The 144179-nt window shown below is 44.3% G+C and overlaps 3 protein-coding genes across 9 annotated transcripts in view; all 3 read right to left on the bottom strand.

Annotated features, from left to right (window-relative positions):
* Positions 1-26682: 26682 nt before the first annotated feature.
* On the bottom strand, positions 26683-67852 carry FAXC (failed axon connections homolog, metaxin like GST domain containing). 3 transcript variants are annotated; one of them, XM_073336833.1, is made up of 7 exons: positions 67815-67852; positions 67190-67311; positions 62815-62950; positions 54257-54453; positions 46186-46403; positions 32420-32536; positions 26683-30873 (listed from the first exon to the last, which is right to left on the bottom strand). In XM_073336833.1, the coding sequence occupies exons 2-7, from the start codon at positions 67294-67296 to the stop codon at positions 30584-30586; spliced, it is 1065 nt and encodes a 354-aa protein (XP_073192934.1). In that variant the 5' UTR covers positions 67297-67311; positions 67815-67852; the 3' UTR covers positions 26683-30583. The 3 variants fall into 3 exon arrangements, with proteins under 3 accessions (XP_073192934.1, XP_073192933.1, XP_073192935.1); XM_073336832.1 differs by lacking the exon at positions 67815-67852 and having other exon boundaries at positions 67190-67783; XM_073336834.1 differs by lacking the exons at positions 67190-67311; positions 67815-67852 and adding an exon at positions 64887-65154.
* Positions 67853-84306: 16454 nt separating this feature from the next.
* Positions 84307-120998, bottom strand: COQ3 (coenzyme Q3, methyltransferase). 2 transcript variants are annotated; one of them, XM_073336831.1, is made up of 7 exons: positions 120594-120699; positions 100288-100411; positions 99665-99817; positions 99372-99471; positions 97121-97363; positions 88008-88167; positions 84307-85432 (listed from the first exon to the last, which is right to left on the bottom strand). In XM_073336831.1, the coding sequence occupies exons 1-7, from the start codon at positions 120697-120699 to the stop codon at positions 85230-85232; spliced, it is 1089 nt and encodes a 362-aa protein (XP_073192932.1). In that variant the 3' UTR covers positions 84307-85229. The 2 variants fall into 2 exon arrangements, with proteins under 2 accessions (XP_073192932.1, XP_073192931.1); XM_073336830.1 differs by lacking the exon at positions 100288-100411 and having other exon boundaries at positions 120594-120998.
* Positions 120999-131249: 10251 nt separating this feature from the next.
* PNISR (PNN interacting serine and arginine rich protein) overlaps positions 131250-144179 on the bottom strand; it is a 35649-nt gene continuing 22719 nt past the window's right edge. For 3 of the 4 annotated variants that reach the window (XM_073336837.1, XM_073336836.1, XM_073336835.1), the window contains 3 exons: positions 143468-143638; positions 131821-132922; positions 131250-131578 (listed from right to left, as the gene is read on the bottom strand). In XM_073336837.1, the coding sequence (XP_073192938.1) occupies positions 131548-131578; positions 131821-132922; positions 143468-143638 (1304 nt within the window). In that variant the 3' untranslated portion in view covers positions 131250-131547. Of the gene's footprint in view, positions 131579-131820; positions 135100-143467; positions 143639-144179 lie in introns of those variants that run through there. The other variant, XM_073336838.1, reaches the window with a different exon arrangement.

The following is a 144179-nucleotide window of genomic DNA, read 5'->3' on the forward strand; positions in this document are numbered from 1 at the left end:
TCGCCACCGCTGGGGCATCGGCAATAGAGGTCACCGGGGTGACCTCCACCGCTGCCATGCCCATCGCCTCCCCAGACTCCAGGGAAGCCCCCACAGCCAGTGGGAAAGGCCAGGGCAAGAAGAAGGGGAAGGGCCCCGCTAAAACCACTGGGCCCTCCATGGCAGGGGCCACCCCCACTGCTGCAGTCCCACCACCAACCACGGCATCCTCCCCAGCTGCCCCCTCCACCAGCTCTGTGGATGTCCCTCCCTCAGCCCCCAGGACGTATGCCCGGGCGGCGGCAGCCCCCCCGCCTGCCGACTCGTCATCTCTCTCTCCCACTGCCTCTGCCACCGTCAATAGCGGCCGGGGCCCCTATCCACCATGACAAGGAAGCACAGTGTCCGATGCCTTCTGGTGCCTGCCTTGCCCCACGTGGAGATCTACGTGCGAGCGTTGGCGAGGGTGGTGGGGCCCTCGGCCATTGTGGCAGCCTCCAAAATGTACGGGAAGGTCATCTTCTTCTTAGCATTGGAGGCTGCTGCCCAGGAAGCGGTGGAGAGGGGCCTGGCGGTGCGGGGGGGTGTTTGTCCCCCTAGAGCCGCTAGAGGACCTGGGCGTCCACCTGGTCCTGACCTCTGTCCCTCCTTTTCTGCCCAATGCTGCCCTGCTACCTGCCCTTTCCACCCTGGGGAAACCTGTTTCTGTTATCAGCCCTCTCCCGTTGGGCTGCAAGGACCCCACCCGCCATCACATTTTTTCCTTCCGCCGGCAAGTGCAACATTTACTGCCGTTGGCGGCGCGTGACAGAGTGGCGCTCAAAGGGTCCTTCTTAGTCCCCCACCAGGGGGCCCGTTACCGGGTGTACTTTTCCATGGGGGAAGCCTGGTGCTACCTCTGCCGGGCGTCAGGGTATGTCCAGAGGGACTGCCCCTCAGCCCAGGAAGGAGGGGCACCTGGGATCCCCGAGACCTGGCAGGACATCGGCCCCGTCAATGCCGACGCCCCTGGCTGCCCGGATCCCGAACCCACCCCCCCTCCTCTTTGGACCACCGCTACTCCCGCTCAGGCCCAAGGGGCACCTCCCCTACAACGCCCAGATGAGCAGGAGAGCCCCGCCCTCGCTGCTGACAATCTAGCGGGGCCTATGGAGGAGGGTGTGGCAGAGATACCACCAGGCATGGGAGAGAGCCTTCCCCAGGGAGAATCCTCCCTCCCTTACGCTGCCTCACCGTTCTCCCCCCAAGTCCCTGAGCCATCACTTTTACCCCCTGACACAACCCCTGCTAACCAGCCCTGAGATGATGCCATGGAGGGCTGGGCCCTAGTCCAGGGGAAGCGAGGCAAGCGGAAGGCTCGAGCTCCATCTCATCTACCCGAGGTGGAGGTCCCCCGGAAGACCAGGAAGGGGGGCACCAATGCCGAACCTTCCTCTTTGCCCATGAGTGCGTCCCATCCACCGGTGGCAGCTGGGAAAGATGTGGCAGCACCGGAAGGTAGTGTCTCCCCTCCACGGGAGACCCTCCGCTCCGAGACCCTCAAGGAAGCCCCTTCTGTCCTGACGCTACCCTAAGCCCCTGTGAACCCCGAGGCAACCGTCATGGCGGGTGCTGGCGGGGAGAACCCCGGGGCAGCGGAAAGTGTCCTCTCCTCCATGTTCGAGGAGATCGAGGCCTTAGATCTGACCCCGGTCGCCCGGGGGAGGACGACCTTTTGCCAGCAAATCTCGACCTGGACGACCTCACTCCACCCCTCTTTTCCCCATGCTCCCTCCCCTTAACTGCTGCTTCCGCTCCCACCTCTGAGGAGCCCCTGGTCTCCTCCACCGACCCAGCCGCTGATGGCACCCTGCTGATGACCACCGAGCCTGCTCAGGTGACAGCCAGCACCACGCGGCCGGGGCACGAGTCATCAGGGGCACCCCCCGTTGGTGCGGAGCAATCGACTTCCTTCCCGGGCGGGGGCCCTACAGAAGATAATGCACCTCCTGATGTTGTGGCCGCTAAATCCACCTCAGAGCGCGCGCCCAGTGTCACTGAGAGCTCCCTCCCCACCCCCTTAACCCTTGAGCCTGATCAGAGGCACCACCATCCAGCTGCTTGCCTCCTGAAACCCAGAACCTCACCTCTGCCCCTGCCCCTATCCTATTTACCTCCTGCAATGTCATTGCCACCCCCGGGGCTGTCTCCTTCCCTTTCCCAACTGATGACCCCCAGGGAGCAGCCTTTGTGTTCTCCTGCCCCAGCCCATTAGGAGCTACTATTTTCCTTCCACCGCCCCCTATCGCCCCAGAGCTTGAGGCGGGTCTAGAAGCTCCAGCCCATCAGGCACCCCGTCGGGGGTCCGCACCCTGCTTATCCGTTTTAGTGGACCAGAGGGCTGCACCAAGGGCCCCACTGGGGAACAACCGGGAAACCGTAACCCCACCCCCCCATGAGCTGCGAGGAGAGCTGCGGAAGTGTTTAGAGGACGTCCGTGGCTCCCGCAACAAAGTACAACTTGCTCTCCAGCGATGGGGAGACTTTTCTCAAATCCTCCTGGCCACAAGGGCCCTCATGGGGGAAGGTAAAGGGATGGGGAAGCAGGATGCCATGGCCTACTGGCAAGTCAGCGTCTTCCATGAACAATTACTCACCTATGGGATAGGTCATGGACTGCTGCGTGGCCTGCTGGGAGATGTGAGCGTCCCTGCCAGTGAGGACCCCCCCGACCCTCCCCATGACACCTCTCACCATCGCAACGTTGAACACCCAGAGTTGTAGGATGGCTCTCCGCAGGTCCCAGGTGCTCTCCTTCCTTCGGGAGGCAGGGTACTCTGTGGTTTTCCTGCAGGAGACCCATACGGACCCGACCGCTGAAGACAGTTGATGGCTGGAGTTGGGGGACAGGGTATACTTTAGCCATGCCACCGTTCGACAGGCTGGAGTAGCAACCCTGTGCTCCCCCGACCTACGGCCCGAGGTGCTAGGGGTCGCCAAGGCCATGCTGGGTCACCTGCTGCATCTCCGGGTCTGTATGGAGGGGCTCGTGGTTAACCTCGTTAACATCTATGCCCCGACATTGGGCCTGGAGCAGCTGCAATTGTACCAGCGGGCGTCCGCCTTCTTCGGCACCTTAGATTCTCATGAGTGCCTGGTCCTGGTAGGGGACTTTAATACCACCCTCGAGGAACAGGACCACTTGGGGACCGAGCAGAGCCCAGCCGCCGCAGACACCCTCCGGGAGATAGTTGAACATCACTCCCTAGTGGACATCTGGCGCGACCACCACCCTAATGACACTTCCACATTCACCTTTATCCGGGTGGAAAACCATCAGTCGAGCCACTCCCGGTTGGACCGCATTTATCTATAACGCTTCCATCTCTCACAAGCCCACTCCTCCAGCATTCGGCTGGCCCCATTTTCTGACCATCCTCTAGTCACCGTGACAGCCTCCCTCTGTGCGGAGAGGCCGGGGCAGGCCTACTGGCATTTTAACAACAGCCTGTTGGAGGATGAGGGCTTCGTAACGTCCTTCCGGGAATTCTGGCTGGCCTGGCGAGGGCAGCGGCGTGCCTTTCCCTCGGCGCGGCGATGGTGGGATCTAGGGAAGGTGCGCGCCAGGCTTTTCTGCCGCGACTACACCCGGAGCACCAGCCAACGGAGAAATGCGGCGATAGAGCAGTTGGAACAGGAGGTCTTAGAGCTGGAGAGGCGTCTGGCCGCCAGCCCCGAGGACCTGCTCCTCTGCGGAGCGTGCCGGGAGAAGTGGGAGGAGCTCCGGGCCCTCGAGGACCATTGGGCCCGGGGCACCTTTGTTCGATCCCGCATCCGCCTCCTTTGGGAGATGGATCGCGGCTCCTGCTTCTTCTATGCCCTGGAGAAAATGAGGGGGGCCAAGAAACACATCACCTGCCTCCTGGCAGAAGATGGCACCCCCCTCACGGAACCGGTGGAGATGTGCGGGAGGGCCAGAGCCTTCTACGCAAGTCTTTTCTCCCCGGATCCGACAGACCCTGGCGCATGCAGAGTGCTGTGGGAGGAGCTCCCTATGGTCAGCGCGAGCGACCGAGACTGGCTAGAGTTGCCTCTCACTGTGGCCGAGTTCTCGGAAGCCCTCCGTCGTATGCCCATTAATAAGTCTCCAAGCATGGACGGGCTGATCGTGGAGTTCTACTGCGTGTTTTGGGACGTCCTCAGCCCAGACCTAGTCACCGTCTGGGCCAAGTCTTTGCAGAGAGGGGTCCTCCCTCTTTTGTGCAGGCGAGCTGTGCTCGCCTTACTGCCGAAGAAGGGGGACCTCCGCGATTTACAAAATTGGCATCCCGTCTCGCTCCTCAGCACGGACTACAAAATCATAGCAAAAGCAATCTCGCTGCGGCTAGGGTCTGTGCTGGCGGACATGATCCACCCAGACCAGACCTACACCGTCCCAGACCGCAGTATCTTTGATAAGCTATTTCTGGTTCGGGACCTTTTGGAACTCAGGCGTAGAGACGGTCTATCGTTTGCCCTCCTGTCCCTAGATCAGGAGAAGGCTTTTGATAGGGTGGAACACGGATACCTCCTGAGCACTCTACGGGCGTTTGGCTTCAGACCCCAGTTTGTGGGTTTTCTCCGGGTGCTGTACGCTTCCGCAGAGTGTCTGGTTAAGCTCATCTGGACCCTGACCGAACTGGTCAACTTCGGGCGAGGAGTATGGCAGGGGTGCCCCCTCTCGGGCCAGCTGTACGCTCTGGCAATCGAGCCCTTCCTCTGTCTCCTCCGCAGGAGGTTGACAGGGTTGGTACTGCAGGAGCTGGAGCTGCGGCTGGTCCTGTCGGCGTACGCTGATGACATGCTCCTCGTGGTCCAGGACCCGGGCGACTTGGCGCAGGTGAAGGCTTGCCAGGCCATCTAGTCGGCAGCCTCCTCCGCCCAGATCAACTGGGTCAAGAGCTCTGGCTTGGCGGTAGGAGACTGGCGGCAGGCGAACTCCCTCCCACCCTCACTTCAGACCATCTGGTGGAGCGCAGGTCCGCTGCTCTACATCGGCGTTTACCTTTCTGCCATGCATCCCTCTCCGCCGGAGAACTGGGAAAACTTAGAGGGTGGGGTGATAGAGCAGCTCCGGAAATGGATGGGACTACTCTGATGTCTCTCCCTCCGAGGGAGAGCGCTGGTGCTTAATCAACTAGTCCTGTCCATGCTCTGGTACCAGCTCAAAACCCTGGTCCCGGCCCTGGGTTTCCTGACCAACCTCCAGACATCGATTCTGGGGTTCTTTTGGTCAGGAATGCACTGGGCCCCTGTAGGGGTTCTTCATCTACCCCTGAAGGAAGGAGGACAGGGCCTGAAGTGTCTGCACACTCAGGTCCACATCTTCCACCTCCAGGCCCTACAGAGGCTCCTTTATGGTGCAGGCAGTTCGGTGTGGAGCATACTGGCGCATGCCATCCTGTGCCGCATCCGAGGGCTCCGATATGACCGGCAGCTCTTTTATCTCTGTCCGGGAGGTCTTCCGCGAGACCTCTCTGGGCTGCCGGTCTTCTACCAGGACCTCCTCCAGACTTGGAAACTGTTTCTAACGACCAGGTCTGTGGTGGCCACCAAGGGGGCAGATCTCCTCGCAGAGCCCCTGCTACACAACCCCCAGCTCCATGTGCAGGTGGTGGAGTCCCGCTCGGTGTGCCAGAGCTTGATCCTGGCAGAAGTCACGAGAGTCGGAAACCTCCTGGACTATGACCAGGGAGACTGGCTGGATCCCCTGATGCTCACTCGGCACATGGGGCTCTCCAGACCTCGTACCCCCCGGTGCATATTTCAGGAGGTGAAGGCCACTTTGCCACCCGCTGCTAGAGCTTACCTCGATCGAGTCCTGCTCGAGGGCACGCCCCACGCACCCTCTACCCCAGGCCTGCTGGACCTTTTAATTAGACCCCTGCCCCGAAGACCCAATCGACCCCCTCACCCCTTTACGGCAAGCCTGCTGCATGAACTGCAGCCGGTATGCTTCCAACGCGCCAAGGAAACATCTATACACGCTCATGCTCCACACCCTTCACACCCTCACCCTAGTGTCCCGCCCCGACACAAAGTGGCGAGACCTTCTGCCACCTTTGGAGGGTGAGCAGCCCCGGTGGGCCAGCCTATATTCCACCTTGGTTCTGAGGTCTGTCGGGGACATTAGTTGGCAGCTCCTTCACGGAGCTGTGACCATGGGCATGTACTTGGTGCGGTTCAACCCCATCCCAGATACTTGTCCCTTTTGCAGTGTGAGGGAAACCCGGGCGTACGTATATTTGGAGTGCGCCAGGCTGCAGCCCCTGTTCCAGCTCCTCATGAATCTTTTATTACGTTTTTGGTTGCATTTTTCCCCTCACCTTTTTATTTATGCACTCCCCATCCATGGCCTCACAAAGTCGCGGGATCTCCTAGTTAACCTCCTCCTGGCCCTGGCTAAAACGGCGATCTATAAAACCAGAGAGAGGAGGTTGGCCGATGGAGTTTCCTGTGACTGTGGGGCCGTTTTCCGATCCTCGCTCCGTTCACGTATCCGGTCAGAGTTGCGCTGGGTGGCGTCCACCGACTCCCTTGATGCTTTTGAGGAGTGGTGGGCACTGTCCGAGGCTCTCTGCTCGGTGTCCCCATCCGGCTCCCTTTGTTTTGACCCTTTGATTGGGGGAGAGAGTAAGGGACCCCGGCCCCAGCCATTGCTGCTGTGGACACCACCACCTTAGAGGGGTCCTTTCACACATGGGTGCATGTGCCCCCCCCGGGTTGTCCACCCCACAGCCTGCCCCTTTTGTTGGGTGCTTTCAGAGGAGGGAATTGTTGGTGACACTCGGGCGTGGCACCAGGTAACTCGAGGGGGTGGCAGACCTTGAGAGTCAATGAAGCCCCCTCACTCTGGACCACCAGGTAACTCGGAAGGGTGGAAGATCACGAGAGTCGAGGAAGCACCCCCACTCTGAGCCCAGGCAAGCTTGAACACTTCCCTCCCCTGAAGCTAATGAGAAAACAATTGTGATGGTTGCTGTGTTACACATTGCATATGCTGTTGTTTTGTTTTGTAAGTGTGTTATGCAAATAAAAAAATACCTTTTTTGCTTCAAAAAAAAATTTACTCTCCTGTAGCCATCTGCCTGACCCTGTCACACAGTATATTCTTATGCAAACTCTTAATATAATAGCATTATTATCTGGAATTAAACGTGTATTTTTCTTTGCTGTAATACAAAAACCATTACAAAATTATTAGATTAGGATTAGTTAGGATTACAAAATGTATTTTCCCAGGCTTTCTCCAGTGGAGTGGGATTGTACTGGTGAAAGGAAAGAATGGTCTTTTTGTGGCTTTTGAACCAATAACATTTTTGCATGTGATTTTTTAAAAACACGTATGAGCCAAGATCATTGGAGAGACACATGACAACCTGAAATCAAAGGATGAATAAATACATTTTAAAGAATTTCCACAGTCTTTTGTTTCATATCAATTTTACACTTTTGTTAATAATAGAATTTATTAGCTCAAAATATATTGCTAAATACTGTATAAGTATGTCCTGCATGATAGAGATGATGAAGCATTATCCTCATAGACTTTAAGGTCAGAGGAGACCATCTAGTCCGACTTCTTGCACGTTGCAGGCCACAGAACCTCACCTACCCACTGCTGGAATAGACTCAACCTCTGGCTGAGTTACCTCAAATCATAGTTTAAAGACTTCAAATTACAGAGAATTCACCATTTACTCTACTTTAAACCCGCAAGTGACCCATGCTACAGAGGAAGGCAAAAAAATCCAGGGTCTCTGCCAATCTGACCCGGGGGAAAATTTCTTCCCAACACCAAATATGGTGATCATTTAAACCCTGAGCATGTCAGGAAGACCCACCAGGCAGATACCTGGGAAAGAATTCTCTATAGTAATTTAGAGCCCTCCCAATCTAGTGTCCCATCTCCAGCCATTGGGGATTTTTGCTACTGGCAGTCACCAGATGGGCCACATGCCATTGTAGGCAGTCGCATCATACCATCCCCTCCTTAAACTTATCAAGCTTAGTCTAGATGCCAGTTAGGTTTTTTGCCCCCCACCCCAACCCAACTGCTCCCCTTGGAAGGCTCTTCCAGAAATTCACTCCTCTGATGCTTAGAAATCCTGTCACCTATCACTGGCACTGAAGGCCAGACAATGGACACACTATTAATAGAAATGGAGTCTTCACAAATGTGAAAATTAAGGGTCAGATTCTCCACCCCTGTTGCAGATGCTCAGGTAGCACAAAAAAGGATAGGTGCCATGTGAAGTAACTGGGGATTCCCCTTACATTGGATAAACCCCAGTCAGTGTAAATCTGACACAGCCAGCTCTACAATACCTTCTCCCGCCCCATCATAAGGTGCATTCTGGAGCAGACCAGGACTTGCCTGGAGTATGCTGAGTCTGGCACTGCTAGGCCAACAGAATGGTCTCAAGGCGACTGTTGCTGCCATTGTAGTGAAGAGCAGCCTTTAGGTTGCTATAAATTACAGTGGAAGTCATTTCAGCCTCTGGCTAATCCTAGGATTGGGGGAGCTCATTCAGGTCCTTTACCAAGTGCATGATGGCTAGACCTGGGGATTCGGTCCACTTCAGTTTTACAATTCAAAGCAAAACCCTAATCGAAACACCTGACTTTAGCAAGATTAGAGCTGATCAACATGTTTCAATTTTTTTGTTTTGTTGAAAAATGGTCTTTTAAATTGGATAATTTTGCAAAAAAGCAAAGTTTGTTTTATTAAATTGGAAAATGGACAATTTAGACTTCTCATTTTCTTACTTATTTATGCTTTAATCCTCTCCTACCTTTTCAGTGGCAAGGGGAGGGAGAGGGAAAAAGAAAATGGTGGGGGATGAAAAATGTTAAGACAGAAAAATTTCTAAATGAAAATTTTATATAAAAAGTTCACATGTTCAAATAAACTCTGTTCCTTTTTGAAACACGTGGCATGAAAGTCACTTCAACATACTGAATTTTTCTGGTGTGATTTTTTTTTCTTCAACCTGCTCTAGCAAAATACAATATTGATGAAGGGGGCACAGAGGAAAGGCTGTTTGAGAGAACAGGACCACCCACATCTGATATTATATAACCATAAAGAGATTTTATCAAGTAGCTTGAGGCCTAGAAGGTGTAACTCCTCTGTTCTAATCCTTCCACTGCTACTGGCTCCTTCTATAATGTCAGGCAAGTCCCTTGGAAACAATGAAATAGATATATCTGTCAAATGGAGAGAATACCTCACTGGGATGTTGCAAGGGTTTATTAGGTAACATTCACAGTGGCACAGTGGTGGCATGCATTACATAAGTGTTAAGTATTTTTACTCCATTGTATAGTGATGAAATGAATAGGTTTAGATTACAATTGAAAATGGAACTTCCAAGTCTCAGAGAAATACACACAAGGTGAGAACTAGAGACCAGCAAAACTGGGGGAGGTTTTGGTTTCTCAAACATTTTCTCATTCAGATCTTCATTTTGCCAGATCAAAATCAGGGGTTGCTGAGTTTAGGAAGTTCAGTGAATGTCTCTGGTTCTGACACAAAGAATCAGCTACAGATGGTTGGATTAATATTGTAACCTACCATCAGAGGTGAAAGTAAGCCGGTCCAGTCCAGTACGGCGTACCGGCAAGAGCCAGTACACCATGCTGAACTGCACCGGCTTCCCTGGCGGTGATTTAAAGGACCTGGTGCTCCTGCCACTGCGGGGAGCCCTGGGCCCTTTAAATCACCTCCGGAGCTCCGGCAGCGGGGCTTGGGCAGCGCTTTAAAGGACCCCCGGGCTCCCTGCAGTGGCAGGACCCCTGCCTCTGCAACTGGTAGCTCCAGGGTGATTTAAAGGCCCCTGGGCTCCCAGCCAGAGCCCCAGGGCCTTTAAATCACCTCTTCCGGTTGAGACCATGCCCCCACTTAGGACTCCGGCATACCAGTAAATCCTTTAAGTTACTTTCACCCCTGCCTACCATACTACTGCTCCTGTTTAGGGGAGTGTCTGAAGGCCACATCCTGCCCTTGTTCAGTGTGCATGGAACTGCTGCACTGATAGCAAGGATATCAAACATTCACAAAAGTTACAAATAATTAATTGATAAAACATTAGCTGGGGGATCAACATAAAGACAAATAGCCTTCCTCAGGGTTACCTCCTTCCCACTTCCTTTCCTCTCTTCTTGTGCTCTACCCATTTGTGTTTCTGTCTTGTCCTCTAATGCGCCTCATGCATGCAAATCTTTCAAAAGGGCATTTGGGTGGCAAGCATACTGCTATAATCAGCACCCTGTATATACAATTCCATTGATGTAAAATTTGCTTCAGCATACATCTTGCTGCAGATTTATGCTACAGGGTCCCCAGCCAGTGAGTTGTGATGGGTCCTGCCCAGGGGCTCCCTGATACTCACCCATGGATCTCACCCATTTCCCTCTTCTGTATCATAGCATCCATCCTCCTTCGGCCACTTCTCCCCATTAGCTCCATCTCCCCTTCCCAATTACTCTCATCCCTTTTCCAGCTCTATCTGCTCTTCTTCCCCTCTCTACCTACCAGCACAAATCTAGGTCCCAAATCTACATCTGGCTCCTCACCTCTAATGCCATTTGCCCCAACCCAGGCTCTTCCTTCATCCCCACCCTCTCCACCTCCCACTCCCATTGCTGCTGCCATCTCCACCCCTCTCATGCCTCCATTCCTATCCTCACACCCATCCCCCTTGTTAGGCACTCCCCATTCCCCGTCTCCTGATGTCTCTGGAATGCCTATTCAATCTCTGAAGTGATCACAGCCATCCACGACCTCTTCATATCTCACTTCCTCCAGCTCCTAGCTCTCACAGAGACCTGATCTCTTCATCTGACATTGCCTCTGCAGCTGCCCTCTCTGACAGAGGCAGCTTCTTCTCTTACACTCCCTGCCCCAGATCAGATCATGGTGGGGGTGTTGGGTCTTACCCTTCTGTCCCTGCTTCTTCCAATGCATTCCTTCTTCCACCTTTCTTTCTCCTTTTGAACAGCACTACATATGACTTCTCGCCTCTCCCCCTCCACCTTGCTGTTCATCTACTGTTCACCCAACTCCTCCCCATCAGCATTCTTAACATAGAATCATAGAATATCACGGTTGGAACGGACCTCAGGAGGTCATCTAGTCCAACTCCAACCCAACCCAACCCCAACATCCAGGACCAATCCCCAATTTTTGCCCCATATTCATAAATGGCCCCCTCAAGGATTGAACTCACAATCCTGGGTTTAGCAGGCCAAAGCTCAAACCACTGAGCTATCCCTGCCCCCAAATAGTTCTTCTCTGATTTCAGCTCCTGGCTCTCTCTCTTCCTCTCCTCATAATCTTCCACACCTATCCTCAGTGTCTTCATCTTCCAGGCTAATGACCTATCCCACCCCTTAGCTGCACACTTCCTCACTCTCACCTCTTCATTCAACATGCAGTCCTGGTTCAACTCTCCCACTCCCTAAAAGGGCTATTCGTTGACTTGGCCTTCACATAGCACTGCTGTCTCTCTGATCTCTGTTGCTGATCTCTGACTATCCCATGGTCTCTTTTAGTATCACCCATCAACCCTTCTCTTTCCACATCCTGTCACTCAGCCTCTCCATGTCTTTCAGTCCCTCAGCATTGACGACCTTCTCCTCTGCTCTCAGCCCTCTCTTCCATCTGTATGGCTGTTGATTCTTTCCATGCTTCACTCTTCTACACCACTGATGCTTTTGCCTCTCTGCAGGACCACCCTGCAAACCTCCAGCCCTGGCTCACCCTGAGCATCTGCTTCCTCTGTTCCTGCTTTCCCCCTGCAGAATGTCTCTGGCAGAAATGGGGTCATCAGGCTGACTTTCTCCATTATCAATTCATTCTCTCTTCTTTCAGTTCTGCCATCTTCCCAGCTGAACAACACTACTCCTTCAACTTAATTGAATCTTAGACCCACAGTCCTAGCTGACTTTTGACCACTTTTGACTCACTCCTCAAACCCTCCCCTCCTCCTGCCGCCACTTCTCTTTGCACAGGTGTGACGGTGCACCCCATAATGCGTTATGGAAATATGCTTATGAATGTATATATGACATAACTGGAATATGTTTTATGCTACATATGCCATGTAACATATTTCTGCTCCCAGCCCCACATGTGGGGCCCTGGCTGCTGCTGGACTTGCACCCAGAGCTCTTTTCCCAGCCCCACATGTGGGGTCCCAGCTGCCGCCAGCCCCACACCCAGGGCTCTGTTCATGGCCCCACACCTGAAGTCTACACATGGGGTCCTGGCTGCTGCCGGCCTGCACGCTGGGTCCCCACCTTGGCCCCCTTACCTCTATCTGTGTTTCCCCCTCCCCACCCCGCCACAGCCCTGCTCTGGGGCCCAGGCCTGGGGGTCAGGGATAGGAGTAAGGGGGGGTGAGGTAAAAAGTTTGGGGTAGGGACCACTGGCTTTCACCGCCCCCACTATAAAAAATGTTCCAGTGCCACTGCTGTTGACCATGATCTTCTTCATTAGGTCATGTCCTCTCTTGGCTCTTTGATTGTCCTTCCTGGTTCTCCTCCTACCTCATTCCTTCAGCATGTCCTTTGCAGGATCTTCCTCATCCCTCCTCTAACTTTCTGGGGGTGTTCCACAAGGCTTTGTCTTTGCTCACCTTCTCATCTCCCTCTATGCCCATCTTTCAGTAATCTCATCCGCAAATGCAAATTCAACTCCCATCTCTATGGTGATGACTCACGGATCTACCTCTCTACTCCAGACCTGTCTCCTTCAGTCCAAATTAACATCTCAGGCTGTCTGTCATCTCCTCCTTGATATCTAACCATTTGCTTCAGCTTAACATGGCTTCGTCCACCACTCCCCCACCCAGCCTTTTCCACTGCCTCCTTGTTTAGTCACTGTGGACTACACCACTATTCTGCCCGTCATTCAGGCCCATAACCTGGATGTCATTTTTGCTTCTGACCTCTCTATAGGTCCTCACAACCAGGCTATGTCTAAATTTTGCCTATCCTTTCTGCATGTCTAAGATACAGCCTCTCATCACAATTACTGCAACATCTTTTTCTCTAGTCTTGATGAATGCAATCTCGCCCAGCTCATGTCTATTCACAATGCTGCTGCAAAGATTATTCACGTAGCCCATCTTTTTGACCATCTCACCCCTCTCTTTGCAGCCCTTCACTGGCTCTCCCTTCTCTAGCATAGTATACATGAGTTTCTTGTCTTCAAGGCCTTCAATTCAAGGCCTTTCATGGCCTAGCCCCGTGCAACCTATCATCTATCTTTCACTATCAAGATGTCAACTCCTGCCACCAATCAACCAATAATGTCAGCCTCCATTTCCCACTTGTTAAATTTTCAAACAAGCACCTTCATGCATTCGCCCATGCTGCCCCCCACAGTTGAGAGGAGCTGCCCGTAAACATCCCCAAAGCTAACTCATTGTCCTCCTTCAAATTCCTCCTTAAAACTTTCTTTGGCACTGATGCCTACAAAGAACTTGACAATAGCTGGGCTGTTGGTGTGCTGATACCACTGCCTATCAAGCTAACCAATATTGTCTCATTGTTTCCTTGTATTCCCATGTCTGTCTCTGTCATAAATATAAAGGGAAGGGTAAACACCTTTAAATCCCTCCTGGCCAGAGGAAAAACCCTTTCACCTGTAAAGGGTTAAGAAGATAAGATAACCTTGCTGGCACCTGACCAAAATGACCAATGAGGAGACAAGATACTTGCAAAGCTGGGGGGGAGAAATAAAGGTTCTCTCTGTCTGTATGATGCTTTTGCCAGGACCAGAGCAGGAATGCAGGTCAGAACTCCTGTGAAAAGTCAGTAAGCAATCTAGTTAGTTATGCGTTAGATTTAAGTGAGCTGTAGCTCATGAAAGCTTATGGTCAAATAAATTTGTTAGTCTCTAAGGTGCCACAAGTACTTCTTTTCTGTTTTGTTTAAATGACTGATAAAATAAGTTGTGCTGAATGGAATTTATATTCCTGTTTTTGTGTCTTTTTGTAACTTAAGGTTTTGCCTGGAGGGATTCTCTATGTTTTGAATCTGATTACCCTGTAAGGTATTTACCATCCTGATTTTACAGAGGTGATTCTTTTACTTTTTTTTCAATTAAAATTCTTCTTTTAAGAACCTGATTGCTTTTTCATTGTTCTTAAGATCCAAGGGTTTGGGTCTGTGTTCACCTGTGCAAATTGGAGAGGATTTTTATCAAGCCTTCCTAAGGAAAGGGGGTATAGGGCTTGGGGGGAAAGACGTTTCCAAGTGGACTCTTTCCCTGTTATTTTTCTTAGACGCTTGGTGGTGGCAGCAATAAGGTCCAGGGACAAAAGGTAAAATAGTTTGTACCTTGGGGAAGTTTTAACCTAAGCTGGTAAGAATAAGCTTAAGAGGTCTTCAATGCAGGTTCCCACATCTGTACCCTAGAGTTCAGAGTGGGGAAGGAACCTTGACAGTCTCCGTGTACCCTTGTCTTGTACTTAGATGGTCAGCTGTTTGGTCCAGAGGCTGTCTTTTTGTTCTGTGTTTTTACAGTACCTAGCACAATGGGATTCTGGTCTGTTACTAGAGCTCCTAGGCACTACAGTAATACAAAGCATAAATAATATGGGGAAAATAAGTTTTTAGGCTTTATTGGTGTGCAGAAACTTTCAATATTTAAAAAATTGTCTGAAGCTGCCACAGAATCTCCAATCTGCTGCAGAATCTAGGAGGCTTGTTGCAGATTGTAATTCAAGCTTGCCATGAAGTACACAGGGCCTACTAGCCAATATAAGCTGATTAAGCTAGATGGATGGAGTGCTATTCCAGTAAAGCAGCCTTTCTTATGTAAATCCTGTGGCTGAAATCCTAGAGGATAGGGAGCTCTCTTCTTCCGTCTGTTGGTGAAGAGGGAGAAGAACAATCTGCTTTATCTGCATGAGCCGAGAGGGACAGAAGCCCCAGAGGGGAAAGGGTTCTCTGCCACCATCTATTGGTAAACAGTAATGATAATGATCTGCTTTCTCTCTGTTAGTCACTTTTTCAAGCCCATTATGGCAATACTGGCAGATTAACAATATTATGAATGCTTTCAATAAAAGATAAGTTTGCACAGCCTTCTTTATTGACTTGTCTAAAGAATTCGATGTTGTGAATCATTTTATTAAATAGGTTTTCAGAGATTGCTGTTCATTCTGAGTGGTTCCAGAATTATTCATAGCTACATAAACAGTGTCATGTGATGGTTTTATATCTCAACCAAGTTTTATGACCAAAGGAGTATCTCCCCCTAGGGTTTAGTTTGGCCCACTTTATTTTTTCATCTATAGTGTATAAGGCAGCTGGAAGCTCCTCACTCCATCCTTAGGCTGACATCACTATTTGGTATTCTGCAAGTTGTCATCAGTTACAAGCTTCAACTGAATTTTAAGAGCAAGTCAAATATTTCCTGGCTTGCATTTGTTATTACATGTACATTAAAAAAAAATTGATGTTTGTTTCAGCAGTAATAAGACAACAGACATTGACTTTCAGGGCTTATCTGAGATAACAACTATTAGTCAGACAGCACCAAAGCAACCCTGAGCATATAAATATTTAGGTACCTGGCTAACCACAGTACTCTAACCTTCCAAACATGTATCAGTCCTGTGCAAATGAAAAATTACATCTGAATTGCTAGGGTGAGTCGTAACTGAAAGTTTCTGCTGTGTAAGGTTACTTGTATTGATAGTGTTATAGAGTGACTGGAGTTCTGAGCTTGGAACCAGGAACTACTGTATTTTAAACCTGGCTCTGCTACTGAGTTGCTGTGTGACCTTGGGAAACTCTGTCAACCTCTCTGCCTCAGTTTCCCCATGTGAAAAATAGAGATATTACTACACCTTACTTTGGGGTGCTATCAGAATTAGCGGTAGCTTATAGAAATATTTGAACAAGTAAAATGCTATCTGGTTACTTTAGAGTCTTCCTAGCTCTAGCAAATGAAAATTTGTCATGGATATAAGACAACACATGAGCTTCTCACACACCAACTGTCAGCTCCAAACAACAGAATAAAATAATACACTTCACGAATTAAACAGCAGCAGAGAGAGAAAGAAATGAACTGGCACAGAAAAGAAAAATGAACTGTCAGATGAGACTGGTAAATAATCAAAAAACAAAGTACAGGAAAGAATGACTTTTAGGCACTGAGGCTGAAGTACTCCTACCTCAGAAGAATATTAAAAGCAATTTTCTTCCTTTGTTTCCTTTTTACACACCTACTCTTTTTTCCACAGAAATTGGGAGAAAACAAGTTGGACAGAGGGTGCACACAGTTCCTGCCTTCACCAGCTCTCTCCCTGACATCTTGCAATGTTGCTCACTCTTATGACATTGGGTCTTGTGGTTTTGATGATTTTGTTAAAGCTCTAGCTACTAGTCATGTTATTACAGGAGCATCTCAGCTTTCAGTTCCAACAAAACTTACGTTTCTAGCCCTCATGGTGACAGCCAAAAGCTTGTGAATGTGAACACTAAAGGCACACAACCCATAAGGCAAATAAAAAGAACCCTAAAGTATTATTTAAAATCTCATGATTTTTAAGTCAGTCTCACAATATTCTGGGGCCTCTCCTGCGATTTTTGCAGTTGGTGAGAATGCCCTTGTCTGCCCTTTCTCCGAGTTCCAGGGACACAAAATAAAGTAAAATTTCTCTTTTACCTTTGCCCCCTGGGAGATGTTCAGTGTGTGGCTCCAACCCACACTAGAAAAGGAATTTTACCTGCTGCTGGCTGCTTCTCTGCCAGAGTTATGCTTGTCTGGGAGAAAGATTTCAAAATGGAAGATGGGGTTTTTGTAGAGTAAGCCCCTCCCACAGGGAAAGCTATGATAATTAGGAGTAGGAAAGGGAATATATGTAAAATGAAAGGTGAATGGGCAGGTCTTTGGACCTGACTGATTTTCTGACGTTCTTTTGTCAACTGACTCATGTTGATGGAATAAGTCTATTGACTTTTGAGTGGGGGAGAGGCTCCTCAAAGAAAGTTGATTGGGTCAGATTGACAAGTCTGTGCAGTCTACCCTCCTGGTTGCATATTAATGAATCCAGTGATGAGCTGCCAAAATCTGAAGAACCGGTTACTTCAGTCACTCCGGGTCTTAAGCGGCACGTCCTTCACTCACTCCGGGTCTTCGGCGGCATTGAAGGACCTGCCGCCGAAGTGCCGCCAAAGACGCAGAGCGCTGCCGGGTGAGTAAAAATTCTCAGCCGGGGAGCCTCCACAGCCGGGAGCTCAGGCAGGCCAGACAGGACGGTCCTATGGGCCAGATGTGGCCTGCGGGCCGGAGTTTGCCCACCCCTTTAACAACAGGTTCTAAACCTGCTTCAAACTTTAACAACCGGTTTGCGCAAACTGGTGAGAACCGGCTCCAACTCACCACTGAATGAACCCTTCCTACAGGGAGCCAGAGAGTGGAGAAAATGTAAGCTCTTAAATGGAGAGCTGTGTAACAGGACAGTCAAGCTGAGGTGCTGTAAGCCACTTTTTATGTGAATGTTCACACATACGTGGCATCCATGTGATCAATTACAGAGCCAAGCAATAAACTGCACTTATCATACACACTTGACTGCCTCAGCTGTCTTCTCCTCACTAATCCATTTCAACCAGGGCCTCTTCTAACAGTCAGGACTTCTGAGCAGTTCCAACTACCACTAAAAACATTTATAAAAACCCCAACAACCTACCCCCATGGATTATGGAATCCTTCCTCCTTTCCTCTGCAAACTAGGCCGGCAGGAGATGCAGAAAGGGCACAGACTAGTTCTGCAGAAGTAGGAGTATCAGGAACTTTATACCATTAAAAAGGGCCTGTAGTGGATGGGAGATTACTTTCCCAGTTAAGTAAAAAAAGTACCTGGGGTTCCAGTGGAGGGCAGACGCAATCACACTAAAATCATTTAAAATGATCTAAACCCCTAGTCCTGCAAACACTTACGCATATGAATAATATGGCACAGGAGTCAAGTTAAGTAGACGTGTCAGTGTTTGCAGGACTGGGGCCACAGGCATTTCCACGTATTTTGGTAAAGTATATGGCACATACAGAATGTTCCTGTATATATTCCAGGCCTTTAGCGGCTGTGAATAATGCAAACATCACATATTCATGCCAATAAAGCCTTATTCCACACCATATCATCATACAGTTCCTGCATAATACTCTTGATAGAGTGCTGCGGTTGCCTACGAATTTCTAGTTGCTTATAACATTCCAAAGCATTCGAAGTAAATGCAACTTGCCAAGCCTGATCTTTTTAACCCAAGGTACGGGGTTTTTTTTTAACCCAAAACCATTCAGCCTTTTTCGAATGGGGAAGTTGGCGGGGGGGCAGGAATTTCCCCAGTCATACAACTAATTCTTGTGGCTTTTTTTCTCAAAAAGCTCTTTTGCTGTAGGGGAAGTTGTAAGAAATAATCCAAGCACTGTAAGGTTTGAGGCCTTTTTTTGCAGCCATATTAGGACAACAACAGCCATATGAGCCAAAAAGCAGAAAGTCACATCCTCACATTCCTTCTAAATTACATTAAAACAATGTAATATCGGGCTGTTAGGAAGGAGATCCCATCCTAATGGTACCCACCATCATCAGATAAAGAAACCGATCTTAAGACATTTAAAGAAAACTTTGTTTGATAGCATTCTATCTGGCAAGGAATCATTTATCAGCAGTTGTGGTTGTGAAATATCTACTTCTTTATTGTTTTCCCTTTATGGTCCCCACTTCCCGCAGCTTCAACTGGCCGGGAACGGCGAACCGCAGCCCCTGTGGACGGTCAGTGTAAACGAATTGTCTCACAGCCAGTCAGGATAATATTGCTCACCACTGCCAGTGCCCTAGAGTGTGCGGGTAACAGTACTCTTTAGCTACTGGATTGAATCATAGAATCATAGAATATCAGGGTTGGAAGGGACCCCAGAAGGTCATCTAGTCCAACCCCCTGCTCAAAGCAGGACCAATTCCCAGTTAAATCATCCCAGCCAGGGCTTTGTCAAGCCTGACCTTAAAAACCTCTAAGGAAGGAGATTCTACCGCCTCTCTAGGTAACGCATTCCAGTGTTTCACCACCCTCTTAGTGAAAAAGTTTTTCCTAATATCCAATCTAAACCTCCCCCACTGCAACTTGAGACCATTACTCCTCGTTCTGTCATCTGCTACCATTGAGAACAGTCTAGAGCCATCCTCTTTGGAACCCCCTTTCAGGTAGTTGAAAGCAGCTATCAAATCCCCCCTCATTCTTCTCTTCTGCAGGCTAAACAATCCCAGCTCCCTCAGCCTCTCCTCATAACTCATGTGTTCCAGTCCCCTAATCATTTTTGTTGCCCTTCGCTGGACTCTCTCCAATTTATCCACATCCTTCTTGAAGTGTGGGGCCCAAAACTGGACACAGTACTCCAGATGAGGCCTCACCAATGTCGAATAGAGGGGAACGATCACGTCCCTCGATCTGCTCGCTATGCCCCTACTTATACATCCCAAAATGCCATTGGCCTTCTTGGCAACAAGGGCACACTGCTGACTCATATCCAGCTTCTCGTCCACTGTCACCCCTAGGTCCTTTTCTGCAGAACTGCTGCCTAGCCATTCGGTCCCTAGTCTGTAGCTGTGCATTGGGTTCTTCCGTCCTAAGTGCAGGACCCTGCACTTATCCTTATTGAACCTCATCAGATTCCTTTTGGCCCAATCTTCCAATTGGTCTAGGTCCTTCTGTATCCTATCCCTCCCCTCCAGCGTATCTACCACTCCTCCCAGTTTAGTATCATCCGCAAATTTGCTGAGAGTGCAATCCACGCCATCCTCCAGATCATTTATGAAGATATTGAATAAAACCGGCCCCAGGACCGACCCTTGGGGCACTCCACTTGATACTGGCTGCCAACTAGACATGGAGCCATTGATCACTACCCGTTGAGCCCGACAATTTAGCCAGCTTTCTACCCACCTTATAGTGCATTCATCCAGCCCATACTTCCTTAACTTGCTGACAAGAATACTATGGGAGACCGTGTCAAAAGCTTTGCTAAAGTCAAGAAACAATACATCCACTGCTTTCCCTTCATCCACAGAACCAGTAATCTCATCATAAAAGGCGATTAGATTAGTCAGGCATGACCTTCCCTTGGTGAATCCATGCTGGCTGTTCCTGATCACTTTCCTCTCATGCAAGTGCTTCAGGATTGATTCTTTGAGGACCTGCTCCATGATTTTTCCAGGGACTGAGGTGAGGCTGACTGGCCTGTAGTTCCCAGGATCTTCCTTCTTCCCTTTTTTAAAGATTGGCAATACATTAGCCTTTTTCCAGTCATCCGGGACTTCCCCGGTTCGCCACGAGTTTTCAAAGATAATGGCCAGTGGCTCTGCAATCACAGCCGCCAATTCCTTCAGCACTCTCGGACGCAACTCGTCCGGCCCCATGGACTTGTGCACGTCCAGCTTTTCTAAATAGTCCCTAACCGCCTCTATCTCCACAGAGGGCTGGCCATCTCTTCCGCATTTTGTGATGCCCAGCGCAGCAGTCTGGGAGCTGACCTTGTTAGTGAAAACAGATTGGTTCTGCTTTGAGCAGGCAGTTGGACTAGCTGACCTCCTGAGGTCCCTTCCAACCCCGATAGTCTATGATTCTATGATACTTCATTTAGGAGTATAAACACAACCTTGACAGACACAACCTTGCATCCCCAAGACCTCAGCTCCAAATATTCCCAAATACTGGGGAAGTTCAGCTCCATACCCCTGAATCCTGACACAGCACTAAATATCGTGGCTTGGACTATTTTGTAATGATCATCCAATTACAACAGTGATGCTGGGATAGGCTATGTCAGTGATCTTCATTGGTTAGTCACGGATCACTGTTTGTAGGGACCGCCTAGGGCAGAGGTTCCCAACCTCTATTGTTGAAGAACAACTTTGTGACAGATTCACGGATGGACACCCATGCTGCCCCGGTACCCCATTTCATTGTGCCTGCTTTCTGTCCATTCTGTCTCCGCATCTCCTCTCCTCTCCTGTTCTGTGTCCACTGCTCTTTTCCAGGTTTGTCTTGTTTTTTGCTCTCACTTTTGCTGTCTAATTTGCATTCACATTTTTGCTCTTTTTTTTCTCCTATTGTTTGCTCCTTGTTGCTCCCTGTTCCACCCAAAGTCTGTGTGCTGCTCAGAGTGAGGAGCATCCATTGGAAGCTCTGTGGGGTCAGGCTACACATCCTCACAGCTGAGCTGTGTTGAAAGAGCCGAGCTACAAAGCATAGGTTGGCATGGGTTGGTCCATCTATGGCTATTAGTCAGGATGGGCAGAGATGGTGTCCCTAGCCTCTGTTTGCCAGAAGCTGGGAATGGGCAAAAGGGAATGGATCATTGGATGATTACCTGTTCTGTTCATTCCCTCTGGGGCACCTGGCACTGGCCACTGTCGGAAGACAGGATACTGGGCTAGATGGACCATTGGTTTGACCCAGGATGGCCATTCTGATTATCTTAAACTCCAATCTGTAGCCCTGTATGTATTCTACTCCTGTAACTGCCACAGAAACAGGGAATAAGGTAGGTTTCAAGGAGTTCCCAACCACTTTGCGCATAGCAGTACATTTGCAGTGGGGAATTGGAAGATTTCTCTAGCCCTGGACTATAAAACACTGTCTGAGGGGGATCTCTCCAGGTTCTATTTCCCATTTAAATACATTAGGTTGAAACGCCACTGTGTAACCGGAGTACTTGAAAAATTCATTCTCTATGATTGAAGGCCTAATCCTGCATACGCTTAAATATGCGATTGACTTTAGGCAGATGAGTAGTGCCACTGGGTGAAATCCTGGCCCAACTGAAGTCAATGGCAAAATTCCCATCGACTTCAACGGGGCCAGGATTTCACTCATTAACTTTAATGGAACTATTCTTGTGCTTCACGATACACAGGTATTTAAGCATTTGCAGGATCCGGGCTTAGATTATTACCTTAAACTCAGACACACAAAAAGTATCTATATATGGGTCTATAAGTGGATCGCTTAAATGCATCCCAACTGTCAGCACTTCAGAGATTTCTCTAGTGAATATAGTTAGACCCTGAAGATTTGCAAACTGCAGAGCTATTCTGAATGAAGACATGCACAGCCAAGTATTTGATATCCTTTTGTTATCATTTACACATCAATTACATTAAGACCAAATATACAGATTTTCATATGTATGTACATTGATCAACATAGTGCACAATTTAAATTTATGTTACAATCAAGTGTATAAGTTTAAATATGGCTTTATAAACTAGTAGTAATAACTGTGCTAAAATAATCCATGTCTCATGTAGGTTCACACACAAACAATGGAATGCAGCCGTAGCACTAGATTCCTCAATTAGCAATGTGTTACTTCATCATGTTGCAAAAAGAAAAGGAGTACTTGTGGCACCTTAGAGACTAACCAATTTATTTGAGCATGAGCTTTCGTGAGCTACAGCTCGCTCATGCTCAAATAAATTGGTTAGTCTCTAAGGTGCCACAAGTACTCCTTTTCTTTTTGCGAATACAGACTAACACGGCTGTTACTCTGAAACCTTTCATCATGTTGGTAAACTTTTGTACACCGTATAATCAGTTGTAACCCATCCCCTCCCCCACCCCTAGGGTGACCAGATGTCCTGATTTTATAGAGACAGTCCCTCTATTTGGGGCTTTTTCTTATATAGACACCTATTACCCCCTACCCCCTGTCCCAGTTTTTCACACTTGCTATCTGGTCACCCTACCCACCCCACCTACACACACATACTCTATTCCAGGGGTTCTCAACCTTTTTCTTTCTGAGGCCCCCCCCAACATGCTATAAAAAACTCCACAGACCACTTGTGCCACAATAACTGGTTGTCTGCATATAAAAGTCAGGGCCGGCATTAGGGGGTAGCAAGCAGGGCGATTGCCTGGGGCCCCCATGAAGCTACATTGCTCAGGCTTCAGCTTCAGCCCCGGGTGATGGGGCTCAGGGACCTGGACTTCAGCCCCATGTGGTGGGGCTTCGGCTTTCTGCTCTGGCCCCCAGTGAGTCTAATGGTGGCCCTGCTTGGGCCCTGGGCTCCTGAAACCTGCTCGAGATACCCTCGGGGTCCCCGAACTCCTGGTTGAGAACTACCGCTCTATTCTGTCTGTAACATGGTTGGATTATATACTATAATTATAAAAACTTTGGGTCCCGCAATTCTCAAGTATCCTGAAAACAACAACCTGTACATTCTAGGAAAGATTAGTCAGAATAACAAATTATAATGCGAGGTGGAAGAACACACACGCAAACACACTGCTCTGTAAGAATACCGTTACAATCAGTGAAGCTGAAAAAATAAGGGCTAAACCCTGTTTGTCGCACTCCAGTGAGTAGTCCAATGGAGGCAAATTGTTAACCGTGAGAGTTATTAGCCATTGGAATACTGTAACAAGGGATAGGACAGATTCTCCATCACTTGGAAGCTTTGGGTGAAATCCTGACCTTAGTGAAGCTAAGGGAGTTTTGCTATTTACTTCTGTGGGGGCTAGCATTTACCTCTAAGTCAAAATTCAATGTCTTTCTAAAACATATGCTCTAGTTCAGCCACACATTGTTGGGCTTGATGTGGGAATTATTGGGTGAAATTCTATGGCCTGTGTTATGCAGAACAGACTAAATTATAAGCAGGCTAAACAGGATTTGGCCCTAGAGGTGCAGAACTGTAGATATCACATAAAACATTCTTCTGCAATAAGACTCCTGTGTTGTACACACATGCTTCATTTCTTTTCCCAGTACTGAATAATGGAACTTCAAAATCTATGCAAATAAGAAGCACTTTATGTTACTGACTACAGAAAAGGAATGTAAGAGAGGCCCTCCACGATGACCATCAAAGTAAGGAGTCCTCAAAACTGCCGAGTCAGAACTGATTAGTTTTGCACGTGTCTCTCCGCTAAGGCAAAGAAATGAAGACCAGAATGAGCAGTTCTCCCATCCCACCCACACATGGGCCTGATCCTGTGAGGTATAGAGGGTGCCTTCAGATCCTACTGATTTCATCTGGAACATAGGAGGATAGGAACTCAAGACATATAGGACTGGAAGGGACCCCCTGGGTCAGTGAGTCCAGCCCCTGCTCTCACAGACAACCCCATCTCTACCTGGAATTGAAAGCACACAGTATCTTACAGCACCAGGCTCACTGATAAGTCTAAAACTAAACTCCTTGTGAGGCTGTCTGTACCAAAACCATTTCCAAAAGTCTCCTACCAGGTCTAATATCCTTTAATAAACACACCGACAATTCTCCAGAACAAACAGAGATCTTTGTGGAAGGACAGCCCAATAACGTCCTCACATAATAGTGAACACCTATCAAAAGAAATATCTTCTTTGTTTATTTAGCTCTAAAGAATACCTGCAGTTTATGGCACTACAAAGCTACTGGACACTATACATACTGTAACTGGGCCCTTCAAAGGTCTACATAGTCAACTTTGTCTATTATAGAGCTACCTTGACATTCCTCTTAACTGCAGTCACCAATATACATATGTGTGACTCATTGCTGTATTATGTATTACGTACATCTGTACATTGCTGTATTACAAAGTAATTGTACAATGTACAATGTAATTACAATGTAATTGCTGTATTACAATGTAATACATTATGTATTATGCACAGATGTACACTGCTGTATTATGTACATCTGTTTCCACCTCCCAAACACTGGGGTATGCAACATAATTTTGCATTTAATGAGCATAATTTGCTGAATACAAAACATATCCATGGGGTACTCATGCCAAATCCATAGTGTCGCACGGATGTACAACTATTTTTCTTCTTACATTGAGAGTAGCTCTAGTGTCAAAAATCAAAGGACTCTGATTATTATTATTTCAACATCTAAGGTCAAGATCCACTTTAGTCCATCCCTTTCCACAGAATTTCACTTGCTGTGCACCCCTGCATAGATCTTTCCACATAACACGTTTTTCCCCCAGGCAACATTTTGTAAGGTTTATTACTTGACAGATAAAATCCTTTCAATGGAAATAGCAGGAAACTGTCGTGATTACTTGAGCAGACCCCACTGACAAAAGGAAATATGTGTCTGGACTGTTGCTAAAAAATATTTCAGGCAATATTTTTCAAAGAGAAAATGGATTCAAAGGGACACTGTCAAGGTTTTAAAGATCAAAATGCATGATCTACAGTGTTATAATTGGATGGAGACAGTCCTCCAGTTTTTAAATATCATTTGATTTGTTTTTTAAATCTAGCACAACATCCATGAGATTTTTGTAGGACTTCTAAAACCAACAGTGTCTGATTCCTCTGTTGAGTAGTCAGAAGCAGTGAGCTCTGCTGATGTTGCTGATGGTGCTAATGGTTATAAACAAATCCACTTCAGCATGACAAGGTTCTATACAATATGAAGTTGCAATTGCTGTTAAACAAAAAACAAGCAAAACGTAAGAAGCAAATCACCATTTGCCAAATGGAAAAAGGGGCCAAAAATATTTATTCATCATCCCCAGAGGGTTTTATAAAAACAAACTTAAAATAATAATTAACTGTTGGACGGCGATATTATTAAAAACAAAATTGAGGGGGGGAAATGCTCTGACTTTTAACAAAATAAAGAGCCAGATTCAGATTTTACTTAGACGGTATAAATCAGGAGTGACTCCAGAGAAGTCAATGGAGTTAACTCACATCAAATGGTATGAGATCAGAGGCTCAGATGGTTTCTTTCCATGTTAAGAGCTGGGGAAGTAAATGCCACACAATTCCACCCTCTCCTCCTGTGCAGAGCCCATGCAGCATAAAGATCCTTCTACAGCAGCCAGGGAAGAGATGCGTGGAGCAAGAGAGGCACCTATGTGAGCCTCCTTTCTGTAAAGAAAAGGGGAGATTGACGTATGGAAGATTCTTCCATATATGGACCGGGAGGGAGGGGGCACAATCTGGGCCACAATCAAATTCAGAGGGACTGATACTGATACATTAATGAGTAATCCAACATTCTAATCCATTATACTCCTCTAGTAAAGAATACTCTGGATGCCCCAGTTTCAGTATCCTACATTACAGACCTAGAGATTCCCAGGGCCAATCTCTTGCACTGAGCCAGCATGGACTATGACTGCTATGCAGGCAGTGCATGTAGTGTCTCATCCTGCAAGATAGTGACTGTTTCCAGAGTGACTTGAAGGCCCTTAGACCCATTCCGTGTGTCTCTTTGCTGAGAGGCTCCACAGAAAATCTTAGCCAGGCTTCCTCAGCCAAAGAACAAGAGTCACTGGTAATAGTGAGGGCAAGGATAATAAATCAGGTGACAGAATGGAGATTAACTGTATAGAACACAGAAGGGGGGGGGGGGAAATGCCCCTTTGACAGTTTTCAACTCGATATATTTCATCAGAGAGCTGGTCAAAAGACGTAGGTATTTTCCCTGAAACAATTTGAAGGAAATGAAAATTTTGCATTTCTGACCAAAAAAATCAAAAATTGCCAAAAAAGAATTTCAGGGGGTGGGTGGCCTTTTTCTCTCACTTTTTTGCCATTGTAAAAAGAAGCAGGAAAGTAAAAATGCAATGTTTAATTTCTAATTTGTTTGTCAGAAAACTAAAGATTTGAACCAAAACTATTTTTATGTATTTATTGTGAAGAGGCATTTGTTTTAGCCAAAAGGCATTTTCCACTGAAAAAAAGTGTGAACAAAATATTTTTTGACCAGTTCTAGCAGGAAAAACAGCTGATATTTGTTTCTGGACAGGTTAAATTAGGGTAAAAATTTCCTGTTATGCCTTGAAAATACAACATACATGTATATTTAACATACATACATTGTTTCTGAAATTTCTTCTAAATTTTAAATCAAAACAAAAATGCACACTTTTCCAGGGTACCCATGATGAGGAAAATGTTACTAACCTCCTCCTTTAAAAAACCTGAGTTGCTCCTAAGAAACAAAAGGCATGGCATGTGTTGTAAATACATTCACACAACTGATCAATACATAGACAGATCAGTGCAGCTAGAAAATTGCAGCTGATACTGGCAAGGGCTGCTGCATTTGTTGTCTCTTTGGATCCTTACAAATTTTTTTTAAATGTTACTTTCCTAAGACAAAATGTGTTACTGCGCTTGTTAGTTTCAAGTTAAGCCTTCACTGGAAAATTTGTGGATATTCAGAATAAAAATAAAAATAAAAATCTTAGCTCATAAAGTGACTGTTGCACAACTTATTTTTCCAACCTCAATTTCAGTGGGAGATACTTCTATCTAAAGTACACTTCCTCCTTCTTTAGGGACTAAATGTGCAATTCTAAGAGGAGCAATTTTTATTCAAGTGGTCCTATTGATTTCACATGAACCTGTTGATACAGCAGACCATTGGTCCAAATATTGCCCGACATTATTAGACCAGTTTCAATCCAGGAAGGTGTTCCAGGTTTACACTGTTCTAACTGGAGCCACTGTTTCTGTGACTTCAATGGGAAAACTTGCATAAGTAAGTTTTACTCACATGAATATGAGTTTTCTCCCCACGCTGTTTGCCTGCCTCTGTAATACAGAATTCTAAGTACTGGAGATACCCAGAATAGGCCATCTAAGTTCAATCCCCTTCCCTCTTCCATTCCTGCTGTTGTGTGGGGTTTCTAATATCTAAAAGCCACCTCCAGCAAGTGTTTGTCACAAGACATGACACAGATTTTTAATGATTTTGCTCCAGCCACCTCTCTCCAAGGTGTATGTATGGAAGCATCAAAATGCATGAGAATGCACAACAGTGGGGGCAGGGAACCTTGTTAGCATTCTAGTCATCTGTAGCGAAAGTCTCCAGAGTGCTTTTATTTTTCACTCTCCCCAGAGATGGGAAGACACCAATAATCATATCCTCTAACTAGGTTTTTATTTGCCATTCTGAGTGAAAATGAGTCTAGTACTGTATGAAGGTAGAGAATATATCATACAGTTATAAGGGAGATTCTGTTCAGATAGGCTTGAGGTCTGGAATTAGAAAGAATTTGGATACCTAAGAACATGATGGACAGAATGCTGCTCTCTCACTGCTTTTACATCAGTCTAACTTCACTCATCTCAGTGGTTACTGCTGTTTACAGCAATGTGGCATCAGAATCAGACCCCATGAATTTAGAGGGGGAAAGTTAACCTTTAGAATTCTGGTCAGATTGGGTCCTTTCCCTTTATGACGGACCACAGTCACAGGCAGATTTGTCAGCCTCTGCATCTGGGGAAGATGCAAGTGCCTTATAACTCAGGTTAATCTTTTAGCTACAGTATCTTATTGCTGTGACACATCCATTTCAGCAGTGGACTCCAGACCTGAAACTCAAGCTCCTAACATCAAAAAGTTGAAAAAACCACTGACTTCAAATAAAGAGCTTTGAAAGTTAAATCAATATATAAACAAAACAAACAAAACAGATATAAACCAGGGTCATATCTGACGTTTTTAAAGAACAAAATTCCCCTGTCCAATGTGATTCTTGTGGTCAGATTTCAACATCTGAATTTCTTCAGGTGTAACACCTAGGTTGAATGATCTGTGGGGTTTCAAAGGCATTTCTGACCAAGCGTGTCTGTCCTTTTAGTCCCAAGGCTTTACCCTTTGTGTCCTGTGTTTTGTACTTAGTTTGCTGACAAGGTTCCTAAATGCTTAGTTTGCACCTTCCTCTCCATCATCTGCAAGTCAACTATAGCTCAGATTCACTTCATGAATAGTACTCATCCATGAGATTGGAAATGTTTGATAGACGCATGACTTCAAAGGAATGTCTGGCCTATTTTAAGAAACAAACACAAAACTATGCATCCCACACTACGCAAGCCATCTGCTGTCTTCATAATAGCTGTTCCCACCTAAACACAAGGAGCAGCCACCAGGCTGGTTGTGGATCGCCACGTGTGAACTGTGACTCTCCCATTCCAGATCCACAGCCAGCTCTGTGATTCCCTGGAACAATCAAAGGACTCCGAGCTGGAAGGGGGTCTTCACAATTAGTGAAAAGATTTCTTTTAAAGCTTTGGGAAACTCCTCCATTTATTTTGAATTCTCAGTATTGGGAGAAGCAGTAACAATCATGAGAAGAGTCCTCAACTGCCCCTTTTACCCTTAGCTTCCCAGAATACAAGATACAGGAACAAGTTATTTATCAGCTGCATGATTAATAATGTTGCAAAGTGGTCCTGTTCACGTAACAACTTTTTTCCTAAACCACGAAAGCCATGCTTAAAACATTTTGAGGGACACCATCAAGATTTGTGGACCCAAAATCTGATTTTTCTTAAATATATTTACAAACACCTTGACATACTTTAATTCCTCATATGCTTTTTCTCTGCCTGAAATCAGTCAATCAGTGTCAGCATCCAGTCTGGCATGGGGAAATCCACACAGGCTACAGAACTGGCATAGCCAGCAAGTTCCCTTCTACACATTCCCACCCACCTGGTTATAGGGAGTGCGTCAGGGGCTCTAGACGCAATATAGATGACCTACCTAGCCTTCACCCTAAGGCATGTTGAGTTCTGCTCTGGCACTTCTGAGGATCTGGTATTTTGAATTTACATAGCATCTTATACCCGGCAGCACTCCACAGTGCTTCGCAAACTTTGCCAACTGATACACAAAAACTAGAGAGACTGAAGTGTCCAGCACTGCAATGCAGTTGACTCCGGGGTGGTGCACTTTAGGTGTTTAACTTAACAGTATCTAACAATACCACACAACAGTTTTCACCAGGAAGTGGAAAGAACACTTGATATAATCGAAACTGCAAGGGGAATTTGGATGGGCAGAGTATATATATATACCTGAGATGGGGTTTAGCCAAGACTCCTAAACAATCTTCTGAGGGATTATTAGGTAATAATTTAAAATACTCTGAAGTCTCCCTTTCAACTAAAAAAGTTATAAAACTGAAAGATTTCAAGCTATTGTACAGAATAGGAATTATAAAATGTTGCTTTTTTCATGAGCACATTTTCTTCTTGCCTTTATTGATTGACAGTCTGTGCACTGGAGACCAAACCCCTACTCCTCTCTTATACACATAACGTACACACCCAGAGTGCAAGAAGCTGTTGAGTAAAGTTGCCCTGGCATCCTGTTGCATTAATACAGTGAAATCACTGCTTACCAAGAGGGGAGAGGGGAATTCCAATAAACACTTTTCCCTTTCTGTCAACCCCTTGCTGTGAAGATGAGAAACTCAACACACAGCAGCTCTCGTGACCTCTCTGTTCCACCTCTGGTCGGTTTGCTCGCATGATTTTGGAATCTGTTTTCAGTGGGAGCAATGTGTAGGCCTAAGATCCTCCTACCTTCTGGATCTCTTGTTTGCCTTGTTCTAATTGTTTAACCTAAGCTCCATCTGAATGGATTTACAAAATGAAATAAGGCTGAAATAGTCCAGGTACCATGTGAAATGTGTCAAGCACAATGATCTCTTCCACACTGGCATGAACATGGGAAAGTTGGACTCATCCCAAGAAGTGGCATTTCTGATACAAATGGAGAGGTGCTTGGATACATTACTTGCATTGTGCGTGATCTGTATAGTCATCCATGTCCACATCAGAATCGAAGAGCGAGTGTCCAGTATAATCTGTGTCAGGAGTTTGGGAAATACTGTTCTCTGTCCCCTCCTCATCAAATGTTTCTGTCCTTGAATAAAAGCTGAAGTCCTGCAATGGGGTGTGAGTCTTGCTAGCTTCACTACTTTCCTCAGATTCGTAAAAGGTGTTATCGTCGTCCTGGTGCCACTCTGGCCAGAATTTCCTCCTTATTCTTTCACAGTACATAGCAAGGTTAATCAGTTCACCTGCAACACAGTAAAATAAGCCAGTGTAAATACTCCTAATCATTAATCCTGTGACAATGTTTACTGCAAAGAAAATTCACAGGAGTGGTCTTCAAAGAAATCTTCCTGGCTTGTTTCCAGGGAGGCATTAGAGACCTCTTTCCAAAAGGCTAAGATGCGATCAAACATAGTAACGGTACTGTTTACGAGTTCAATCAAATGAAAAATGCAAATGGTTGTGACTTGATTAACGTACCTGTGGTAAGCAGGGTCAAAATGAAAGGATTATGTATGAGCGTAGCTATAAAGTTAAGCAATTAGAATTAATCTTCATGAATGTGACTCAAAAGAAAAAGATTACTGATTTTATAAATCTGTCACAATAAAATTGTTATGCATTTTGTACAAACCTGGCATCCAAAGACAGAATTTGGCCATACATATTCTATGTACTTATTAAATGAATGTCGTGCAATTGGAGGCAAATTTTGGTTTTGGACCACAAGATGGCAGTACTGTTCGCAAGATAAATTTGGCATTTGACACACAGAATTTTTACGTGGTCACTGTAGCACACCCTTAGGTATTGTACACATTAGGGATGGAATGAAAGTATTTTTCTTATACATTTATGAAGATATTATAAAAACCTCAGTGAAGGACAAAACACAACAGTACATCCAGGAAAAACACGTGTGTGCAGTATTTCATAGCATGAGCAGCTGTCTGGTTAGGGGGAGTCAGACTGGAGAGTACTGTATTGTAGGGAATGGGTGTGTCCATCTGATTATTTTGGTAGGGCAGATGGGTTTCAATCAACATAAGGCTAATTCTTGAAATTCATGGGTCCCCTAAGATTTTCCCTGAGATCCTTCAGAGATCAAAGTCATAGAAGAGAAGCATATAACAACAACAACAACAACACCCAGCTCTTATATGCAGTGTTTTTCATCAATGGCTCGGGGCGGGAACCTTCATATTTATCATGCATCTATGACTCCAGATCAAATGTGCTCAGCTTACCAGTAAAAGGGTGGGTTTTTTTCTAACTGCTAGTTCTGCAAACTTACCTTGGGATCCAAAAGTGAAGATGGGCTCCTTCCTTTCCCTGTATCTGCAGTAGCCATTAAGGTTCTGATTTCACTGGGACTACTTGCAGAGTATGATACTACTCAGTGTAAGCAAGAGAGGCATAATCTAGCCCATAGTGATTTCATTATCAAACACTTTGCGAACATTAATTAATTAACAGAGCAAAGGCCAAATTTATTTAAACAGAGTGCTGTAGTGTGTAAGCTACCAAGTACAGCAATAGGAGCAACTAATGTGAAGAATTTCATGGGGGGAAATGAAGGCACCTTTGGACAGAAAAACATCAAAAGTACAGAGTACATCAAAAGACAGGACACTCTAGCTGAACTTCTAGGCTCATTCTGTCTTCAAATGTCATATGATCCTGACAGTGTTTTCCTGCATATTATAATGAGATCCCCCTGAAAGCCTGCCCTAGTCCTACAAGCAGAGAATGCTACCAAAAGAGATGTCCAAATCTCTAAGATTGTCTTACCTTTGATTAGTCTCTCAGGTCTAGTCCCTGGTAATGTCCACATTGCTTGAGCCAGGTGCCCAAAGACAGTGGCATCGAGAGTGGAAAGCTTTGGTCCCATGATGTACTTCTTGTCACCTGTAAATGGTAAAATGGTGAACAGTTATGGACCTGCAGGTACCTCTCCCAACTATAAATATGGATTGCATCTTTTAACATGTGTCTTACTGAAACGATTTGACTGGCAACCCGTATGCTCCCCAAAAATATCCGGTTCTGGGATCTATGCTTTAGCAACTGCATATGGGCCAAATTTTGGCCTGGGCACAGAGAAGGTTCCCAGGGATGGACTCCATTACTGCTATGTAATCCTGTGCAAGTCAGTTCGCTAATTGATCTATAGTGTTACAGAACCACCAGCCCTTCTGCTCCCCTTCTTTCTGTCACGCCCTAAGCACTGAGCAGCAGAATCTACCATGGCATGCAGAGAATACACACTGAGTCGGTTTTGCTACATTCAGAGCTTTCTATGCTATCAGTAGTGGTTGAATGTATGATTTCCTCCTGTCAGGAAAAATCAAAGCTGGCCTGTGATTAACATATTTGCTGAAAGGAGCTGGCAGCCCATGGGTATCCTGCACTAGTCTTTCACCAGTGCAGATCTGGTTTCAGGTCCTTTCTCAGATTGCAAGTGAAAATGAGAGTGGGTGACTTCAACTGAGTACTTACTTAATATTTGTCCAAATCCAAACCATCACCCCATTCGGTACGACTGGCAACTTCTGCTCAAAAGAGGCCTAGTGCTGGAATAGTTAAGTGTGTCGCAGTTCCAGGCTAGTGCATGCCCCTGGATTGGTGAGGAAGTTTGCAAAATTTCTACTCACACAATGCCCAGCTCTAACCCGTACTGTTAGATCTCAGAACCACCTCCCCATTTCAGCGACAAGTTTTACAGCAATTTAAACTGCTTGTGAAGGGTACCAGAATGACAGTTGTGGTGTCTGAATTCTTCTGCTTATCCACAGACCAGGCACAACATGGGAAGGAGCAGAGCAAGCTTCCCTACGCTTCCCAGAAATGCCCTACGATCTGGACTTCAAACCCAGAGGGAGTAATAGGTTATTTTATTCACAGTCCTACTCGGTCACTTGGCCCTTCTGCTGAGATTGCCAACGATGGCACAACAGTACGATGGGGACACTAGTTCATTAGAAATGAAACTGAGATCACTAAGTCATTTCACCCAAGCCTCTAAAGAGCAGTTCTATGTGGACTGCTGCGGGGGTGGACTGCTGGGGGGGTGCTGTAATGCTCTGCTCCCTTCCCCAGGCTGTACCTAACTAGCAGGAGCTAGCCCTAAGTAATGGCATTTTGTCATACATTTCTTTATGGAACTGAAATGTCAGTCACATATAAAAGTCACATTCCTTGGACTGTAAGGTCTGCAGGGCAGAACTGTCTTTTCGTTCTGTTTGTACAGCGTCTCGCACAAAAGATCCTGGTCTATGACTGGGGCTCCTAGGCGCTACAATACAAATAAATAATTATAATCATCACACAGTAAGGTATGAAAGAAGATTCTTTTGAAAAGCAATTCAGGATCATCATCAGCAAAGGCACATCCAATACTGTATGGATCTGAATCATCCAAATCTATTCATCCCACTTCTGAGTGATAGTCTTCCTCGGTTTGGTTTACACTGCTCTGGTTTGTTGGGGTTACTAGCTTTAGGTTTATAAAACAACTTTAAGCAAAACTGTACAGCAGTGCAACGCAGTGTATTCCAAAGTACTACACAGTCTACTACTCAAGCATCCTACATTGTAGCAATGCAGCTTTGTGAATAACCGAGAATGACGACTTCCTCTACGAAGTCAAACAGAATATTAAAATTGAACACTTTTTCCCTGTGAAAAGACCAGCTACTACATAAGTCCATTGTCTAAATAGAACATTCAGGTAAACAATCCCTCTGGCAGCAGGAAATGCAGCAAATGTCTTTGTGGTAGTTACATTGTGTCTAGTCTTGAACCATCTTGTACAAATCTCAAAAGTTGTTCCCAACACCACAGTTACATACTTTGAGCTAAAATCCCATTTTACCTGCTGCGAGGAATTTAACACAATTTAACTGTGCTTCATGCTCTAAGTGTCATGCTGGGAAGTAACACTGCATTTTGGAGTGGATTTTTAAAAATCTATTATTTTTAAAAAACTATTTTTTTTAAAAAACATCAGAATTTATTCATTTAAAATTGATTATGTTCATTTAAACATATTTTATTTTCAAAAATAAATCTATTTAAAATTAAATTTGAAATTATGACAGCCTCTCTTAAGGCCTAAGCTTACCATAATGTATTAAAATCATTTAAATAAAAAATAATATTAAGCCAATCATGTTTGCTGCTGAAGTTTTAAAGAAAGTCATACCAGTGGATTAGTGAAAGTCACTGGCTAAGCATCCCAGCAGCTAGTGTTGCTGAAGTGCTAAGCCAGCTTTTTACAACAGTAGCCTCTTCTGCAAGGGCAGAGTGAATATTTTCTTCATTTCAATTTATTCAATCAGTTCAATTCAGTTCAATAATGAGTTCATTCAAATGTAAGAAAACAACAGGGAGTTGAAAAACCAGGAAAGCTTGTTTTCTTCTTCCAATCTATGAATAAAAACTAGATGTGAGAGGATGAGATTTACTAATTCTAAGGCTTTGTCTATACTACGGACTTTACAGTGGCACAGATGTCCTGCTCCAGCTGCGCTGCTGTAAGGTCTCCCGGGTAGCTGCTCTATTCTGGTGGGAGAGAGCTCTCCCTCTGGCACAATTAAACCACCCTTAACAAGCGGTGGTAGCTATGTTGGTGGGAGAGCATCCCCTGCTTTTGTCGGTGAAACTTTTGTGTGTGTTTTTCACATCCTTGACTGACAAAAGTATTACCAACAGAAGTGCGAGTGTAGACAAAGCCTGAAACCTTGAAGGACATTGTGACAAGAAACAATCAGTTCAATTCACTAACTATAGATAATACTTGCTTTGCTTTGTTTACTAAATCAGTTAGTTTTAAATGCAAAACATATTGTGATAAACTTACTTATTTTTTCTTAAATATCCAGCACATTTAAGGTACTTATTTAATTAATAAAAACTATTAAATGTTGGTTTTGCACATTATTAATTTAATTCCAATTTCTGTCCAAATGCAGCTTGACACAAGTCACGAGTAAAAATTTCAACATCATCCAGTAAATAAGAAATGCACCATTCACTATTTTCTAACACGATAAGGACGCAAAAATTAAGAATCTGAATTAATGTGTGTTAAGCTATATAATTTATTAAGTAAATGTGTACAGATATAGTGCATCCTCGTGGTTAACAAAAGAGAGTACCAAATTTAGTCTAAAGGCTACATTTAGTTGCAAATCAACATGTTTTACTTGTTACAGATCAATGAGAATCAACCTTTCTTTAGGAAAATAACAAAAGTACAAATGCAAAACAAGATGAGTTAAATCAAGGTTTCCTGGTTGCTGGCTTAAATCATCCTTTAAATCACCTTGATTTAAATCAATCCACCTTGCTGCATGATGATGTTGGTACAGCCAGGGAAGGTAGTGACTGTTATATTCACCTCCTCTCCTGCCAGTGGCCTCCTCTCACACCTGCAGCACGCCTAGCTGCGGGGGGGGGGGGGGAGGGCAGACAGAAAATCTCAGTGGAACTCTTCAGACAGTTAAAGCATAATACCAGACATGTGAGAAGAGAAAGAGGGTTCCCAACCTCATTCTTCTGAAATTTTCTTCTCAGATCCCTAAAAACAAATGCAAACAAGACTGTGACTAGGACTAAATGCCCGAGGAAGGGATTAAAGGGGAGTAAAACCAGTCCCCGACACTTCTGCATGGGCTACTTGGACTCTGGATTCAGGCATAGGCAGGCACTCCCAACATGCCTTCGTTACAGCAGAGCCATGAGGCAAGTCATCACTGAGGCCCCATCTACACTACAAGCTTGGGGCAATTCACAGTCCACGTACACACACTCAGGCTAGCTCACTGAGACCTAGCATAGGTATGAAATAGTGTAGCCACAGTCACACAAGCAGCTGCAGCACAACATAGCCGTGCCAAGTGCGAACCCACCTGAACCCCGTGAGTACATATTTGGCACGGCTGAGCCATGCCAGCATTCCCCATGCTATCACAGCTACACTACAATATACTCACACTAGCTTTCATCAAGCTAGCATAAGCATGTGTGAGTGAGCTCAGCATCACAACCCCTAGCTAGCAGTGTAGACATGGACTACTGATATAAGCAAGCATCAAATTATATCGTAGGCATACCTACGGCCCTAGGGCCCCTCGTGGGGTGGCAACACTCTCACAGGACTCCTTGCTCTGAGCTGTACCTAATTCACAATCTTGCCCCAAGAGATGGCAAGAAAGCTGATTCTTGACCATCAGAATTTCCCGGAGAACTTCTCCTTTAGGATTTTAGATAATTAAAAAGAAAAGAAACAGAATTCTCCACAGGGATGACAAGTGCAATAAAAGGAGAGACCATCCTGCCCCACAAAGGTAATTTAAACTGCATCTCTCAGAGTGCTCACCTCCCACAGTCGCCAGTGCACATAAAGCATTAAATGCGCTCCCTGTGCTGACTCAAAGCCAGTGCCCTGTCTTTCCTCAAGTGCCTACTCAGAATCCGCCTCGGCCATGATGCCTGTGGTAAACTGCTAGCTGAGAACAGCTGGGTGGCCAGTTAACAGATTCATTAAAATCTCTTGTTCATTTGCAATTGTAAAAGAAATCATAGAAACCTACTGAAGTCCCTGTGTGGATCCCACCATTGAGCCCTCTATGCTTCAGTTCCCTATCTGTAAAATGGGACTAATATTATTTCCATATTTTTCCCAGGGTTTTGTGAGGGTATATTCATTAAAGATCAGTGCTAAAATAGTTTGATAATGTGCGCCATTTAAATACCTAAGATATATAGACAATACAGCAGAGTACAAACTACACCACCTTTCTGATAAAGGTAGCATCTCTGGCAGTAATCTGTGTGGAAGTAGAAGACCTTAGTGGTACTTTCTGAAAACTGTAGAAGAAAATTCTGATAAGAAAAATTGACTAAAAAGCTCCTAGCCCACATCTTAACCTGGTGTAAATAGATCTCTCGCTGTTGATTTACACCCATTAACGATCTGGTCCTTGGTGTCCAAAGTTAAGCATGAACTGTTGTTATGCTTACTAATCTGCTGTTTTGCCAGGCCTTCTGGGATATCTTGAGTATGAGAGGTGCTATATAAAATTCTACTTCTACACTATTCTATGCATGCACTTACTGACACCATATACATGTTAAAGTCTGCTTCAGAACGTTGCAATAGTACTCTACCACCACCAGGTGAGGAGTAAAGCTCAGCTTCAAACCAAGCAAGGTAAATATTTCCACCCCTTCCACATAGAGAGACTGGACAGCTGCCAAGTTATTCCTTTACGGAAACTATTTTTGGAGCTAAAAATAAATATTGTTGCTCCAGTGTGTGTTTGTCATGGTGCAAAAGGGGCTCCAAAGTAATCTGATCTGTAACAGTCTCCAAATCAACTCAAGATAAGCAGCCACTTTGCATTAGGATTTAGACAGAACTTGAATCCTCCTACTGTTGCCCTGGGTTTTTCTAATTAAGAACCAAGAACCAATTGCCCCCTCCTATGGGAAAACTCATGGAAGGGAGAAGATAGATGGGAAATCCAGAAGAGCTTTTTATTTAATTGTAAGGGTCAGGGCAATTGCACCCCTATCATGCCGTGGCATTATGCTCAGGGGTGAAAGTAACTTAAGGGACTTACTGGTACACAGGGCTGGGGTCCTAAGCAGGGGTGGTGGGGCCTCAACCAGATGGAGCAGGGCCTTTAAATACCCCGACTGCGGTAGCTGGGAGCCCGGGCCCTCTAAATTACCGCCGGAGCCCCATGGAAGCAGTAGCTGTGGCAGCAGCCGGGAGTTAGGTACCCAGCAGCTGCCATTGAATTTCCTAGGAGCTGGACATCTAACTCCAACATGCACATTTAAAAATCCCAGCCCAGGTGATTATGTCAAGATATCCACACACGAAGGAGAACTCTTGCAGCAGTTGCTATTTATCTGTCTACGTGCTTATACGGCTCCCCGTGCTACAGTGCCTGAATGACACTTGGATCAGCTGAAAAAGTTAAGCCCAAACAGGGTTTGTCAATCACAGGGAGAATCATTTTGTAAAGACAAAGGGCCAGATTCTGACACCCTATCATTGACGAGGGCCACAAATAATTGCATTAAAATTAGTGGGAGTAACACCTTGGGAGCAAGATACTATTCAACACAACGGGGGGGGGGGGGGCAAAATTTGACGCAGTGATATTAGACTATTCCAATGAAGTATTTTATGTTGCTCTTTAACTACACCTCTACCCCGATATAATGCGGTCCTTGCGAGATAAAAAATCTCACCACGTTATAGGTGAGGCCGCGTTATACCGAACTTGCTTTGCCCCCCCCACCGTTCCTTGTTCCCTGACCGCCCCCTCCAGAGACCCCTGTCCCTAATCACCCCCAGGACCCCACCCCCTACCCAACCCCCCTGCTTCCTGTCCCCTGACTGCTCCAACCCCTATCCACACCCCCACCCCCTGACAGGCATTCACCGGCAACGGCGGGAAGTGGAGCAACATGGCCCCAGCCCACTCCACTCCGCCACCTCCCAGTCACAGTGCTCCACTTCCCGCCACCAGTGAGTGTGGGGAGGTTGGGGAAGGGACGCCCCCCGTACTCACCTGCAGCGGGAAGCGGAGCGCCACGGCTGGGAGCTGGTGGAGTGGAGCAGGCTGGGGCTGGGGTGAATGCAGGGGGGATCTCTTCCCCCAAGCTCCCTCTCCTGAGCGACACGGCTGGGGCGAGGGCTGGGACGAGGGAAGCAGAACAGGCGGCTCCCGGCCCCCTGCTAATCCCCCAGTATACTCTGGGACTGCGGGGCCCCCAAAAGTGCCCCCCCACAGCTCCTGCCTCCCAGACCCTGGGGGGGAGCCCCTGACTGCCCCCAAGACTCTCTGCCCCTTATCCAACCCCTCGGCCCCGGCCCAGCCCGGCACCCTTAACACACTGCTCAGAGCAGCATGTCGGAGCTTTACCGCGTTGTATGCGAATCCACGTTATATCGGGTCGTGTTATATCAGGGTAGAGATGTACTATGTAAATTTCTGTGTTTCTCTGTGTGACACTGTATGGAATATGGGAGACACTTTATGATATTGTTGATACCAATATTACAAAAGTGCAATGAATCTTACCAGATATACCATGTAAGGCATCCATGGAAAAGTTACAATTCACTAAATATGATAATCTTGTTTGTATCACCTTTGTATTGTGAGTTATAGATATGTAGGGTATATCTATGTTTCCAAACTTGTGCTGTGTTTCTGGGTGCCCCCCTAGACAGATTGGCATCAGCACTACCTAGCTTGTTTGATGGGTCATCAGCTGTACAATGAACCCACTGAAAGGCCAGGGACTACACCTTATGAGTCTGCAAGGCATGTGGTATGCGTGTGAGCAGAGAACTCTGAGGCTTTTCCATGCCATTTGCTGTGAAGCTTGCATTTGGGACATAGGAAGTACAAGCCACATGGCAAAAGGAATATAAAGGGCAGCTGCATCATCTCCATTTTGTCTTCATTCCTGCTTCTTACTGCTGGAGTAACTTTGCAACAAACTGAAGCTCTGAACAAAGAGCTGACAGACCCATCCAAGACCTGTGGATATATTCCAGAGAGAATTTCAAGCCAGCAAACTCACCAATACTGCTAAGAACCTGACATATAGACTGTGAAGTCTCTGTATGTATCTGAGTGCTTTATCATTTAACAACTCTCTTCTTGTTCTTTTTTTTTTTTTTTAATGTTAAACCTTTAGTTTGAGACACTAAACAATTGGCTGACAGTGTGGTATTTTGGATAAGATCAAAACTAATATTGACCTGGTAATGTGGCTGACTCTTTGGGGTCAGAAGAACATTGTGTATAGTGAGCAGAGTTTTTAAATAACTTCTCACTGCACTGGACCTATGTGATGATTGGGAGCCAGAAAACCGGAATGCAATAAAGGGGGCTGTGTAATTTCTTTCTTCTTCTTCTTCTTTTTTTTTTTGCTTCTTGATAACCAGTGTGGGGGCTCAGAGGTACAGTTTGTGTCTCATTGGTGAGTTTAACTTCAGTGTTAACCACCAGTTTTGGGAATATCTGCTCTCCCTTTTGTAGCCTGCCCTGACCTTGGTATTTTCAGTGAGGGCTGCCACAGGCACCCAGGGTCACACTCTGTTCATTATTAAGTATACAAATTTCATGCAGACTGCCAGTGTCCTAAAAACATTCACCGTGTTCTGCTATCATGCTGTTAAACTGACATTTTAATGAAACAAACAAAAAAGGTGATTAACCAGTTTTAGGAGAGAAGATTAGATTATAAACAGAGTTTTCTAATTGGCTACCCAGATGTCATCATAATGTCAAGCTGTGACTGGTTTTTATTTATAAATTCATTTTGCCTCATTTTTATTTATAAATAAACTTTTACAACAAGATATTTGAAACTGCACTTCCAAGGATTATTGTTCTTCTCAAGCAGCTATTCACATGCGCTTCTGTCTGATGCCTTACTTATTACATTACCCGAGATCTGCAATAATAAACTAGGAGAAGTGTCTGTAAAGTGTTATTGCTTGATTATGGGTCTGATTTCAATCTATATACACTAGGAAATAAGGACGAGCACTTAATTCAGCACACTGTACCTAGGCATATTACAAAATGTATCATTCTCAGATATATGACAAGACAATGTGGAAAGTAAAGCCATTCCATTGTAGAGAATGACCCAACAGCCTTTTGAAACTGGGGGAAGTAGAAGGAGACACTGCTTTATTTTATAAAACCTCAAAACTGCTAAACAAATTAAAGCCATTTTAGAAAAAATAAATGAATCCTATCAACTAGTTCACAAACAAAAAGCCCAGTGATACTCTTCCAAATCCTCGGCTAGCCACTGACCCATCTTTCCTCTACTTACAAATAATGAATTAATTCCCAGAAAGTTGGGATGAGTTTACAACTGATTAACTACCCAACAAGAGCTAAATTCAAAATGGATAGTTCAACCAATTCTAATTTACGTATTAATTGAATTTACATGTGGCCTGATGTTCAGAAGTGCAGTTGTCTTCAATATCAGCTGCTGGAGCTGTGCAGCTCTGCAAATAAGGCCCAAAGTATCTTTACATAGTGGTCCAGCTGTTGGAAGGAATGCAGAATATTGTAGGAGATCCCTGTTGATCACTTCACTTTCCAATTAGTGCTAGTCCCACAGAAGTACTAAACACACATCTGCTAAGATCTCCTCTAAACACACTCTTTGGAAAGAAGTAATATTGCCATTACTACACCCCAAAAAGCACTGTTTGGGAGACATATGGTAGATATCTCACATAGCCAGTAGGAAAAATTGTGGATGATAATTTTTCTAACACCAAAAGTATTGCATCCGACATAAGGTAACTATTTTCTTTATTACTTCTTTATGATAAATTAATCACTGGACTGGAAGTTGGCAGTTGCCTAGGAACCAGTGAAGATGGCCTGATTGCATTCAATATGGGCAAAGAGAGGACAGTTCCAACCAGAAATATACACACTCATGATGCTTCAAAAGGAAAATTATTGGCAAAATTGACCGGGAGAACAATTTAGACAGAAATGTGAATGAAAATTGGGAGCTCTTTAAGAAGAGTTCATCAGATGGCCAAAAAGCCATAATTCCAAAATCAAGAAAGAGGACAACTTTGGCTACAAGCCCATCCTAGTTCAGTGGCAAAGTGAAGGCTGCAACTAGAAATAAAAAAGCAAAATATAACAAATGGGGGAAAGGGAAGAAAGATAGCATCAATATAAATCAGAAGTTATAGGGTGCAGAACAATTATAAGGGAAGTTAAAAACAACAGGGAAAATCCAGGGCTGACAGGGCAAAGGACAATAAAAAGGAGTTAAGTATATTAGGAACAAAAGAAATCCTAACAATGGTATAGATCCATTGCTATATGGAAAGGGTAAGATTGTTAATAATGACACAGAAAAGGCAGAAGTGCTCAATAAATATTTTGTTCTATATTTGGAAAGAAGGAGGATGATATACTAATATCATATGACAACGATGAACAAACTTCCAGGCCATTATCAGCTAAGGAGTAGAGCTGGTCAGCACAACACTAGCAAAACAATCCTTCGTCAGAATTTGCCTATGCAACAAAATTGGAACTTTTCCAGAGACAGTCTAATTTTGCCAAAGTTCTGATGGAACTCAGGCAGGGAATGAAACCAAATTTCCCAATCAGGATTAAACCAAATTTCAAAATATTGAAATCCTCTACAAAACAGAATTCCCTTTTTCCACACATCTCTAGTGGAGAGGATGTTAGACAACCTCTACTAGGGATAAAAGTTTTAAAATTAGCAGGCCCTAGATAACCTTGCACCCAAGTATCCTAAAAGAGCTAGGTGAGAAGATCTTTAGACTGCTGACGCTAATTTTTAATAAATATTGGAATACCAGGAAAATTCCATAAGAGTGGAAGAGTGCTAATAATATGCCAATATTCAAAAAAGGCAAACAGGATGATCCAGGTAACTAGATGCTAGATAGTCTAACGCAAATCCCAGGCAAAACAATAGAAAAGCTGATATGGGATTCAACTGAAAAAGAAGTAAAAGACATGAATATAATTAATGCTCGTCAACAGGGTTTATGAAAAATAGCCCTGATTTCGTTCTTTGATGAGATTACAAGTTTGGTTGCTAAAGATAACTGCAATAAAGTTATCGAATATAGTTACATACTTATATCAATATAGATATGTAGATATAGTAATAGTTATATAAAATTAGTTTAAACTACTGTAAGGCATTGGGCTTAGTACTACCTGACATTCTGATTAAAAATTGGCATTATCTAATATCAAGAAAACAAATGTTAAGCGGATTAAGAACTAGCTAACTGGCAGATCTCAAAAAGTAGTCATCAAAGGGAAATCATTACTGAAGAGGGGTATTTCTAGTGGGGTTCTGCAGGGACTGGGATTAAGTCCAATGCTATTCAACATTTTAATCAATGACCTGGAAGTAAATATAAAATCACTGTTGATAAAATCTGTAGATGACAAAGATTGGAGGAGTGGTAAATAATGATGAGGACAGGGCAGTCATACAGAGTGACATGGATCACTTGGGCCCATTCAAACAAAATATGTTTTAATACAGACAAATGAAAAGTTGTATATCTAGGTACTACGGTGACCACCTGTACCACATTAGGCAGGACAGTCCTGAAATACAGAGTTCAAGTCCTGGTCCGAATGACTCCAGGACAATGTTTGTCCCGGATTACCTGTGGTGTTGCTCTGCGGCTGCCCAAAGCTCAGGGGCAGGGCCAGCCTCTTCCTGGAGGGGGAGTTGAGGTGGGCCTTAGCCCCCCTCACCATGAGGCCCTACTAGTTACAAGGAATGATCATAGCTCAGGGCAGGTGAACGGTCCAGGGCTCCCCAGAGCAGCCTGGGCTCCCTGGGCAGCTCTTACCACAGCCGAGCTCAGGCTTCTGGCCTGGTAAGAGGGCAGGTCCTCAGGGGGAAGAGGAGAAGCAGAGGGTGAGGTCTTGGGGAAGAGGAGGAGGAGCAGGGAGTGGGGCATCAGGGATGAGGAGGAGCAGGGATGTGGCCCCAAAGGGGCAAGGCTCCTGCATGTGTCCAGCTTTTGCCTTTTGAAGGCAAAAGGCAAAAGTGGGACACATGCAGGAGCCTCGCCTACGTACAAGGAATGCGGGCCATACCTACAGAATGGGGTCTGTATCCTGAAAGCAGAGTCTCTGAAAAGGATTTATGGGTTAGAATAGCTGGTGTGCTGAAACCACAGCTTACTATGCCAGCCAATATTCTCTCTTTCCTTGTACTTCCTTGTTGGTCAGTTTGTATACATCTGTTGTTTCTTGTCTTATACTTAGATTATAAACTTTTGGGGCAAGAACCATCTTTGTTCTCTGTTTGTACAGAACCTAATCCAATAGGGTCCTGTTCCATGACTGGAGCTCCTAGACATGATCATCATCCAAATAATAACAATAATAATAATTAATAATAAATAGCATGCACTCCCAATGCGATGGTATGGCAAAAAGGGCTAATGCAATCCTTCGATGTATAAACAGGGGAGCAGTGAGTAGAAGTAGGGACATTGATGAGAATGAAATTGGAATACTGCATACAATTCTAGTGGCCACATTTTTAAAAGAATGTTGTACAATTGTAGAGGGTGCAGAAAAGAGCCATAAAAATGATTTGAGGGCTGCAGAAAATACCAGTGAGAGACTTAAGAAGATCAAAAAGATTGAAAGGTGACTTGATTACACAGCTTAAGTACCTTTACAGGGAGAAAATACCATGTACTAAAGGGCTCAAAAGTCAGAAATTAGGCACCAATTTTTAACAGTGAGGTGGATTAATCACTGGAACAAACTACAAAGGGAAGTGGTGGATTCTTGATGTTTATAAATCAAGACTGGGTACATTTCTGGAAAATATGCTTTAGTCACACATAAGTTATTGGGCCCGCTACAGGAGTGAAATTTAGTAGCCTGCAATATACAGGTTAGATTAGATGACCTAATGGTCTCTTCTGGCCTTAAACTCTATGAATTTCACTGTGAATCCCAGAGAAAGAACAATGTAGCTGAAGCTAGCAAAGAGCTGGAAAAGGTGTTATGAAAAACAGAATTAAGAGTGGAGAAAGCATTGTTAACAAATAGAAGATATGCATTTAATAAATTCCTCATACATCAACAATGCTCCAACAGGATTTCATCCTACACAGCTAGACATGAGCTAACTCTGAATCAAGCTTTACCCCTTTAACTTTACCATACATGTATGAAACAGAGGAAAGATTAGAGGACAGTGGAAAAGGATAAGATAAAGGAACTAAAATTCGTCTTTTCTAATACAGAGTTTCACTACTGCTCTATCAAGCAGTCAGCTGAACAGTATTTCTTGGGGGCGGGGGTTGGAGAAGGGAGCACAGATGAGTGGAGTAGACTAGCTCTTTTGAAGGAGGAAACCAAAAACTTTTAAAGTGGTCACTAATTTGGTTCAGTTTTGTCACTAAAGGTCCACCTGCTGCAACAAACAAGTCCTACACCATCACTTCTGACAGTACAAACCCATGTCTCACCAGAAGCTCAACCAGTTTGAATGCCAACCAAATAACAGTTATCACTTGTTAGTAAACAGCTCGCTCAGAGTGTTAATGTCAATCAAATTATCCACTCATCAAAACAACTATAATACCTTCAAGTGATTTTCAAACACCAGCTTTACAAATATTTGCTGTTAAAAAGCCCTGGGCCAAATTCTGCCCTCACACACACACATACACACACACACACACACAATTCCCAGCAAAGATAAAAGAAGATGAGTGTATGCCTCTGGTGGCAGAATTTGGCAATATACATGTACAATGGCAGCAAGAAAAGAAGTGACATCCCCTTAACTAGGAAGACAGACATGGAATGATAGTGCCATGATAGTCTGTACATAGAGTTTGGAAACAAAATGTAATGTTTAAACAGCCTGGCAGAGAGCATTACCAGTAAATCTAATCATGAAAAAAGTGACTGTGCAGAATATAATGGGTTGTACATTACCCAAGAGGCCTGCTAGTGACCGCATGTCTTTCTCCATCAGCTTGTATATCTCTTCCTCCGAGAAGCGGCCGATGCCATGGCCATACATTTCTCGTTTCACAATTCCTTTTGTTAGGTGGCACAGAATCCACTTCAGCAGGTCACTAAAGGGGCCACTGCACGAAAGCATCTTCTGGGTCTCGTGGAGATTGTCCACCCACTGGCAATAAGCTAATGTCCTAGAATGTGGTGAAAACAAGTTACAACTGTGCAGCATATTGACCCCCCCACCACCGCTACAAAGTAGCCCACAAAAGGGTTTGATGAAGAGCTTGCGTAAATCTTGAGGCCCTGAGGATTATTGGCCTGATGGAAAGTTAGCTCTGTGGTAAAATATACATCTTTCTGTGAATGTGGAATATCAACCAGAATACTAAATGTTGGCCCTCGTTCTGAAACACTTGTTCACACTGCATAGCACTTAGTCATGCAAGTAGTCTCACTGAAATCAGTGAGATTCGAGGAGTAAGTACTACTCAACAGAAATAAGGGTTGCAGATCCAAGCCCTAGATTAGCACAGCAAAGCGTTGTGCAAACCAGATCTGGTGTTAATAAAAGACTGATACACATGAGACAAACTTTTCCTACCTATCCATTCCCTTTGTCTTAAGCTTTATTTTTACTTCGTCTAAGAAGTGACTCTATGCGCTGCTGAAGCCTGCCAAATGAATCATTTTGCTGCAATAATATGATTCTTGTAATAGGTATTTGTTTCAGAGACCTAATAATATGATTCTTGTAATAGGTATTTGTTTCAGAGACCTCCACTCTCCTCTGAAATGTATTAAGGTTTATGGTTTAAACAGAAAAATAATTCATTTAAGAGATTTATGCTTTGTCAGGTTGGTTTTCTTTTGCATTTTATCCTCTTATGAAGTGAAGGTTTACCCTAAATGAGATATATTTTCAAAAGGACTTTGCTGTATTTCAATCTATATGTTTGTTTGGTAGAATGGAGGATGTATTCTTTTAAAAGGAGTCTTCATTATATTTGCTTTGCCAGCCAAAATCTCCCAGTTCTCACTTGAATTGCTGGTCTTTATTACTCTTCCAATGGGTTAAAGAGAAATTTCAATTTTTTGCTGAAGAAGCTTGTGAAAAAAGGAACAATTAATTTGGGAAGTGACAGTCATCGTAAGTAAATATTGAACAGTGAAGCACTCCCATTGAAGGCAATAGGATTATTGTCACCAACTTCAAAAAGAGCAGGAGCAGGGAGTTTAAAAGAGTTATCCATCGGAGGAGGAGGTGGGAAGAGCAGATGCAGCCTCGGGTGTCTGGGAAATGCAGGGTGTTTATGACAATTTGTGCCGGGTATTCCTAGTAATTTCCAAACTGGAAAATATAAAATCAGCTGAAACATTTTTGGTCATTTTGAAAGCTGGTTGATGGAGGCACAACAGCCTAGTGCAGTTAGTCAGAAAAGTTGAAATATCACACAGTGTAGAATACAGTCTACAGATTAACTGTTCCAGTGTACTGGGATTTTCCAGCAGAAGCCACCAGAACCCAGTTTTTCCTGTTCTGAACATGACTTCAGTTTATCATTGTACATAGTTCTAAGCCTATGGGATTTCCTCATTGTACATACTGATTAACTAATGCAAGAGAGAGAATGAGCAAAATCCTTTTGGGCACTCCTATACATTTTCTTTCATATCATCACAAATGTCTGCAACCACAGACAGAAGCAGAGTTCAATATTCCCCTGACACGACACCTACTTTCTCACTAGGGTCCATTTCTAATCTCTTTAGGCAACAGCTCACAAATTCTTCACTTTAATGACTCTATTAACATGTGGTAAAAAGTCACCAAGGATATTTCTTGCTAAGAGTAAAAGGAGGATATTTGGCTTAAAAGCCAAGCAAGTTGTAATAAAAGCCTAAAATATACAATACTCTCAAAGCTGAGCACCTAGAAACATTTTCAGTTAATCAAATTAAAATTAATTCTGTGAATTAATATTTATATTTAAGTATTCTGACAGCTGGTCTACTAAAGGCAAGGCAATTTTTTTAATTTGAAATTGATTTAGGTAAGTCAGTTTTAAAGAAACAAGGTGGGTGATGTCATATCTTTTATTGGGCCAACTTCGGTTGGCAAGAGAGACAAGCATCTGAGCCACACAGAACTCTTCTTGCGGTCTGGGAAAGGTACTAAGAGTGTCAAAGCTAAATACAAGATCAAACAGATAGTTTAGCATCAGTAATTAATACATATTCTAAAGGGACCATCCCAGGTGACCCATTAATACCCTGTAGTCATAGGACAAAAAGGGGAGTTAGTGAGTTATAGATTGTTGAAATGGACCATAAATCCAGTGTCTTTATTGAAACCATGATTTTTAACATCTAGCAAAGATATGAATTTAAGCTCCTAGGCTTGTTTTTTGAAAGTGATCTGCAGGTTTCCTTTCAGGATGAGGACTGAGAAGTCAGATATAGAGTGATCATTCTGTGAAAAGCATTCACCAATAGGTGATATGATGTTTTTGTCTTTTATCATTTTCCTGTGAGTTCATTCGAGAACACAGTGATTGTCTGGTTTCACCCACATAGTTCAGGGGCATTCAGGGCACTGGATGTGGTATACCACATGTTGTGATAAGCATGTGTAGGATCCATGGATCTTGAAAGATGTGTTGTGGGGGCGTGTTGATCATTGTAGTAGTGGAGATATGTCTGCAGATTTTGCAACTGGTATTCTGGCAGGATCTGGTGCCACTTTGAGTTGGTGTGTCCTGGTGTGTGGAGAGCTTGCTTCTGATTATGAGCTGGGAGAGATTGGGGGGTTGTTTGAAGGCCAGAAGAGGGGATTCAAGAAAGATTTCTTTCAGGGTGGGATTCCCATTGAGTATGGGTTGTAGTTTTTGGATGATACCCCATATGGGCTCCAGTGTGGGGTGGTCGGTGACAAGTGAGCTGTAGTTCATGAAAGCTTATGCTCAAATAAATTTGTTAGTCTCTAAGGTGTCACAAGTATTCCTTTTCTTTTAACTAGGTGTGTGTGGTCAAAGGGCGTCTTATTGCTGTACTGAAGCAGGTCCTCTCAGGGTGTTTGGGTAGCCTGATCCATGATGTGATCTACTTCTCTGGTGGAGTGTCCTTGTTTGGTGAAAGCAGTTTTGTGTGTGTTAAAGTGTGTATCCCAGACTTTCTCCTCAGAGCATATTCTGTGGTACCTGAGCGTCTAGCTGTAGATAATAGGATTTCTTGGTGTCTTTTGGGATCGTCACTGGATCTATGAAGGCAGATGTGATGATCCATGGTTTCTTGTATATAGTTGTTTATAAGATTCCATTGCTGAAGCTGATTGTGATGTCCAGGAAGTTGATGCTTGTGTGGGAGTATTCGCAAGAGAGTTTAATGGCTGGGTGGTGGTTGCTGAAGTTGTGGTGTAAATATATGAGGGAGTTTATCATCATAGAATCATAGAATATCAGAGTTGGAAGGGACCTCAGGAGGTCATCTAGTCCAACCCCCTGCTCAAAGCAGGACCAATCCCCAATTTTTGCCCCCGATCCCTAAATGGCCCCCTCACGGATTGAACTCACAACCCTGGGTTTAGCAGGCCAATGCTCAAACCACCGAGCTATCCCTCCCCCCAAGTCATCTGTCCAGAGTCCCTAAAATCTAACCACAATAATGATCAAACCAGCGGACAAAGGGGGTGCCATCATAGTCCTCAACAGTGCTGACTATGTTAACAAGGCCAACTGACAACTTTCTGACACCACCTATTATAAGGAACTCAAAAAAGACCTCTACAACACAATTTACCCATAAATTTAAGGATATCATCAAATCCTTTCCCAAACAAATCCAAGAGAAACTCTACAAACTCATCCCCCACGAACCCAAACCAGGGACCTTCTACATGCTTCCCAAGATACACAAACAAGGAACCCAGGCAGACCCATCCTATGTGGCCACAGCACTCTTACTGAAGGAATATTGGGACTCATAGAAACCATCCTCAACCCACTCACCACACAAAGGGACAGCTTCCTCCAGGACACAACTGACTTCCTCCACAAATTCCACAACATTAACAACCTCCCTCAGCACACCCTCTTTGCCACCATGGATGTCACCTCCCTATACACCAATATCCCTCACAATGACTGGATAGCTGCCTGCTTCAAATAGTTACAAAACAAATGACAACCCTCAGATATCCACCCCAAACACATCGCTAAACTCATCCATTTCATCCTCACCCATAACAATTTTACATTCAACAACAAACACTTTGTCCAAACCATGGGAACAACCATAGGTACTCCCCAATGGGCCACTTGGAGAAGAATTTTGGGACAAATGCACCAATGATATACCTGAGATACATCAATGATATTTCCATCCTCTGGACAAATGACTTAAACTCCCTCATAGATTTCCACCACAACTTCAACACCCAATACCTGTCCATTAAACTCTCACTGGAATTAAATATTTCCCTGAGCCTCACTTACTGGTTGTGGAGCAGTACTGAGAACTGGTTGGTTCAGGAAAGGACAACCACAAAATAAAGATTGCCAATATGGATATTAATCTGGTGAAAGTACAAAGGGGCTGGACCCAGATGATCCATTAAAGACATAATTTTCATGAACAACCTCAGACTTGTGACATTTTGTATGGCTGCTTTGGGGGATCAGATGCCCCAAAACTCAAATTTGGGCCTGCAAAGAAGGTAACTAAACAGCCAACTACCTGATCTGTTCACACAAAGCCATGATTCTGAGCACACAGAAATGTGTGTGCCAACAAATTTAGAGGCTGGGTTAAGGCAACTGCAAATTGGCCCTACGCAGGGTCTTATCATAGAATCATAGAATATCAGAGTTGGAGGGGACCTCAGGAGGTCATCTAGTCCAACCCCCTGCTCAAAGCAGGACCAATCCCCAACTAAATCATCCCAGCCAGGGCTTTGTCAAGCCTGATCAAAGTATATTATTGTTACACAGCTTGATAAACTGATTTATCTGTACTTACTACCAATATCTATTCATTTTATATCTGTAATATTAGAATGGTGAAACTTGCTTAAAGCTGAGCACTAATTCACACTTCATGTTAGCAAACCAGCCTGTTGCACTAAGACGGGCCTCAGCTCACACTGTCGCTCAAGCGGACTATTTCACTGACTCCTAATAGTCCTGTTGGGCCAATCATAAGAACTACCAGGGATCAATAGTGGATGTCCTGAAGACCCAGAAAAGAATCATTAAGGAGAGTCCAGCTTAAGAGAGTACTGGGAGCAATCATACCACTATAGCTCAAGGCCAGTTCCTCCCTCACCCCGCGGCCATGAGTCCCTTTATAAAAGGCCTCTCTGAACTCCAGATCTTTAGGACACACTGTAAGATGATCTATTTCCTCAGGCATTGGGAGAGGGGTGAGTAGTGTCATCAGCTGGTTGTTTATTTGGTTACATGGGTCTAGACTGTTATACACTGGCTTTAAGTATTTGTGTGATCTGTGTATTTTTGAAAACTTACTAGTGCCTCAGATAGGCACTCCTGTACAAATCTTCGGACATAAATTAAATAATAATCCATTGAATACGAATGGTCCCGGGAACTAGCATATCTGAAACAAAGACATAGGTAATTACCTTAGTCTCAATACATAAGTCAGTAATGGGAGCAGGCAGAGAGGGTCACCAGAAGTGGCTAGCTTGAAGCGCCCCCTTACTGTCAGAAACTAATTGAGAACTTATGCAAAGCAAGAGGTGGGTGTTCTCAAAGGTGAAGTAGGGGGGTGGCTCCTTAGCATGTAGAAAGTAGGAGACCATTAGGGACAGGTCCTCAGATGGTGTACATCACTGGTGCTCGATGGAGCTATGATAGCTTGCACCAGGTGAGGATCTGATCCTTCAATTTTGTCTAGTTTAGGCAAATAGTTGAGATCATTCTGGGTAAACAAACACATTCCTAACATGTGTTAACCAACCCCAACCTAATCTCAACCTCTCTTCCTAATCTAGACTACCGCTTAGAAAGCAGCAAGGAGACAGACTCCATTTTGAAGAGACAAAAGACTTCTCCTGTAGACCCAGCAGGAACCATGACGTCTATATTGGTAATTCATAGCTAAAATTTCTGAATGCCATGAGTAATAGTCCTTTCTTTTCCCTTAATTAGAAACCTTTGCAAGACCCCCAGAGAACAGACTGTGTAAAGAAGCTAATGTATAAATTCCTAGTTTCTGACTGTTTTCTCTGCTGCGCCATAACTTGAAAGTAACTTTTGTTTCATCTAATCTGGATTGACATTGACTATTCCAGCAGGGGACATATCAACCAAGTGAGACCATTTTTGAAGGCCACTTTAAATCTGACCTCAGCCTAGAAGACAGGTGGTAGATCTCTGTTCAAATCTCTCTCATCAGGTGAAGGTGGGACTTGAACCAGGGGTCTCCCACATCTCCCACTGAGCTAAAAGTTGTGAGAGAGGTCCTCCTCCTTCCCCAGCTTCTTGTGGAAATGCTGTAGGTGCTTAACTGCAAATAGCGCTCCCAGATGTGAATCTCTAGTAGATATACACGCTTCCCTATAACCTAGAGTTAGGCGCCTATCTTGGTGAGAGAGAAGAGGCCTAACATACACCCCTCTCATCAGCATCTCCTAGTGGCTAATTTAGGTGGCTCCCTGCCTAGCCTGCTAGCTTTTGGGAATCACAGTCTAAGGTGCCTATCTCTCCCCATTCAGTGTCTTGGAGTCTAGGCACCTAACTTAGGCTTTGTGATTTGCAGTGTGTTCCTGTGATTTTCTAAGCATCTAAAAGTTCGGCATTGGGACGCTCAGTATCACAACACCTACGTATGTTGGTGAACCTTGGCCCAAGTGCCTTCAACTGCCATTGAAGTCAATAGTTCAGATCTTGAGAAGCATCAACTATGCGCAACGCCCAATGAAGACACCTGGAGTTCCAGGTGCTCAGCAGCTCCTCTCAGCAGTTGGCCCAGTAGGAGTGGAACACCTCAGCAAGAGGCACTCAGCCCCAGGAAGGATGGGGCCTTTTTTTTTTTTTAAGAAAGAATAAGGCATCACAAAATGTACTTTGCTCCTTTATTTGACAAGCATAGTTTAACTGTAATTATTTATGACAAGGCTCCCCAAAATGCGAATAGGTGTTCTGGCATACATATTTTAATGCAATGAAGTCATAATGGGAACCCTCACTGTACTTTTAAGGGCCTTACTCAACCAGTAGTCTCACTGATGTCACAAGCAGCATCCTACATGAGTCAGGGTTGCTGTGTCTAGTCCTAAATCTTTGCTGGTGAGTGGGCAGACTCTCATTTTTGTGAGTGAGAGTGTAACAATTAGCAATAGGAGATTTAGTAAGGTTCTATCCCATATTATGGTTTATGGGCTTTTAAATGACTTCAGGTCATTCTACTACCAGACAGACACAGAGAGAAATCCTTTGAGTTGAACGTTAGACCTTGCTTCGCTCAGCCAACAATACTGCATCCCATTACTGATAGTGGAAGAATAACAACAAAATTCTATTAAATGAAGAGGACTGTGCAAATATATGTATAGTTTTCAGTTAGTTCAAAATATTGCATTCCTGTCACCTATTAATCCCAAAAGCTGGATTTTTTTCTCTCCCTTTTGGCAATCACAAATTTATTAAACAGTCTCAAATTCAGCCTATTATTAACCAGCCCAATCCTGTAGTTATTTCTCATGTGCCACTGAAGGGGTACATGTGAAAGGACTGCAGTATTAGCCTGTGATTGCTCCTTTTTATAAACTTGCAGGTGGGCAAAAGGCCCGATTCTGAACTTCATTTGCAATGGTTTTACACCCTCCAGTGGTGTTTACGCCTGATTCACACTGGCACAAGTAAGAACAGAAAGAGACACCAATTCTCCAAGAGTGAAAAGAATTGTGGAATTGACAGCTCGGTTCTGAGTTATTTGAAAGACAAAGCAAGCATTCATTTCCAGATAAAACGTGCAGCGGCAGGTTTGATAAGATCAGAACAGAACTAGCTTTACCATGCAAGCTTACCAATAGAAGTGCTCCTCCACCATTTTTGTCACTGCTCTGGAAACAGCTCTTTCATGTGGACCAAGGTTTTTATTTAAATTCACTCCGAGTTTCTCTTCCAAAAAGTCAATAATGAACTCAGTGCCAGATACTTTTTTGCGATTGTATTCAATCCAGGGCATTTTCCCTTGAGGGGAAAGTTTTCCATCAAAATAGTTCTAAGAAAAGAAGCAAGTAAACAAAAACAAAAAAACAAACACACAAAAAACACCCTTCAGCTTCTGTTTGATCAGTATAAAGTTTTTTTTAAAAGGTGCCAATACCCGAAGCATAAAATCAATATCCTCCATAAATAGCTATCAAACTAGAGCGACAACCTTACTCTAAATGGAAATGCAAAAACCTATTTCCAGCGTAAGTAATCCCTAGCCAAAAGAATGTACCCATCATTGTTTTTGTTTTGTTTTTTAATGCAAAGCAATGGGACCAGTCCTGAAAGGTGTTATGTGCCTTTGATGCCTTCTATAGTGTGTTTTAATGTTAATTATTTAATTAAAGTCCAGTGGGGATAGAAGCACTCAGAACTCCACAGGGTCAGGCCCAATATTCTGGACAATTTTGCATCATAGACAAAATAACAATAATATTTGGTACTTATTCACAGTAGCATTCTTCATCTTAAAAGCACCTTACGAACCCTAACTAATAAAAACAAGGAGGAGTCTGGTGGCACCTTAAAAACTAACAGATTTATTTGGGCATAAGCTTTCTTTTACCCACGAAATCTTATGCCCAAATAAATCTGTTAGCCTTTAAGGTGCCACCGGACTCCTTGTTGTTTTTGTGGGTACAGACTAACACGGCTACCCCTCTGATACCTTACTAACTAAATGTCTCAGTAGCCCTGAAAGGCAAATGTGGCTAATCTGCACACCCACTAATCTATACCAAAAGTGGATACAGTGGGAACAAGAAGGACCTAGACTCAACCTCAAGCTCAGATGAGGAAACCCCAATGGCATGTACTCCTGCCTTCTTTCAGGCCTTCAACAAGCTGCCAGGCCCAAGCGATGGAATGATATGTCACTCCCTCATTGGAGTGGGAAAGTATGTCTTTGCCTATGATCCTGGCATTTCCTGGTCTGCGAACCTCAGTCATCTGCAGCCAAAGTTCCTGCAATCAGATCCACAAGAACATCACCTGTGTGGAGTCCCATTAAAGCTAGCAGGTCTCTGCATCTAAGTATTTATCCCCATTTTACAGATGGGGAAGCTGAAGCAGAGAGATCAAGCAGGGAATGAGTCAGGAGTAAAACGCAGGAATTCCTGGTTTCCAGTCATGTGATTAGATCATTAGACCATAACTCTCTTTAATTACAACTCTGCTTATTCCTAAAAGCACAGATATGAGCTGCTGTATTCCTGTTCTTTTATTTTTTATTTATTTAAAAAGACACTCAACAATGTTAACTATTCTTGTGATTTTACAGCAAGTCTCGTGATAGTTGGTGTTCTTCTTAAAGACCCAGCTCCTGGAGTCTTGTTATTACATACAAATCTCAGTTTCCGTTTAAAGATAGAGTAAGTTTCTAGCCTTCATGTCTGTGGTGAAAAGCTCAAAAATGTGAACCCTAAAGGCTCAAAATGAGAAGCCAAATAAAAAAACTCAAATTTATTATTTTTTAAAATGTTATGATTTTAGGCCAACTATTTTGGATGCGTGACTCGTGATTTTTGAAGGTTTGGAGTTGGCAATACAATGTCAACCTGTTTAGGCCTCAAAAATTTAAATTCCAGAAATCCATTAAGGTGGAAGATAGACAAACACATAGCACACTGTGTGGCAATGGAGATTCAGCAGGAGATCCTCGTTAGATGGCACTTCACCCTGGCTATATTTAATAATATGGATGTCTGATACATTATAAATACATGTTCTTTCTCAGACACATCTTCCTTCTGGATCAAATTAGAAGAAATATTGGGGAACATTGTTGGGAACAGTGTCTTCTGGCTCTAGTGACTCTTGGATTTCTGCCCATACACAGATATCCTGATATGAGAATAAAATGATATGATTTGTCATGACTTGTATCTAGAAATGAATGAATAAGGGAATGGAAATCATCTGTCTAGTGTATGAGTGAGGAGAAAAGATGGACGGTGTTCTGGCTCATAGCAGAAAGACTACAGAAACAGATGACTTGAAACTTAAAGGAGAATACCAACTCTTCCATGCTCTTTAGTCCAGGCTCTTCCCTTATGAAAAAAGGCCTACAGAATTTAAAATAAACTGGTAACCTTTCTATAGATTTTTTTAAATCATCCTATAAAATTTAATAGTCCTTCTATACATTGATTAAAAAAACCTATAGAAAGAATCTCATTCTTATTATATTCTATAGGATTTTAAAATAGTTTCTCTAGGACCCTATTAAGTAGATATACAGTATTGTTGGTTTAATCTCAGTTAAACTCCATAGGATTGTTCCATTAGAGTTTTTTCCCCTTATGCCAAAATATTTATAATTTTGGTCATTTGCTGTTAGCTTTTATAAAATATATTTGCATAATTTTCTTTATTGCAATAGTTTAAATCAATATACCTTGCATTAATAAAAATTAAGACGATTTTATGTAATATGTGTGTGAGTGCATTTGTGTGTAAAGAATTACGTTAACACAACATTACGTTTACACATTTTAAACTTAGGAAATGCAAAAGTTAAGATCCTAGAAACAAAGTTGACAAGCGTATTACACAGGTAAAATCTGCTGAATCTTAGGCTTTCTAGGGTTTGCTTTTTTAATGTTTCCTTGCAATATGATTAAGCAAGCAAAATGGAATATAAGACTTCTATTCATTATCCTGTGATATTTTAAGATGCCCTCCATCCCTGGGCAAAATCTCTTACACTACATTGTACTGTGTCTGAAGCGGATATCTTTCAGCCCAAAACCTTTATATCTTTAAAGCTGCTACTAAATGTCATCAAATATTTACCAAACTCTCACTTAAGAACCAGTCCAGCTGCAAAGAACAGTGAGTGGCCTTGGTATTGGTACATAAAAACAAATAAATCCGCCCTAGTACGTTAACTTTAACTGTAATCTACAAAGCAATTGTCACAAGAGCCCATAGGAAACTCATTTTAGGTAGATGGAATTTACAGACTGAATTGCACAAGACATTTTGGGGCCCTTTTATAGTGATAACCAGGAAGAATTAAGCCTAATAGTTCCAATTACTACAGTTTGTGTTGTGCCCCTTTGTATCTATTTTTAAACTATTTCTTAATAAATATATAAATATAACGTTTCTGTTGCCTTTATACTTTGTCAGACTGTAAAAAAATCCATATATTTCAAAAATTCTATTTTACAGAAAACCCCTGAACCCAAAACTGGTTCCTTCAAACCAGACTCTACAGAGAACATCATCAAAGTTCAACACCTGGCATAAAAACCTTTTGCTACATTGTAACATTCACAGACATCAACAAAGCAATCAGGCCAGATCAAGATGGCTTGGGAAGAGAAAGCAATCTGTGGCAATGTTTAGGATAGGAGGACTGGCAAAGCAAAGCAAAGCTTATATTCAACAGCAAACACATCTGATCAAAATAGCATGGTGACTTGTTGGCAGTGGTCCATAAAAATGGATAAGGCATTCTAGCAACAAGTGAATTTCTTGATGGTTCAGAAGTCAAGCAGGCTCAGAAATGTCCTTGCCACATTGAGTGGCCTGAAAGGTGCCACAGTGCTGACGGAAGACAAAGGAAGGGTAGAAATGAGAGGCACATTCTCCTTTAAAGGTCTATACACTCGTAGGGCACAGGCAGCACCGGCTGCCAACATATACTAAATGCAAGAAATGCTAGCAAAACTGATGTGTAAATGTCACCTTCTGCTTCTCTGTGATATTTATATCTGGAGGGAGGGGAAGAAACACTGGATAAATTCACCAGATAATCACTCTCCAGTGACCATTAAAATTTGTGCTGCAGGGAACGGCAAAGGATGCAGTTCAAAACTGTGCTGTCTGCTATTGTCCAGCTAACAGGAGTTTCTAAGAAGTTCTAAGGGTTCCTCAGTAGCTTAATTTCATCTTTTTTTAATCCTCCTTTTCTCTGAGGGTGTGTCTACACTTGGAGCTGGAGGTGTGATTCATAGCTTGAGGAGACATACCCACGCTAGCTCTGATCCAGCTAGTGGACTACAGTGTAGCTACAGAGGTGCAAGCAACAGGAGGGGCTAGCTCTCCTGAATACATACCTACCATCTGAGAAGGGTATGTACTTGGGCAGCTCGTCTCTCCCAGCTCATCTCTCTTCATGCTGCTGCAGCGACACTCTATTTTTAGCACTCTAGTTTGATCAGAGCTAGCGCGGGTTTTTATGAATATGGTGCATGCCTCTCTGCGTTTTTCTATGATGGGTACTTGGCCATGGAGTTAGATAAAAAAGGGTTGTTAGAGGAACCAAGAAGGGAAGGTAAAACAATGACACAGATAGGAGATCTAGAGGAAACAATGGAAAAAGCTGTTTATTAGGGAATACCTCCACCAGGTAGCCTGAGAACAGTTTATTCTTCCCAAGGCTAAATCTAGGATCAGAAGGAGAATACCAAATATTAAAGGATCCTGGGCCTAGAAAAGAGCTGGGGTGAGTGGCCAGACACTGCCCAAGAAGTGTCAGTGAGAGCTGGCAAGGAAAGAGAGCAAGCCTGCTGTGAGCAATCGGTTTCTCCCAGCCAGAGATGGGGATTAGCTGGACTGAGGGAAATTTACAAAAGTTGGCAAGAAAAGACTAAGACATAAGTAAGAACGAGGCATACAGGCCTTTTATTTTTTGTACCCTTTGCTGTACGTGCTTTCTACCTTTGGGGAAAGGAATAAATACAGCTTTGTTTTGAAGATGCTGATTCTGAGTCACTTTAATCAACTTGCTGGTCACGGGTCCCCAGAAAGAAAAGGCTGGCAGGTGCCAATGCAGTTGGGCCTGTTGGATTAGCACTGTGGGGAAAAGCGGCCTACCGCCCATAGATTCCATCTAGCAGTGGTTGGACTACATGGTTCCACCAGAGTGAGGTGCCGGGAGGCAGGCCTGTCACCCACTGGGTACACTCAAAAGGTACTAGAAGGCATCTAAGGCACATTTGCCCTGTAACTATGACAAACCATGTCAGGAGACAGCCATGGTCTAACTGGGTCCCTCCAGCACTGCTGGTTTTACAATGTTTATGGGATCAGAAAAGAGCAGTGCTTTAATTTACACTGGGAAAGGGGGCCTCTAAAACCTGCGGGGCTGGAAACTTCCTTTCCTTGTAAATAAAAGCTTAGAATTGGGGGGGGGGGCGCAGAGAGAGACAAAAATCTCTAAATCTTCAAACCCCATAGAATTTTGTATACCTGCAGTCAGATTTCTATTGTCTCAGCCAATGAGATTTTTGGACAGCTCCCTTCGACTACATTTATAAGGAAGCTGCCCCAAGCAGCATCTTGTGAAATACAAGGAAGGTATCAGAAGGGCAGCCGTGTTCGTCTGGATCTGTAAAAGCGGCAAAGAGACCTGCGGCACCTTATGGACTAACAGACATATTGGAGCATAAGCTTTCGTGGGTGAATACTCACCCACGAAAGCTTCCAATACATCTGTTAGTCTATAAGGTGCCACAGGACTCCTTGCCTCAAGGAAGGCAGGTGCCTCCAGGGCCAGCAGCAAAAAGTTCTGTCTTTGTCCCTTCCTGTCAACAGTTTAACTGGGATAAATTCTGCCTTTAAACCCCATGCAGCCCCATAGACTTCAACCCCAGGGACTGAACATTAAGCAATTTGGGTGTCATGGTAGAAAATTTCTCCTCCTGATTAAACTTTTTAAAAGTTTATAAAGACTTCAACTAGGTTTCCAAGTGACCTGCAGCCCCTACATCAACATCTCTTCCAGAAGGCCCAGAGACACAATGCACAGGGGAGATTTAGGGTATGTTTACACAGCAATTAAACACCCACAGCTGGCCCAGGTCTGCTGACTTGGACTTACAGGGCTCAGGCTGCAGGGATGTAAGATTGTGGTGTAGAGGTTTGGGCTCAGGCTGGAGCTCAAGTTCTGGGATCTGCAAGGGGGGATGGTCCCAGAACCTGGGCTCCAGCCCACGCCCAAATGTCTCCAATGCAATTTGACAGCCCCGCGAGCCCAAGTCAGCTGACATGGGCCAGCCGTGGATGTTGAATTGCTGTGGAGACATGTCCTAAGAGTGCATGATGTACTCAACTGACCTGACTGGAGAACACCAAGTAAAGACTGCTGACATGCTTCTGTGCGGGGCTGAGACAAGCACAGCCTTACGCACACTTGACGTACCAAGTGGTGGTAGGAAAGTAAACATGATCATGCAAAGTCTCTGTATGGCCAGAGGATAAAGGACTGTGCCACATGCTTCCTTCCAACTGCATGTAAACATCCAGAGTAAGGACAGTGCAAAATAAAGCTGGTTGAGGGTGCTCTAAAGTCCATGTGTTGGAAACAACACTGGCAGACCCTGGGCAGAGGGCAACCCAGCACAGCCTCCTGCCAAAAAGGAAGACTCTTAGAGTCGCACGTGTGTGGTTGTCGCTGACGATGGGCAGTTGCAAAAATGCCTGTGCTCAGTACACGGATGATGCACTCCACATGGGTCAGGATTCAGTGCCAGGGCACAACAGCTATTCGGATCTACACACCAGCTGTGTGGAAGGCAGGTGCGCCAGTTCCACTCTGAACCAGCCCATTTGGTAGTGCCCCTGTCAGTGGTCATTATCAGCATCCATCACACACTGCGGCCAGGACCACGGATGCTTCCTGCCTGCTAGACATACCTCCTATGGCATAGAGGGCCCCAATACGTTCATTCCTAAAATAAGATGTCCAGGGGGTGTGCGTGTGTGTATCCCATACATGGTAAGTAACATTCCTTTAAAAATTGCAGAACCATGGGCTAAGCTGCTTTTATATTGCAATTTTGTCAGCCTCACCTGCCTTCTGCCCACTACTCCACCTTCACTAGAGCTATTTTAATCATTCCAAACCTGCTTAACCAACCAATTGCAAAGAAAAGACACCCCGCCAAAAATATGTTTGTCCCTGCAAACAGCAATTTCACCCCCAAATTACAATTCAGCCTCAAATTGGTCGGAGATGTCGGAGGGGCTTTTGCCCATGCTGCACCTGTGATATGTTTAAAGTTCACTATCTTGTGAGCTGTGCCAGCTGGACCTGGGAGGCGTCTATCCTTGGGAAGCCAGGAATTTCCTCCTTTCCAGTACAATACTGTGCTTGGTTCTAGTGCTGGAAAATCACAAGATAATGGACATTAAAACCAGACGTGACTTTTTTTAAAACTATTTTAGATACTCTTAAAGGGTTCTAAGGTATATCAGTTATTGTTTTTCTTTACCTCAGATGTCCATACATGTGGATTCATAGCTGTAAAGCAGGCTAGTTTTATTGGGAGTGGATACAAACAACAATAAAAAGTAAAAATACTCTAAATAACTTTTCTAAAAAAAAAAATCCCTGCCAGCTACATGGCAAAAACAAAATACTTTTCATAACAGTGTGATATAAAAGTGTTACTGGAACCCATCTGAGATGACCACACAACTTACTCATGGCTCTACTACTTGTGAATAATGTAGTCATCCCAAAACATGTGCCAATAAAACAAACATTTATACCACATTGTACCATCATGTATTCTTATATTATTAAGCATTCGTATAGTCCATCTTAAATTTACACAGTGCATTACACACGCAGAAAAAAGATATGTTCTCTGCCTCAGAGAGCTGAGAAACATATATATGATAAAATGTAAAACAGCTCTGTTAAAATTGCAACAATGGGGTGTGAACTTATCCAGAGGTCTGGTGGCTAGATCTTGACTCTAACAGATGGGAGAATCAGAATAAATTTCCCAGTCTCCTGTCTCTCAGTCTCTGGTTTACTTTGGGATTCATTCCCTGGAGAAAGACAGTGCCTCAACAGCAACCCATCCACTATTAAGAAAGGGTATTCATGGGCTCTGCAAGCCCAGTCCTCCTCAGCCAGGAGGGCAGTGTCTGCAATGAAAGGCCAAATGAGGGATTTGTCACTATTCTACTAGGAGAGCATAGAAGAGACACCCTCAAAGAGAAGAAAAAAAAATGCAACAGCTTAAATTTGATCTATTAACATAGCAAACCTGGTAGGCTAAATAAAACTAAACAACATTGAATTTTAGAGCAAACCAGTCCATTATGTAGCATTATATGAATGCTGAAGCACTCCAAAAGTTCATTTCCCCCAAAATTAAATTTTCAATTGCCATCAAGCAATGAAATCTGGAATAGTGCTTGAATGTTTAGACCAACCAGCTTCTGTTAGGCCTACCTTGAAGATCACAGACCAAAACTTCACTATTGTGATAAGTGTGTATCTAGTTAGCTATATGTGTACACATATACTTCTCTTGGATAAGATAGGTATTTCCCTTGCATACTTAGCATTGTGTGTTTCTATAGTTAACCATAATGTAAAGGGAAACAGTACACTCAAGTTTACCTGGTAGGGTAAATCAGCCATCCTTAAATAAGTTTCCATTTTCAAACAAAAAGGAGATAAACTGGGAACACCATTGTTAGGCCTTGAAAATTGATGCAGTATAATAGCATCTTTGGAATCAACCTCTTGCTCTTTCCTGTCAAAAACAAAACAGAATTAAAAGAAACCCAGACTGCAGCATGTGCCATATATCAATATATTAAGTGCACGAAGGAGCGAGAATGGCTGAGGCAAAACATTTTGTCCTCTCTTTAATGGGTTATTGTAATTTTTTATTCATCGAGTCTGAAATCACTAAAAAGCACTTACATTGCAGGAGCAGAATTCAGACAGGAAGCTTAGTTAATTCTATGTTGGAGAGACCCAAAAATCTTGCAAACCTTTGGTAATAAGCCCAGGCTCATAGACTAAAATAAATAAGCAAGCAAGCCTGAATCTCCCCTGCCTTGTGCCTCATGTAGTCACTTAGGGCTTGTCTTATAGGCGCTGACTCCATGGGTACTGCAGGGCTGGAGCATCCACAGGGAAAAATTAGCAGGTGCTCCGCACCCACTGGCAACCAAACTCCCCCCGCCCCCGCCCCCACCTCCCCTGAGCGTGCCGTGTCCCTGCTCCTCCCCCTCCCAGCACTTCCCACCCGCCGCCTAACAGCTGTTTGGTGGCATTTAGGACTTTCCGGGAGGGAGGAGGAGGAGGCGGTAAAGATGAGGGGTAGGGGTGGGGACTTGGGGGAATGGGGAGGAATTGGGGCTGGGCGAGGGTGATGCAGGGGTGGGCATGGGAGGGCCCAGGAGGTCGACCAACCACAGAGCAGAGGGGAAGTCGGCGCCTATGCCTTGTCTACATGGTGCCTTAGTCCACACTAGCTGAGGTGTGATTTTTAATGTGCACTAGCATGTTGCACACTATCTGGCCGGTGTGAACCTGGCTCATATTAAAAGTTCCCTTGTTCTTGGTACCATATTGCTGTTTGAAATGGGACTACATTAACATACACTGGGGAACTTTTAGTGCATATCAGTAGGGTTCATACGAGCCAGTTAGTGTGCAGAACACTAGTATGCACTAAAATTGACACCCAAGCTCATGTGGACTAAGGCAGGAGTTCTCAACCTTTTTTCACTTGCGAACCCCTAAAAAATTTCAAATGGAGGTGAAGACCCCTTTGGAAATTTCGAATAGAGGTGCAGGCCCCTTTGGAAATCTATTGTCTGTATATATAGTTGAATTCTGTTTTCAGTCTATGTCTTTCACGGAGCACTTAGACAAAGTGAGTGTAAAATGCTCCGACTTTGCTGTGGTAGTGTTTTTCAGCCACACTGCACAGTTATAAATGACAACACAAGGGGTGAGGCAATGGAAAATCAGGCCCTGCAAATCTACTTCCTTCAATTAAGGGCCCTAAAGAACAAAGAGACTCTCTTGAAGAACATGAGCAACTCAAGCATAGTTTCAGCTCTCCGATCCCCACTTCCAGACTCAGAAATGCCATTCACTTCCACTGTCTGTAAACTTGTCATTATCTTTGGCCTTGTTCTCTGTTCTTTGTATCACCTCCCATTGTACGTGTCCATTGTCACCTCTCCACTTGGCTGCCCAAATACACCACTGCCTTGACTCCACCCTGCCAAAGCCTTCATCCCTTCTCGCCTCAACTATTTTAACTCTCATCTCTATGGCCTCTCAAGATCCCTATCATCCTAACTCCAGAATATCCAAGAGACTGCTGCTTGCCTTCTCCCATGTACAAAGACTCACGGCCACATCACCTCTGCTGTCAAACAACTCCAATGGCTATTCATTCATTTCAGGATCCAGTTCAAAATGTCCCATTCATGGTTCTCAAAGCCCACCTGGACTTGCTCCAATCTACCTCCTGGACTTGGGACCAAACTTTTGCTCTCAATTACAGTGAGGTAAATCAAGAGGATTCCAAAGGATTTACACTAGTGTAACTGAGAGTAGAATTTGACCCAAACTCCATGAGATCCATTCAGGTCAATGTAGCTGTACAGGTATAAAACTGCAGCAAGTCAAAGGAGTAAGAAGAAGGCCCATTGGCTCTTACGCACCCTCCTGCACCTCTGGCACTTGTCTAGCACTGGCCTCTTATCTGGGCCTTCGCACAAGTTTGCAACTGTTAGTGTAAGTGCCTTCTGCTCTGATGCTTCTACCATCTCAAACAGTGTTTCAGTATCCATCCACCTCATGCAGTCTTCATCTCTGTTGATATCTTATCTCCAAACATATCTGTTCTTCTTTGCCCAGGCCCAGGCCTCTCTTACAGGAACTGCCTTTGGTTATTGAGTTTAAGGGAGATTTTCATAGGCACATATGTCAAAGGGAGTGAGATGCTTACTGGCTCTTTATGCCTTTGGAAACCACCCCCTTTATGACTCCAGGTCTTACTTGAATCATCACACACTATCTTGATACAATACATCGTGTTGAATAGTTTCAGTCTGTGAAGCATTTGGGATATATTGTCCATGAAAGATTCTGTACAGAATAGGGTTGCACTGCACATCACAGAGAGCAGCCCATGCAGTTTTGGTTAGCATGATGATGATGATTTTAACCTCTCAAAAATGAGCTCTGAACTGCCAGAGATGATGTTAGCTTGCTTTGCTTTTAAAATCCGGCCACTAGCCATTGCAATTTGACTGCCAAATTTGACACATTTTAAAATGTCTGATTTTAAATCATTTAATACATTTATAGCATCCCATTATATACTAATATTGAAACATTCATACACAGATTTAAGATTGCTAGGAGCCTGCGGAGGTGGCACATGTTTGCTGAGCCTGTAAATCACATCTGCACATTTCTCCAGAAAATTTAATATCTTTTAAAATATGGCTACATGAAGTAATTTCATTCTGTAAATCTCTCCTAAGGATAGAGGCAAGATAATCTATGAAATTTCAATTATAAAAACATCTCTGAATTCAAGTATTTTCCAAGAATTATGTTTATACTGGTATTTATTGTAAGCTGAATGAAAATAAGTGCATAAAATATATAAGGCAAGTATATCTCTCAGTGCTAGTGTTATTAAAAGGTTATCAATGGCAACATTATCTTTGTTTACCTTATGTTGTGCATGGCAGCCCATTAGTACAGGGCTACTTTGATCCTTTATTTCTCTGTAAATGTACCCAGAAATAACTTCTGTATTTTGCCATTGTTTATATTACACAATCAGCTGTCTTATGCAATGATCGTAGAAACCGTTTAGGACCCAATTATGCAGTCCTCACTGAAATCAATGAGCGACTTAGCTGAGTAAGAAGTGCAGGTTTGGGCCCATAGTAATCTGAAGTTCATCTCCATTCCATTTTCATAATGTTAGTCTCCACCAGACTTCTATGGTATACTTATATAAAATGCCCTGAGATTGTTCTCACTGAGTTCTTTAAAACAGCGTACTAGTAATATATCACCTCTGTTGTGGATATTATATTTCCAGGTACATCCCTGGGAAATCAGTAGTTAAAGCCACCATTTTCTGAGATGATTTACTATCCTTGTAAACAAGCTGCAGCACCATATGCAACTGTTCACTTCAGATCTCAGTCTATGACAAACATACTCCTGTGTCTATTCCTGCTCTCACACTCCCTATTACTCACACCATTATGAAGCTAGAGATCATAACCAGGCACAATACTGCACTGAAAACAATTGTGGCTTCTTCTTATTTTCAAGAGCTCTTGCATAACCAGTTGCTGCTGCATCATTTTAAATATGCATTTTCATATCAGATTTTTGAGCAACCCCAAAATAGCACTGACCAGTGTGTTCAATTTGACACTGAGGTTTATTTTGCAGAGTTGTCTTATTTAAACATACTGGTCATTTGGGCGGAGGTGGGTTATTACCTGAAGATTTATTAAACAATGTTTTTTGCAAAGCATCTAAAATGGCAAGATCTAAGAGTAAGATGGGTCCATGATGAAGATTGCTCTTGTTTTAAAGCCCACTGGTTTAATCCTGAGCCCCTGTCCTTAAAACACAGGCCAGACAAGTTAGATGTTTCCAGATAAGGCTAAATCCATCCCAGAAAAGAGCCCTATGGTTGATCCCCCTAGTACCAATGACACTTGGGTTTTAAGAACGATGTATCTACTGGTGCGACATTAATCCTTACAGAGGTGAAGCTCTGAAATGCCTAATAAACAAAAACAATTACAAAAGACTCCCGATTTCTGCCTTGCTCCTTGTTATTGTGTCAGTTTCTCAAGGGGTGAAGGTCGAGTACCATGCATTCCCATCAGGTCAGTACTGTCTTATTATTTCCTACTCCCATTGCAGCATCTATTCCAAATCCTCCCTGCTGCAGCCTGCCCCAGGCTCGCTCTCTCTCTCTCACCTAATTGCCAGGAGTTCATGGAGCAGATACGCCGCGGCAGCGAGCAGGGCTCCCCCAGTCAAATACAGGGTTTTCTTCCACCACGAATCCGAACCCAGCCCTGCCATGATCCCACCGTAATCCTGCAAAGGGAAAGCGATGATGTCCCCATAAAAGGAGAAGTGCTCTTCGGCTCCTGCACACCAGCCGAGGGTGAGGCTCTGATTCCGGCTCAGCGCAACCACACAGGACCTGGAGGGGGCAAAGCCAACACCCCAGTGCATGCTGCGCGTTGCCTGCGGCTCCCTTTCCCCCCGCCGCTCGCCGGGGCAGTCCGCATGGGCAAGGGCCGCTCAGCTGAGCAGCGGGCCAGGAGGGGATGGAGCAGCGGTGCTGGGTCTCCGTGGTGCTCGCTGCAGCAGCCGCCTCCTTCTGCAGCTGCCTCTCGCCTTTGTCTCTTCGCATCGAGGAGGCTGGGTGATGTCATTGCTCCTGGGAGCACCAAAATACCGGGGCAGTAAAAATCACACCCCTCTCTCCTGTCCCCTGCCTGTCCGCCCCCCACAGACAGCCTCTTCCGGAGAGCTGCCCTGCTCTCCCCATCAGCGCGGGCTAGGGAAGGTCACAGGAAAAGGACAAAACTCACCTAGAGCTCAAGGGACATGCTGGCATGTGCTGCTAGCCGGAGGGGGAGGATCCAGAGTAATGGCTGGATTGGAAAGATTTACTCTCCAGGGGGAGGAAGCAGCTTTCTGCTCTGATAGCTAATTCCCCCCCCCCCCCCAAGCTATAATTATATTGCACAGTTAGCCTGGACCAGGTCACGTGCTTAGGCTTTAGCTTGAGAAAATGGAAATCAACCATTGTTGTGTGTTTTATCTGGTAAACAAACCTGACTGCAATCTACCCTCTTTGGGGTTGTATTAAAACGGCAGTAAAGACCTGCCAGTTGCACCCTACCCTTGCAATGTGCATTGGATCAGGTAGCAAGGCTAGGGGGGTTGGGGTTTTTTAAGTGTTAAATACCTCCCACTAGGTGTGCTAGATGAGCATCTAGCATGATTGCACCTCTTGCCATGTATGAAGAACCATGTCATTTATAAACATATAGCAGGGAATTCTGAATGACCAGCTGTGCCATTCTGCAGACTTAAAGGAATGACCTATTTTGCAGGTGCAGCTGTGGATAAATCAGTGCATAGTAGGAATACATGCAGATTTTATGGATGCTGTTTAGACAAGGGTTTCTAAAACTCTAGGGTGAAATCCTGGACCCATTGAAATCATTGCACGTTGCACATCTAGTCTTTCATTGCTGTTAGACTTGCTCCCACTTGGTAAAGCAACCCCCATCCTTTCATGTATTTATACCTGCTCCTGTATTTTCACTCCATGCATCCGATGAAGTGGGTTCTAAGCCACGAAAGCTTATGCCCAAATAAATTTGTTAGTTTCTAAGGTGCCACAAGGACTGCTCGTTATTATTGCTGTTTAAGTCCATCATTTAAAACATCAATGGTTATACAACACAGTCACAGAGTTTAAGGCCAGAGAGGACCACCACATCTAGTCTGGCCTCCTGAGCTCTGAAGTGAGCCCTCCCCGCTATTATCACAAGCAACCCCCACCATGCAATTACACTCATACATTTGTCCAGCTCTCAGTTAAAAGTAATTAAGTTTTTTGCCCCTCCCCCTCCTATTGGGAGGCTGTTCCAAAACCTCACCTCTCTGATAGTTAGAAACCTTCTAATTTTTAGCCTGAATTTTTTCATGGCCAGTTTATATCCACTTGGTCTTGTGGTGACATTGTCCTTAGGCTTAAATAGCTCTTTACCATCCCTAGTATTAACTCCCCCTAACGTATTTATAAAGAGCAATCATATCCCTTTTCAGCCTTCTTTTTGCTAGACTAAACAAACAAAGCTCTGCCAGTCTCCTCTCATAAGATAGGCCCTTCTTTCCCCCATCATCCTAGTAGCTCTTCTCTGTACCCGTTCCAGTTTCAATTAATCTTTCTTGAACACAGGTGAGCAAAATTGTATGCAGTATTTCAGATGAGGTCTTTACCAGTGCCTTGTACAATGGCATTATTACTTCTCTCTCTCTACTGGAAATACCTCTAATACATCCTAGGATCGCATTTGCCTTTTTTTCCACAACTACATCACATTGGTGGCTCATACTCATCCTGTGATCAGCGTAGACACCCAGTTCTCTCTCCTGCTCTGTCACTTCCAAATGATGGTTCCCCAGCTGGCAGCAGAAATTCTTATTATTAGACCCTAAGTAAATGACTGCATTTTGTACAATTGAATTTCATTTAATTTCTGTCACTCCCATCTTCAAGGTCACTCAAATCTTCCTATATAATGTTCTGATCCTCCTCTGTATTGACAATGCCTCCCAACTTTGTATCATCAGGCAATTTCATTAGTACACTCCTACTTTTGGTACCAAGGTCATTAATAAAAATATTGAATAAGATTGGTCCTAAGACCAATCCCTGAGGAAATCCACTAGTAATCTCCTTCCAGTCTGATAATTCACCTTTCAGCACAACCCGTTGCCTTCTCTCCTTTAACCAATTCCTTTACAATGCTTGTCCTGACCCTCGTCTTCCCCAGTTTAACTAATAACTTCCCATGTGGTACTGTGTCAGATGATATACTGAAATCCAAATACATTAGATCTACCGCACTTCCCTTATCTAAAAAATCAGTTATTTTCTAAAAGAATGTTTCTTAGTATTTGGTTGCTTTCCACTTTCTCCACAGAGGAGTTGGGACCCAAGCCTCTACTATTCAACTCCAGCTGGTCACAAGATACCATACCATAATATTGTGGCACCTGGATTTATTAAAAAAAAAACACTTATGATCAATTTAGAGTATGCCAGTTCTAATGCTTCTGTCACTTAGAGTATTGCACATGGTAACTAAGAAACATGATTTTAAAAGGCCAAAGGGTACAAAAATAGTCTCAATATAATTTTAAAACTAAAAAGTGTTCTTGAATAACTCTTTTCTGCAATATGATACAAAAAATACAAGGTACCATAAGGTGGTATAGAGATTTTACTGTAACTCATTCGGGATGAACTGTACAGATCTCCTGTAACTTTAAACTAGGGCTGTCAAGTGATTAAAAAAAATTATCGTAATTAATTGCGCAATTAATCTCACTGTTAAACAATAATAGAATACCATTTATTTAAATATTTTTGGATGTTTTCTACATTTTTAAATATATTGATTTCGATTACAACATAGAATACAAAGTGTAGAGTGCTCACTTTATATTTACTTTGATTACAAGTATTTGCACTGTAAAAAAACCAAAAGAAATAGTATTTTTCAGTTCACCTAATACAAGTACTGTAGTGCAATCTCTATCATGAAAGTTGAATTCACAAATGTAGAATTATGTACAAAAAACGCTGCATTCAAAAATAAAACAATGTAAAATTTTAGACCCTGCAAGTCCACTCAGACCTACTTCTTGTTCAGCCAATCGCTCAGACAAACAAGTTTGTTTACATTTGCAGGAGATAATACTGCCTGCTTCTTGTTTACAATGTCACCTGAAAGTGAGAACAGACATTCTCACGGCACTGTTGTAGCCAGCGTTGCAAGATATTTATGTGCCAGATGCGCTAAAGATTCATATGTCCCTTCATGCTTCAACCACCATTCCAGGGGACCCACATCCATGCTGATGATGGGTTCTGCTCAATAACAATCCAAAGCAGTGCAGACCGACACGTGTTCATTTTCGTCATCTGAGTCAGATGCCCCCAGCAGACGGTTGATTTTCTTTTTTGGTGGTTCGGGTTCTGTAGTTTCCACATCAGAGTGTTGCTCTTTTAAGACTTCTGAAAGCGTGCTCCACACCTGGTCCCTCTCAGATTTTGGAAGGCACTTCAGATTCTTAAACCTTTGGTTGAGTACTGTAGCTATCTTTAGAAATCTCACATTGGGACCTTCTTTGTGTTTTGTCAAATCTGCAGTGAAAGTGTTCTTAAAATGAACATGTGCTGAGTCATCATCCAAGACTGCTATAACATGAAATATATGGCAGAATGTGGGTAAAACAGAACAGGGGATATACAATTCTTCCCCAAGGAGTTCGGTCACAAATTTAATTAACAAATTTTTTTAATGAGCTTCATCAGCATGGAAGCATGTCCTCTGGAATGGTGGCCAAAGCATGAAGGAGTATATGAATGTTTAGCATATCTGGCACGTAAAAACCTTGCAATGCCAGCTATAAAAGCACCATGGAAATACCTGTTCTCACTTTCTGGTGACACTGTAAATAAGAAGAGGGCAGAATTATCTCCTGTAAATGTAAGCAACCTTGTTTGTCTTAGTGATTGGCTGAACAAGAAGTAGGACTGAGTGGACTTGTAGGCTCCAAAGTTTTACATTGTTTTGTTTTTGAGTGCAGTTATATAACAAAAAAAAATCCTGTATTTTTAAGTTGCATTTCAAGACAAAGATATTGCACTACAGTACTTGTATGAGGTGAATTGAAAAATACTGTTTTGTGTATCATTTTTATAGTGCAAATATTTGTAATAAAAATAATATACACTTTGGTATAAATTACAACACAAAATACAATATATATGAAAATATATAAAAACATCAAAAATATTTAATAAATTTCAATTGGCATTCTACTGTTTAACAGTGCGATTAAAACTGCGATTAATCATGATTAATATTTTTAATCACAAGTAATTTTTTTGAGATAATCATGTGAGTTAGCTGTGATTCATCAACAGCCCTACTTTAAACCGATTACTACATGGGGAGCTTTGGATGAACAAAGATTGTAGGATCAAGATCTTAGCCTGCATATAATATACAACAGACCTGTTTCTCCCATTGGATAAGTGTTAAGGAAAAGTTAGCACATGTGACTCCATTTTGGTTTGGGGCCCACCATTGTTTAAATGCCAGCACATCATACACCAGGAGGAGTAATCCTTAAATACTGAATCCCTGTGAAAATCCTCCTCCTTGTCTCCAGCCTGCCTTGACTCCCAGTATCTGGTTTTTTGTCAGTCTGTAACTCCCTGTCTCTTGGCCTTGATGTGAGGCCTCCCATCCTGATAATAAAAGTTACTGATGCATGGCTTTAGGACCATGCTGTGTAATTAACATACTGGTATAGCACGAGGAATGCACCAAGCAGGGATAGGTGGTAGATAAGACAAGGGTTTGTTTATTGGCTAAGGTTTCTGATGCACGAGGGCAACATGCTTTGTTAAAAGGTATATAACCTTTGTATAATCTGCATTCAGGGTCCCCTCCTGGCTAGCAGGGGGGCACCACACTCGAGCGTAATAAATTTAGTGTTTTTTGGGAACTCTGCAGTTGTGGACTTTATTTCTGTGCCTCAGCCTAGATTCGAACTGTGCGTGTCCTACCAGGTATAATTCGCAGCATTGGTGTGCGTGACCTATCAGGTATAATTCATAGCACTTGTGCGCGTGTCCTACCAGGTGTAATTCGTAGCACTTGTGCGCGTGTCCTACCAGGTGTAATTCGCAGCACTTGTGCACGTGTCCTACCAGGTGTAATTCGTAACAATAAGACAGCCCTAATATTCCCCTGCTAAGAAATGCCCTTATCTTTCTGCATGACATCATCACTAAAGAAAAGCATATAGCTAATTATTTACCAAATACTGTTGTTCACAGAGCTGGCCCCAGAAAACTGCCATGAATTTAGATACTTGTTCATATCATCACAAAAAAGAGTTACTCTTAAAATTACAGGTTTCAGAGTAGCAGCCATGTTAGTTTGTATCCGCAAAAAGAAAAGGAGGACTTATGGCTCCTTCGAGACTAACAGATTTATTTGTTAGTCTCTAAGGTGCCACAAGTACTCCTTTTCTTAAAATTACGAGATTTTTAACATTGATGAAACAATATTCAGCATTCAATAGGGACATACCAGATAGCTGTCACAGTGCTGGAGATGTTTTACCTCGTGCATACGGGATACATTAGACAACATAGAAGCAATTGAAAGAATTGAAATCCCTAATGTTAAATCTGCCATAATCATTAATCACTCAGAACTAGAAGTAGGCTAAGCAGTAAAGTTCATATCCAGATATCAGATTCATAACCTGATTCTCAACCAAACATCTTCAAAGCTTAGGAGTGTTTGGATCCAAGGTTTTGGTTATGCTCACTGTAGAGAAAAGGACCAGTTGTGAAGTTCAGAGCTGTATCCAAACTTCCTCAAAAGTCAGTGGTGTTTGGATACAGGCTCATTTTTACTTAGCCATATAAGCAAGAGCAAGTGTCTGTGCTTAACCTACATTTAATAGGAGTGATATCATATTCCATCTGCCCTTTCCTGCAATAATTCTTTAGTTTTTTATTTTAATCCCCATTTTTTAAGTTTAATTATTTATTTGTATTGTGGTAGCACCAACTGGCCCCAGTCATGGATCAGGATCCTATTGTCCTAGGCACTGTAAAAACACAGTTTGATCCAAAACACTCGTGTTAATGATGCGTCCTTGGAGATTAATGGAATTAGAAAGGTTCCAGAGAGCTCTGAGGAAGCATTTTGTTCTATTGATAGACTACTCCCTCAGTGGTCAGGCAGGACATTAAAATACTCTTTTTGTCCACCATTGATGAGGTGTCCCCTTCTCTGGCTTAGTTCTCACAGGTTACACTCTTTTGTGGATGATCTGCAAGCAAGTAAGAGAGAAGACAGCTAAAGCACTGGGGGCAGGAGTCTCATGCCAAGGTTGATCAGTTGCAGTTAAAAGATTTGTTAAACTCTTATGCTTATGAGTTAGACCTAGCAAAGGACATGAAAGGCAATAAACAGGAGTTCTTTAAATACACTAGGAGCAAGAAAAGGATGAAGGAAAGTGTAAGTCCTCTATCTAGCAGAAAAGGAGAACTAATAACCAATTGACATCGAGAAAGATGAGGTGTTTAATGCCTATTTTGTTTGTCATCATTGAAAAGGTTAAGGGGGTCCAGATACTCAACACAAGTAATATTAACAACAAGATCAAAGGAATACAAGCCAAAATAGGTAAGGGACAGATTAAAGAATATTTAGCTACTTTAGATGTATTAAAGTCAGCAGAGCCTGATGAAATTCATCCTAAGATATTTAAGGAACTAACTGAAGCAATCTCAGAATGGCTAGTTATCTTTGAGAACTCATGGAGGATGAGTGATGTTATTTTGCTGGAATGCAGTGTCTGCAATGTCTAGTACTGCACTGTGGCAGATCCTACAGTAATGAGTACTGTACAAGAACATATATATATGTATATATATATATATATATAAAGAATAATATTGTTGTGGGTCCATGCCTAGCCAATGGGTTTCAGATACATTATTTCAGCACTGGAAATTGTGTTTGACAGCCTGGCGGTCTCCAAAAAGATAGATTAATAGTAATTAATAAACAATTTTTTCCACCAAAATGAAATGCATCTGATCCTTTTCCTAGGGATGTACAGGCATTGTACTTGCTGGTATGAATTCCTTTGGTTGGATGCAGTGATATTTAAGATATATACTGCAATCTCCTATAACTGTCTCAATGTCTTTGTTCATATTTGATTAGCAATAAAGATTCATGAGCCAGTTTGTTTGGGGTTTTTCTGTTTCCTTACATGCTTTTTTATTATTTCAAAATGTATACAAAATTCAGATGTAAACACATTGCCTGGGTAGTGCCCGTCTTTGTGGACAAATAGGTTATTACATGCATTTGTCTTAGATTAGTAAATGACCAGCCCAAAGCTCTGATAACAGATAAAAGCTGGGCACCACTTGCCCTGCAGAATGGAATGTCTAACCCAAACCATATCAGAGCAGTGTAATAAGATAAAAAAGTGATCAGGAAGAGATCTTGATCATTTAAATGCAACATGTTCATCTACAAATCAAATTCGAGCTGAAGATGATAGCAGAAGAATAAGGGGGGGGATAGTTATAGGGGAAGGCCAGGATCTCATTTCAGTGTGTATGTCCCCAGGGTGAGAGTGTTCTTTCAGATTCAGAGAGCTTCCAGAAGAGGGATAAGAGTGATTGTGTTTTTGTAGCTGCCTGACTGCCTGCATCCTCGGAGAAATGAAATAAAAGGGCATCGCAGCAGAAGGGCAGGTATTTTTGTTTGGGGCTGGTAAAAGGTGCTTGGATGACAGCTGTGGAAACAGAAGCCTTTACCTTATTTAGGGTTTACATACAGCACAGACAGTGACAGTGTAGGTATTCCCATGCTGAACCTCACCCTGATCTAGAGGAACCACCTCAAGGCTCAGACCATGTAACTACTTCTCTCCCTGATCCCCTGTGTATTTTTCTCCTTAGCAAATGTCTCCTCTATTTGGTTTAGCCAGATCACATTCTCAGGAGATTTCTTTCTTCCCCAGAATGCTGCTATGGTATTATAGTGGGCAGCTACCTATACACATGAAAGAAAGGATCTCCCCTCACTGTTACTGATTTCATGTGGTGGAAACCTCAAAAGTAACATCTAGTATCCCATGGCAGTTCACCCTTAGTTATTTTATATGCTGAGAGACCTCAGACCAGACATGCTGAACCTTAGGGCAATGCTACCAGATATTGGGGGGTGGGGATGACAGTTTAGTACTTCTGAAAAGTGCCAGGTTGACCTGGAGACTGAAGCCGTCTTGTGACATGAAGAGCAGGTACAGCAGAGACAGTGGCAATGCAAGTTTCCCTACTTACGTGTCAGTATAGAATCATAGAAGATTAGGGTTGGAAGAGATCTCAGGAGGTCATCTAGTCCAACCCTGCCCTCACAGGACCACCCCTGGCAGGAAGTAGAGTTCAGCCATCGTACCCATTTGATCCTTGGCCTCTCTGCTTTAATTACTAACAATGATGATGATCAGTGCCAGCTGGTGCATCCAAACCACAAAACCCATGTTCACTGGGTAATGGACTGAAGATACCAAACTCATTTCATATAGATACACTACACCAGTGGGTTGGGCACTAGCCTGGAACTTGGAAGAAGTGGGTTCAATTCCCTAGCCTGCCACAATATTCCTGTATCGCCTTGGGCAAGTCACTTAGTCTCTCTGTGCCTCAGTTTCCAATTTGTAAGATAGGGATAACATGCCTCAAAGGGGTGTTGCGAGGATAAGTACATTAAAAATTATGAGGTTCTCACACACTATGGTGATGGGAGCCACCTACATTCTTAAGAAAGATTAATGGATGTACCCACGTGCATACATTTTTCGAATACCTGTCCGCTGGTCTTCCAGAAATTTTTAAAATGTACATATGTACTCAAATAATATTGGTATCTTCACATACATTGATGTTTTTGACACAAGAATCTAAACTTTCCTAGTCTTTGTTCTTAAGGAAAATTACCAACACTCCTTCCCACGCCAGCACATAGCTTAACCAGATGTATAGTTGAGTATAGTGTTTCTGGTGTTTCAGCTCCTAGAGGTCTATGAAATATCTCGAGAAATTCATTTCTTGTAAAGCAGACACAGGTACTGTGATTATTTCCACTATCAGTAGCATCTTCCTTCTAGTGATGGTGAAATTTAAATAGAGAAAGGAGGACTCATTTAATTCAGATCAAAAACTTCTAAAAGAATCACAATGTCCCATATGGTACAGTTTAACCAGCATTTTGGAGGCTCCCCACCCCACCCCCCGAAGGATAATACTAAATCTTTATCCAACCAGCATAGTAACAATATTAATGAACTACATTATTATGAGAAGGGAAGAGACATCAAACTGCAGACATTTTTACTTTGCTAGATGACTTCTTGTGACCATGTCTGGTTTGTGGGTTAAAGAAATTTCAGTACCACATAATTTAGAATGTGTCCATTCAATACTATCATTTTGACTTGAATGTGAGTAAGATGGTCATTGCAAGAAGTGGTCTGGAAAGGGTTTCTTCTACAGTTACAGGCAAACTGCAAAATTAACAGTAAAATGGAGTCAATATTAGAAATAATTAATAACATTTATTATACACAGATTCACATGTTCAAAGCACTTTACAACCAATTAAGCACTCCTCACACCACTCCAGTGAGGTGTTATCAGCCCTGTTTTGCAGAGTGGGAACCTGAAGCAATAAGATGGACATGACTTGACCAAGGCCACGGAGTGAGCCAGTGACAGAGCCAGGATTAGCATTCATGGCCATCTGACTACCAACGCTGTACTTGAACCGGGCTGTGGATAAATTTAGCATTGAACAAGCTGTGGTTAAGGCACTGGACTGGGGCTCAAGAGGTGTGAGATATATTCCTGGATCTGCTACAGACTTCCTTGTGACCCTGGAAAAGGTACTTGACTGTGCCTCAGTTTCTTATCTGAGAAATGGGGATGGTAATAATGCAGGATGTTACATCGGTAAATTCATGAATTTATGTCAGGGGCTAAGATGCTGTGGTAACAAGGCCACAGAAAGGCCTACACATTTTTACAACATTCTTTTCTGCCCCTAGGAAATCCCCTGATACTCCTTAGCTTGCCCAAGACTTTCTAGTTTGCCCAAGGTGCATCAATCTGCAGCAGCATTGGACTAGAAAAGTCATGCAACCCACAAGAGCTGTAAAATCTCTGATCGCAAAAATGAATGTTAGGATGGATTTCCCAAACCAGGATGTTCAAAAGGATTTCACAGAATGGGAAAGTAAACTTCTTAAAAGTAAGTTAAAACTTAGCTGCTAAATGATAGCTCAGTGGTTTGAGCTTTGGCCTGCTAAACCCAGGGTTGTGAGTTCAATCCTTGAGGGGGCCATTTAGGGATATAGGGCAAAAATTGGGGATTGGTCATGCTTTGAGCAGGGGGTTGGACTAGATGACCTCCTGAGGTCCCTTCCAACCCTGATATTCTATGATACCTTCTATGATGACCCCACACCATGGTTGGTGGGGGCATATAGAACAAATTTCTGTGTTTAACTCAAATTTCATTTTAGGATTACAGCTCACCTTTAAATAATGTGTGTTTATTTTATATTTGCAGTGTTGTTGTAGTTGTGTTGGTTCCAGGATATTAGAGAGGTGGGTAAGGTAATATCTTTTATTGGATCAACTTCTGCTGGTGAGAGAGACAAGCTTTTGAGCTTACACACAGCTCTTCTTCAGGTCTGGGAAACTAACTCAGAGTTTCACTGCTAAATACAAGGTGAAAGAGATTGTGTAGCCTCAACAAATTCTTTCATAACAATGATGACACCACTCACAACTACCACGATCCCACCAACAATCATAAGAAGAAAGAATCATCTGACCGGACAACAAAGAGCAGATGAATGCACACTCTTAATCATTACATTGATTGACTGTGAAATCCTTAAACATCACATCCACCACAATCTCTCCACCACCAAGAAGACAGATATACAGTCCCTGAAGTCTGACTACATGATAGTGATCAAACCAGCAGACAAAGGGGGCACCATTGTAGTCCTCAACTGTGATGATTACGTTAATGAGGCCAACCAACAACTCTCTGACACCACCTACTATAAAGACCTCAAAGATGACACCACAAAACAATTTACCCAGTAAAATGTGAGGATATCATCAAATCTTTCCCCAAACAACCCCAAAACAAACTCTACAAATTCATCCCCCACAAACACATCACCACACTCATCCTTTTCATCCTCACTCATAACAATTTTACATTCAACAATACTTTGTCCAGACCATGGGAACAGCCCTGGATACTAGGATGACCAACTAGGATGACCAGTAAGCCAACTCTTCATGGGCCACCTTGAAGAAGAATTTCTGGACAAACGCACCACAAAACTAATGATATACCTGTAATACATCAATGATATTTTCATCCTCTGGACAGACAACAAACTCCCTCATAGATTTCCACCACAACTTCAACCACCAACACCCATCCATTAAGTTTGTTCTGGAACACTAGTATCAACTTTGTGGACACCAAAATCAGCTTCAACAATGGAACCCTACAGACAACTGCGATGCTGTATGATTGAAATGTGACCGTGTACATCACTATTGCTACCACTGTTAGACAATTACAACAAAACTTGTACAAAGTATGTCATGTAAGGCGTCAATGGAAAAGTTATGATTTGCAAAGTGTGATTATTCTATTTATATGCATGTATCTGAAGTTATGAATATTGGCTAAACATCTGTATCCCAAATGTGTTTGTTCCTGGGGTAACACCCATCAGGTAAAAATCTACATTGAAGCAAGACAGCTTTGTGTTGATGGTTCCTCAAAGGCAAATTACTTGCACAATGGGCCCCAGAAGGAACTTGTCCCACCCAGAAAGTCTTCCTGTGGTCGCCTTAGCCTCCAAGTTGGCACTGGCTGCTCCTGTGAGTCATCAAAGCCATGTAAGTGCATGTGACTTGCTCATGTGACCGTGGACGCCACCTTGTGCCTGTACTTTTCCACAAACTATGCTGTGGGCTTTGTTTGGAACAGTAAAATTCCATCCACGTGGCAGACGGTATAAAAGACCCTGGAAACATCTCCATTTTGTCTTCATATCCTGCTTCATTTCTCTGAACTGGATTTCTAAAAACGAAGCTCTAAACAAAGACTGATGACCCCAAAGCTGTTTGGGTAATTTCCAGAGAGATTTTGCAAACTAGCAGTTTATTCCATCACAGCTTCAAACCTGATATAAGAACTTTGCAATCGTAGAATCAGAACTGGTAGGGACCTCGAGAGGTTATCTAGTCCAGTCCTCTGCACTCATGGCAGACCAATGGTTTTCAAACTTTTTGTATTGGTGACCCCTTTCACACAGCAAGCTTCTGAGTGTGACACGCCTCCCCCCCTTATACATTAAAAATGGGAGGGGTAATTTAATTTAATGGGGGCTGGAAGCTGTCAGCCCCGAAGAGTTCACAGCTCATGACCCCATGTTAGCACCTTGTGACCCCCTGAGGTGTCATGACCCCCAGTTTGAGAACCCTTGATCTAGACTATTCCTGACAGGTGTTTGTCTAACCTGCTCTCAAAAATCTCCAGTGATGGAGATTCCACAACCTCTTTAGGCAATTTATTCCAGCGGTTAGCCATCCTGACAGTTAGGAACTTTTTCCTAATGTCCAACCTAAACCACCCTTTCTGCAATTTAAGCCCATTGCTTCTTGTCCTATCCTCAGAGGTTAAATAGAACAATTTTTCTCTCTCCTCCTTGTAACAACCTTTTATGTACTTGAAAACTGTTATGTCCCCGCGCAGTTCTCTTTTCCAGACTGAACAAACATAGATTTTTCATTCTTCCCTCATAGGTCATGTTTTCTAGACCTTTAATCGTTGTTGTTTTTCTTCTCTGGACTTTCTCCAATTTGTCCACATCTTTCCTGAAATGTGGCACCCAGAACTGGACACAGAACTTCATTTAAGGCCATAGTAGCATGGAGTAGAGCGGAAGAATTACTTCTTGTGTCTTGCTTACAACATTCCTGCTAATATGTTCCAGAATGAGGTTTTCTATTTTTTCCAGTATTATATTATTCACGCATATTTAACTTGTAATCCACAAGGTTCCTTCCCCACTCTGAACTCTAAGGTACAGATGTGGGGACCTGCATGAAAGACCCCCTAAGCTTATTCTTACCAGTTTAGGTTAAAAACTTCCCCAAGGTATAATCTTTGCCTTGTCTTTGAACCGTATGCTGCCACCACCAAGCGTTTTAAACAAAGAACAGGGAAAGAGCCCACTTGGAGATGTCTTCCCCCCCAAGCCCTACACCCCCTTTCCTGGGGAAGGCTTGATAAGAATCCTTACCAATTGGTACAGGTGAACACAGACCTAAACCCTTGGATCTTAAGAATGATGAAAAATCAATCTTAAAAGAAGAATTTTAATTAAAGAAAAGGTAAAAGAATCACCTCTGTAAAATCAGGATGGTAAATACCTTACAGGGTAATCAGATTCAAAACATAGAGAATCCCTCTAGGCAATTAAATTATAAAAAGACACAGCTTATTTTATCAGCCATTAAACAAAAGAAAATCTAACGCATGTTCTAGCTAGATTATTTACTAACTTTACAGGAGTTGTAAAGCTGCACTCCTGATCTGGTCCCGGCAAAAGCAACACACAGACCCTTTGTTCCTCCCTCCCCAGATTTGAAAGTATCTTGTCCCCTCATTGGTCGTTTTGGGTCAGGTGCCAGCGAGGTTACCTTAGCTCCTTAACCCTTTACAGGTAAAAGGGTTTTGCCTCTGGCCAGGAGGGATTTTATAGCACTCTATACAGAAAGGCAGTTACCCTTCCCTTTATGACAGGGCCCCAGATGCCTTTCTGCAGTATTGCTTCTTTGGCAGTCATTTCCCATTTTGTATGTGTGAAACCAGTGATGAGCTGCCAAAAACTGAAGAACCGGTTCCTTCAGTCGCTCCGGGTCTTCGGCAGCGGGTCCTTCACTCACTCCGGGTCTTCGGTGGCACTGAAGGACCCGTCGCCGAAGTGCTGCCGAAGACCCAGAGCACCTGCCGCCGGGTGAGTAAAAATTAAAAAGGGATTCTCAGCCAGGGGAGCCTCCCCAGCCGGGAGCTCAGGTGGGCCAGACAGGATGGTCCTGCGGGCCGGATGTGGCCCGTGGGCAGGAGTTTGCCCACCTTTTAACAACCGGTTCTAAACCGGCTTCAAAATTTAACAACCGGTTCGCGCGAACCGGTGAGAACCAGCTCCAACTCACCACTGTGTGCAGCTGATTGTTCCTTCCTAAGTGGAGTACTTTGCATTTGTCCTTATTGAATTTCATCTTATTTACTTCAGACCATTTCTTCAGTTTGGCCAGCTCATTTTGAATGTTAATCCTACCCTCCCAAGCACTTGCAACACCTCCCAGCTTGGTATAGTTTGCAAACTTTATATGTACTTTCTATCCCATTATCTAAATCATTAATGAAGATATTGAACAGAATCGGACTGAGAACTGATCCTGGCGGGACCCTACTCGTTATGCCCTTCCAGCTTGACTATGAACCACTGATAACTACTCTCTGGGAATGGCTTTCCAACCAGTTATGTACCCACCATATAGTAGCTTCAGCTAGGTTGTATTTCCCTAGTTTGTTTATGAGATGGTCATGTGAGAAAATATCAAAAGCCATATTAAAGTCAAGCTATACCACATCTACCACTTCCCCCATCCATGAAGCTTGTTACCCTGTCAAAGAAAGCTATTAAGTTAATTTGACACGATTTGTTCTTGATAAATCCATGCTGGGAAATTATCATTCTAGGGGGGTATTTCTAGTGGACACCCACAGCGATCTGCTCTAAGCCTCATGCTATTCAACATTTTTATCAATGATTTGGAAGAAAATATAAAAACACTGTGTCATCGGCAAACATGAGTGGAGTGATATGTGATGGTTGGTGCTCGCTGGAAGTGTTGCCTAGTGGATCAAGCCCTTCTGAATGCAAAAAGGGGAATTGGTAGGAGAGGCCGGGTCTTCCCATTCCACCAGGCTCCAGCCCAGGGCACTGTAAGGGCTACCAAAGGTCCAGCATCCCAGAGCACCTTATGGCTGCCCTCGTTGGGCCACTTCTTACCATCCCTCTATCGTCCAAGTTTTGCAGCCTGTAGTGAAATGATAATAGAAAAAAATACTAACTGCACCTTCAGTCAGTCTGGGCCCAGCAGGCAGACCCTTCTTTCCCAAGATAAGGCTGCTGCAGAGTCCCTTCTAAGGAGTTCCCAGGGCAGCTTCCTCTCCCTACCTTGTCAGGCCCCTTTCTGAGCTGTGTGGCTTCCTTTTAAGTTCCAGCTCCATCTGGACCATGGTCTGCAGGTGTGGCTAGGCAGGGTCATCTAGGGTGGTCCAGACTTGCCCTTCAGTTCTAATGTGGGGTTTGTACACCCCATCATATGGTAAATTTTGATGGGGACAGGTCACTTACACAGACCAACCTGGATCACTTGGTAAGGCGGCCTCGCTTAAACACTATATTTTAACACAGCATAATGCAAAGCCATACAACTAGAACAAAGAATGTAAGTCACATAAGATCCTACATTCAGTATCCTAGAATGCAGAGATACTGAAAAGGAATTGGAAGTCATGGTGGATAATCAATGAAACATGAGCTCCCAGTGCAATGCTATAGATAAGAGAGCAATGCAACCCTTGGATGTGAAGTAGAATAACATCAAGTTGGAGTAAGAAGATGTATTACCTCCCCATACAGCATAAGTGAGACTCATTACTGGAATACTGTTGTCCAACTCTGGTGGCCACTCTTCACAAAGAATGCTGGAACATGAGAAAGGGTTCAGAAGAGAATTACAAGAGTTATTTGAGGTCTGGGAAGAAATGCCTTTAAGTGAATGGCTGAAGAACCTCGGTCTATTTAGTTTATCCAAGAGAAAGCGAACAGGTGACGACTTAATAACAAACTATAAGTACCTGCATGGGGGAGAGATTTCTGATAGTAAAGGGCTCTTCAATCTAGGAGAAAAAGGCATGAGATCCCATTGTTGTAATATGAGACAGACAAATTTGACTACAAATAAGGTGAAAATTTGTATAATTATGACAATTAACCACTAGAACAACTTACCTGGGGCCATGGTGGATTCTCAATTACCTGAAGCCTTTAAATTGAGACTGGACATCTTTCTAAAAGCAATGCTATAGCTCAAAGAGAAATTATGGGCTGGATGCCAAAATTGATGGGTGTAGTTCTATGGCCTGTTATGCATATAGTCAGACTAGATGACCATACCAGTTGCTTCTGGCTTTAAAAAAAAAAATCTATTAATTACTGACAATTCCAAAAGTAGATTAATCAAAAGCCAAAAATAGATTAATCAAACTGGATTCTATATTTTTTGTGCATCAAATCATCTACTAAATTCCAATTACAAGGCCAGTTGCATTTGTGCAAGGCCAGAGAAGGCAAGGGAACTACACAAAGCAGAGAGGTTAATTTGAGCTGCTGAACCTTTTACAGGGGATGATGCACGACAAAGAGAGAACCCAGCTGACTTTCAGATCCCAGGCTGAGTTTGCAGGGCTGCAGTTAGGAAAACAAAACAACCCCATCTCTATGTGTAAACTGAGCACATCTGATAAAAATAAAATTGGAGACAGATGATCATGGACACATGCAACACCATTTTATTTAGAGACTCACATTTCAGAGCAGAATAGCTTTTTACCGAGAACACCTCCTATCAGCTCAGTGAAGTAGGTAAAGGATTGTGCCACTCACATAATTTAGATTCTATAACAGATTGTAAACCAACTGATGGCCTGATAACTGCTGCTTTATGCTAAAAAAGTGACTGTTTAAATTGTGACGATTTTACTTAAATATGAAGGACCTGATAACAGGTCCCATTTTTGGAGGGTGAGACAGGTTGACATTCAGAGACCAGATTCCCAAGTGTGGTGTTGCCATCGCTGAACCAGACTGCAGTACTAGTGTAACCAGCCATGGACGGCTCACACCAGTGGCACGGAGACAGAGCAGGAGCTCCTATGTCACTACCCGTCCCTTCTTTTCCCACAGTTGGAATATCCAGAACGGAAGGAGGAAAAGAGGGTTTTGGTGTTTTAACAATTAATTAAATACAGAAACAAGTTTCTGAACAGCGCACTTGGGTAGTTTAATTTAAAAACTGCTTAAATCCTTCTATTTACACAGTGTATTGCGTTTTTAAAAGTGACTCCACATTGAACTCAGCATCAATCCATTACTCTCTGGAGTCCTGTTGAAACTTGTGTTTTCTTGGTAGGACTGTAAAAGCCATCGTACACAAATACTGACAGAATAATGTGAAGGTTTGAAATTATTTTCTCATAAAAGAGCTCTCCAAAAACTTTCCCATCTTAATCCTACATGATTCCTGAGAGAATAAACAATTGTTCTCCCCCCAGACTACATTGAAACAGATTGGCAAAAACATCTTAACTGCCATTTATATGAACAGCAGACTTGTTGCAAACAAACAGTTTTATTACAACCATTTATGCAAATCTTCCTTCAACTCCTTGCTGCTTGCCTACTACCGTGTCTCAGACAGTTGTGCTGGCATTAGCTTCGGCTAGGTGCTCCTCCTTATCTGTCTCTGAAGGTGGCTCTCTTGAATTTGATTGTTCTTTTACCCTAGTTTTCATGGCATGCACCGCATAGTTAATGCTAGTGCTTTCAGTCCAACTCCAGGACCCTGACAAGGGGTTGTATGACATTCCATTCACTGTCTTGACTAAAAAGCCATCTGTAAAAGAAAGGGAAAAAAGATGGCGATCCTCAGACATTCTAAGTCAATAAAACATCAAGCTCTAAAAAAATAGCAAGTTCTAAATATGCATTCTTCCACCGAGCTTTAGAGCAACAACACTGAGTCATCAGAAGCATATTTATAGTTGCTCAAGTTTTGCAGATTCAGGTCATCCACTTCAAAACTGATAAACTGAATATACCTGTGACGGTGCCCCCCCATAAGGCTTTATGGAGATATGATTATGAATGTATATATGACATAACTGGAATATGTTTTATGCTACATGTGCCATGTAACATATCTCTGTAGAGGCTATGATCTACTGGATCTATTAATCCTACTTGTATGCATGTATCATTTTTGTATTTGAAGTTATGAACATTGTATACTTGTATACTTGTATACTGTATACTTGTTTGATTCTGAGTAGGTTTTAATGAAACAGTTGGTCAGCTTCCTGAGAAAAGACTATTCTCAGTAAGTGCCCAATCAAGAGCCCTTAAGCCAACAATGAACCTGGAGACGCCAATCCACATCTGGGCTTTCCCAGGAACGTGGCGTGGCCGGTAAGGAACTCAATCATGCTTGGACATGTGACCTGCCCAGGTGACTCCAAAACTCCATTTTGTAGCTGGACTTTGCACAGGAGAGAGGAGGGGGTCTCTACCCACAAGAGAAAGTCTATTTAAACCCCAGGGAGACCCCTCCATTTTGTCTTCAGCTGGCTAAAAAGAGAGCCTCTCCACCCCCAAAGACACCTGAAAGAAACTGGAACAAAGGACAGTAACTACAGGGGGTGTGAGTGATTGCTGGACGCAGACTAGAAGGAGATTAGTCTGTAAAAGAAAGCTTACTGGAACTGGTGACAGGTTTCAGAGTAGCAGCCGTGTTAATCTGTCTTCGCAAAAAGAAAAGGAGTACTTGTGGCACCTTAGAGACTAACAAATTTATTTGAGCATAAGCTTTCGTGAGCTACAGCTCACTGCATCCGATGAAGTGAGCTGTAGCTCACGAAAGCTTATGCTCAAATAAATTTGTTAGTCTCTAAGGTGCCACAAGTACTCCTTTTCTTTTTGGAACTGGTGAGGTTTTTATCTGTATTCAGTTTTATTACCGTACTAGACATAGACTTGCGTGTTTTATTTTATTTTGCTTGGTAATTCACTTTGTTCTGTCTGATACTACTTGGAACCACTTAAATCCTACTTTCTGTATTTAATAAAATCACTTTTTACTTATTAATTAACACAGAGTATGTATTAATACCGGGGGGTGGGGAGGGGGAGAAACAGCTGTGCATATCTCTCTATCAGTGTTATAGAGGGTGAACAATTTATGAGTTTACCCTAATATAAGCTTTATACAGGGTAAAACGGATTTATTTAGGGTTTGGACCCCATTGGGAGTTGGCATCTGAGTGTCAAGGACAGGAACACTTCTGGTAAGCTGCTTTCAGTTAAGCCTGCAGCTGTTAGGGGGCATGGTTCAGACCTGGGTCTGGGTTTGCAGCAGGCTAGCGAGTCTGGCTCAAACCAGGCAGGGTACTGAAGTCCTAAGCTGACAGGGCAGGAAAGCAGGAGCAGCAGTAGTCTTGGCACATCAGTTGGCAGTTCCCAAGGGGGGTTCTGTGAGCCAACCTGTCACAATATCTATGGAAGACACTGGAGATTTAGCTATGAATGAAAAAAATAAGGCAAGAAGAACATGGATCAAGGAAACGGTGTAAATAAAGAGAAATTTTATGCTCCCTTCTTAATATCCCTTAGGTTCATCATATGATGCTGCATCATCTCAGACTCAGCAGGACAAAAGATAAAAAATTGAGTTCAGGCACCAGCTTGTTTACAGCGAGTTACAGGAAAAGTGAGGTGCTTGCTGGTGGGTTTTTGTTTTATTTTTAACTTTCTGTAGAGAAGGAGCGTCTGAGGGAAAAACCCAACACCTCAGAAATCAGTCTTTTAGGAAAGCAATCAAACTGGGATCATTGGTGTGACTTAGTATTTTGATCCAGACACCATAATACACTCTTTCAAGTTTTATTGGAAAGTCTGTGGTCAGCTTTCAACTTCAGACAGTTTTTAAATGAAATGTTTTAATAAATATAAGGCTAATGAAAGATGAAGACGACAAAAGCCCTTGGTTTATACAGTGCAGCAGCAGTGCAACCTTTGGACACTAGCTCATCAAGTGTCTCAACCCTGACCTAGAGGACTCACCCTTAGAAACGAAACACTATTGTCTCCAAAAAGAGTCCAAGAATTTGCATCTTTTGATGCTTTGGCTATCAACAAGGAGGCTAGCTGTGACGGTGGTTTTGTTTAAGTGACCTCTGTACGCTTGGAGTTGAACTGAAATCATCAACTCTACATACTCATCTGAACAGCCAGTATGTGGTAATGACTTTTAGCTATGCTTGACCTACGCCAAATCTGAGCTGCTAACAGGAGCACAGAACTCTTCACTTCAAGGTTACCAATCATCCTAGCTATCTAGTCCCCAGACAGTTGCCATTATAATCAGTAACACCTGGATCTCTCTATTCACTCCCGTCATTCTATTTGACACTTACTTGAGTCGAGCAGACATTCTAGCTCTTCAGGTGAAATAAACTTCTCCCAGTCATGAGTACCTTCTGGTACAATGCCCATTATTTTCTCTGCAACTACAATCCCCAAGATATAGGACAACTGTGTTTTGTTGATTGTAGTAATGAATAACGAGCCTCCAGGCTAATAAAAATATTAAAACAATATTCAATTAGCAGTACATTTAACTAAACAAAAAGTGTGAGGACCTTTCACATGAAAAAGTACAAGACTAATCATTTTTGAATTTCAAGTACAGAATGTGTCCATTTAGAAGCCAGGAGCTGCAGGAATGAAAGCTACTTTCACTGATATATGGACATAAATGTTTTAAGACAACTGCAGGTGATAGAAAAATCAGGATGTGATTATTTTTTGTAAAGACTGAGTCTTTTCAGCATTTAACCAACAGTCAACATCATCAAGGTTTTGGACATTAAAAAAGAACAGCCATGCCCAGAAATGTCTATGCTAATCAAGGATAACACCTAATTAAATTATAAAACAATACATGCAAATGATGCCCGAGAAGAGAATGAATTACAAGTATAAGAATGTGTGTAGTAAACACAAGACAATATCCGGTCTTATTTATTAAACTTCAATTTAAATTAAACAAACATACACACCCTTCTCCATAGCAACTGCAAGCAGATTAGTTTGGGCTATTTTCATACCTAACTGTGGCTGCTGACCACACCACAAATCCATAGAGCAAAAACTGCCCAAGGATATTTCTCCTACAGCGAGTGGGATCAGTGGGGCACTTACTAATGGAAATGCTTGATTGCTCAGAGGGCAGCCAAAAACGGATAGTGCAGCCAATCAGCGCTCATTTTGGGGGGCTTTCTTTTGGGCCATCGTGAAGTGAGCTGCGTCGTGACTGGCTGACTTGCTATTTCAATTCATATATATTCCGCATTCTTGTAAAAATAAGCACATTAATAAACCTATATTGCATAGTTCATCCTCAAAGACCTTAAAATGGTTTACAGATTGTACAGAAAGATCACTTTACCCACTGACAAGCAGCAATTTGTGAAGCACAACACAGGTGCTGTTTAACAGCTGCAACAATGTTACACTACACAGCAGTTCTGGACAAGAAGTGAAGACTTAGTTTATCCCACTGAAACTATAGGCATTTGTCACGGTTCCTCCCCCACTCTGAACTCTAGGGTACAGATGTGGGGACCTGCATGAAAAACCTCCTAAGCTTATCTTTACCAGCTTAGGTCAAAACTTCCCCAAGGTACAAAATATTACTCCCGTTATCCTTGGACTGGCCGCTACCACCACCAAACTAATACTGGTTACTGGGGAAGAGCTGTTTGGACGCGTCCTTCCCCCCAAAATACTTCCCAAAACCTTGCACCCCACTTCCTGGACAAGGTTTGGTAAAAAGCCTCACCAATTTGCTTAGGTGACTACAGATCCAGACCCTTGGATCTTAAGAACAATGAACAAGCCTCCCAACACTTGCACCCCCCCTTTCCTGGGAAATGTTGGATAAAAAGCCTCACCAATTTGCATAGGTGACCACAGACCCAACCCTTGGATCTGAGAACAATGAAAAAGCATTCAGTGTTTTACAAGAAGACTTTTAATAAAAAATAGAAGTAAATAGAAATAAAGAAATCCCCCCTGTAAAATCAGGATGGTAGATATCTTACAGGGTAATTAGATTCAAAACCATAGAGAACCCCTCTAGGCAAAACCTTAAGTTACAAAAAAGATACACAGACAGAAATAGTTATTCTATTCAGCACAATTCTTTTCTCAGCCATTTAAAGAAATCATAATCTAACACATACCTAGCTAGATTACTTACTAAAAGTTCTAAGACTCCATTCCTGTTCTGTCCCTGGCCAAGACGACTACAGCCAGACACAGACCCTTTGTTTCTCTCCCTCCTCCCAGCTTTTGAAAGTATCTTGTCTCCTCATTGGTCATTTTGGTCAGGTGCCAGCGAGGTTACCTTTAGCTTCTTAACCCTTTACAGGTGAGAGGAGCTTTCCCCTGGCCAGGAGGGATTTCAAAGGGGTTTACCCTTCCCTTTATTTTTATGACACGCCCCCCAAATCTCAGCTAGGGTGAAACACTGGCTGGGATTTCTTCCTGGAGCTCTAGGAAAACAGAGTTAATAAGACACATGCATCTCTAAATATACTACCAAGTACATAAAGACTAACAATATTTTCCACATCTCAAGGACGATTTTAACCAGTTGATTCTGGGAAACTTTCACGGGAGAGTGCATCAGCCACTTTGTTAGAAGCTCCTGAGATGTGTTGGATGTCGAAATCAAAATCTTGGAGAGCTAAACTCCACCGAAGAAGTTTTTTGTTAGTTTCTTTGACGGTGTGAAGCCACTTTAGTGCAGCATGGTCGGTTTGCAGGTGGAAATGCCGTCCCCAAACATATGGGCGTAGCTTTTCCAGAGCGTAGACAATGGCATAACATTCTTTTTCAGTGACTGACCAGTTGCTTTCCCTCTCAGACAGTTTTTTGCTGAGAAACACTACAGGGTGGAATTCTTGATCAGGTCCTTTCTGCATTAAAACTGCTCCCACACCACGCTCGGATGCATCTGTGGTTACTAGGAACGGTTTGTCAAAGTCTGGGGCCCTTAGTACAGGGTCAGACATGAGTGTCGCTTTAAGCTTGTTAAAGGCCTTCTGACACTTTCCGGTCCACTGAACAGCATTTGGCTGTTTCTTTTTGGTTAGGTCTGTCAGTGGGGCAGCGATTTGGCTGTAGTGCGGTACAAATCGTCTGTAATAACCGGCCAAGCCTAAGAAGGATTGAACCTGATTCTTTGACTTTGGGACAGGCCACTTTTGGATAGCATTCACTTTCGCCTGTAGGGGGCTGATAGTTCCTTGACCCACCTGGTGTCCAAGGTAAGTCACTCTGTTTAGGCCTATTTGACACTTCTTAGCCTTAACAGTTAGTCCTGCCTCCCTTATGCGCTCAAGGACTTTTTGTAGATGTTCCAGGTGGTCTGCCCAGGAATCCGAAAATATGGCCACATCGTCAAGGTAGGCGACTGCATATTCTCCTAATCCCGCTAGGAGACCATCTACAAGTCTTTGGAAAGTGGCGGGTGCATTTCGCAGCCCGAAAGGGAGTACATTAAATTCATACAGCCCGAGATGTGTGATGAAGGCTGACCTTTCCTTGGCAGATTCATCTAGCGGTACCTGCCAGTACCCCTTGGTTAAGTCCAAGGTAGAGATGAACTGGGCCCGTCCCAGTTTCTCTAATAGTTCATCAGTGCGTGGCATTGGATAGTTGTCTGGGCGAGTTACAGCATTTAGCTTACGGTAGTCCACGCAAAAACGTATTTCCCCATCTGGTTTGGGAACTAGAACCACTGGAGATGCCCATGCACTTTCAGAGGGGCGGATTACACCCATCTGTAACATATCCTGGATCTCCCGTTCTATAGCAGTTTTAGCTTGAGGAGACACCCGGTAAGGGTGGACCCTAATTGGGTGAGCATTACCTGTGTCAATGGAGTGGTATGCCCGTTCAGTCAGTCCTGGGGTGGCTGAGAACGTTGGCGCGTAGCTAGTGCACAGCTCCTGGATCTGCTGTCGCTGCATACGCCCAAGGGTCATGGAGAGGTTCACCTCTTCCACACCACCAGCACATTTCCCTTCGTAATAAACACCTTCAGGCCACTCAGCGTCGTCTCCTCCCTGGGCTGTAAACTGACAAACCTTTAATTCTCTGGAATAAAAGGGCTTTAGAGAATTAATATGGTACACCTTAGGCTTTCGGTTGGAGGTGGGGAATGCTATGAGATAATTAACAGCTCCCAGGCGCTCCTGGACCGTGAATGGCCCTTCCCACGATGCTTCCATTTTATGGGCCTGGAGCGCCTTTAAGACCATGACCTGGTCTCCTACTTTGAAGGAACGCTCTCTGGCATGTTTATCATACCAGGCTTTTTGCTCTTTTTGAGCATCCTGTAAGTTTTCTCTAGCAAGGGCTAAAGAGGTTCGGAGGGTGTTTTGTAGGTTGGTTACAAAGTCCAGAATGTTAGTTCCTGGAGAAGGTGTAAATCCCTCCCATTGCTGCTTCACCAACTGCAATGGCCCCTTAACCTCACGGCCATATACAAGTTCAAATGGGGAAAACCCTAAACTGGGATGTGGTACAGCTCTGTAGGCAAAGAGCAACTGCTGCAATACTAGGTCCCAATCATTGGAGTGCTCATTTACGAATTTACGTATCATGGCCCCCAAAGTTCCATTAAACTTCTCCACCATGCCATTTGTTTGATGATGGTAAGGAGTGGCAACCAAGTGATTTACCCCATGAGCTTCCCAAAGGTTTTTCATAGTTCCTGCCAGGAAATAAGTCCCTGCATCTGTGAGGATGTCGGAGGGCCAACCTACCCTGGCAAAAATGTCTGCTAGTGCCTGGCACACACTTTTAGCCCTGGTGTTGCTTAGAGCTACTGCTTCCAGCCATCGGGTGGCAAAATCCATGAAAGTCAGCATGTACTGCTTTCCTCTGGGTGTCTTTTTCGGAAAAGGACCCAGAATATCCACAGCTACTCGCTGAAATGGAACTTCAATGATGGGGAGTGGCTGGAGAGGAGCTTTGACCTGGTCTTGGGGTTTTCCCACTCTTTGGCACACCTCACAAGACTGGACATAGGTAGAAACATCCTTGCCCATTCCCTCCCAGTGGAATGACCCCCCCAAACGGTCTTTGGTCCTGTTCACCCCAGCATGGCCACTAGGGTGATCATGGGCTAAGCTCAAGAGCTTGGCCCGGTATTTAGTTGGAACTACCAACTGTCTCTGAGGATGCCAGTCTTCCTGGTGTCCCCCAGAAAGAGTTTCCTTGTATAAAAGTCCTCTTTCTACCACAAACCTGGATCGATTAGAAGAGCTGAGAGGCGGCGGGTTGCTCCGTGCCGCCGTCCACGCTCTCTGGAGGCTTTCATCTGCTTCCTGTTCGGTCTGGAACTGTTCCCTTGATGCTGGAGACATCAGTTCCTCATTGGATTGGGGACATAGGCTTGGTCCCTCTGGAAGCGATATAGGGGATGGAGCTGTTTCTGTTGACTGTGAACCGCTCTCCGCTGGTGCACTATGTTGGGATTCAGGCTCCGGCTGAGTCTCTTGTGTAGGGTTATCGGCTGCTGCCAGTTCAGGTTCGGTGGGGCCCTCTGGTGTTGAGGTTGCAAGTACTGGATTCAGTGCTGGCACGGGGTCTGGTGTTGGTTGTTTGGCTGGTTCCGGTTCTGGGACTGGTTCCGTCTGGGTCTCTGGGACTGGATCCACTACTGCTGTTGCAGACATTGGCCTGGGGTCCGGGTCCATCACCTCTGACCGGGCCCTGATAGAAGTTTCCGGAACAGAGCTAGGCCCCACGGCTTGTTTAGCCTGGCTGCGGGTGACCGTTCCCACCCTCTTGGCCTGCTTCACGTGATTGGCCAAGTCTTCCCCCAACAGCATGGGGATGGGATAATCATCATAGACTGCAAAAGTCCACATTCCTGACCAGCCCTTGTACTGGACAGGCAACTTGGCTGTAGGCAAATTGAAAGAGTTGGACTTGAAGGGTTGAATCGTCACTTGGATCTCTGGGTTGATTAAATTGGGGTCCACTAAGGAAGCATGGATAGCTGACACTTGTGCTCCGGTGTCCCTCCACGCGGTGACCTTCTTCCCGCCCACACTCACAGTTTCCCTCCGCTCCACGGGTATCTGGGAGGTATCTGGGCCTGTGGACCTCTGGTGTGATTCCGGTGCAATGAACTGTAATCTGTTGGGGTTCTTGGGGCAGTTGGCCTTTACATGCCCCAGCTCGTTACATTTAAAACATCGTCCAGCTGACGGGTCACCAGGGCGAGGTGGGTTGCTGGAGAACGGGGTGGTGGGACGATAAGGGGTCTGGAGGGTTCTTTGGGAGGTAGGTGGGGCTTTGGGTGGCCCCCGGTAATAGGGTGTGGTCTGGGGTGGTCCCTTCTGGTCTCCGCTCCAACTGCGACCAGTTTTCTTCTTCTCTGCCACCTCCACCCATCTGGCTCCAATCTCTCCTGCCTCGATTACAGTTTTGGGTTTCCCATCTAGGATGTATCTTTCTATTTCCTCAGGAACACCCTCTAAGAATTGTTCCATTTGCATTAGGAAGGGCAAATTTACTGGAGATTCAACACTTGCTCCTGATATCCAGGCATCCCAATGTTTCACAATGTGGTAGGCATGTCGGGTAAATGACATGTCTGGTTTCCACCTTAGGGCTCGGAACCTCCGACGAGACTGCTCGGGTGTTATCCCCATTCTGACTCTCGCCTTGGATTTAAACAGTTCATACTTGTTCATATGTTCTTTAGGCATTTCAGCTGCCACCTCAGCTAAGGGTCCACTGAGCTGCGGCCTCAGCTCTACCATGTATTGGTCAGTAGAGATGTTGTACCCAAGGCAGGCCCTTTCGAAGTTTTCTAAGAAGGCCTCAGTATCATCACCTGCCTTGTAGGTGGGGAACTTTCTGGGATGGGAAGTGGTACCTGGAGAAGGATTGCTAGGGTTTGTTGGTATATTCTGCTGGGCCTTTATCCTCTCCATCTCCTCCACATGCTTCCTTGCCTCCATTTCCCTCTTGTGGGCAGCCTCCTGTACCTCCTTCTCCAGCCGCATGAGTTCTATCTGTCTTTCATGTTCCCTTTGTTTTTCCTCAGCCTGAAATTTGGCTAATTCCAGCTGTAGTCGAGCCGAGGATTTGGCCATTCTAACCTCTCTGTTTTTAACTAACTTTACACCCGAGGTTTAGAAATAAACAAACAAAACTTGGCTGTAAAATTTTGCTGTGCTGGAATAGAATACCTATTCTCTGATAGTGATTGTCAGCCTACAGAAAAAGACAATTCCCTTGTCTCTGCTCTGGGCCCAAATTACAGCAAAAAACCTCCAACTACTTGGAAACCTGCTTACCCAGCCCAAAGAAAAAAAAAAATTTCTTTTCAAACCTGTGCTCCTTGTAAAACAAAAAAAATATCAAAATCCTAAAAAAAACCCTGCCACTTTTGTCTCCAGGCAAATGGGTAGAGCACACACCCCCTATTTACTTTTAGGAAGAAAAGAAAAAAAAACTTCTGGGTTGGAAGACTGTGAATTTCCCTGCAGGAGTTAAGTACCCTGCCTCCAGGCAAAGAAAACCTGCAATTCACAAGATAATCCCCTTTTGTCTCTGCTTGGCCACAAAGCAGAGAGAAACCAAGCTGCTTTCAGTTTCAAAGCTGCTTCCTGGACTTCCTAAAAATTCCTTTTTAAAATCTGTATTTCTAGTTCAAAAAATCTCAACTGGATCTCAAAATGATTTCAGGTTAATCCCACCACTGTGCCACCATGTCACGGTTCCTCCCCCACTCTGAACTCTAGGGTACAGATGTGGGGACCTGCATGAAAAACCTCCTAAGCTTATCTTTACCAGCTTAGGTCAAAACTTCCCCAAGGTACAAAATATTACTCCCGTTATCCTTGGACTGGCCGCTACCACCACCAAACTAATACTGGTTACTGGGGAAGAGCTGTTTGGACGCGTCCTTCCCCCCAAAATACTTCCCAAAACCTTGCACCCCACTTCCTGGACAAGGTTTGGTAAAAAGCCTCACCAATTTGCTTAGGTGACTACAGATCCAGACCCTTGGATCTTAAGAACAATGAACAAGCCTCCCAACACTTGCACCCCCCTTTCCTGGGAAATGTTGGATAAAAAGCCTCACCAATTTGCATAGGTGACCACAGACCCAACCCTTGGATCTGAGAACAATGAAAAAGCATTCAGTGTTTTACAAGAAGACTTTTAATAAAAAATAGAAGTAAATAGAAATAAAGAAATCCCCCCTGTAAAATCAGGATGGTAGATATCTTACAGGGTAATTAGATTCAAAACCATAGAGAACCCCTCTAGGCAAAACCTTAAGTTACAAAAAAGATACACAGACAGAAATAGTTATTCTATTCAGCACAATTCTTTTCTCAGCCATTTAAAGAAATCATAATCTAACACATACCTAGCTAGATTACTTACTAAAAGTTCTAAGACTCCATTCCTGTTCTGTCCCTGGCCAAGACGACTACAGCCAGACACAGACCCTTTGTTTCTCTCCCTCCTCCCAGCTTTTGAAAGTATCTTGTCTCCTCATTGGTCATTTTGGTCAGGTGCCAGCGAGGTTACCTTTAGCTTCTTAACCCTTTACAGGTGAGAGGAGCTTTCCCCTGGCCAGGAGGGATTTCAAAGGGGTTTACCCTTCCCTTTATTTTTATGACAGCATTATTTAGGTAGGTAGGTAGACTGTAATTCCCCATGCTGGAATTTGGCCATAACACTAAGTCACCAGCAAATCTTCATAATGTACAGCAGCATAAATTGCAAAATATGAGATACCATTACACAATTAATATACTTCTAGATAAAATTTTGTTTAATTGAGTCTCTGTATGTCCTAACGTAAACACTTTCAAAGAACAAAAGTAATATTAGTGGTTCTATGCACTGGTAGAAAAAGAATGATAGGGGCATGAGAAATTAGACAGAAGGGAGCGATGGTTCCTATTCAGATAAACTATGTTCCCTGCGTGAGTAGTTTGACAAGGCGGTGAAGTAAAGAAGAGTCTCAGACTACACACTGGGCCTACCGTCATCCTCTACTAACCAGAAACAAGAATACTAGAAAAAATAAAATAAATCCTAAGCACATCTAAATGTAAACATGGCACTCTTTAAAGCAATCCAGGAATACATCTGACTTTTAATGCTGAGTTGGAATAAGATGCCATGAGACAGAAGTTTAACTGCAGACAGAACTTCAGTGCATAGTTAAATCATATTTGTAGACACCATCAACATAGCTATTAGATCTTCCTCCACCATTGGAAAATCAGGCTGTAAGAACTTTTCATTAGGTTTTGACCTTGTACAACCTAATGGGAGTCATGGTACTACTGCAATATTAAGTGATGATGTCACAGAGGCCTTTGGGATCTACATGTGTTCTGATTAACTTTTTAAATAAAAACTTCATTAAAGAAGGAAGGAACAAACATTTCCTACAATTAAAGCAAACACTTACTTTTAACACTTGATAGCAGTACTTGATAAATGTTTCTAGGTCAGCCACATGCTCCACTACTTCAGAAGCAACCATTACATCAAAGGTTTCTGTAGCCTCTTCTGCAATATCCTCCAGTGAACACGGTTTGTACTGTATTCTCTTGGCTAGGACTGGATCAAATGACTTGTGCTGTTCTGCTGTTCTAATGTTGTCCTCCAGAGGATCAATTCCAGTAACTGAAGCTCCCAGTCTACCTAGAGGCTAATGATACATACAGTGTTGTTTATTCGCTGCATTAAAACAATCAGCGTAAGCATAAGGCTCTGTGTAAACTAACAGAATCTAATGTCAAAGTCACAAAAAAATCTTGCAGTAATCATCATTAGAACAGTGAGACAAACAAGAGTGGCCTTTGATCTGCAGCATTTTTAAAAGTTTATTAGACAGAGAAAGCACAAAACACATTTCAGATTTTCTATTCTTTTAAAAACTAATATTGTCAAATAGAAGATAGTGATTCTTTTACATCTGTATTTTAAATAATTGTTCTTTGTCCACTTTGCCACAAGTGCAGATTTTCTCCACTGCAACTATCACAGAGACACCATTTTTCTCCCCTAGGTTTTTGAACCTACACGTATGGTCACTCCTTACTGAAATGGTGAATCCACGTGTCTTTTTAATGGTTACTCTACAAATGATTATCTATGATACCTGCTCAATGCTGAAAGCTGAATACTCAGATGTTTACTCGGAAAGTACCAGTCTTGACTGTCACTGAAATATTTTAAGTACGTTCTTTCTCAGAGGTTGATGTCTCTTTTGAAACTGGAATACTTTGTGCTACACAACCAATAACTTTATGTTATTGGAACTCTAAATTCTCTAGTTATTAAGCTTGTGAAAGTTACAAACTCCACTGGCTTTACCAGCAGAGTGAGAGAGCTACTCGTCCATAGTCATTCAGTGTGTGGAGCTTGTAAGTACTTTGAACCAGCCAGTGAGAACTTAACTAGATGGACACATATGCACAGTATATCCACCCTTAAGCACACACCTGCAAAATTTTCTAATGCTCATGTACAATTTTCAAGCAGTCATAATTCTATAAAACAGAAACCATTTGTTTTATTTTTCAAAAATCAAGCAAAGGTACTAATCATCAATGAGAATTAAGACTATACCAAGTTTCCACTTCAGTAGTTTTTGCTCTAGCTGGCTCATGTATTTGGAGGGTAGGAGGTGAGGGAAGGAGGAATTGTTTTATAACAGGGTAAAGATACACATTTTTCACTCTCTCGCAGTTAAAAAGGATTTACGTCTAGCTACCAGAAATCGGGGGGAAGAGAGAGACCCACCTTTGTGCAGAGAGCCAGGGTGAGCGTCTGTGCTACACCTCTGAACTTAAAAGCTTCAAAAGATCTTGGGCTGCTCTGGGGGCTAGAGAGGTCCCCAGCGTAACTTAGACAGTTCTGGGGGCCAGTCTAAATTAGAGCAGCCCTATGAGACACAGCGCTGACCAGAATCTGTGTGTTACACTCCCACCCTCAACCAGGGGTGCTGGAACAATTTTTATACTGGGGGTGCTGAGACTCATTGAACCAAACTGTAAACCTTGTATATACGGCTGCCCCCTGCACCACAGGAATCCTCCTTATGCCAGATACAGGGCTTTTAGGGCCCCTTTGTACAGCCCCAGTACTATTAGGTGGTGTCAAGAGGCAAGGTCAGAGATGAGAACTTTGCCCAATATGGAAAATTTAAGCCCAGAAGTTTCAAAAGTGTCAGGCATGTGAAAATAGGTTATAATGGAAAACATGTTACTTCATTAACAAGAGTGGTCATGATAAAAAGTGATCTTTTACTAACCTCTCCCCACCACCCAATACAAATAAAAGTTATTTTCCAATGACTTTCCAAAGGAATACTAGAAAGGACTGATGATATTTTGCTATTTGTGACAATATTTGAATAATCTGTTTGTTGGTTAACCATAAAGTTTTAGCACCTCTTCCTTTCGTTTCTCTTTTCTTGAAGAACCTCAGTTGATTATAACAAAACATTGCGTGTACTTTTTTTAACCCAAATACTAAATGTGGTTTGCAGAATTTACTGCACTCCAAAACATGCATTTATCAATGTACCAATACGGCAGAAAAGGGCCTGGGGCTACTCCTCCTCATCTGAGATTTAGTAGTTAAACAAACACCTTTCAAAGTCTTTATATGCGCCTTAGCTAGAGAGGCAGGAACAACAAACTGTTTCTTACTTCACTTAACAATCCACCACCACAGCCAACATCTAGAATCTTTACACTGGACAGAGGGCTTCCCAACTGATGATCACTACTCATGTTCAATAGAGTATCTCTGAAATAAAGTGAACATAAATAAGCACAAAGATACAAAATGGTTTAAATGAAATGTTTCTTTAAAATTTGTGTTAAGTAACTATAATTGTTCAACAAGTTATGTCTCATTTTCCTGTCTAATTATTTTACACTGTTTTTAGATGGATGCTTAGAAATAGCATTACGCAGCAAAAGTAATTCCAAAACTGTACCTAATAAATGGCACTCTAATATCATTCAGAGAATGCAAGATGGAATATTCTCCTTGTTCATCCCACCATCTATGTGCCAAAAGCTGGAATTTTTTCATCTCTTTTGAATCCACTGTCGTGTGTGAAGTACTGTATAGCCTCTTCATAGCAGACCTAAACAATGAAAGCCAAACATCATGTCATAAACATGAATACCTGGCACCAAAACATGTGACTGAAACAAAAAGTTGGGTTAAGAGGAGGGAAAAATATTTCCTTCAAGGTGGGAGGAGGAACAAAGCCAGAGAAAGCACTTTTAATTCAATTTATCTCGCTGCCTAGAATCTAAAATCTCTCCTTTTAACTTAGTTAAGATCATTTAACGTCACACTGAATTACTGATAACTCTGAGCATAAAACAGATTATTTAATGTACATCATGTAGGGGATTTTTTAAACTTAGTAGTATGTATTTATGTACAGTAACAATAAAAAGGAAGAGCAAAAATTATCTGAAAAAATCAATTCTGATCTTTCAGAAGAGTTTATCAGATCATCATCAAGTTGTCATCAAACATCATTAAGCTCATTTTTATACAGTAAAGGATAACGTCATGGATAATTTGATTAGCTACTGTACTTACATGCTGCTTTTCGTTTCAGTCAGACAGACAAACCTTGTACTGTTGGATGTCAACTGCATTTTCCAGCTGTAGTTCTCACTGAAGCCCCCGGGGCCTCTCTGAAAAGCCTGACCATAATGGTCACCTGCATATATAACAAAATCAGTGCAATGGAAATCATTGCTTTATGATCATTCAGAGATAAAAGATCTGTTTGTCAAATTGGTTTGAAACACTATGTAGTGGTCATAAGTTTAAATAATTAAAATATGTGTCCAGGAGCTAATCAATGTATTCACCTTTACCTGTGAATACATTGTTCTCTCACACAAAAGTTTTGAGAGAGAAACCAGTCCCCTGTTGTTATGGATTTATGAAAAGAATACGCAAACAAATACAAAGCTAAGCAAATATATCACTGATTTACTTCTAATTTCCCTGAACTAATCAAATAGAACACAATCCAACAATCAAATTAAGATTACAATTGAAATTCAATTAACAGATCCATGGTTCAATGTATCTGGTTTGCCAATTACTACAATAAGCATTTAAATCAATTTACAACCTTAAAACAAGAATTACTTTAAGACTTCACAGGAAAGTTAAGGAAGAATGCATTTCTTATGATCTAATCAAGTGATCTAAGAGTGTGCTAAAAACAGAAGCTGACTCTTGCCTTTGCACTAAGACAGTACAGCTCTTAGAGTCTGTCTACACTGTAGATGCTCGAGTGGTACAGCTATGGTGCGGCAGCTGTGCGTCTGTAGGCACCATAGTGAAGGGGGTTTCCGTCACTGTAGTTAATCCAGCTCCTCGAGAGGCCACTGCTAGGTTAACGGGAGAATTCTTCCATCGACCTAGTGGTGTCAATTCTAGGACTTGACTATGGTGTTCAGGATAGTGACTGTGGAAAAGCCAGAGAAGGAGATGCCTGCCATGAACAGCAGGGAGAGAGACATGGCAGGGAACTCAAACCATGCCACAATCTAGGAACAGTCTAAAACTGTGCAGGAGTCTAGCCAGTCTCACCAGGTAAGCACAGATGAATCCACTGCCAAAGGGGAAGGGAATTTGAGTAAGTGTACGAGCAGTTTTCCTTGCAATTTTTTTTTTTTTGCTTTTCCTTTCCCTCAAACCTCATCTCCCGCCTCCCCCCAGCCACCTTTATTCCCCATTTTAAAATGACACCAGTCCCATTCACAAGTTAAAACAATGGATCAACTTTTCATTGCTGTACTGGTGTAATGTTAGAAAATACATTTCAAAAAGGGTTGTATGGCAGTCTGATTATACAATACACATCAGATCAGTGTCATGTGCTCGGGTGGCAATGGAAGAAACAGAGGCAGACTTTAGGCTCACTTTTCATTTTTTTGGCTTGTTGGGCTAGGAGGGGGGTCATGGGGAGTACTATGTTTATCAGAATAGGGATGTCTTTTATCCTCAAGAGATCCAGATGAAACTTTCATGGAGATCTTCTGCAATCCTCTCCTGAAGAATTCTAGAGATGGTAGCTTTATTTCTTCCTCTGAGATAAAGACGCCTTCCCATGCCACTCTGTGATGAGTTCAGCTGGCACCATTGCAGTAAACAAGCTAGTCCCACACAGGCCCAGGCAGCTTAAGGAAGCCATCAGCAGCCATGTTCTCTGTGCCTTTGTGACCCTCAGGAGTGAGATATTAGCCAAAATCACCATTGCCTATGAAAAATAGCATTAATAGTCACAGCCATTTCCCTATATCTGTACCAGGAAGAGGACCAAACTGTATAGCCACATGCAATAGAACACCCCCTTGTCCTCCCCCTGCTAGGCCGTACCCACCAGGGTTTTAGCTGCAGAGCAATGCTGTACCAAGATGCTCCAAAACCCAGATGTCAATAAGCATTTTTTATTAAGGTATTTGTGGAAATAATACAAAGAGAGTTTTGAGACTTCTCTTTCCCTTTTCGTTGTGACTGCAACTCTAAAGTGTATCAGTCTGTTTTTATCAGGTGGTTTTGAGGAGTCCCCCCTCCATGCCCAAGCCACGTCTGACCCTGATCAGGAGGCAAAGAAAGAGGACTAGGGAGTATATGTGCTGCAAGAGCCTCCAGGCCACAATTGCCTTGGACCATGATCAAAGGTCTTGGAGAACTCTTCAGAACATAATAGAGGGGAAAACTGAGAATGAAGAGAGCAGTTGCTGCAGGACAGGCAAAAGGACTAGGAGGCACCAAAGAAATGCACCAGGACATAATGGGGTTATTCGAGTAACAAACACAAATGTTACAGAGCATGGTTGACCTACAGTCCCAAAGATCCCGCACTGAGCAGACGTTGCAGTCCTAAATATACCTAAACATACCACAGTGTACTTCCTTAATCCAACTGTTCCACACCGAGGAACAAGAAGAGAACCACAGCTACATATACACATGTAAAAACACAGGTCAGTATAAATGTAGCCACAACAGACTGGACGGAATTACCGTTTACATATCTTGACATAAATAAAAGGAGAACTTGTGGCACCTTAGAGACTAACCAATTTATTTGAGCATAAGCTTTCGTGAGCTACAGCTCACTTCATCGGATGCATACTGTGGAAAGTACAGAAGATATTTTTATATACACAAACCATGAAAAAATGGGTGATTATCACTACAAAAGGTTTTCTCTCCCCCCACCCCACTCTCCTGCTGGTAATAAGCTTATGTAAAGTGATCACTCTCCTTACAATGTGTATCATACATCAGGAGAGTGGGGTGGGGGGAGAGAAAACCTTTTGTAGTGATAATCACCCATTTTTTCATGGTTTGTGTGTATAAAAACGTCTTCTGTACTTTCCACAGTATGCATCCGATGAAGTGAGCTGTAGCTCACGAAAGCTTATGCTCAAATAAATTGGTTAGTCTCTAAGGTGCCACAAGTACTCCTTTTCTTTTTGTGAATACAGACTAACATGGCTGCTACTCTGAAACCATTGGAATGTTTCTCTCATTGAGATCCAATCTAGTAAGTAAACACCACTAGCATCCCTTCGATCTCCCAAAAGCAAATTCTAATGTAATTCTGCACCTGCTGAGCTGGTAGTTAAAATTTTCTTGGTGTCTGAGGTGGCCAGTGTATAGCTTCATGAGCCAGGGAAGCAAGGGGTAGGTTGGGTCCCTCAGACTCACTATTGCCACTTCAACATCACCAATGGCAATCTCCCGGTTGGGAAAGAATGTGCCCGCTTGCAGCTTTTTGAGAAGTCCAGTGTTCTTCCTTGATCAGCCACACTGATATCAGTGAAGTGCACCTGGTGATCCACTAGCACCTACACAACCACAGAAAAGTAACCCTTTCTGTGTGGTAAGGTGGGCTGGTGCCAAAATAGGGACGTGTATGCGGTCTATCACCCTATCGCAGTTAGAATCATAGAATATCAGGGTTGGAAAGAACACAGGAGGTCATCTAGTCCAACCCCCCGCTCAAAGCAGGGCCAATACCCAACTAAATCATCCCAGCCGGGGCTTTGTCAAGCCTGACCTTAAAAACTTTTAAGGAAGGAGATTCCACCACCTCCCTAGGTAACCCATTCCAGTGCTTCAGTACCCTCCTACTGAAAAAGTTTTTCCTAATATCCAACCTAGACCTCCCCCACTGCAACTTGAGACCATTACTCCTTGTTCTGTCATCTGCTACCACTAAGAACAGTCTAGATCAGGGGTCTCAAACACGTGGCCCGTGGGCCGCATGCTGCCCGCAGGGTTCTTTCATGCAGCCCGCCAAGGTCCCCGCACCCCCACACCGCGTGCCCCTCCGTCTACCCTGTGGCGCCGCGAACCCCGCACTGCTCCCTGAAGGGAAGGGGTTGGAATAGGGGCAGGAAAGAGGCGGGAAAGGGGCAAGACCTCATGGAAGGGGTGGAGTGGGGGCGGGGCCAGGGGCAGCAAGGGTAGGGTGTCACTGATGCGGCCCTCGGGCCAATGCACTAGTCCTCATGTGGCCCTCGTGGTCATTTGAGTTTGAGACCCCTGGTCTAGATCCATTCTCTTTGGAACCCCTTTCAGGTAGTTGAAAGCAGCTATCAAATCCTCCCTCATTCTTCTCTTCTGCAGACTAAATAATCCCAGTTCCCTCAGCCTCTCCTCATAAGTCATGTGCTCCAGCCCCCTAATAATTTGTGTTGCCCTCCGCTGGTCTCTTTCCAATTTTTCCACATCCTTCTTGTAATGTGGGGACCAAAACTGGACACAGTACTCTAGATGAGGCCTCACCAATGCCGAATAGAGGGGAATGATCACATCCCTCGATCTGCTGGCAATGCTCCTACTTATACAGCCCAAAATGCTGTTAGCCTTCTTGGCAACAAGGGCACACTATTGACTCATATCCAGCTTCTCGTCCACTGTAACCCCTAGGTCCTTTTCTGCAGAACTGCTGCCTAGCCATTCAGTCCCTAGTCTGTAGCAGTGCCTGGTATTCTTCCGTCCTAAGTGCAGGACTCTGCACTTGTCCTTGTTGAACCTCAGCAGATTTCTTTTGGCCCAATCCTCTAATTTGTCTAGGGCCCTCTGTATCCTATCCCTACCCTCCAGCACATCTACCTCTCCTCCCAGTTTAGTGTCATCTGCAAACTTGCTGCGGGTGCAATCCACGCCATCCTCCAGATCATTAATGAAGATATTGAACAAAACCGGCCCCAGGACTGACCCTTGGGGCACTCCACTTGATAGCAGCTGCCAACTAGATATGGAGCCATTGATCACTACCCGTTGAGCTCGATGATCTAGCCAGCTTTCTATCCATCTTATAGTCCATTCATCCAGCCCATATTTCTTTAACTTGCTGGCAAGAATACTGTGGGAGACCATATCAAAAGCTTTGCTAAAGTGAAGGAATAACATATCCATTGCTTTCCCCTCATCCACAGAACCAGTTATCCCGTCATAGAAGGCAATTAGACTAGTCAGGCATGACTTGCCATGCTGACTGTTCTCAATCACTTTCCTCTCCTCTAAGTGCTTCAAAATTGGTTCCTTGAGGACCCACTCCATGTCCAGTTCAGGAACCCGATTACTGCAAATCTGCCTACTATTTCCTACACATTATCAAGAGTCACAGCCCTGCATAGCAAGAGATGTTTTATGGCCTTATACAGTTGGAGCATAATGGGCCCCGCTCTACGGATTTTCCAACCCAAAATTATTGCCCACTGACCAGTAGCAAGCCAGTGTTAAAAGCTTCCTGAGAGTGATCTCCACTTGCTTCTCCACTTGACAATGCTTCTCTCATTTTGGTGTCCCTGTTGCGGAGGGCTGAGGTGAGCTCGACACAGAGCCCCAGGAATGTGGCTTTTCACATCTGAAAGCTCTGTAGCCACTGTTCATCATCCCAAATCTGCATTATGATGCAATTCTCATCAGCCAATGCTCATTTCTCAGGCCCAGAAACAGTGCTCCAACATGCAGAGCAGCTCCGGGAATGCCAGCAGCAACCTGGCATTGTTTTTCACTATGTCCACCAGCATCCAGTTACTGTGCTCAAATAACGCTGCATTGTCTTTATCACAATCCCAATTGCAGCAGTACTCCCTCAAGCTGTGAAAATACCGGACAATCATGTGCCCTGTATTAGCAGCGCAGACGAGAACTGTACTGAGTTCTGCCGGCTCCATGCTTCTGACAGACAGATGGCAGACACCAAAAAGCACTCCAAGCGACTGTGAGAATTTTGAAAAACGGAACAAAAATTATGGGATATGGAAAGTATTATAGGATGGAGAAATTAGCATGGTGGGAACTTGACCCCTCGCTCCCAGAAATCCCTGGGTGATATATGCTACTAGTTCACAAAGCACTGTGAAAGTGTCCCAAAACGCACTGCACCAGACAGCAGGGCACACTGGGATACCTACCCAGGATACACTGCACTTCACACTACTGTTACATCAACACACAGACTCTGGGTACCAGTGCAAGCAACCAGAAATGCACACAGCCATGCAATATGCACACAGCATATGCCTTTTATGCAGAAATGCACACAGCCATGCCTGTTATGATGAGATTACTGGTTCTGTGGATGAAGGGAAAGCAGTGGATGTATTGTTTCTAGACTTTAGCAAAGCTTTTGACACGGTCTCCCACAGTATTCTTGTCAGCAAGTTAAGGGAGTATGGGCTGGATGAATGCACTATAAGGTGGGTAGAAAGCTGGCTAGATTGTCAGGCTCAACGGGTAGTGATCAATGGCTCCATGTCTAGTTGGCAGCCGGTATCAAGTGGAGTGCCCCAAGGGTCGGTCCTGGGGCCGGTTTTGTTCAATATCTTCATAAATGATCTGGAGGATGGTGTGGATTGCACTCTCAGCAAATTTGCGGATGATACTAAACTGGGAGGAGTGGTAGATATGCTGGAGGGGAGGGATAGGATACAGAAGGACCTAGACAAATTGGAGGATTGGGCCAAAAGAAATCTGATGAGGTTCAATAAGGATAAGTGCAGGGTCCTGCACTTAGGACGGAAGAACCCAATGCACAGCTACAGACTAGGGACCGAATGGCTAGGCAGCAGTTCTGCGGAAAAGGACCTAGGGGTGACAGTGGACGAGAAGCTGTATATGAGTCAGCAGTGTGCCCTTGTTGCCAAGAAGGCCAATGGCATTTTGGGATGTATAAGTAGGGGCATAGCGAGCAGATCGAGGGACGTGATCATTCCCCTCTATTCGACATTGGTGAGGCCTCATCTGGAGTACTGTGTCCAGTTTTGGGCCCCACACTTCAAGAAGGATGTGGATAAATTGGAGAGAGTCCAGCGAAGGACAACAAAAATGATTAGGGGACTGGAACACATGAGTTATGAGGAGAGGCTGAGGGAGCTGGGATTGTTTAGCCTGCAGAAGAGAAGAATGAGGGGGGATTTGATAGCTGCTTTCAACTACCTGAAAGGGGGTTCCAAAGAGGATGGCTCTAGACTGTTCTCAATGGTAGCAGATGACAGAACGAGGAGTAATGGTCTCAAGTTGCAGTGGGGGAGGTTTAGATTGGATATTAGGAAAAACTTTTTCACTAAGAGGGTGGTGAAACACTGGAATGCGTTACCTAGGGAGGTGGTAGAATCTCCTTCCTTAGAAGTTTTTAAGGTCAGGCTTGACAAAGCCCTGGCTAGGATGATTTAACTGGGAATTGGTCCTGCTTCGAGCAGGGGGTTGGACTAGATGACCTTCTGGGGTCCCTTCCAACCCTGATATTCTATGATTCTATGAATATACACATTTTGGTGGCTGTATAGATATGTAATTTGAATCGACCAAACTTTGTAGTGGAGACCCCAATATTGCAAACACTTATGCACATGCTTAACTTTACTACCACAAGTAACCCCACTGACTTTAAGGGGACTTCACGGTAGTTAAATTAAGCATGTGCGTGTTTGCACATTGGGATCTTAGTTGGCAAGCTCTTTGGAGCAAGGACCATTTTTAACATATATGTACAATGCCTAGCAAAACAGGGCTCTGATCCCTGATACATTTAAAGGTGGCACACCCCAAATCCACCATGTCATTTTAGAAACTGTGGTCCTCCTCTCCCCAGCCTGCCCCATACTTTTCCAATCTATTCATCTCCTCTCCCTATCACATGCACCCTCATCCATAGCTTAGTCAAAGCCATGCCTCATAATCGGTACCCAGGGGATATCTGATTACCACCAGCCTGACTTTTTAACTTGTTCCACATGTCAGATTATTTGTCTGACAGCATAATGGATGATGGAGAGCGTGACAATGCCTCATAATACTGTGCAATAATCCAGTTTGTTTTTTCAGATACTAAAGGGGGTCTGGGGAGAAGGGAATCTTATTAGGTAGGATAAAGGATACAATCACAGGACTCACCTTTTATGCGATGCAAAGCATACCTCCTGCATGCAGATCAATAAACCTCAGAATCCCTACGGTTATTAATCAGCCCTATACAATGGTGATGCATCTGAAGACTTCTGGAGTAATTACAATTTATTCGTACAAATACTAGGTACACAATCTTCCCTCTAATCACTTCTGTACATTATCATTAAAAAGGGACACAGTGTCAAGTAGAATGGGATTCACTTATACTGTTCACATGGGTTGCCCAGGTAAAAAACACTTTGTACAGCTTACATTCTGTAACAGTGAGCCTGTGGCATATTTACACTGGTCACTTTGTTTGGAGCCACTTTCCCTCTAAACTACATCTAAAAATATTCTTATTGATTTATTATTAGATTATATAGGCCAGGATAGTTCCATACAGAGAAAATAATTGTGGACATATCTACTATCAAAGAGATTAAGCTTTGCAAAAATTTTTGTTTTTGAATAGAACCTACTAACAAGCATAGATTTCTTTGGTTTGCTGAGTATTATTCAGAACTACAGAGATCCATCTCAAAGTGAGATCTGTGATTATATATCTGATTAAATATAATATGATAAAAATAAAGGTTTATAAACTGTAGTTCTTAACATCATACTGTACTTCTACCATGCCTTCTATTCAAGGATTTCAGCTTTATCAGCAATTAATGAAATCGCACAAAATATCTGGGAAACAAATGGTACGATCCCCATTTAGACATAGGGAACATGAAGCACTAAGGTTCAACTTCCAATAGGATAGGGAGGATACTGAAAAATGACAACATACAGAACACTAACCTTTAAAAAAGGAGATTTCAATAAAATGAGATTAGTCAAAAAAAGGCCCTAAAGTTAAAAGCTGAGAAAGTAAAATCCGTAGTGGTGGCATATATGCTAATGTTAAAAATATAAGCATCTCAAAAGACATGAACAAAAAGGGAACCAGCAAGGAGTAAGCCAATATGGCTAAATGGCAAAGTTGAAGAAGCTATTTAAGCCAAACAGAAATCCTTCAAAATTTAGAAATCTGACTCGATGAAGCGAATAAAGAGAAATATAAATTGCAGAAGGCAATATGCTAAAGGAAAATTAGAAAGGCCTACATGGATTTTGAAAAGCAAATAGTTAAAGGTGTTAAAAACAAACAAGCATATGGGGAAGCAGGAAGTCTATAAAGTAATCAGTGGGTCTGCTAGATCACCAGGAATTAAAGGGAACAATTGAGGAAGATAAGGAAGTTTCTTTGTATCTGTCTTCACCAGCGAGGATGTTGGGAAGATGTCTATCCTGGACCTGCTTTTTTCTGGTAATAAAGATGAAGTACTCTCAGAGACTAAAGTATCAGAAGAAGAGGTGCTAGAAGAAATTGATAATTTAAGAAGCAATACGTCAACAAGACTAGATGCTATATCCAAGAGTCCTAAAAGAGATTAAGTATAAAGTAATAACAAAAATATGCCATCTGTCATTAAAAACAGCCACTATTTCAGAGGCCTGGAGGGTAGCAAATGTTGTACCTATATTTTAAAAAGGCGCTGGGGGATGATACAGGGAATTATAGGCCAGTAAACCTTACCTCTGTATCTGGCAAATTGGTTGAAATGGCGGATAAAAACAGAATAAAACACCTGGAAGGTTATATGACTGGGTCTAACAAGCACAGTTTCTGCAAAGGAAAATCATGTCTCACTAATCTCTTAGAATTCTTGGAATTTGTCAATAAACTGATTGACAGAATTTAGACTTCAAAAAGGCCCTGCATAAGAAGCTACTAAAGAAGCTAAAAAGTCATGGGGCGAGAGTCAAAGTACTATCAAATAAAAAACTGGCTAGGAGACAGAAAGCAAAGACTAGAATTAAATGGACAATTTTCATCATAGCAGAAGGTTAACAATGGGGTCTCTCAAGGTTCTGTGTTCTTCTATATATTTCTTAGTGATCTGAAACCACAGGCTAAGTAGTGAGATAGCAAAATGTGAAGATGACAAAATTACTTAGATTATTCAGGACCAGAGAGGGCTGTGAGGAACTTCAGAGAGACCAAACAAGCTAGGTGAATGGGCAACACAAAGGCAAATGATGACAATATTGATAAATGCAGAGTCATGCACACTGAAGAGAAAAAATATAAACTACTTGTACACCTTACAGGGTTCTAAATTAATTGTATCAACTCAAGAAAGACACCTGGATGTCACTGTAGACAGCTCAATGAAAACCCATGCTCAGTGGGCAGCTGCAGACAAAAAGCAAACAAGATGGTAGGATGCATAAGGAATGGGAGGGAGGGAGAATAATACAGAAAACATCTTCATTATAATGCCTTTATATAAATCAGTGAAGTGATCTCATCTGGAATACAGTGTACAGTAATGTCACACCATCTCTAAAAGGGTACTGCAGAACTAGAGGGGGTTCAGAGGAGGGCTATGAGAATGATCCAAGGCCTGGAAAAACTCTTATATGAAGAGAGATTGAAGATTGTGATTATTTACCTTAGAAAGGAGGCGAGTAAGAGGGAACATGATAAAAGTCTATAAAATAATAAATGATACAGAGTAGGTAGATCAGGACCCTTCCATTTTCCCTGACTCATAACACAAGAACAAGAGGACATTCAATGACATTATAAGGTAGAAAATTCAAACTAGTTAAAAGCAAATACATTTGCACACCTATCATTCACCTGTGGTACTCATTGCCACAGGAAGCTATTGAGGCCAAGAAATTAACAAAATTCCAAAAGGTAATGGACATTTATATGGATATCAAAAATATCCAGTTATAATTAATGATAAACATTTTGGAAGGGATATTAAACCTCATACTTCAGGTCTTTAACTGATCTCCGCTATTAAAGGCCAGGAAGAGACAATGTGCAGGCAGACCATCTGCCTGCTACAGGATTCTTACACTTTCCTCTGAAGCTGCTGGTGCTGGCCTGTGAGAGACACAATACTGTAGTAGATGTACCTTGGATCTGATCCAAGATGACAACTCATATGTTCCTCAATCTGAATGTCTTAAACCAAATCCTACCACCTATGTACCGAAATCCCATTGACTTTTGATGAAACCTATCTCCTAAATGAAAAGGAGTACTTGTGGCACCTTAGAGACTAACCAATTTATTTGAGCATGAGCTTGAAGTGAGCTGTAGCTCACGAAAGCTCATGCTCAAATAAATTGGTTAGTCTCTAAGGTGCCACAAGTACTCCTTTTCTTTTTGCGAATACAGACTAACACGGCTGTTACTCTGAAACCTATCTCCTAAATCTCATTTGAAAATGGGATATAGGTACTTCTGAATATTTTACCCATTTTCTATTCCCACTGTTCTAGTTAAATATGTAGCTTAACATTGTAGTATTTGCCATAAAACATACAGGATATGTAACACAGCTGAGTTAGCATCACTACTGCAACCATAACTTCTGGATTTCCTAATTTTTAGCTGTGCAATCATAATGTTGCATATAGCTTCTTCCCCGCACCTTCCCACTCTTTAAGAATAAATAGCGAGTGAGATTTTAAAAAAGAAAAACCAAGAACTATTGAAAGAAAAGTTGCCAAAAACATCAGTCTGTCATTAAGAACTCAGATACAGAACAAAGGGAATAGCTAGTTTTATTCCTGTAGTAGACGATTTCGGGCATCAAACTTGAAGTATCTAAAAAAACTATTTATCACCTCTCATTTAGACACATGCGTCAAGTCATAGTCTGTGTGTTTATACTTGAGTAACAAAACAGAATTAGAGCAATTATTTTAAGCAATTTGTTCTTATATAAGTTCTTATACCACCCCTCATCACTGAAATATGAGTGCCTTCCAGCAGCGTATTAAGCAATGTGACTAACATCTGTTCACATGCAGTTCGCTCTGTCTCATACTCTCCCCATAGGAAAAATTATGTGGGCTAGTGTAGTGTTTTGGTAGAGTTATTTGTTTTATTTTATTAATGTATATGAACATGCTCCAATGTGTTTACATGACAGTCAGTTTCATGCTAACAGTGCTGTATCCCTTCTGAGGAGAGAAGGGAGAATCTCACTACTAAGTTATTTATAGAAAATACTTAGGTACTTTACAGGTGATAAATAAAGCAACTAAATGACAGGAAAAAAAGAGAGAGAGAGAGAGAGAGAGAGAGACAGACACAAGATGGGTGAGGTCATATCTTCTACTGGACTTCCGTTGGTAAGAGAGAAAAGCTTTCGAGCTTACACGGATCTCCTCTTCAAGTCTGGAAAACTGACACAGAGTGTCTGAGTTAGTTTCCCAGACCTGAAGAAGAGCTCTGTGTAAACTCGAAAGCTTGTCTCTCTCACCAACAGAAGTTGGTGCAGTAAAAGATATTACCTCACCCACCTTGTTTCTCTAATACCCTGAGACTAACATGACTACAGCAACATTGCATACAAAAAAAACACAGAACTAATGTAGATAAAATGAAACACAAATGTGCTGTCAAACAACTGGAAATGTATAATGCAAATAAAGTGAGTACATAGTTCAAAGGCCACAGATCTGTTGGTATTCTTTTTATGAATCAGATCACCCTACCAATGCTTTAGACTGATTTTTTTGCTGCCAGCTTAAAAAATACAAAGCAAATCATTTTGGTAGTTTTAATTTATTAACCCTATTGGGGTCCTTCAGTACTACCATTATATGAATATTTACTCCTGCTAATTGTGGCTTATGCCCTTATTTCATGTAACAATATATACCTACAACTATGTCCTTTAGTTATTGATTTAGGAAAATCCACCAGTGAAGTTGAAAAGTGCTTATCCTGTTTTATGGTGTGATAAAGTAAGAATTTTGGTAATATTTTTATGATTGCTATGTACGCTTCAGTTTCCCTCTGTGTTTTGCATGGCTATGCATGAAGTGTAAAAGGTTACAAAGTTGCTCTTGGGGCAGAGCAGGGGACATGGGAACATAAGAATGGCCATACTGGGTCAGATCAATGGTCTATCTAGCTCAGTATCCTGTCTCCCCACAGGGGCAGGTGGCAGATGCTTCAGAGGGCATGAACTGAACAAGGTAATTATCAAGTGATCCATCCCGTCGTCCAATTCCAGTCTCTGGCAGTCAGACATTTAGGGACACCTAAAACATGGAGTTGTGTCTCTGACCATCTTGCCTAATAACTACTGATGGACCTATCCTCCAGGAACTTATCTACCTATTTTGAACACAGTTATACTTTTGGCCTTTATAATATCCCATGTCAATGAATTCCATAGGTTGACTCTGCACTGTGCCACACGTGTCTAGGGTGGTAGGAATGGGTTACTAAGGACTGACTGAAACCAACCCATATCTATGGAAAGACAATGGGAACCCCAGTGGCTGAGCCATTCACACCTAGCAATCAACAACCAAGAGAAAGGAGATTTTTTCCCTCACCTCCCCGCAGGGAAGAGGAGCAAAAGCCCCAGCTAAAGAATGAAGAGGAAAGGTATTTGGAAGTTGCATTAAGAACTGGCCTGGAAGGGGGGAGGGGGAGGTGTCCGAGAGAGACTTAGGGCATGTCTACACTTGCTATTTAAAGCAGAAAAAGTCTCCTTTTTTGAGCAAAAACCGTGGGAGTGTCTACACTTGCCATTGATTTTTTGCAGTGAAACTTCAGAAGTTTCACCACAAAAAGAAAACCAACTCCACGAGAGGCATAGAACTCTTAGGGTATGTCTACACTACGGAATAAGGTCGAATTTATAGAAGTCGTTTTTTTAGAAATCGGTTTTATATATTCGAGTGTGTGTGTCCCCACAGAAAATGCTCTAAGTGCATTAAGTGCATTAACTCGGCGGAGCGCTTCCACAGTACCGAGGCTAGAGTCGACTTCCGGAGCGTTGCACTGTGGGTAGCTATCCCACAGTTCCCACAGTCTCCGCTGCCCATTGGAATTCTGGGTTGAGATCCCAATGCCTGATGGGGCTAAAACATTATCGCGGGTGGTTCTGGGTACATATCGTCAGGCCCCCGTTCCCTCCCTCCCTCCGTGAAAGCAAGGGCAGACAATCATTTCGCGCCTTTTTTCCTGAGTTACCTGTGCAGACGCCATACCACTGCAAGCATGGAGCCCGCTCAGGTAACCGTCACCCTATGTCTCCTGGGTGCTGGCAGACGCGGTACGGCATTGCTACACAGTAGCAGCAACCCCTTGCCTTGTGGCAGCAGACGGTACAGTACGACTGGTAGCCATCATCGTCATGTCCGAGGTGCTCCTGGCCACGTCGGCTGGGAGCACCTGGGCAGACATGGGTGCAGGGACTAAATCTGGAGTGACTTGAGCAGGTCATTCTCTTTAGTCCTGCAGTCAGTCCTATTGAACCGTCTTATGGTGAGCGGGCAGGCGATACGGACTGCTAGCAGTCGTACTGTACCATCTTCTGCCAGGCAGGCAAGAGATGAGGATTGCTAGCAGTCGTATTATACCATCTTCTGCCAGGCAGGCAAGAGATGAGGATGGCTAGCAGTCGTACTGTACCATCTTCTGCCGAGCAGCCATGAGATGTGGATGGCATGCAGTCCTTCTGCACCGTCTGCTGCCAGCCAAAGATGTAAAAGATAGATGGAGTGGGTCAGAACAAGAAATAGACCAGATTTGTTTTGTACTCATTTGCCTCCTCCCCTGTCTAGGGGACTCATTCCTCTAGATCACACTGCAGTCACTCACAGAGAAGGTGCAGCGAGGTAAATCTAGCCATGTATCAATCAGAGGCCAGGCTAACCTCCTTGTTCCAATAAGAACAATAACTTAGGTGCACCATTTCTTATTGGAACCCTCCGTGAAGTCCTGCCTGAAATACTCCTTGATGTACAGGCACCCCCTTTGTTGATTTTAGCTCCCTGAAGCCAACCCTGTAAGCCGTGTCATCAGTCGCCCCTCCCTCCGTCAGAGCAACGGCAGACAATCGTTCCGCGCCTTTTTTCTGTGCGGACGCCATACCAAGGCAAGCATGGAGGCCGCTCAGCTCACTTTGGCAATTAGGAGCACATTAAACACCACACGCATTATCCAGCAGTATATGCAGCACCAGAACCTGGCAAAGCGATACCAGGCGAGGAGGCGACGTCAGCGCGGTCACGTGAGTGATCAGGACATGGACACAGATTTCTCTGAAAGCATGGGCCCTGCCAATGCATGCATCATGGTGCTAATGGGGCAGGTTCATGCTGTGGAATGCCGATTCTGGGCTCGGGAAACAAGCACAGACTGGTGGGACCGCATAGTGTTGCAGGTCTGGGACGATTCCCAGTGGCTGCGAAACTTTCACATGCGTAAGGGCACTTTCATGGAACTTTGTGACTTGCTTTCCCCTGCCCTGAGGTGCATGAATACCAAGATGAGAGCAGCCCTCACAGTTGAGAAGCGAGTGGCGATAGCCCTGTGGAAGCTTGCAACGCCAGACAGCTACCGGTCAGTTGGGAATCAATTTGGAGTGGGCAAATCTACTGTGGGGGCTGCTGTGATGCAAGTAGCCCACGCAATCAAAGATCTGCTGATATCAAGGGTAGTGACCCTGGGAAATGTGCAGGTCATAGTGGATGGCTTTGCTGCAATGGGATTCCCTAACTGTGGTGGGGCTATAGACGGAACCCATATCCCTATCTTGGCACCGGAGCACCAAGCCGCCAAGTACATAAACCGCAAGGGGTACTTTTCGATAGTGCTGCAAGCTCTGGTGGATCACAAGGGACATTTCACCAACATCAACGTGGGATGGCCGGGAAAGGTGCATGATGCTTGCATCTTCAGGAACTCTGGTCTGTTTCAAAAGCTGCAGGAAGGGACTTTATTCCCAGACCAGAAAATAACTGTTGGGGATGTTGAAATGCCTATATGTATCCTTGGGGACCCAGCCTACCCCTTAATGCCATGGCTCATGAAGCCGTACACAGGCACCCTGGACAGTAGTCAGGAGCTGTTCAACTACAGGCTGAGCAAGTGCAGAATGGTGGTAGAATGTGCATTTGGACGTTTAAAGGTGCGCTGGCGCAGTTTACTGACTCACTTAGACCTCAGCGAAACCAATATTCCCACTGTTATTACTGCTTGCTGTGTGCTCCACAATATCTGTGAGAGTAAGGGGGAGACGTTTATGGCGGGGTGGGAGGTTGAGGCAAATCGCCTGGCTGCTGGTTACGCACAGCCAGACACCTGGGCGGTTAGAAGAGCACAGGAGGGCGCGGTACACATCAGAGAAGCTTTGAAAACCAGTTTCATGACTGGCCAGGCTACGGTGTGAAAGTTCTGTTTGTTTCTCCTTGATGAAACCCCCCGCCCCTTGGTTCACTCTACTTCCCTGTAAGCTAACCACCCGCCCCTCCTCCCTTCAATCACCGCTTGCAGAGGCAATAAAGTCATTGTTGCTTCACATTCATGCATTCTTTATTCATTCATCACACAAATAGGGGGATGGCTACCAAGGTAGCCCAGGAGGGGTGGTGGAGGAGGGAAGAAAAATGCCACACAGCACTTTAAGCACAGCACTTTAAAAGTTTACAACTTTAAAATTTATTGAATGACAGCCTTCTTTTTTTTGGGCAATCCTCTGTGGTGGAGTGGCTGGTTGGCCGGAGGCCCCCCCACCGCGTTCTTGGGCGTCTGGGTGTGGAGGCTATGGAACTTGGGGAGGAGGGCGGTTGGTTACAGAGGGGCAGCAGTGGCAGTCTGTGCTCCAGCTGCCTTTGCTGCAGCTCAACCATACACTGGAGCATACTGGTTTGGCCCTGCAGCAGCCTCAGCATTGAATCCTGCCTCCTCTCATCACGCTGCCGCCACATTTGAGCTTCAGCCCTGTCTTCAGCCCGCCACTTACTTTCTTCAGCCCGCCACTTACTCTCTTCAGCCCGCCACTTACTCTCTTCAGCCCGCCACCTCTCCTCCTGGTCATTTTGTGCTTTCCTGCACTCTGACATTATTTGCCTCCACGCATTCGTCTGTGCTCTGTCAGTGTGGGAAGACAGCATGAGCTCGGAGAACATTTCATCTCGAGTGCGTTTTTTTTTTCTTTCTAAGCTTCACTAGCCTCTGGGAAGGAGAAGATCCTGTGATCATTGAAACACATGCAGCTGGTGGAGAAAAAAAAAGGGACAGCGGTATTTAAAAAGACACATTTTATAAAACAGTGGCTACACTCTTTCAGGGTAAACCTTGCTGTTAACATTACATACATAGCACATGTGCTTTCGTTACAAGGTCGCATTTTGCCTCCTCCCACCGCGTGACTACCCCCTCAACCTTCCCCCCTCCCTGTGGCTAACAGCGGGGAACATTTCTGTTTAGCCACAGGCAAACAGCCCAGCAGGAATGGGCTCCTCTGAGTGTCCCCTGAAGAAAAGCACTCTATTTCAACCAGGTGACCAGGAATTATATCTCACTCTCCTGAGGATAACACAGAGAGATAAAGAACGGATGTTGTTTGAATGCCAGCAAACATACACTGCAATGCTTTGTTCTACAATGATTCCCGAGTACGTGTTACTGGCCTGGAGTGGTAAAGTGTCCTACCATGAAGGACGCAATAAGGCTGCCCTCCCCAGAAACCTTTTACAAAGGCTTTAGGACTACATCTAGGAGAACCGCAAATGCCTGGGCAAAGTAATCCTTTCACATGCTTGCTTTTAAACCATGTATAGTATTTTAAAAGGTACACTCACCAGAGGTCCCTTCTCTGCCTGCTGGGTCCAGGAGGCAGCCTTGGGTGGGTTCGGGGGGTACTGGCTCCAGGTCTAGGGTGAGAAACAGTTCCTGGCTGTCGGGAAAACCGGTTTCTCTGCTTGCTTGCTGTGAGCTATCTACAACCTCCTCCTCCTCATCATCATCTTCTTCGTCCCCAAAACCTGCTTCCGTATTGCCTCCATCTCCATTGAAGGAGTCAAACAACACGGCTGGGGTAGTGGTGGCTGAACCCCCTAAAATGGCATGCAGCTCATCATAGAAGCGGCATGTTTGGGGCTCTGACCCAGAACGGCTGTTCTCCTCTCTGGTTTTCTAGTAGGCTTGCCTCAGCTCCTTCAGTTTCACGCGGCACTGCTTCGGGTCCCTGTTATGGCCTCTGTCCTTCATGCCCTGGGAGATTTTCACAAAGGTTTTGGCATTTCGAAAACTGGAACGGAGTTCTGATAGCACGGATTCCTCTCCCCAAACAGCGATCAGATCCCGTACCTCCCGTTCGGTCCATGCTGGAGCTCTTTTGCGATTCTGGGACTCCATCATGGTCACCTGTGCTGATGAGCTCTGCATGGTCACCTGCAGCTTGCCACGCTGGCCAAACAGGAAATGAGATTCAAAAGTTCGCGGTTCTTTTCCTGTCTACCTGGCCAGTGCATCTGAGTTGAGAGTGCTGTCCAGAGCGGTCATAATGGAGCACTCTGGGATAGCTCCCGGAGGCCAATACCATCGAATTGTATCCACAGTACCCCAAATTCGAGCTGGCAACGTCGATTTAAGCGCTAATCCACTTGTCAGGGGTGGAGTAAGGAAATCGATTTTAAGAGCCCTTTAAGTCGAAATAAAGGGCTTCATTGTGTGGACGGGTGCAGGTTTACATCGATTTAACGCTGCTAAATTCGACCTAAAGTCCTAGTGTAGACCAGGGCTTACTGGTGATGCTTTTGCAGTGATGTGCAAGTGAAGATATTCTCTCTGTTTACAGAGCTTTTAGCCTCTGGAGGATATCCCACAGTGCCTAGGTGACCACTCTGGCCAGCAGCTCTGCTGATCTGATGCCAAGTAAACACACATCCACCCCTCTCCCTGTAAAGCCCCTGGAACTTTGAAACTCCCCTTCCTGTTTTCTTGGCAAGAGCTCACTTATCATCGGGCCAGGTGACAATGGCTGCTCCATGGAGCAAAGGATCCCCTGCTTGAAGCAATGCTGAGCTACTGCAGCTGATCAGTGTTTGGGGAGAGAAGGCTGTGCAGGTACCCAGGATGTCCCGCGATCACCTCTCACCCCTTCCCAAAAGGCACATCGTCAAAATGGAGAGAGCTGCACTGTGGGATAGCTGCCCTCAGTGCACTGCTCTCATCCAGGATGGAAGTGCTGCAAATGTAAACTCTCTGATGCCTGTGGAAGTAAGTGAGTACACAAACCAGCACTTTTCTTTCACTATCACCCTTGAAACTGACAGCATGAAAACTCTGCAAGTGTAGACATAGCCAGATAGTCCCACTCCCAGATGCCTGTAAAGGCAAAAAGATAGTGAGAGAGCCAAGATGGCTTAGTTGGCATGGTGATGGCAGCCTAGCTCAAGGGAGCAACTCTATCTTAACCTTTGTTTCTCTATGCTAATTAAAGGACTCTCAGATTCTGTATGCTAGGTGATTAATAAATTACCATTTTATTTTGGAAAGGATGCCTGGTGTTGCAGCAAATACTCATTGGGAGCACTGTGCCCTGAACGGGTACCACACAAGTCTCCCAGAGAAGTCTGCCTTATCTAGCTTTGCTGCAGGGAGCCGAGGAGAGAAACAGGGATCACTGGTGCCCAAAGGCCCAGTTTCAAACTCTGGGAGGTCCTGGACCTGCCCTTCTGGAACTTTGCGAGTTCTCAGGGCCCAGCACAGAAAAGGGATCACTCCGCAAGCTGGGGCATAGACCAGACATTGTGAATCCCTGACGATGGTACTCTTTAGAGCTTTACTCCTCTAAGCCACCTTTGCAGACCAGTAGGGCCATTCAAAATTGCCAGCTTCAAGCTTTAATAGAGCAAACGACCCATAAAATGTTTCTAAACTTAATTTTATATAATTAGTTCCATCCTAAATACATTGACAATTAGCTTTCCTGTTTAAATGGCTGTAGCAAAATAGCTATTACTCCGTGTGGAACTTCCACCATGCCAACCGGCCAACCCTCCATTTGTTTCTAAAAAGCGACTCCTCCGTCCATATTATAACAATTTAGGCTGCAAGTACAGTATTGTGACACATCGAAGCCAGTGACCACAAGAACAGTCCTGCAAGGGTGGGCGACCCGCGGCCCGTCAGGGTAATCCGCTGGCGGGCAGGAGACAGTTTGTTTACATTTGCACAGCCGCCGGCAGCTCCCAGGGCTGCTGGGCAGTTCGGCCGCGGCGCGTTCGCACCGGGCCCCGGGTAAGCGCCCGCCCGCGCGCCCCATGGCAGCTCTGGGGCAGCGCGGCGCGGGCGGCGCCTGGGCGCTGTCAATCACGCCGATGGCGCAAGCCGGCCGCAGAGGCACCGCGGCGGTTCCGGAGCCCGCGCCCAGCACTGGAGAGCGCTACTGGCCCCGGCACAGCCACGGCGGCTGGCGGCGGTGGAGGCGCGCCCAGCGCTGGGGGACACGTAGCCCGGCCGCCGCGGGCCACAGGCAGGCCGCGCAGGAAACACCCAGAGCCAGCTGATGCCGCCGCCCCGGACTGCCTGCCCCAGCCCCGCTTGGCTGTGGCCGGGCACAGAAGGTACTCACCGGCCGCTGCCCCCGGTCTCCTCCCGGGCGGGCCCGCCCCGCTGCTCCGGCCCCGCGGGGCGACGAGAGCCCGGGCTGCTCTGTTCAGCCCGCCGCAGCCCCACATTGCCTCGGGCAGAGCGCCGCTGCCGAGCTCCGCCCCGAGCGGGACCCGGGACCCGCCTCCCGCCGCCGCACGGCGCGGCCTCCGCCGCATAGTTCCGGGCTGGGCAGTGAGCTGAGCGCGAGAGGAAAATCTCGGGACACATGGGGCGGGGACGCCACAGGCGCAGAGCCCCGACCGGGCCCCGGGGGAGGGGGACGCACAGCCCTGGAAGCTGTGGGGGGCGTACGGCCCCTGCGAGGGGCACATGGCCCCAGCTCCAGCCCCCGGAGCTGAAGCCACGGGGCATGGTCCCAGTTCCAACCCCCACCGCGCTGCTGGCTCAGCTAGGGTGACCAGATGTCCTGATTTGATAGGGACAGTCCTGATATTTGGGGGTTTTTTTAACATAGGCTCCTATTACCCCCAACCCCCTGTCCCGATTTAACACACTTGCTGTCTGGTCACCCTAGGCTCAACCCAGCTGACACTCACATCACCTCCCAGCAGGGCCCGTGAGCGTGGCCAGGGGAGGGGGCAGGCCCAGGGCATGGGGGAGTAAGTGTCTGGGAGGTCTGTGGTGGAGTGCCTGGCAGTGGGGGAGATCTGTGTGTGCCAGGACACTGGGCAGTAGGGGTCTGTGTAGGGAGCTGTGTTGTTGTGGTGGGGCTGTGGGGAAGGGCATTGGGCAGTAAGGGGGCATCTGTGTGTTGGGGAACTAGGGAGTGGGGGTTCTGTGAGGTGCTGGGCAGTTGTGGTGGGGCTGTGGGCAGGGGGGCGCTGGGCAGTAGTGGTGGTGTGCAGAGCACGGGGCGTTCAAGGGGTGTTGGACGGGGGAGCTGTGTGGCACAGCATGGGCTTGCCCTCAACAGGGCCACCAGACCAGTGTGCATCTGATCATGCCATGCATGCCCCATTGCCCCTGGCCGGTCTTCCGACCGCCTGCTCACCTGAGGGCTGGGGCAAGGGGAGGAGGGGCAGGGTCCAGGTGGCGGTTACCTGGGGTGGCTTCCAGAAAGCAGCCAGCAGGTCCCTCTGGCTTCTAGGGTCAGGGTTGCTGGGGGTTCTCCACATGCTGTACCCATTACTAGTGCCAGCTCCGCAGCTCCCATTGGCCGGAATTGTGCCAATGGGAGCTGCGGGGGCAGGGTTTGCATGGCACAGGTACTGCGCAGAGCCCCCTGTCTGTCCCTGACCCTAGGAGCCAGAAGGACCTGCCTGGGGCAGGGGTGGGGTGGGGGTCCCAGTGGCACTCACCTGGGGCAGCTCTGGGGAAGTGGCCATCAGGTCCCTCTGGCTCCTAGGGTCAGGGCGGCCAGGGGGCTCTGTGCACTGCCCATGCTCACAGGCCCTGCTCCTGCAACTCCCATTGGCTGCAATGGAGCCAGCGCTGGTGGTGGGCATAGCACACGGACTGGAGACTCCTCCTCCCCCCCTCCCCCCCCGGCTGCCACTGTGCCTAGGGGCTGCAGGGTCCTGCCGGCCGCTTCCCAGTAGCTGCGCAGGAGCCTGCCAGCTAGGGTGACCAATTCAGTCCAGCCCCACTGTTGGATCATATTAAAGAAGTTCTGTATTAAAATCACAAATGAGTTTGATTCCCCAGAGTTTAAATTCCAGGGTATTACTAATTAAGAAGTCTCTTGGTTTTTGGTACTGTTTCTCTCCCTCTATGTGTGAAACTTGCAAGCTGCTAATTGTGTTAGTACAGTCTAAGACAGAGTCTGTTCTCAAAGCAATTCACAGAGAGAGAGACTCAAAGCAATACTCGAACAACAGAAACAGCACCCAGAGACTCCCCACCCTTTTGTTGTATTAACAATTGTGATTAAAATAGAGATAGAGGATGTATGTGGATGGATGCTTGGTGTGGATAATAACTGAATGATCAGGGAGGTGCCAGCCTAAGAATCCAGTGTCCATCGGCTGAAGAAGGCGTCAAGTGGAAATAACCAGAGGACCCCCGGAGGGCAGACTGGAATCCACCCAACAGCCTCAAGAATGGGAGAACCAAAGAACAAGATAACATCTTGGAGCCGTCAGGAATGTGCTATCTGCTGATTGATTCAGCAACAGCATGATGAAGCAATTCCCATAGACTGGCATAGGAAGAAATTCCTATAAAAATAGACTCTAAAAAGTGAGAACTTTGGGGTCTGATTCTGCAAACCAACTTCCAGGAGCATCAGATGAGCATCTGACAAGGCCCTGCTCCCTCCTCATGTCCAGGCCACCTGGCCAGTGGCTTGCCATGAGCAACTCTAAGGCTGGTAACTATGATAACAACCTTGCAGAACCTGTGTGTGTGTGTGTTTGTATGAATGAATGTGTGAATAAATATGAGATTGAATGGCATGTTATAGCTATAACTAACTGCTTACGAGGATTCCTTCTGTATTCACAATAAATGTGGTATTTTGCCTTTTTCCTTTTAATAAGATCCTGCTGGTTTTTATTTTATAGGTACAACACCACGCCAAAATATCGGGACAAATGGCGTCCAAACAGTACATTGGTCGGGACATGGGACAAACAACTATATATCGGGACAGTCCCATTTTATCAGGACGTCTGGTCACCCTAGGGCTGGGCAGCAGACCGAGTGGCTCCTGGGAGTCACCTGCAGGCACAGGTGCTGTGACCACTGTTCCCTCTAAGTTGTACATGTGTGTGTGCGCACAGATCCTAAACCCTGTGCACATGGCAAAACACCAGACGCACAAAAAATGAAATACTACCTCGGAGTCAGGCCGAAATATCATTTATGGGCGACTTTTGACATTGTTCGCCTGCCATCTATCAACACAGCCAGATTCTGCCAGCTGGCAAGGGGTGGGAAAGGGATAACATATAAGTATTTTACTCGCTTGGGCGCATTTGCCTCATGGCACACAAATTTGGACTCTGCTTCAAAAATTTGCGCAGAATAAATTTTTTTACACACACGGCCTGTCAAAAATTAGAGGGAACACTGGCTGCGACCAGGTCTATCACCCTGCCCCCTGCCAGTGAGTAGCAGAACCCCTGCCTGACCCACACTTCTTTTTTTGACAGGTTTCAGAGTAATAGCCGTGTTAGTCTGTATTCGCAAAAAGAAAAGGAGTACTTGTGGCACCTTAGAGACTAACCAATTTATTTGAGCATGAGCTTTCGTGAGCTACAGCTCACTTCATCAGATGCATACTGTGGAAACTGCAGCAGACTTTATATACACACAGAGAATAGCAGGAGAGTGAATTTGTGTGTGGGGGGGTGGAGGGTGAGAAAACCTGGATTTGTGCTGGAAATGGCCCAACTTGATGATCACTTTAGATAAGCTATTACCAGCAGGACAGTGGGGTGGGAGGAGGTATTGTTTCATATTCTCTGTGTGTATATAAAGTCTGCTGCAGTTTCCACGGTATGCATCTGATGAAGTGAGCTGTAGCTCACGAAAGCTCATGCTCAAATAAATTGGTTAGTCTCTAAGGTGCCACAAGTACTCCACTTCTTTTTTTACGTGCCCCAAGCCAGAATTAAAATCGTGATCACCACACAGCATACAGCAGCCCCCCTGGGAGAGCCCCTCCACCTGCCTCCCCAGCGCTGCAGGAAGGTCACTGCTTTACCGCCCAACACCGCTGCCTGGTGTCTCCACTTCTCTCCGTCCTTGCTCTCAGGGATTGTCTGAACACAGGATTTCACCAGTTATTTTAAATCTGTTTAAAATTGATTTAGTTAAATCAGTGAAAACTTTAGTGTGGTTTCAACCTAGTTATATCAATGGTACCTGTATATATTCTGACACATTAACACAACATCAGAAATCAGTCTGACTGCGGAAATTATAGAGGAATCTCTCTGCTAGTAACTTCAGGAAACGTCCTTGCTAGATTCCTCCTGAACCATCTTCTTCCTCTGGGAAGACATGCTTTGTGAATCTCAATGTGGGTTTATACCAACATTTCTCAAATGCTGCCACCTGGGGCTTTTCTTGTGGCCACAGCATGCTGAGCTGTGCTCTGGTGAGGGGAGGAAGCAGCAGCCTCTCTCCCAGGACCGCTCCCAGAGTCCCCTACCACTACCAGGATCTCTCCCCCAGGACCCCTCTGGAACCACAAATGCTGGAGGAGAAGGCAGCCAGCAAGTTCCCCGCCTTCCCAAGGGCAGTGGGGTTGAGTTTTTTAAGCCCGGGGGCAGGCTCCCACCCCAAGCTCATCCCTCCTTCCCCCCCTCCCCCCACACCTCCTGCAATGCCAGGGTTTGGCTGCACTAGCCAGGCTTTGGTCATGGGGCAGCAGGCTCCAGCCTCTGGCTTACCTCCCCTTCCCCATTGCCTCTGGCCCCTGCTGCCTTCTCCAGCCTGGGCTTCCACCACACAGCAGGGGGCTCCATCCCCCAGGCACAGGGCTTCGGGCTCAGGCCCCAGCTATGGAGTTCTGGCCCTGGGCCCCAGCTGTGTGGCAGCGGTGGGTGCTGACCCCAGGCTCACCCCCCCTGCCCCAATTGCCCCTGCTGCCTCCCCCACACCCTCCATCAACTCCCCCCAGGACTCTGCTGCCTTCCTCTTCACCACCTCATCCAGGGCTTAATTTGTCCCAGAGCTAAGTAAGGCTACTGTGAAAAGTGATATTTGTTAATACTACTTTTCACAGCAGACTTAGGAGCCAGCTAGGAGGACTGTGAAAAATGATATTACATGCAAGTATTCCTTTTTACAGCAGTAGTTGTAGGAGCTAGCAAGTCTTTTAAAAAACAAAAAAGCAAAAGAAATAACAAAAAAGACAAGAACGTGCAAAGCACTTTGTGTTTCTATGTTGTTTAGGACCAGTAAAGAATGGAGACAACAGTACGTTTTTATTATCGTGTTAAAAAAAAAAAAAAACCCTACATATATAAATTACAATGATGTGGACATGTATATGTGCATATTTGTTTTTCCTAAAGTTAATTAATACTTTAAGAAACATTGTCAGACCAGCCATGAGCACGAGTGGGTGGCTGTACTCTTAGGCCATCAAAAATTTTGTTGTGAGAACCCCTAGTTTAAACCATCTAAAGGCACCACTGACATGATCTTTACTGCTTGCCAGCTGCAGGAAAAATGTAGAGAATACCACAGACTGGTGTTCATGGACCTGACAGAAGCCTTTGACTCCATCAAGAGAGAAGCACGGTAGAAAATCCTTCTGAAGTATGGATGCCCACCAACATTTATCACCATTCTTTTAACTCTTTCACAATGACTTGCAAGCAGTGATCTTTTGAAATGGATCTGCTATGGTGCCTTTTAAGATTAAGACATGCATTTAGCAGGGCTGTGTTATTGTCCCAATGCTCTTCTCCATCTTCCTCGCTGCGATGCTCTATTTGATCACTGACAAGCTTCCAGCAGCAGTGCAGCTAATCTATCAAATGGATGGTAAACTGTTCAACCTCGGCCACTTCTGATCCAAAACCAAATCACCCCCAACCTTCATCATTCAGCTTCAGTAGGGTGATGATGCTGTAGGGGCAATACCTTCGAGATTCCCTGTGTAAAATATTTTTCCCCCAACCAGGTTCCAGGCTCCTTTCCAGTACTGTTTATTCCAAATTCAGGACTTGGGAGGGATAAGCATGTACCTTAAGTGTGGGAGAAGAGGTAGGTTACAACATCTGGCTAACTCCCGGTTGGGGCCTCTTCTCCTTGTGCTGGAGTAGCCAGCTCAAGGTGGTGGTGGTGGGATTACTTTGTGTATTTCTTGAGCTGCTACTGGTGGGGGAATCTACGAGAGGTATTCCACATATAGCAACTGCAGTGGCCATAGAAATAGCAGGTGTAACTGGTTGCTCAGTAGCTGAGTGAGCCACAACTGTCTTAGAAATCTCTGCAACCTGGACTATCTACCTCAGTCTACAAGTCCCAAAATAATGGAGTCCACAAATCTCCCAAACTCCTCAGACATCTGGCCTCAGCCACCTAGCGGCCCAATCTAATCACTTTTTGAGCAACGGCCCCAAGTTTTGTCCCCTCCAACCACTTTGCTGCTCAAAACTTCTGCCTGTATCAATCTGCCAACAGACCCAGCCAATCTAAAATGGCTGCATTCACGGTATCATAATCTGCTGCTTGTTCATCACTGAGTGGCATTGACCTTTTTACAAGAGATACAAAGCCACGTCGGGCCCCTACCCTCTTTTTCCAGGCTACTCCTGAAGCCATTCTCTCAGGTGTTAACAAAAAAGCATCAGGGTCATCCACTAGGCCCATTTTGCACAGCCTCATGTCCGTTGCCTGGTAATCACTCCTTATTGAGGGACTCACCAACTTCTCAAAGAGCTGTTGCTGCACATGCAACTGGCCTGCAATAAATTACTGTAGGCTTTTTTGTTGTTCAGCTTGCTAAGATAACAAGAACTGCCTCTCTGTGTACTGGATCTGTTGAAACTTTTACTACTCACCTACCCACCACAGGAGTTCCTCCATATTTCCCAGTCTGCCCACATCATCAGCTTCCCTTTCCAGTCCTTCACATACAGTGGAGTAGGAAATGCCAGGACAAGTCTCCAAATTCCATATTCCTTCACCCTAGCTTTCTCTTTGCAAGCAGTCCTCACACACTCCTGGTGAGTTCACTAACAGTGGACTTTATTTACAGTGTTTTACACAGACTTCATGTCCTGTTACCATAAGGCTTTCCCCAAGCTTCAACAGCCCTCTTGGCACTGGGTGAGAGAGTTGAAAGAGAGGTCTTATCTCTCTAAGATCTTGGGCTGTTTTACCTTTCCTTCTGTCTCCTGTCTCCCAATTAATAGTCCTTAGCTGATGAGCTGAATCTCTTCATTAACTGTTTAATCACCCAGTTCTAATCAACTCTCAATCTGGGTACTTACAAAGTGCAGAGTGGTGAGTCAGCCCTAGGCTTCTCCCACTATCACAGGTTGGTTTTTTGTTTGTGTTTGCAGAAGACATCAAAGATGTATCTATATCTTATTGAACAATGTTGAGTTACTTAGTATGAGCAGAGAGGATAGTAACAAAAGCTTAGACACAATACAGTGGTTGTACTGGATTAAGAATTTAAAAGTTTTGTTTGTAGCAGGCAAAGGGAAATACTGACGATGTGGGTAAGATCATCAATGGATCTGATGCTAATTGAGAACATTAAACTAATACAGTGTTGAGAAATCAAAATGATGACAGAAAACAAGTAGCAATTAAGACATGTCAATTTGGAAGCAGTATTAGAATGCTGGAATCAAGTGGTGGTGTTTGTTTTTGAGTGGATTATAATGTGCTAAAATAGATGACCAGGTCTTAGTGTGCTCTTTTACCAGGAGGAAACCTAATCTGACAATTTCCATTTTTGGAATATGGAATTATTGAAATAAGGAACAGGGGCCCAGAACTACAAAGGTACTTAGGAGCCTAAGCCTCAGGCACTTACATTCCAGTTTTGGTTCCACTGTGATCCACAAAACTTCTGCTGAACCCTGTAGGTGCCTAAATTACTTAGAAGCCTAAATTTTCAGGGTCAGAGTTTCCTAGGCACCTATGTTTTTGCATCTGGGCATGCACATTGCTGCCTCCATCTAGGCATCTGCACACCTAACTCCTGCCTAGGTCCCAGAGCAATTCACAACCCCAGAGAAGACAGGCAGCTGAATGCCTAAGTCACATTCAGGGCCCAATCCAGTAGGTGTGCTCAAAAGCTGGATCAGGTTCTATTCAAAATCTGGCCACCCAAGAAGATGGTGCCCACCTTAGTACTTTTAGCCCTGGGGTTAGAGCATTTACATGGGATGTGGGAGAAACAGGTTGAATTTCCCCCTCTCTGCCAGAGGGGGAAAAGGATGTGAATAAGGGTCTGCTGCCTCTCAGGTGAGTGCTCTAACCACTGAGCTATATAGTATTCTGATGTTAGAGGGTTTCCTCAATCTCTCCTATTGAAGCTGTGCCACTGTGGCTAATGAAAAGGGGAGGGGGGGGGGAGGGACTGGACCCTGGGTCTCCTACTCCCCAAAGGGCTGCCCTAACCCCTGGACTACAGTCTCTCTCTCTCTTTCACACACACACACAATTTGTCATATCTCAATGGTTAAAGTACCCTCCTGAGAAGTGTGCAAATCCTTCCTCTCCCACACACCCCATCAGACAGAAGGGAATTGAACCTGGGTCTCCATGTCTTACATGAGTGCTTTAACCACTGGGCAAGGAGTAATAAGGTGGGCACCTCCTCCTCTCACCATTTTGTGTGAAGCAAGGCATGTGTCTAACTACCAAGAGACACCTTAGGCCCCTAATCCACCTGACTCCATGTGGCTGGCTCCCTGTTTGTGGATCACTAAGCAGATATAGGTGTCACCGTGCAGCCCAGACTTAGGCACCTATTTTTGAGAGGGGAGGGATTTAGGACACACTTCTCTTGTTACCATCTCCCCTAGCAAGCTTCGGTGTCTCCCTGCCTAGTATGCTGGCTTTTGTGGATCACATTCTAAGGCACTTATCTGTCTTCATTCATTGTACAGGGAACCTAGGTGCCTAAATCAGGTTTGAGGATCACAATGATTTTCCTGTGGTTTTCTAGGAGCTGGTGCAAAACTTCCATCCCATCATGGCTTCCACTCAAAATTCCAGAATTGGTTTATCAGTCTGAGTTTAGAATTTTATTTCATCAAAATGAAAGTAAAAATCAGGATTATTTTAAAAATTATTTCCCTCAAGTAACTGAAGAAGTTACAAACTTCTGGGGACAGAGACTTTCTAGCAATTCTGTGTTTTCTAAATCTAGTGAGAATAAAATTAGAACCCTCAACACTACTTGTAAGGGGTACGGTAGCCATAGTTTAGGACAGGGGTGGGCAAATGTTTTGGCCCAAGGGCCACCTTGGGGTGCAAAACTGTATGGGGTGCTAGGTAGGGAAGGCTGTGCCCCCCAAACAGCCTGGCCCCAACCCCCTATCTGCCCCCTCCCACTTCCCACCCTGACTGCCCCCCTCAGAATCCCCAACCCATCCAACCCCCTGCCCACCCCCTACCCCCCAAAAATGGAATAGGACCATAAATTGTAAGGAGTGGTGCTGGAGCATGCACTACAGGTATAATTGAGCCTGCTAAGAAAGAGCTGGGGGGTGAGGAGGAGAGGAAAAAACTCTACTGGTGTACAAAGCTATGGATATGCTTGCTTGATTAACCCCAATAAACACTGCATTGCTTGCACTTCAGACTCTGGCCTTCTTTCTGTCTGCGTGACAAGAACCAAGGGAGGACGAGGGGAAGCCCTAACAGGGAGGATACTATATTCATTCCACCCCAGCCTTCATTTGTGAACTTGGGTTTTAAAGAAACTCCATAACACTTGCTCCATACACTTAAAAATGGTGTTTCCTTTTCCCTACTGCACAAATCTTTTAAAATTATTTTAATCTGTGTCTGTTTGGAACAGGCAGAAGCCTTCACAAATCCAAATTAATAGAGCATCTAAATTTAGAGTTCTCTTTATTTATACAAACCCTCCATTATATACTTACCCACAAAACTGTTTAAGACCATATCTCCTCCATGTATGAAATTACACCTGACAGTCTTATTTACCTTTCCCATTCAAACATGCTCGTAAGAGAACTCTCTTATAAAACACGATGAAGTTTAATGTATGTGAATGTCAACAACGTAACAAAATTAATGCCAATGTACTGCTAATAATAGATGTTCTGTATATGCTATTTAGCTAGATCTATGGAATTTTTAAATACAGCAGTACTGTAGTATGCTCTCTTTATTGCCAAGTCAATACCAATATCAGTGAAGTTGTGTCAAATGTAATTTCCATAATTACAGGACATGACAAAATTCCAGTTATTGGGAGAGTATATAAACCTCTCACACTTTTTTTTTTTTTTTTTTTAAACTGAATAGATAATATAAGATCTGGACTGAAAACCAAATGCAGTGCATTGCAGAACCTATATTCCACAGTAGTGTATCTTAAACTTAATTGTAGCTGATTGAAAAAAAAAAAAATCTACACATTCCCAAATGTCTAAACTCTCAAGATAACCAATGTTTCACAAAATTCTCACTTCTTAAGAGAACTGATAGTCTATTGAGAGCAGATTATTATCCATTATTCTATATTCCAACCAGTATTAAGTAGCGGTTGAACACAAAATAGAAGTGGTTGAGTGAGGAATATAGTTCCAAAGCTGAACATTCATGGTGCACATGATCAGTTACTTTCACATATTCCTACTGGTGCTCAGTTGGGTTTAGCATATCGCATATTACAGAATGATCCATATTTTACACACACAGCATATGTTACCTGATAGTCCAAAAAAGAAGGAGAACTGTGAAAATGTTAAGACATTTTCATCTAACGAAAAAAATAATTAGAAAACTATTTCTTTTTCTCCCCAACCCCAACCCAACTGATTAATTTTAAATCCCTGAACAAAATAAAAAAAATAAAATTACATACTTTGAAAAACAATAGATGTTAAAATTTTTTCAAAGTACTTTTAAAATTTGTTATACAAAAAAACAGCTGCCTTTAAAAAAAGTATTATCTGTATTTTAACACGCAAAATTAAGGTGCAAGAATTTTAAACAAAAATGAACTAAAGAGCTTTATTGACATCACAATACATTCAATAGTAATTTTAAGAACATTACAGCTGAAAGAGAATGGCATGTTTTATATTCTTATTAAGCACTACTGTTTTTGAAAAAATTGCAATACAAAGAAATCCTATTATTTAACTGAGCAGCATTTGGAAAAAAATACATCTATTTACAGTTTAAAAAAAGGATTCTGGTTTCACCTACACAGCCACAATGTGCCTCTATAATGAGACAAGCCCTTAAAACTCATGGAATTTTTTAATGTCATGTCACTGGTGCCACATCATTCCTCAGCGTTTACGACGAGGAGGGGTGATTGACCTGAAAAATAAAGGGAAAAGGGGAAAAAGTTAATGGGGAAAGACACCCCGCCCCAAAACCACACATACTTTAGGCTTAACAATTAGTAATTTTAAAAGACTTCCCAAAATTACTTTTGCCCAAGACAACAATTACAACAAATACCGAATTTTATTTTAAAAAATACTTTTATATGTTGTACACAGGAAGACGAATAGTAAAAAAAAAAAATAATCAGACAAAATACTTAAAAAGTATACTACCTTGATCGTGACTTAGACTTGTGTTTGCGGCTTGCCTTCTTACCAGACCTTTGAGATTTCTCCATGGATCGTGACCGACTATGCTTTGATTTCTTAGCCTTCTTTTCTTTGCTGCTTCCTGGTGATTCAGAACTGCTCCTGACACTAGATTCAGAGCCTGAATGTTTTTTACTATCTTTGGTAGAACTTTTTTTGCTTTCCTGTCTAGAATCCTGTCTTAAAATTTTAACAGATATTGAATTGCGAGAGAGAGCTCTTTCACTATCTCTTTTTCTTTTTAACCTACTGTCATCATGATTGCCAGACTTACTGTCTTTTTCTTCTTTTCTTTGCTTCTCTTTTCTTTTCTCCTGGTCTCTCTCCCGTTCTCTGTTCTTCTTCCTATCTTTATCTATGCTCCTACTTCGTTCCTTTTTCCTCTCTTGATCTTTACCATCGCCCTTGTGCTTGTGCCTATTTCCACTAAGACTTCTATGCTGGTCATCACTTTTACGCCTATCTCGACTCCTGCTGCGACTAGCATGACTAGCTCGCCTATCCCTTGAGTGACTACTGCTCCTACGCCTCTCCCAACTTCGTTCCCGGGAAGGACTACGATTTTTTCGTCTCTCCCCCTTGTCAATGCTATTTCTACTAGACCTTCTCCTTTCTCTTATCTTTTCCCTACTTCTACTCCTCTCTCTCCTATTTCTACGAGAATAACTCCTACTTCTACTGCGCCTAATTTTATGTGATGGAGATCTACTGTGACTACGCCTCTTCTTCCTTTTAGGAGAGGAAGACCGTGAAGAACTGCGGCTACTACCTGAGCTCGTACTATATGATGTACTAGACACAGTACTGCTGCTACTACTGCTTCTGCTGTTGCTGCTAGTGGTACCACTACTAGAACTTCTTGACCTACTCCTTCCTGTTCTCTCTTTTTCTTTAACCTCTTTTTTGGATTCTATATCTGGTGCAGTTTCACCTGGAGATCTTTTCTTTTCATTGAACATATCATCCTCTGTTTCCTTCGCTTCCTGTGGTGCTGAATTACTATTTTGCTCTTTATTGATGAATTCACTCATCTCTCTTGCAATTTTTTCATTTTGTAGTTTTTCTTCTGGAAAAGCATATGAAAGAAAAAAACCACAAGTAATGCCAAATAATGTGTACAGATACATGGCAAGAGAACAAATGTGCTGTCTTTCTTGGCTAAGGAACAAGTTCCCAGACCACCTTAGTCATTTTTAGAAAACAATTCACTTGCCACTCCTCACTACACCATCATCTTAAAGTTCCTGGATGACTTTTGCGTCTTCTTAAAAAAAAAATATATCCCTCCCCCTCCCCAGTGCTTAATATCATTCAACATACAGAATTTAATTCATAAGCCTGTAATGACAGGGAACTGCATTGGATGACCTAATTTTATGACACTGTAATTTAGAGGTGATTTCTAAAACCTGTTTTCTGAATTTTTTTTTTTTTAAAAGGCAAAACAGGAGATATTTTTTTTAACAGTTTTGGATGCTATTTTTGTTTACATAACTCAATCAAGAATTTTGGCAAGTTATTAATTCATACTTTATGTTCGTATTTTAAATGTATCTGAACTTGGTGCATATGGGTAAAAGAAACCATTCTATTTCCATGACAACAAAGCGATATGTACTGCACCTCAAAGCGATATGTACTGCAAGATGTGTTAACTTCTCCATACCACCCTGATGGACCACACCTCTAGAAAAGGATAGCGGAGACTCCATACTCACTCATTTAATCATTAGGTTCTTTGTTGAGACTAATTAGCAATGTTGGGAAGTGGACATCTGTCCACTAGAAACAGAACTAAAGGCTTGTCTATATATGGAGTTGATCCTAAGTAACTCCATGTGTTGATATTTTCTGGAATAAGAGTGTTCACACATGGAGTTAATCAGGAACAACTCCACATATAACCAAGCCTTCAGCACACCAGACTGCTGACAGATCACTTCCAGTATGCATCGAACTGGTGACATGAGAGTAAAAAAAGGTTATATATCCCATCTCCAAGTTCCCCAAATCATCCAGACCTTCCACATATTTTATTTTAAAATAGCGCTTAAGCAAGAAAAAAATACTTATGAATTTTAGAAGGTTTTTTCAGTACATCATACATATTTTAAACACATTAAAAGGATTAGGACACCACCGCTTAAGGGGTAAAAATTAATTTTAGAATACTTTTTCCCCTTCAATATAATTTTTTTTAAATAGCAGAACAAGACACCATTACATTAAATGCATACATTGCCAAAAATCTCAGCTACCCAGAAAAACTGGAAATGCTCACCTTTTACAATTCAATTATAATCAACTTTGATATATAGCACACACAGAAATGGAGTAACAAGGTAAGTCTGTTTCAGCTGCATGTTGAAGAGGTTAAAGGTTGCCCCCCAAAATTCTACATAAAACTGAGTCAGCTGTACCTCACTGAACACAGATAATGATTACAGTTGTGATCCAAAAATGTACTCAACCAAGGTAAAGCACTTCTGTTGCAGTAAAGCTTTTTTGTCTGTTTATGATAGGAAACATCCATTTACTGCTCTATCTGGTGATAACTTAGTCTGGCTAAATAGCTATGCACAACTCCATTGTTTGCTTGCTGTGACAGTTTAAATGGCAAAGTGAATACCTCAGAAGAGAAGTGTTTTCTAGCTAATAGGCTTGGACACACAGCTTTAGTTTTGCCTTTAAGTGGGGAATATTACATGATGAGCAGAAGACTAAGCAAAAATAGTATTGTTTTCATGTAAATATCCTAATATAAATACAAATAAAAGCAGGGGAAGAGAAATTGAAAATCGAAAGAGGCAACATGGTTTCTAAATAGAAAGTTTAAAAGCCACACAAAACTTTGAGATACACAGATGCAATAATTAAGTGTGTTCTCATGCAAGGACTGCCTTATGAAGAGACCACCTTTTACAGGGGTGGGAAAAAACTCATGAAAATGAAGTGATCTGGAAGATATTTTGGATCATTTTCACTTCAAGCTTCACAATAAAACCCACCTTCTTGAATATTCAGCAATGACAAAGGTTCTTTGTTTGCTCATGTTTAACTAGAAGTAATCAAGCAGGCCAGGAAAATTATTATTATAAGGACTACCTTGACAAAAATTTAAAATAACCTTTCAAAATTCCAGTTTGTTTTTTTCCTCAGGGAGACTTCTTCTCCCTCATGTGACCATAATACAGATCACTTCCACATTCCTCTCCCTTGATATATGCACACAGCTTAATACACCTAAAGAGAAGAATGAAAATGAAATGTTGAGCTATCACACCCCTTTATGAAGGAATGGCTGATCCAGGTCAGCTTCCAGGCCTTTAAACAAAGAGGAGAAAATGTCCAACTTCAACACAACAGGAAATAAATATGCCAGTGATACACTGTTTTTTGAGTTTTAACTGCCTTGCTCCCATCAGATCCTGACTGAAGTACTAAATTGTCTATAGCCCCCCTTTATTTAAGCAAAACGATTGGTAAACATTATTCTCTGCCAACATCCAGTGGACTTACCCCACTCTGAGACTTAAGTGAGCCTCTCACTCATGCATGTACCAATCATGATTGCTCTCTAGGCAGGAAACACAGAAGTAACCCCAGCAAATTTTCTTGTGCTGTAACCATCATGCATGAGGGGGGACTTAATATCCAAAGTGTTAGGAGAGATAGGCCAGAGAGAGCTCTGATCAAGGTTATGTTCTCAGAAGCTACAGCTGGAGTGACTGAATGTGAAAACTGGAACCGACACCAAGTTACGAAGACACACATGTAAACATACCTAGTTGCATAATCTGAGGTCCTGAAAGGAACACTTTAGCAGACTATCTAACCTAGAAGTGTTTTCTGCAATGGGGCAAGGAACTTTTGGCTGGTTTTGAGAACCCAAAAACCCAAAGGAACCTCTTACTGTTTGAGTAAATGAGTACGTGAATGCACGCCTCTTGCAGAATTCCTTCCATTTGACTTGCTGAATAATGGAAAATTGAGTCTCCGAAATTAGACTGGCACACAGAAAACAGAGTTCACTTTCTTCACATTTAGAATAGAGTGGAACCCAATAGGTACCTCAGGCTACAAAAAGCAGTGAATATATCTCTACATCTGCTTTAAGAAATTGCATATCCTGGGTCTTACTTTCTTCAAGGTCTGAGCAGTCACAAATCACTCCAAACCAACTTTCAGCAGTTTGAAAGAAGATAATCCCTTTGGCTGAGGACTGCCCAGCTTTCTCTTAGAGACCCAAATTGCAGTCTGATTTTCTTGAGGGGGGAGGTTGGAGAGAGGAGAACCCTAAGGCAAACAAGTCTAACTACCCACAAGGAAGCATCCTATGCTAATCTAGCCCCAATGAAGTGACAGGAGAAAAATTCTAAAAGGCAGGGAAAAGGGGAAATCCCAAAAAAATGATAGTGAAAACTTGGTGGCTGGATAAGCTATCTAGTGAGAGACAGAACCAGCCTGCCCCTTTGAAATGGGGAGTGACATCACAAGCGTTAGAATACATTTCATGTATTTATAACATATTGTGGCGAAATACCTTGTTCGCCTCAGCAGGCTCAGTCCTTTTTAGCCTTGGAGACTCAAGTTTGGGGCAAGGCAAATCCTTATAGGTGGCACAGGGTGCTGCTGCTCCTCTCCTCAGTCAGTCCCTTGTGCTTGTTTTACTTCCCTTCTGGGGGGGCGGAGGGGGAGTGCAGCCTCCCTAATGGGAAGGTCTGGTGTCTTGCTGCAAACAGCCGACTGGCAGCTTCCCTGCTTCTCTCACTCTCCCCCTTCTTCCAGGCAGGGGCTGGTTTAAAAATGTCTCAAGTAGTTGGAGTCAGCTGAACCTAATTTGTTCCCTAGCAACCCCTTTTCCAGCTGAACCTTATTGCTCCCTGGTTCTCTCTCCTCAGTGGAGGGAGGGGCCTTTTAACCCCCTGAGACTAATTACTACCTCCCCTTGTAGCTGTTTGACCTGGGTTTACCACAGTATATACAAAATTCTTCATCTGCACAAGCTCTTTTCATCATCCACTAGTAAGCTGACCTATACCACTGTGTAGCCTGGCAAATAGGTTTGGAGAAGGTTCTCAACCTGAGAACACTTTGTAAACATATACGATTTCAAAGATCCTTGTGCAATGCAGTCCTTGTAAAATTCATTCGCATGTGAAGGGACAACATAAGGCTTATGTCCCACTTTAAAGATCAGTGGAGAAAAGGCTTCACATGGTCCCTCTCCATAGGGGTGAATTTTACTCTAAATCAGGGTTGATATGTTAAAGGAATTTACTTTTGAAAACTATCTGTAGAACCCTGCACATATACAAAATTTGTATCTGCATCTGATCTGCAAAAACAATCTTTGGATATCCACAGACATAAATCAGATCTCCATGGATTTGCAGGGCTCTATCTGTTGTAATTTGCTCTTTTAAAACTGAGAAAGTAAATAGTCTATGAAGAACAAATATAACGAATTTTACAAGCAGGAAGGAAAAAAAAGGACACAAAACCAGTTTTTGGCAAAGCAGTTCAAACACATTTTTGAGCAAAAATTTAGAATTAAGGAAAAAACGCGTACTCATTTTCTTGTAACTGTTGTTCTTCGAGATGTGTTGTTCATGTCCATTCCAAGCAGGTGTGCGCGTGCTGCGTGCACACCAGCCGGATGATTTTCCCCCTAGCAGCGTCTGTGGGGTCGGCCTGGTGTCCCCTGGGGTGGCACCTTCATGGCGCCCAATATCGGGCCCCGCCGACCCCCCACCCCCCTCAGTTCTTTCTTGCTGACTATTCCAACCGAGGGGTAGGAGGGTGGGTATTGGAATGGACATGAACAACACATCTCGAAGAACAACAGTTACGAGAAAGTGAGTAACCGTTTTTTCTTCTTCGAGTGATTGTTCATGTCAATTCCAAGCAGGTGATTCAGAAGCTAGAGCTCAGGAGGTGGGGTCGGAGTTATCCACAGAAAAGAGCACGGCTCTCCCAAAAGTCGCATCGTCCTTGGACTGTTGTGTAATTGCATAGTCTGACGTAAATGTATGTATTGAGGACCATGTAGCTGCCCTGCAAATTTCCTGAATAGGGACTTGTGCCAGGAACGCCGCAGAGGCGGCCTGGGTCCTGGTAGAGTAAGTGGTTATCTGTGGAGCAGGCTCCTTTGCCAGGGTATAGCAGTCCCTAATGCAGGACGTTATCCATGACAATATGCATTGAGAGGATACCAGGCGGCCCTTCATTCTGTCCGCCATGGCTACGAAGAGTTGGACGGACTTCCGGAACGACTTAGTTCTCTCTATGTAGAAGGCTAAGGCCCTACACACGTCCAGTGAGTGCAGCTGTGTGGCTTGGGATAAAACACTAGGAGGAAGATGTCCTGGGTCATGTGAAAATGGGAGACGACCTTCGGGAGAAAAGCCAGAAGAGGCCTGAGCTGGACCTTATCCTTATGAAAAACTGTGTCGGGGGCTCAGACGTGAGAGCCCTGAGCTCTGAAACTCGTTGAGCCGAGGTAATTGCCACAAGGAACGTGACCTTGAATGAGAGATATAACGGAGCAGGTGGCAAGACATTCAAATGGCGAGCCTGTAAGGCCTGGAGAGGACTAAATTCAGGTCCCAGGCAGGGACAGGCTGACGCGTGTGTGGGAAGAGCCTGTCCAAACCCTTGAGAAAACGACTGACCAGAGGGTTTGCAAAGACCGAGAGACCGTCTGAACCCAGATGGAAGGCGGAGATAGCGGCCAAGTGGACCCTTATTGATTACCAGGACAAGTCTTGATGCTTTAGGTGAAGGAGGTAGTCCAGTATAAACGGTATGGAGGTGAGGAGCGGCAACTGACTACATTGCTCCGCCCAGACAGAGAACCTTTTCCAATTGGCCAGGTAAGTAGCCCTGGTGGGGGGGCTTTCTACTACCCAGGAGGACTTGTCTGACCTGGTCCGAACAAGACAGCTCTGTGGCACTTAGCCATGGAGCATCTAGGTCGTAAGGTGGAGCGACTCCAGATTCGGGTGCTGGAGTTGGCCCTGGTCCTGTGTGATCAGGTCGGGGACCAGGGATAAGGTGAGTGGGGTCGCTACGGACATTTCCAGGAGCGAGGTGAACCAGTGCTGACGCGGCCACACTGGTGCTATTAGTATGACTCGGCCCCAGTCCCTGTGGATCTTGAGGAGCACCCTGTGGGCTAAGGGGATGGGTGGGAAAGCATATAGCAGGCAGCCCTCCCATGAGAGAAGGAAGACATCCCTGATGGCCCCCGAGCCGTGGCTCCCAAGAGAACAGAAAGTCTGACGTTTCCTGTTGCCCAGAGTGGTGAACAAGTCTATCTGGGGAGAGCCCCAGAACCAGAAGATTGAGCTCACCACGTCTGGCCAAAGGGACCACTTGTGACCGTTGAAGGTCCGGCTGAGGCTGTCCGTGTGTTTCGCACCCCTGGGAGGTATGAAGCCTGCAGGTGGATCGAGTGCTCTATGCAGAAGTCCCACAGGGCAAGGGCTTCTAGGCACAGGGGAGAGGAACGTGTACTCTGCCCATTATGTGTGTTTTGAAAGCGTAGCATGCCAGATGCACTGCCCTCAGCTCTTTGACACTGATGTGAAGAGTGAGGTCCACCGGAGACCAGAGGCCTTGGGTCTTGAGGTCCCCTAGATGAGCCCTCCCAACCCAGATCCAAGGCGTCTGACACCAAGGTGAGCGAGGGCTGAGGGCTGGCAAAAGGCACCCCTGCGCAAACCATTCGAGGGTCGAGCCACCATAGGAGGGAGTCCAGTACCAGACGGGGCAGGGTTACGACCCTGTCCAACACATCTCTGGCTGGTCGGTACACTGATGCCAGCCACGACTGGAGTGGGCGCAGCCTGAGCCTGGCATGCTGCACCACATATGTGCAGGAGACCATGTGTCCCAGCAGCTTTAGCCAGTTTCTTGCCGACGTCGTTGGGAACCGTCTGAGGCTCTGTATGATGTCCTGAAGTGAGCGAAACCTGGCCTCTGGGAGGTACGTCCTGGCTTGGGTAGAGTCCAGGACCGTGCCTATGAACTCTATCCTCTGCACTGGGGACAGAGTAGATTTCTGCTTGTTCAGGAGGAGACCTAAGTCGAAGAAGGTCCTCCTTATAAACTCGACCTAAGCCTCCAAATAGCAACCTTTGATCAGTCAGTCGTTGAGGTATGGAAAAATCTATCTGGCGCTTCCGCAGGAATGCCGCAACGACTGTCACGCATTTTGTGAATACTCAGGGGGGCAGTCGACAGTCCGAACGGGAGGACGGCAAACTGGTAGTTGCCTCTGTTCACCACGAATCTGAGGTAGTGTCTGTTATGTGGGACTATTGCAATATGAAAATATGCATCTTTCAAGTCGAGGGCGGCATACCAGTCTCCTGGATCCAGTGAGGGGATAATGGAGGTTAGTGAGACCATGCGAAACTTGAGTTTCTTTATGTACTTGTTAAGCTGTCGCAGGTCCAGTATGGGTCTGAGGCCCCCCGCTTAGCCTTCCATATGAGGAAATACCGGGAGTAGAAACCCTTGCCCCTTCGCTCCTGAGGAACCTCCTCCACTGCCCCCGATAGGAGGGACTGAACCTCTTGAATTAGAAGTTGCTCGTGAGAGGGGTCCCTGAAGAGGGACGGAGAAGGGGGCTGGGAAGGCAGGAGGGTACAGAATTGGATGGAATATCCCCTCTCTACCATGCGGAGCACCCATCGGTCTGAAGTAATTTGGGACCTGGCACAGACAGACAGGATGAGAAAGTAAGATGGGAAGGATCCAAAGGTCGTACTGGCAAGCAGTCCTCGACTGTACCCTCAAAAGGGTAGTCTAGAGCCCTGTGGGGCCCTAGGCTGGCCCGAGCTTTGTACAGAGAGAGGGCGTTGCCTCCTCCGAGTGCTCCTGTTCCGCCTATGCGGAGAGTCCTGGCGGTTTTGGGGTTGGTAAGGACGAGGGGCACATTGAGGCCTAAAATGTCTGCGCTGGGTAGCAGGCGTGTGAAGCCCCAGCGAACGAAGGGTAGCCCTCAAGTCCTTCAAGCTGTGAAGTCTCTTATCCGTCTTCTCGGAGAGGAGAGCTACATCCTCGAAGGGAAGGTCTTGAATGGTCTGCTGGACCTTGTCGGGAAGACCAGAGACGCGTAGCCAGGAGCCTCTCTTCATAACCACCCCTGTGGCCAAAGTGCAGGAGGCCGCATCCGCAGCGTCCAAGGCCGCTTGCAAAGACGCTCGCAAGACCAGTTTCTCCTCCTCCACGAGCGCAGAGAACTCTCCCAAGCTTCCTGGGGCAGAAGTTCTGTAAACTTAGCCATAGACGAGCAGGTGTTATGGCTGTAGCGGCTTACTATGGCCTGCTGGTTGGCTATAGGAAGTTGTAGGCCTGCTGTCGAGTAGACCTTCCGGCCAAACAGGTCCAGTTTCTTGGCATCCCTGTTTTTAGGGGTGGAGCCTTGAAACCCTTGACGTTCTCTCTGATTGGCCACGTCGACCACCAAAGAGACCGGGGGGGGGTGTGTGTAAAGATGTTTATACCCCCTACAGGGAACAAAGTAGCGGCGCTCAGATTTCTTGGCTGTAGGTGCCAGAGAAGCAGGAGTTTGCCACAAGTTCTTAGATGTTTCAGTTAGCGACTTGATAAATGGCAGTGCAACCCTGGATGGGCCGGAGGGAGCCAGGATGTCTATGACAGGGTCTAAATTCTCTTCCACCTCCCCTGCCTGAATCCCCAGGCTTTGGGCGGTCCGCCTCAAAAGCTGTTTAAGAACCTGGTTGTCCTCCAAAGCTGGGGCCGAACTCCCCGCGACTGCTTCATTGGGTGAGGACAAGGAAGAGAGAACCAGAGGTGGGCCCAGTTCACTACCTTTGGCCCCCCTGGGGTCCCTCAGCATGTGGTACTCGGGCTGTGGAGCCGGCACCAGTGAAGAACTCTGCACCCCAGCCGGCGCTGGGGCAAATAAATCCGGCAGGACCGAGACTGTCGGGGTCGGTAGGGACGGAGCTGAGGCTTCCACCGGTGCCGTCACCTGGAGAGCCGGTGCCGAAGCTGACTGAGGTATCGGTGCCGAAACCATGTGAGTCGGCAGGCCCACTCTGCTCGAGGGTGGCGCCGTCATCAGCGGTGCCGGCACGGATTGTGGCATGAACGACGCCAACACCGTTCTGGAGCGTGGACCATGGACTTGACCCTGGCTCTGATGGTATGCCCAGGGTGTCCAGAAGGGCCATTGAGCAGGTGCCGGGTCCGGTTGGTGACTGCGCCGGGACCAGGACCTTCTGCTTCGCAATCTGCTAGATCGAGCTGAGTCTACCTCCGACTCCGAGGTCTCCGAATAAGACCACCATGGAGGAGCAGTCCCCCGGGTTGCCAACCAACGACAACTTGATTCTGGGGAGCGATGCGCTTCCTGCGTCTGTGCAGGTGGTGCCGCAGATGGAGACAGACGAGCCATCATGGTTGCCTTACTCTTGGAGTGGAACAGGTGGCGTGTGGTCGCCAGAGATTTGTCCCTCCCTTTGGGGGAGGACGGCACCCGGAGGCGCATCAGGTTCGTTACCGCCTCAAACGCCTCCGGTGTCGATGGTGGTTGTATGTCCACCAGATGGTCCGGTGACCGAGGAGGGTTCGGACTCGACTGGACCCCGGCCAGGGCAGGAGTTGACGAAACCCTGAGCTGAAGTGAGGCAGAGGCGGTCTGTGCCGAGCCACTTGTGGATGGCGCCGGCCCCTTAGGCTTCAAGGGGGGTGATCGGTCCCTCACTGGTCTCTTCTTCTTTACCGGCACTGGAGATAGAGAATGGTGCCGAACTGAGACTGATGCCCTATGTCCTGAGTAGTGGCGGTGCCGGTGGGCTTTAGAGTCCTTAGCCGGGCTCGTTTCGCATGCCATTGGCACCAGAGCGCTGTGCACTGAAGAGGACGTCCTCGATGCCGGGTCGTTGGGTCCCATGTCAGATTATGGTCTTGGAGCTGCCTCCATGAGCAGGAGTTTTAGTCTCTGCTTTCTGTCCTTAAGGGTTCTTGGGTGTAACCCCTTGCAAATGCGGCACTTGTCCTTTTGGTGAGTCTCACCCAGGCACCGCAGGCAAGACGAGCGAGGATCACTCTTGGGCATAAACTTTCCACAGGACTCACAGAGTTTAAACCCCGGAGGCCCGGGCATACCCCCGAAGGGGAAACGAACTATCTAACCAAACACTACTACCTATATGACAACTATAGAAAAAAACTATTTACACTAAGAACAAAGACACTGCTAAGGCGCTTGCTGTAAGAGCGAGCAAAGCAGCCGCCCTTTGCTGTAGCCGTCACGGGCGGTAAGAAGGAACTGAAGGGGTATGGGGGGTTGGTGGGGCCCGATATTGGGCGCCATGAAGGCGCCACCCCAGGGGCGCCCAGGCCAACCCTTCGGACGCTGCAAGGGGAAAAAATCTTCCAGCTGGCGTGCACGCAGCACACACACACCTGCTTGGAGTGGACATGAACAATCACTCGAAGAACATCATTTTTATATAAGGCTCCATATGTGTTAGCCTGAATATATATATCAGTACCCCACACATATTCCACTAAGTTGTAAAAAGTATGCATGCGCAGGTTTTTACAGCAGGAACTCATTTAAGTGACTTACCTTCTAGCTGTTTTTCTAGTAATAGTTGCTGTTCTCTCTCTTTTCTCCAAAATGCTTCCTGTTTTTGCCTGATTCTGTGTCGTAGTTCCTCATCATCAGTATCAGATGATTCAGAGCCTCTGTCACTCCTCTCATCTTCACTGTCTCCTGATCCATAACCACCCAGTCCACCTGCGTGCATAAAGCCCAGTCTATCACGAGGAAAGATTAAGCCTTGTTCTTAATATTTCTGTGGGGCAAAAAGGAGAGTACATTGCCCTTTTTTCACTTTCTCTTCTCTGAAGAAGCCACTTATTCTGAGGGAAGTGCCAATGCTGGTTGACTGGAGTGTTCAAGGCCCCCATTTCTGTATTGATGCTTATTATCTGGGTTTACTCCTTCTGGAACAGCTTGTCTATTTCTCAGCAAGCAACCACAGTGATCATGGCACTTTTCTCATTGTATGGAAAGGCAAAAAAAGCTCCATATGGAGCCAGTAACAATGCCTTCCCATTTATCAGCAAGCGCACAGACAAAGCAGTGAAATGCCTGGGACCCTGTCCCAGAAGACATCTCTGCAATGACTTCGGCAGCCTTCAGTTGTCCAGGGCTTAGAATTCCTGAATGCCATATCAACTTTTCTACTGTGGTTTAGAAAATACTGTACGTCAAAAGGTACAGAGATGGAATAGAAATGGACTTCCCTCGCCTCCAAAAGAAAGATCGGAGTATA

Source organism: Lepidochelys kempii, chromosome 3 (genome assembly GCF_965140265.1).
Source record: "Lepidochelys kempii isolate rLepKem1 chromosome 3, rLepKem1.hap2, whole genome shotgun sequence".
Lineage (NCBI taxonomy): Eukaryota > Metazoa > Chordata > Testudines > Cheloniidae > Lepidochelys > Lepidochelys kempii.

Bases quoted from the DNA above. Each gene is read 5' to 3' on its own strand.
- COQ3 (XM_073336830.1), bottom strand. From the start codon at position 120,985: ATGCCCCGTGGCTTCAGCTCCGGGGGCTGGAGCTGGGGCCATGTGCCC. The intron at 99,818-120,593 runs GTGAGTACCTTC...TTCATTGTTTAG, and splicing joins GAGACCGGGGGCAGCGGCCG to GTCTGCTATGAAGAGGCTAT. The intron at 88,168-97,120 runs GTAAGTGTTTGC...TATTTTTATTAG, and splicing joins ACTGCTATCAAGTGTTAAAA to CCTGGAGGCTCGTTATTCAT.
- FAXC (XM_073336832.1), bottom strand. From the start codon at position 67,452: ATGCACTGGGGTGTTGGCTTTGCCCCCTCCAGGTCCTGTGTGGTTGCG. The intron at 62,951-67,189 runs GTGAGAGAGAGA...TGTTTTTGACAG, and splicing joins CATGAACTCCTGGCAATTAG to GAAAGAGCAAGAGGTTGATT. The intron at 30,874-32,419 runs GTAAGACAATCT...ACTGTGTTGCAG, and splicing joins ACCTGAGAGACTAATCAAAG to GTGAACTGATTAACCTTGCT.